Source organism: Chiloscyllium punctatum, chromosome 48 (assembly GCF_047496795.1).
Source record: "Chiloscyllium punctatum isolate Juve2018m chromosome 48, sChiPun1.3, whole genome shotgun sequence".
In the NCBI taxonomy this organism is placed as follows: Eukaryota; Metazoa; Chordata; class Chondrichthyes; order Orectolobiformes; family Hemiscylliidae; genus Chiloscyllium; species Chiloscyllium punctatum.
In genome coordinates this window covers 49,662,778-49,806,956 of record NC_092786.1, presented here as the reverse complement: position 1 = coordinate 49,806,956, position 144,179 = coordinate 49,662,778, and the positions used below count along the sequence as shown (strand labels likewise).

Below are 144,179 nucleotides of genomic sequence, written 5' to 3'. Positions count from 1 at the left end.
GGAATAAACATTCAGAATTGAATAAATACCACATGCAGGGTCCATATCTTCAGGCTTAAAGCATTTTCAAACCATCTTTTATACAAATGTACATAATCCAGTCTGCAGATAACTATGCAGGTGCAGAAGAATGTATTCTCCAAACAGCCTCCTCCCAGGCTCAAGATTAGCAGACGCCTGCTCTCCAATTGCTGGGCTGTGATAGAATTGTGGCTTAGGAATGGAGAGAGGGCTAGAAGCAGTGACTCTTAGTTACCATCCAGTGAATCAGCTGGATGTGGGATTCCAATGAGAATGAACAGTAATGTAAAACTGCACTACACAATTGTGTCCTACACAATCTAAACCGAAATCTGAGTGACAATGATTTCCTCTTCAAACTAATACAACATTATAAAATAGCCATAAAACTTCTAAAAATGCAAAATATCATTCCTCCATCTCCTTCTCTCATGCAATGTGGAAGGTTGCTGCAGGTCCCTGCAGTCTTGTTCAACATTGACCCTAACCATTAAAACAGGGCTTCCTTTACTTCCTGGGTAAACAGTACATAAGCATTGGTTTCTCAGTTGATCAAAGTACTCACACTTTAAAGATAAAATCAGGTGTTTTTTTTTGAAGACAGCAGGTACAAAATAAATTGTGTTGGAAAAATTGTTGCATTTAAAATGTTCATGGATTCCCAAGATTTTTCAGAATTTGGAGCAGTAACCCAGTCTTAGTTCTGCCTGAGAATCAGTAGGGAAATGTCCCGGACAGCCTCATTACACAGACTAAAAAGGTGCTAGGATCGATCGCTGGTCTGTGGTGCAAACAAAGTAGGGACAGGGTGTGGAAGCAGAAACCTTAGCGCCTTTGAACTTGGGAGAAGAACTAGACAATATTCACGCTCTTCATCTCTGCATTTACTGTTCTGGACATTGGATAAGGACAGGATGGTGTTCAACTGTGTTCCTTTGATCAAACAATTCATCACGTAGATAATAATGGGCTGCTGGTGGAATTGCTCCATTACAGACAGCCAGGACCCTCAGTAGACAAGGCAGGAGATATGGAAAGGAATTCTGTCACAGCTCAAGTGCAAACCCAAGACTCACTGGCGACTCCACTCAAATTTATTCTCAAACTGCAGCCCAAAGTTGTTTCAAAGCTTGGGGGTTCGTAAGCAGACCCCGTTAAAAGATTAATGATAAACCAGAGAAGACATATCTGACAGGATGCAGCACAGGATAAACATTACATTACTGATGGTAAATTACTATCTACACCTCAGACAGAGAGAGTCTTCCCTGGACAACCCCTTATTTACCATAAGCATGTGACAGGGTGTTGATCCTTAGTGGTCTAGCTTGATTTACAAAGGAAATAGACAGATTTTTAAATTGTACTCATTTGGAGGGTTATGGGAGTACCAGAAAAGTGGCATGAAGGCCAAGGTAAGATCAGCCATGATTGCACCAAGTGGCCTAGCAGGCTTGAATTGCCTGCTCCTAATTCTTATAGTTTCGAGATGTGCAGCCAGATCCCTGATGAAATGTGTGACGACACATCTTTGTTTCCTAATCAAATGGGGTGACATCAATTTTCTCCAATTATATTAAGTTGGGCAGAGGAATGAGGACATTCTGGGTCTGATCCTTGTTACTTCTTTAGGGTGAGGCAATTTAACTTCCTCAATATGGAGAGCTCCTGTTGGAGGAGGTTCACATATCACAGCCTTTTTTTTGGCTCTTTTCTCTAATCTCTGGTCGATCACAAAACACTTGAGCTTTACCAACTATGATTCCAAAATAAACATCAATTTACTGATAAAACTGATCAAGTTAGCTCTCTCAACATACCATTTTGTTTTGGGATGGTACGTTGCTTAACTTAGCCACATAATAACTGGATCTTGTTTCCTGTACAAAACGTTTTCAACACAGTGAATAGTGTCATATCACAAAGCCGTACATTGGAACAGAATTATTCTGTATACTGGTTGTTAATCATAGAATCACTACAGTGTGGAAGCAGGCCTTTCGGCCCATCAAGTCCACACTGACCCTCCCACCCAGAACCACCCCATTCCTGTAACCCTGCTTTTCCCATGGCTAATCCACCTCTCCTACAAATCTTTTGGACTGTGGGAGGAAACCAGAGCACCCAGAAGAAACCTACACACTCACAGGGAGAATGTGCAAACTCCACACAGACATTCACCCGAGGTTCGAATTGAACTCAGGTCTCTCGCGCTGTGAGGCAGCAGTGCTAACCACTGAGCCATTGTGGCACCCCCAAGTGTCAACGACTGAACTGAGCTCAGTTTGCTAATATACATAGTATAATGTGCTGCATTATTATATTTCAATTCAAATAATCTAAAGGTCATAAAGTGGACTTATTTGGTAAATGCCAGACTCATGATTGCACATTGGGTACCTGACACTGCAACACTAAGGTCTTTGCCTACAAACAAGTTGATTTGATTCCTGGCTGCTATGACCGAGATCACTGCTTGGACTACTGTGGGCTCTTACATAAAGATAGATCAACGGAGAAACAAAGAGGAACGAGGGAAGAGGGAAGCAGGGGAGGAGTCGGGGGAAAGAGAGATTCTGAACGCAAAAGTGACAGCATGGAGTCTCACAGTATAATGGGACATTTTGGTTTTTAAAAGCTGCTTTAGTGAATCCTTGCAGGCTGGGTTTATTTTTTTTCTTTCCACAAGGTCCTCCTGAAGTGAATACAAGTCTATATACTATGGAAATCAAAAATATAGATGTATACAAGAAATCTCAAATTAATAGAAATTAGAAAGGATTCTCCAAGTTGACTCAGGTAGATTTGGGAATCACAATGTTATCTTCTAACTGTTTTCTTAAATAATCTGATTTCACCTTTAAAGAGGAGTACTGCCACAATAATCCATGAAGGCCACTGAGTATCGGTCCTCCTGTGATCGACACAGCCACAGACCCTGGCCTTTAACTCAACTTAAAGCAGTAGACCCCAAACCTCCCATTCTCCTTCCTTGGGAAGCCAAAGGTGCGAACCCCTGGCTCTGGTGGGCCACATTTGGGCCGTGGGAAGGCAATGGGGTAGCGAACACTGCCGTCGGCCACCCAGCCGGCCTCACAGCGGTCAAACTTTTGGAACTTCCAGGCGGCGTAGAGCTGGCCCACTTTGGCAATCTCACCGCCATCGTCACGGCAGGCTTTAACCGCTTCATCAAAGGTGAACTTCAGCGGACGGCGTCGGAAGTACAATTTGCCTGGAAAAGGAGGCGAAGACAATGGAGTCAGAATGTGAAGCAAGCAGTCCACCCAATGGCACAGCACCAAGAGTGCTCCTGGTATTCCTACACTGACATCAGCACCAGAGGCTCAAATGCCAAAGAAAAACTGGCACTTCTTTCAAAAACTCAGCTCATGTCAAAGTACCTTACAGACAATCAAATTGCTGCCATGTAGGAATCAATATGACTAATCTGCACAGCAAGATTCCACGGTGACCAGCTCCTCTGATACAATAATATTGCTTGATGGATAAATATCAGTAAGGACTCTGGGATGAATATCTCTACTGTTCTTCAAATTGGCAGTGGGGATTTTTTTTAAGTTCATCTCAGAGTGAAGACAGTCTAAAGCCTCCTCTGAAAACAGTAGCAGAGTAAGGCACTCCAGCCGGAGCTCCTCTGCCCACCAGCTGCTTTTCCTCTTGTTCTCGGTTTTTTCCTCTTGCTGCAGTTTTTTCTTGACACCCCCACCCCCAACCAAAACTTTTAACTTCTTAAAGTGCTCTACTGGAAGGGAATGGAGAACGGAGTCAGAGACCAGCCCGGTGCAGGAGACGAGTCATGGCCAGAGCCCGGAGCGGGAGCAGAGCAAGACCAGGCCGCAGCCAGAGCCCAAGACCAGGCCGCAGCCAGAGCCCAAGACCAGGCCGCAGCCAGAGCCCGGAGCGGGAGCAGCAGAGCAAGCACGAGCAGAGTCCCAGAGTTAGGCAGGGCTGGGGCTCAGAGGGGGAGCAGAGTGAGCCCAGGCCTGCCGGGGGACGGGTCCTAGAGGAGAGTCCAGACAGAGGCCAGCACTTGGAAGCAGCGAGGCCTTGCATTCTGAAGCCCGACAGACACAGACTCAGAGAAAAAGGACCTTAACTGGAGTTCTTTGAAGATACTTTTTATTCACATTCTGGACTTTTAAACTCTGTATTCCCATGCTAGTCTATATTTTTTTCCACTGTTTCAATTCTGAAACAACACTTCAAGTATCTGTACCCAGGTACCCTGTACCTGAATGGCACCGAAAGGCGACGTTACAAACTTTACATTGCATTCAGTCGAGTGCACATGACAATAAAGGCTATTCTAATCCTGAAAGTTGACACCTACCAGGGCACTGCTTTCCATCATTCTCACCCTAAGTCCTGTGCTCAAGGCCCTGAACCCATGACCTTCCATCTTAGAAAGAGTCTTAGCATGCCAAAGAGATGACACATTTCCACATAATCCCCCTGATCCACTATATATCACATTGTGTCTCTCCATAATGACTGAGTGTTTGTTGAGGGTCTCAGACTGGCAAGTCCTCCATGGTCCTGCTCAGTGCTGATGGGGTAAGACAATGGCAGTCAATACTTTAGGGGCTATACAGAGAGGGAAATGAAAACTAAACCAATCCAGGCACCTGCTCTCTGGTGACCCTTGAAAACTCAATCTTGTGGACGTTATGTGCAGATGGAATTGACTTGATGCTTTCCAATCAGATAGCCCAATACTAAAACTGAGGCATTCATTCAGCAAACCATTTGAACTGTCCTATAGAAGACAAATTGAACATTTTGGATAGAAAAGCAAATTCAAATTGTAGCTGCCAAAATGTCTATTCTATTTCAAACAGAAATTTGCAAGTCTTTACAAATGCAAACTTTTGTTGCTTTTGTGAATTGAGAAAACCTGTTGTATTGGTAAATGATCTTCTCAGCGATGCCCAAATCACAGATCTGTGCCTTTCCCCCCAACTTCATCATTATACCCTCCCACCCCCCACCCCCCCACCCCCCCACCCCCATCCCACTCCTCCCAATGCCATCGATACCACTGGGAGGTAATCCATAAACTGGAGCCCACATCTCAGGACACATCCATACAAACAGGAGGCACAGGCAGTGACAGAGACAGGGAGAAGAGATTCAGCCTCTAAATTTGCTTTTCCATCCTTCCTTCAGGAAGGCACTGGCTCTCTGCTCCATGCCAACCCTAATGGGGCACCTTTGCAATTGCTGATCCAATGTGTTCAGCATCATGGGTGCAAACCCTGATCCTTCCACCTCGAAACACTTTGTGCGTCTGTACAGCTTTATGCTCCATTTCTTGTTTGGGTGGGAATCTATCCCTGTTAAAGTACGCTCTGAGCTCTCTGCCCTACATACCTTTTAAAGTTGAGGCAAAACAAAATACATCGAATCGGTGGAGGTTTTTGTGTCGCTGCCCATAGTTCCGGACGCCCGCTGAGTTGTGCTTGCCCCCACATGGTCCACGTGGTATTGTGATAGGGTACTGCACCGAGCCATCCATCAGCCAGCCAGCGTTGCACCAATCTAATCCCTCCTCCCAGGCCTGGAACAACTGCTCGAAGGAGGCGATCATGGCATCCTGCTCCTCGCAGGCTTGCTTGGCATCGTGGAAGTTCAGCTGGTATCGGCCATGGTGGGGCTGGTAAGGGAAGACCACACCTGGAAGACAAGGTATGGGCAAATGTGAGACTCTGCAAACCGGGTGCTCAAAAAGGTGACGCACACCATGGAACTTCACCTGAACAACTCTCTGTGGGTCAGTTGGTAACTGCACCATCTCAACTGGGAATATCAGTCTCTGGACGGTGCTGCTCTCCTTCCATTGGTTCTATTACAATTGGTTTCAGTTCCTTCCTGTAGTGAAAGGAGCTCGAAAATCAGCTTGGGTCCTGACAACTTACCCAAACCCACGTGTACTCACATCAGAAATGTTCACGTTTCCACTTCCTGGTGAAAGGCCCTTTTGTTCAATTAATTTCTGACATGCACATATCCAGTTTATGACCATTTGAGTGCTGTATTCAGTGCCTGTGGAACTACACCTGTCCCCTTCTCAATCATGTCCCGTCCTAGAATCCCTACATTATGGAAACAGGTCCTGCAGCTCAACAAGCCCACATCAACCCTCTGAAAGGTATCCCACCCAGCCCCATTCCCGAACCCTATTATCCTACATTTACCTCTGACTAATGCACCTAGCCTACACATCCCTGAACACTACAGGCAATTTAGCATGGCCAATTCACCGAACATGCACATCTCTGGACTAGGGTGGAAACCAGAGCACCCGGAGGAAGCTCACACAGATACAGAGAATGTGCAAACTCCACGCAGACAATTGCCTGAGGCTGGAGTTGAACACAGAGCCCTGGCACTGTGAGGCTGCAGTTCTAACCATTGAGCCACCATGCCATCCCATAAATATTCCCCCCATCTAGAATAGAGATTGTTATCAACACAGAAACAGTATTAGGCCATTCGGCCCCTCGGTCTGACTATGCTATTCAACAAAACCTCCACTGATCTGTAATTAACTCTATTTATCCACCCTGCTCTCAAAGCCATTAAACCCCTGCCTAATAAAAACTTATCAATCTTGATTTTGAAACTTTCAGTGGAAACTCAAACCTGAGCAGATCTTTTTTGGGAAGAGAGTTCCATATTTCTACTGTCCATTGATTGAAGAGGTGTTTCGGCAGAAGTTACTCTAAAATCAGCCACAGGCACGAGTTGAAAAGGTCAGTACTCATGCGACTCTCATTCCAACTTCAGCTGCTAATATTTCTCAATGATAGTCCCTTTAAGAATGAACCATGAGATGTGGCCTATTGTGGTGCAGTGGTAGTGTCCTTACCTCTGAGCCAGAAGACCCAGGGCCAAGTCTCACCTACCTCCAGAGGTGTTGTAATAAAATCCCTGAATAGACTTGAAAGTACCTGAAGCATATGCAAGTGAGAAGAAAGAGAGTGGTTGATGCTGATTAGAGATATATTTAAGCGCTAGTGGTGCCCTTGGAGCATTATGGGATAGGTGGACATCACAGAGGCTGGAGTGTTGTCTGTCCCTTTCCCATGAAATTTTGATGAAGGTCCTTTTCAGTGGTGGATTATGTTTAATGTGGTTAATGTCTCATGTCATCTCAGAGTAAGGGGTTGTCTATTTAGGATGGAGGGAAGGAGGATTTCTTTTCTCTCAGTGGGGAGTGAATCTGTGGAATTCTTTACCACTGAAGGCTGGGTGGGCTAGATATTTCAAGGCTGAGATGGATGGAGTTCTAATCATTGAAGGAATCAAAAATTATGGAGATAAGATAGTAATGTGGAGTTGACAATTATCAGATTATCCATTGAATAACCTGGCTGGTCTACTTCTGCTCCTGTAGTGCCCCTAGTGGGCAATTTGTTTTGTTCATTCACTGGAGATGGACATGATTGGCTGGACCAGCATTTATTGCCCATCGTGGGCCGAAGGGCCTGTTCTGTGCTGTATTGTTCTATGTTCTATGTTCTATCCTTAATTGCCCAGAAGGCGGTTAAGAGTCAACTTCATTGTTGATGATCTGGAGTCACGTGTAGGGAAGACTAACTAAGGATACTAGTTGCCTTTTCCCTAAAAAAGCACTGTCACTTGTGATTTAGTTTATTTTATGGAGCAAAGTAATATTTTATGGAAGGGGAATAGGGAAATCCCTGGCAATTACAGACCAGTCAGTCTTATGTCTATGGTCAGCAAAGTTTTGGAAAGAATTCTGAGGGATAGGATTTATGACTATTTGGCAAAGCATAGTGTGATTAAAGGCAGTCAGCATGGCTTTTGGAGGGGCAGGTCATGCCTCACAAATCTTATTGAGTTCTTTGAGGAGGTGACAAGACAGGTCGATGAAGGTCGAGCAGTGGATGTGGTGTATATGGACTTCAGCAAGGTATTTGATAGGGTTCCCCATGGTAGGCTCATTCATAAAGAGTCAGGAAGTATGGAAGACAGGGAGATTTGAGTACTGGATTCAGAATTGGTTGGCTGACAGAAGGCAGAGAGTGGTTGTAAATGGAAAGTCTTCTGCCTGGAGGTCAGTGTTGAGTGGGGTCCCGCAGGGCTCTGTTCTTGGGCCTCTGCTCTTTGTAGTTTTTATAAATTACTTGGATGAGGAGGTTGAGGGGTGGATTAGTAAATGTTCAGATGACACAAAAGGTTGGAGGTGCCGTTGATAGCATCTAGGGCTATTGCAGGCTACAACGTGACATAGACAGGATGCAGAGCTGGGCTGAGAAATAGCAGATGGAGTTCAACCTGGATAAATGCGAAGTGATGAATTTTGGAAGGTCGAACTCAAATGCTGAATACAGGATTAAAGACAGGATTCTTGGCAGTGTGGAGGAACAAAGGGATCTTGGTATTCAAGTACATAGATCCCTCAAAGTTGCCACCCAAGTGGATAGGGTTGTTAAGAAAGCATATGGTGTTTTGGCTTTCATTAACAGGGGGATCGGGTTTAAGAGCCGCGAGGTTTTGCTGCAGCACTACAAGACCCTGGTGAGACCACACTTGGAATATTGTGTCCAGTTCTGGTCACCCTACTCTTGGAATGATACAGGGGCACTGGAAAGGGTGCAAAGAAGGTTTACCAGGATGCTGCCTGGACTGGAGGGCTTGCCTTACAAAGAAAGATTGAATAAGCTCGGACTTTTCTCTCTGGAGAGAAGGAAAAAAAGAGAGGAGACCTGATTGAGGTATACAAGATAATGAGAGGAATAAATAGAGTCAATAGCCAGAGACTCTTCCCCAGGGCAGGATTGACTGGTATGAGGGGTCATAGTTTTAAGATATTAGCAGAAAGTTATAGAGGAGATGTCAGAGGTAGGTTCTTTGCACAGAGTTGTGAATGCATGGAATGCGTTGCCAGCGGTGGTTGTGGAAGCAGAGCCATTAGGGACATTTAAGCGACTGCTGGACATGCACATGGACAGCAGTGAATTGAGAGGTGTATAGGTTAAATTATTATATTTTACATTAGGATTAAACCTCGGCACAACATCGTGGGCCAAAGGGCCTGTTCTGTGCTGTACTTTTCTATGTTCTATGTTCTAAAGTGGAGGTGGTGAGGAAGGGTAAAGAGCAGACTGGAGTTTGTATTGAACAATGGAATACAATAAGTAGGTGTGTAATAGTTAGGTAGGTGTAACAGAATGATTCGTCCTTCAGTAAGTGGATGACTAACAATGCAGTCGGCTGTGCAGTTCACTAAAATACCCATTCCACAGGGGGAGATGTCTAATCTAGAGATTACCTCGTAACTCCAGCTCAACAATGCTGCTTTCATCCTCCAGTCCGTCAATTACTTCACACTTGTATTTCCCATAATCCTCCAGCCTGACGTCAGTGATAACCAGCGATGCCTCACGCTCGTCATTCTGCTGCAGGTAGACGCGACCCCTGAACTCCCCGAAACTGCGATGGCGCAGTCCGATTGCCACAATCACGTCACTCTCTTTGGAGAAATCCATGTTGAGCTTGGACCATTTAACTCTGACCTTTCGGGTCACGTTCACTGCCGGCTCATAATGGTAGTGACAAGTCAGGGTCACATTCTCCCCTCGGTACGCAAACAGTCTGTCCTTTTGGGTTTCGATATGGAGCTTGACGCTGTTGTAGTCTGAAAAGAAATGACGAAAGCAAAAACTGATCAATGCTAACATTTAGCGCTAGTTTTTAAAACAACAGACTGCTGGAATATTGAATCACAAGAGACACAGGCAGTCATGAGGCTTGCTGACCAAGTACATGTCATGTTGGTTGAGATAGGAGCTGACTATAGTGACGGTGGGAAAGGGAGCGAGGCCAACAGTCAGGATCGCTGCTCCTCAGCTATTCCAATGGGGGAAGAATCAGGGCTCAGTTCAATCCCCTGCCACCCTGCGCTCCCTCTAATATTTATTTTTCTTCTGCACAGACCTCCTTGGGAGCAGTTTCAAAAAACGCTGGGAACAACGTCAGCATGACAACTTGTGTGTGCAGGCCCTCAGAGTCGCAGCGTAGCAGGAACATTGTAAAAGGGAAATTCTCCAGCTAGCCCCTCAATGTCTGGGCCTGTCCATGGAAAAGAGCCAGATTGATAATGAGGTGTATTGGGTCCCACCTCTGAAAGGAGACGCTCAGCAATGAGTCTCCATATTTGGGAAAGAAGAAGAGGAAATTGGATGAGCTTCCCCAGTTAGAGCATGGAAATGTCTATATGTCCAACTTGCTGAAGAATAATAGATAGGTGTGCCATAGTTTGATAGGTGTAACAGGAAGACTTGCGACACAGTGGGAGTATCCCTATATCTGGACCAGAAAGCCCAGGTTCACGTTCCACATATTCTGAATGGATGAATTAAAGCTACTTTCTACATAGGTTGACTGTGGTATCAGAAAGTGGAATAAAAGTCTCTGATAGTTTATGTAGAGAATGGGTTTAATGAGTCAAATGGCCTTTTTACTATATCAACAAGCCAACAGGAAGCACATTGGAAAGTAAGGGGAGTCTCTGAATGTGCGTTAATCAACAAATACTAAAGCAGAATATCTGTTTATTATCACATCAAGATTTGTGGGAGCTTGTGGTAAACAAATTGGTTGCCAAATATCCTACATTATAAAAATGACAAGGGCCCTCTTGAGGTAAGCCTCTAGACTGGGAGGCCTGGGTTCAAGACCCACCTGTTCCAGAGGCGTGTAATTAACATCCCTGAACAGGTTGATCAGGAAAAATAGATAAAATTTTAAAACGTTTAAAGTGACTATACATCAAAGATACTTCAATCAGCTGTAAAGCTCTTTGAGATTTTCTGATGTAATAAAAGGTACCAAAAGAGCTCTGTGCATAAGTTACTTATTAGTTGGATTCTCTGGTGTTTTAGTGGTGCTACATAAAGGTAAAAAGTTATACAGGTGTATTGGTGGTGGGGAAAAAAATCCATTCAGTTGTGCAGGAATACACTTCTGGTTAGAAGAGAAAAAATATAAGGTGCTACTGATCATGTGTACAAGCTGCACGTATTACAAATAGTAATTCAACCAGTTAACACAACCTTGATCAAAAGGGCACAACAGAAAGTAGGATAAATGACAACCGGGACAGGAGGTGCCTAACTAGTCCTTTCAATAGACAATAGGTGCAGGAGTAGGCCATTCTGCCCTTCGAGCCTGCACCACCATTCAATATGATCATGGCTGATCATCCTTAATCAGTATCCTGTTCCTGCCTTATCTCCATAACCCTTCATTCCACAATCCTTGAGAGCTCTATCCAACTCTTTCTTAAATTAATCCATCAACAATGACAGGGCAACAGTCACTGGACTGAAATGGAGATGATTGAAGGGTAAACTAGGATTAATAGCAACACTTACACTCACCGTTCCCATTGCCATTCCCATTGCCATTAATGTAGAACGCACCAATCTGTGCAAGGCACAGGGGCAGACTAGCCAGCAGGAGGAGGACCACACTCCGAACAAACATCATTGCAGCTTGCATCCACAAGCCCTACAATGGGAAAAAAAACAAAAGTGGATCGGATCAGTACTGCTTTAAGAAGGAAGTTAACAGTTTGAAGGCCTCCAGCTCATAAGGAGAAACCAGACAAGATATCTTTAGCAACCTGACAAATAATACATTATAATGAATCAGAACTGAAGTCACTGTGTCCATATTTTTCAAGAATGCACTGACCACGTTGCAATTTTCAGTGAAGCTCATATGGAGAGAAAATTGCAATTTCCCGCTTTTATTTATGAAAGGTTATAAATAGCATGATGGAGTGTCTCCGATGGGCTTAATGGCCTTTCCTGCTCCTAAAATCCTATGTCCACATGAAAAGTCTGAATAAACCTGTTGGACTATAACCTGCTGTTGTTTGATTTTTGACCTTGTTCAGAAACTTGACATTGCTGTACTGACCATCTTTGCCACGTGGTGGCGCTGATGAGTTGTTGTGGTATCGACCTCCGGCCACCGAGCGGCGCGGGAGTGCAGGAGGAAGGGTGGCCTCGCCTGCTCCACGCAGTGGCCAGTGTCTGAAATGACAGCTATTTGTATCCAGGGTCCAGAAACAAATCAGAATTCTGAATTCCAAAAAAAATTGGGCAAACATTCTATAAAACCTGTGCTAAAAGCAGAAAAACTATTTTTAACATGGTGTGCATGCCTAAATAGCAAGCATGAAGAGACATCATGTTCCTCAGCACTGAGCCTTGGATTTGCATTTCTGTCAGGGTCAATATTAATAGGACACAAGACATGGGGCAACCTGGGAGGTAGAGATCATCATACATCTCCTTCTGGAATGTGCCTTTGCAAAGGGAGTCTGGAAAGAGATGTAGTGGTTTTCATCGAGGTTTGTCTTGAGCAGCTCCGTGACGTGGGACTCCATGTTCTGTGGGCTCTTCCCCAAGACAAGCATCAACTTAATGAAAGACACTCTTTGGTCCACCCAAAACACATGGGTCTTCCAGAAGAAGGAGTTGACCCTGACTGAGTGTTATTAGAGTGTTGCACACTGATATATTCCAAGGTCCAGGACTATGTGCTGAAGGATGCACTGAAACTTATGGCAGCTGCTGTCAAAGCGCATTGGGGAAAGACCACCATCTAAGGTCATTTGGCCAAAGTACAATGGGGGTCCGTTCAGTATTTGGACCCTTCCAGTGCCTCAAATATATATCTTGAGCAAGAAAGAAATGACTTAGGTTTGTTTGTTGGATAAAGTCAAGCTCTAATGTCTGTTCAGTTCTCCAAATGCTACTGTACAGAACCAATTTGCTTCAGTGACTATATACGTACGTAGAGATTAGTTATGAATAAAGTGCATTTTTGAAATAAAAAGAAATGGGGCTACCCACTCAGCTGTCTGTGCAGTGATAATGCTGACACCATGGGCTGTTATCACCTGCCTCACCAACCAAGATTGGCATCAGAGGTCCCTTGCCAACACTTGCTGGGTACGAGCAATATGCTCACAGGTGGGCTCCTAACAACCATTCTGCGTGCTCACTGTCCAATTAAGGACAGGCTCTCATTGTAGCTGAACCTCAGTGCCTGTGAGAGAAAACCAAAATGGAGTCATCTGCATAGCATCAAGCAAACAACAAGGATTCCAGCCAGGTGGTTTCCATGGCTGGAGAGGAACATTCTTCCACTACAGGGTCTCAACCTTGATTCCACCCATTTACATCCATTGTCCACTCTGTGGGTTACAGTCACAAACAGCCACTTCCATTGAGCTTCATCACATGGCCACCGCTTCTACAAAGTCATAAATCCACCCCAATTGGTGCCTTAACATTGTTCGGTAGCTGTCCACCTCCGTGGCAGGGTTATACTCCTATTTTCCTGCTCACTCCCTCAACTTGAGGCCAGCAGCATTCAGGCACTAGAAATATACCAATCCTCCTTAAAACATTTTCACCGAGCTCCCAATTACTTTATCTAATAGCTCCTTCTTTGGCCCACTGCTGATATTTCTCTGTTTGTGGTTCTCAGGGGTTTTTCTTACAGTGAGGAGATTGCTCAGTTAAAGTTGGTTACCTGTTGCTGAGACCCTCATCCACACCTCCACTAACTCAGGTTTTGACTCTTGCAATGCATTTCTGGCTGGTCCTTCCATTTTACACATTGCAAACATGTACTCATGTAAAATTCTACTCCCTGAAACTGGTCAATCCTGTGCTCACTTACCTACATATTCCAGTTGCATTTTGATTTTAAAATTCCAACCCAGCGTTAAAATTTCCTGACAGCATCTCCATTCCCTATCTCTAATCTCCAACCTCACAATGACCTGAGGGATATGTACTTCCTCATCTGTGTTCCTCTATAGAATCCCCACAGTGTGGAAGCAGGCCATTTAGCCCATCGAGTCCACACTGACCCGCTGAAGAAACTGCACCCAGACCCAATCCTCTGCCCTATCCCCGTAACCCTGCATTCCCCATGGCTAATCCACCTGGCCTGCACACTCTGGACAATTTAGCATAGCCAAGCCACACTAACCCGCACATCTTTGGACTGTGGGAGGAAACTGGACTTGCCAGAGGAAACCCACACAGACACGAGAAGAATGTGCAAACTCCACGCAGTCGCCAGAGGGTGGAATTGAACCCGGATCACTGGCGATGTGAGGCAGCAGTGCTAACCATTGAGTCACCATGCTGCCCATATAATTAAAATAAAAAACAGAAAATACTGGTGGAACTCAGCTGGAACCTGATGGCATCTGTGCAGAGGGAAACAGAGTTAACTGCTTGAGACCAATATAACTCTTCTTTGGTATTCTGAAGAAATCACATTTGACTCAAAGCTTTAATTCTTTTTCTATTTGCTTGGAAGCTGCCGGGCCTGCTGAGTTTCTCCAGCACTTTTTGCTTTTCTTTCAGAATTCCAGCATTTTACTTTTTTTAATTTTTGTTCCGTTAGTGGCTGTACCTTGGTCACTGCAGAGGTCCCAGCTCTGAAATATCCTTCCGATACCTCACCGCCTCATCTTCCTCCATTAGACAGTCCTAAAAACTCACTTCTTTGACCGAGTTTTAGTCACCTGACCTAAAATCTGACCTAAAATGCAGTTCAGTATCACACCTTCTTTAATAATGTGCCTGTGAAGCATCTTGGTACGTTCCATTGTGTTAAAGGAGCTATATAAATGTAAGTTGCTGTTGTTGGTAAATGCAATTGGTGATCACTTGTATCACCAATACCCATCTCTAACATTGCAGTCACTAATGGCAGACAACCAGAATATTAATCAGTTTATAAACAAGAATCTCTTGTCCATTTCAGCTTTCAGTTATCAAGATGAGTTGGAGGTGAGAATGATCTCTGGTAGAATATTCCCAAATGTGAATCACTAACTGGTTTGCCCAACATGGCAAGAAATAGTTCATTGATAAGTTAGTGCTTCAATATTTTAAACTGAAGTCTCCAGTCCCAATCTCCTGAGCTGAAAACAATTCAGCATCAAGATCCTTTTGACCTGAGGGCTTAATGTCTAAGCTCTGACAGCAGATGGCAGCAGAAACCAACATAAGAAACATAAACTACAGTCGATCGGGAGTGTGACAAGTGGGTTTAATATTTCATCCAAAAGTTGACCTCTCTCCACAGTGCAGTATTCTCTCAAGACTGCACTGGAAAGTGAGCCCAGACTTTGTGCTTGATCTTGGTAGCTGGATTTCCTCAGAAGACGATGCCACCACTCAGTCAAAGTTAACATCTTGTGTCTGCTGCATTGAATACAAGGCTCCTCCACTCTTGTTAATGTACAGTGACAGACTGATGAAGCATGTTCACACAGTGCTGTGAAAGGACAAATCCAACCCGGTCAATTACCGCTCCAACAGTCTACTCTCATTCAGGAGTAAAGTGATGGAAGGTGTCATTGACGGTGCTATCAAGCCGCACATGCTCAGCAATAACCTCCTCTTTCACGGTCACTGGGTCAAAATCCTGGAATTCCTTCCCAGAGGGCATTGCGGGTCAACCCACAGCAGGTGGATGTGTTTGTTCAAGAAGGCAACTCCCCACCAGCTTCTCAAGGGCAACTAGGGACGGGTAGTAAATGCTGGCCAGCCGGATACGCCCACATCCCACAAATAAATAACTTTTTAAAGAGTCCTACAGTGTAATAGTGTTAGCCCATTGACACTTTTCCATTGAGTAAGAGAGTCTGTTTTTAATACCCTAATTGCCCTTAGGGTATCTATAGGTCACCCACATTGCTGTGGGTCTGGAGTCACACGATGGGCAGATTAATTAAGGTGGCAGATTCTCGTCTTTAAAATGGATATTAGTGAACCTAATGGGTTTTTCCAACAATCGACAATAGTTTCACCGTCATCATTAGATGTTTAATTCAGGAGTTTTTTTTTCAATGAATTCAAACGCCACCATGTGCCACTGGAGTCTATCAATAATCCCACCAGGTCATCACATCCTACCCATCCCAACTCCGTAGCCCATTCCAGCCATGCCCCCACTTTGCTCAAGAACCAATTTCATTTTGGAAGCATTCACTGTCTGATTCCAGCACTTCCAGGGGGAAGCAATCCCCATTTGACAAAAATTTCATTTCTTCCAAGAATAAGAAGGTTTCCTTTGGGACACAGTTGCAAGGTTTCTTGGCCACTCAACAAACCAAACTCTGTAGGAGACAGTGAGGACTGCATATGCTGGAGATCAGAGTTGAGAGTGTGTTGCTGGAAAAGCGCAGCAGGAAAATTTTCCTGATGCTGCCTGACCTGCTGTGCTTTTCCAGCAACACACTCTCAAATCAAATTGCATTTTGAGTACAAAGGTGAATGTTTGGACATTGTTCTGCAGATTATATTTCACAATTAATTCCACCCATTTCCCCTGATAACTGCACGTCAGCAGCCTTGGCGTCCTTTGGAAGGCTCTTGTCTTCACCGTTGCACCTCAGGTGGGTCCCACATTAACAGGGCATGGCTTGATTTGCAGAATTTCATCCCACCTCCCCCCTCCTTTCTGATACAGATAGCAAAGGTATAGGTATGTTGAATAGAAACTTCATTGAAAATGACGTGAGCTGAAATCTGAGTTTCTGCAAATTTTGATCTTTGTTTCCGGAGAAAATTTAATTCAGTTTCCAGATTCGGGTCTGGACCCCAAGTCCTGTGAGCGAGGGTGAGGTGCAGCTTGATGCACTATAAATGGGCTACCCACAGTCCTCTTCTTCCGTATAGAAGATTGCAAGTGACAACAACGGGGTCTAATTGCTGCTGTATTTTATTCCCCTCAATCCCTTTGAGCAATCTCCATGAGCAGCCAAACGGAGCTGATTTTTGGCCACATAACAGCTCCTGAGAGGCCACTGAGGAGATTTTAAAAAAGGACAATTTCATGGGTGAAAGTTAGGTTGGTGAAACTACAGTTGTGTTCCTTTGAACAAGGGAGATCGAGGGGAGATTTTACTGAGGCATCCAAGATTATGACAGGGTTAGATAAGGTACACAGGGAAAGGCTGCTCCTATACTTAATGGTGCAAGAACAAGGGAACACAGATTTAAGTTTTAAGAACAGGGACGAGGGAACACAGATGTAAACTGAAAATGTGTTGCTGGAAAAGCGCAGCAGGTCAGGCAGCATCCAAGGAGCAGGAGAATCGACACTTCGGGCATGAGCCCAGCAGCACATTTTCAGCTCTGATCTCGAGCATCTGCAGTCCTCACTTTCTCCAACACAGATGTAAGGTTTAAATACGGGGACTAGGGAGCACAGATTTAAGGTTTGAGTACAGGGACTAGGAAACAGGCTAGAAGCTGGGACAAGAAGAGGAACTCTTCCACAATGCGTGGTAATGACCTGGAGCTTGAGGGCATGCGAGCAACAACATCAGTGATTTCAAACGGACATTGAATTGTCACATAAGGGAGAAACCTTCGCAGGATCCTGGTGATCCAGTTGGGGGAATGCGACAAATCTACCTTGACTCAAATCTGAAAGCATTTTGCAGCCGAGGCAGCTACTATGGTTATGGAACAAACGACGCTTTGTGCACAGTAGGATCCCACAAAGATCAGTGGCCAGATAATGCATTCTTTTTGCAGCATTAGTTGAAGGAGAAATGTTGATGTGGCCACAGCCTTCACAAAACAGCAAGGCATCTTTAATATCTTCCTTGAGCAGGCCATGCAGTTTAGCACATCACCCTCCACAGTGCAGAGCTCCCTCAGTATGTCACAGAACATTAGGCTGGATTATGTGCTTGGGACCTGAGGCTATTATCTAGGTTGTGAAGTCACCCCATATCGCTGTAGCTTTAAACATCTTGAGCTTATAGAAAACACTAAATGCCTTCATATTAAAGCAGTAACCTCAGGCATTTGAACAACATTTTAAAATTGGTGCTTATTTACACTAGACACTACACTTTACATAATAGTTTAGTTATGTGAAACATTAAAATGTTTCACAATAATTTGCTTTTATTTTCAAGTAATAATTATTATTTGTTTTCTTTCCTTGTTCCAAATTTGAGAAAATTACTTCCAGCGATCATCATACTAACTGCAGTCAATTTGTACTTCAACCAGACATATAATAGCAATGAAGATATTTACAGCGATTCTTAACTTTATTTGACAGAAAGATTCAGAACTAAACATAAATATTGCAACAGGGAGAAAACAGCTTAGATCTGCATCAAAATTTGCCCAAATTAAACCAGAGAAAATAACCCCAGCCCCGACAAAAAAAATGCATTAAAATAGGATGCATCTGGAGGGTGTGTCTATTTTTTTGGTCCAGTAATTAATTCGACGTGTTGAGAGGTATTATTTCTTAAATATTCTTATATCTCCTGCCGTTCTCTGTCATGTCTCTGGGGACCCTGCCAATCCTTGTCGCTGCAGAGCGCGACATTGCCAGCAGATGGCGCTGCAGAAAGCAATTCCCTCAAGACTTTGTCCCAAAAAGTTTAGGAATTCTTCCCGAGTTTCAAAGACTTCAGAACTGCACTTCCATACGAATCTCTGTCCCAACCGTACCGCAAACCAATCATCAACACGGGCATTTTGTCGATAGTGTGGTTGAATCTACATTTCAACTTCCAAGTTCATCATAAAATCTCACAGTAACAATAAACGAAATAGAGAGAAATCTGTTTTTTTTAAAAAACGAATAATGAATCTGATTGAAATATTGCAATAAAATGTGCTGCATCCACATTACCCTATATTAGGGTCCTGGATACCAGAAATGTGTGAAAATGTATTTTCTTCTTTGTTTCTTAATTAACAAGGACTCGGATAACAAATGTTATCAGAAAAATACATTTTTTTGTAAATTTTAGGATTGTTTTGAAATAGGTACTGGAAAAATGTTTTAACTGTCCTAACCGTTCACACGTTAACAATTAAATTATACTTGTTTTTTTTAATCTCAGGAAACTCACGACAATTGGGACTTGGCTTCTTGATTAATCAGATTCACGCAGATTCCTCATTTATCTCTTCAACCCTCTCTCATCTTCCCAACAAAAGGATAATTATTTCAGCTCCCTCTCACAAATATTGTTTTTTTTTGTTTGGTGGGGCACACTTTGAAAGGTCACTTGCAAATTTCTCCCCCCTTAAAATCCGAACAAAACTGAACTCATATGAACATTAACCACAACATTTTTTTAAAAGAATGCATTGCAAAATTGCACAAACCTGTCTCTTTAAATCCAGGGAGTCTTGCGATTTACAAAAATCAGATAATTTCCCTTCGCTTCAGGTTAACCTCCTGCAAGATAACATTTACCCTTTTACCAAACGCTGCTGTGCCTTTGTATCACAGGCTTGTAATAAATCTTTGGCACTTAATAACTGTACTTTTTATAAAAAAAACAGGGGGGGGAGGGGTTGGAAGTTAGAGAACGTTAGTAGTCAGTTCAATGACGCTTCGTCCTTAAAGCAGCCCACCCCCATGTAGTCCAGCCGGACACAGGCCGTCACATCCCGACGGTATGTTTTTGTAAAAGGAGTTGCTCTTGAATCGGGCACGTCTGCCTGCCCGCTGTAGGGGGTTAGTCTGTACCAACAGAGTGAGGGCCGCTGGAATGCAGAGCATTCGACAATACTCTGCAGTCCTCAACACCTCTAAGTTATCAAAAAGCTACCTGAGCCTGAATTGAACCGAGAACTAAATTCTGGTGTATTTTAAGATCAGTCTGTTATCTTATTTTAAGATCTTCTGTTAGAACAAGGTCTTTGTGTGGAAGATGTTTGGCATTAGATCAATAAACAAGGGTGCTGTTCACTTAAACTGTCTCTCTCTCTCTGCATTTATCCATACATCGACACGGCTCTATTTATATCTTTTTTTTGTTCTGTCTTTAATGAACACAAACCGTATTTTTAAAATTAAGTTTGGTCATCTGTCTCATTTTGCAACCCACGGATTCGTATTCGGCGCACCCAATTTAAAGAAAACATTAAACTTATAAACTCTCACCGTTCACCAAAGTCGACATTTCCCCCAAAATGTCCTACAGCCTGGTGCATTGTTTCAATCGGTGACAGCAACCCCCTTCCCCCCCCCCCAAAAAAAAATCTCCCACTGTCACAGACAGACACACCCAAACCCAAGACAGGTCCCACTCCCTGTCCCACAGTCACCTCTCATCCCCACACCCCACACCTTGTCCCACAGTGACCCCTCGCCCTCACTCCCTATCCCACAGTGATCCCTCATCCCCGTACCCTGTCCCACAGTGACCCCTCACGCCCACACCCTGTCCCACAGTGACCCCTACACCCCCACACCCTGTCCCAGAGTGACCCCTCACCCCGTACCCTGTCCCACAGTGACCCCTAGCCCCGTACTCTGTCCCACATTGATCCTTCACCCCCACTCCCTGTCCCACAGTGACCCCTCACCCCTACAACCTTGTCCCATTGTGACCCCTCACCCCTACAACCCTGTCCCACAGTCACCCCTCACCCCTACACCCTGTCCCACAGTGACCCCTCACCCCCAAACCCTGTCCCATAATCACCCCTTGACCCCACTCCCTGTCCCACAGTGACCCCTAGCCCCGTACCCTGTCCCACAGTGATCCTTCACCCCCACACCCTGTCCCACAGTGACCCCTCACCCCCACACCTTGTCCCACAGTGACCCCTCACCCCCAGCCCCACCACCTCTCTCACAGTAACCCCTCCCCCCACCCCGATACATACACCCAGACTAAGATCCCTCAGCCCCTCCCATCCATACATTGGCCCAGACAGCATTCCAAGATTCCAAAAACCACTCAGTCTCATAGAAACATAACAGCTCCAAGACTTCCGTTTCCCTGGCCCCCATCACCTCATCTTCACCATGGATATCCAATCCCTCTACACCTCCATCCACCATGACCAGGGCCTCCAAGCCATTCGTTTTTTCCTCTCCAGACATCCCCAACAGTACCCTTCAACCGACACTCTCATTCGTTTGGTCGAACTGGTCCTCACCCTTAACAATTTCTCCTTTGAATCCTCCCACTTCCTCCAGACCAAAGGGGTAGCCATGGGCACACGTATGGGCCCCAGCTATGCCTGTCTCTTTGTTGGCTACGTAGAGCAGTTGATCTTCCGTAATTACACCGGCACCACTCCCCACCTCTTCCTCCGCTACATTGATGACTGCATTGGCGCCATCTCGTGCTCCCGCGAGGAGGTTGAGCAATTCATCAACTTCACCAACACATTCCACCCTGACCTTAAACTTACCTGGACCATCTCTGACACCTCCCTCCCCTTCCTGGACCTCTCCATCTCCATTAATGACGACAGACTTGACACTGACATTTTTTACAAACCCACCGACTCCCACAGCTACCTGGATTACACCTCTTCCCACCCTACCTCTTGCAAAAATGCCATCCCGTATTCCCAATTCCTCCGCCTCCGCCGTATCTGCTCCCAGGAGGACCAGTTACACCACAGAACACACCGGATGGCCTCCTTCTTTAGAGACCGCAATTTCCCTTCCCACGTGGTTAAAGATGCCCTCCAACGCATCTCGTCTACATCCCGCACCTCCGCCCTCAGACCCCACCCCTCCAACTGTAACAAGGACAGAACGCCCCTGGTGTTCACCTTCTACCCTACCAACCTTCGCATAAACCAAATCATCCGCCGACATTTCCGCCACCTCCAAACAGACCCCACCATATATTTCCCTCCCCACCCCTTTCCGCCTTCCGCAAAGACCGTTCCCTCCGCCACTACCTGATCAGGTCCACGCCCCCAAACAACCCACCCTCAAATCCTGGCACTTTCCCCTGCCACCGCAGGAACTGTAAAACCTGCGCCCACACCTCCTCCCTCACCTCTATCCAAGGCCCTAAAGGAGCCTTCCACATCCATCAAAGTTTTACTTGCACATCCACTAATATCATTTATTGTATCCGTTGCTCCCGATGCGGTCTCCTCTACATTGGGGAGACTGGGCACCTCCTAGCAGAGCGCTTTAGGGAGCATCTCCGGGACACCCGCACCAATCAACCACACCGCCCCGTGGCCCAACATTTCAACTCCCCCTCCCACTCTGCTGAGGACATGGAGGTCCTGGGCCTCCTTCACCGCTGCTCCCTCACCACCAGACGCCTGGAGGAAGAACGCCTCATCTTCAGCCTCGGAACACTTCAACCCCAAGACATCAATGTGGACTTCAACAGCTTCCTCATTTCCCCTTCCCCCACCTCACCCTAGTTCTAAACTTCCAGCTCAGTAACTGTATCCATGACTTGTCCGGACTTGTCCTACCTGCCTATCTTCTTTTCCACCTATCCACTCCACCCTCTCCTCCCTGACCTATCACCTTCATCCCCTCCCCCACTCACCCATTGTACTCTATGCTACTTTCTCCCCACCCCCACCCTCCTCTAGCTTATCTCTCCACGCTTCAGGCTCACTGCCTTTATTCCTGATGAAGGGCTTTTGCCCGAAACGTCGATTTTGATGCTACTTGGATGCTGCCTGAACTGCTGTGCTCTTCCAGCACCACGAATCCAGAAAGTGATCATTCAGCCCATTATTCCTGTGCTAGCTCGCAGCTCCACACAGGTCCATCTTGATGCACAAAATGAATAATCCACCTATTCATCCCCCCACCACATACTCAGTTTATAATATCCTACCCTAGCAATCTACTCAATCAAAAGTAATTTATACCCCAACAGTGGTGCTCAAAGTCCCTGGTCCATGTTGCAGATATAAACAGAAAATGCTGGCAATATTAGTGTCTCAGTGGCTCAGTGGTTAGCACTGCTGCCTTACAGCACCAGGGACCTGGGTTTGACTCCAGCCTCAGGTGACTGCGGAGTTTGCATGTTCTCCCCATGTCTGCCCAGGTTCCCTCTGGGGACTCCAGTTTCCTCCCACAGTCCAAAGATGTACAGGTTAGGTGAGTTGCCCATGCTAAATTGCCCAGGGTTGTGTAGGTTAGGTGCATTAGTCAGGGGAAATGTACGGCAATGGGTCTGGGTGGGTTACTCTTTGGGGGGGTCAGCGTGCACGTGTTGGGCCAAATGGCCTGTTTCTACACTGTAGAGGTTCTATGATCTATTCTATTAGAGACCAAGCAGGGGGACGGCCTACATTTCAAGTCAATGACATTCCATTGTAACTGGGAAAAATTCCAGAACATCAACACTGACTTCTACCCAGTATCCGAGGAGCAGTGCCTGAACTGCTGTGCTTTTCCAGCACCACTAATCCAGAATCTGGTTTCCAGCATCTGCAGTCATTGTTTTTATTTACTGACTTCTACCCAACAATGTGCAGAATTGCCCACAACACAAAAAGCAAGACAAATGCAACCCAATCAATTAGCAGCCCACAGCCTTTCTTGATCATCGCTTCGGAGTGCCCAACAGTGATATCAAGCAGTTCTTGCTCAGCAATGGCCTGTTCAGTGACGCTCAGTTTGGGTTCCTCCAGGAGAACTCAATCCCTAGCCTCAATCCAGCCCTGATCCAAACAAGGACCAAACAGACAAATCCCAGAGGTGAGGTGAGAGTGACTGCCCTTGGTCAGAAAGCAGAAGTTACTATTTCAGAGCCAAAGAGAATGAGGATGGGAACAGGAAAAGAATCAAAAGCAGAAGCAATGCTGTCTGAAAATAATAGTGAGAGAAAAACCCACAGGAAGAAAGGAAGGGAAACAAAATGGAGGTAGAGATAATGGTTTGCAATTGTTGGATCAATGTTGAGTTTGGACGATTCTAAACATGAAAGATGAAAAGCTGTTTCTCCAATTTATATTCCATTTCTTCCTGGTGGATCCAACAACTATCCTCTATCTGGTTTTTCAGTGTGTAACTGTACATCAGATTCCTTCCCAGCTCTCCAGCTCTTTGTTCGGCATCCTTTATCAAATTCTAACTTGTTTCCTAAACATCTCCTTCTTAAGGGCTTCCTATTCTTGTTGTGTTCTCACCCTGATGCATAGTCCTTGTTGTCAAACTATGACCTGTACTCGCTCTCCAGATTGTCCTAGGTTTGGGCAGCACAGTGACCTGGGTTCGATTCCAGCCTCAGGTGACTGTCTGTGTGGAGTTTGCACATTCTCCCAGCGTCTGCGTGGGTTTCCTCCGGGTGCTCTGGTTTCCTCCCACAATCCAAAGATGTGCAGGTTAGGTGAATTGGCCATGCTAAATTGCCCATAGTGTTCAGGGATATTCAGGTTAGGTGCACTAATTCCTGATGAAGGGCTTTTGCCCAAAACGTCGATTCTCCTGCTCCTTGGATGCCGCCCGATGGGCTGTGCTCCTCCAGCACCACACTCTCGACTCTAATCTCCAGCATCTGCAGTCGTCACTTTCTCCAGGTTAGGTCATTAGTAAGGGTTCAATGTGGAGTAATAGGGGAATGGGTCTGGGTGGGATACTCTTCGGAGAGTCGGTGTGGACTTGTTGGGCCAAAGGGCCTGTTTCCACACTGTAGGGATTCTAATTTTAATTCTAATTCTAATTCTAAAACAAATACTGCTGCAATATCACCCCTTCCTGAGATCAGAACTTCTGTCACAAGTTCACAAGCTTTGCTTTGGCAATATTCACTTCCAGTTCCACTTTCAGAACTCATACTACATTTTCTGGCCTTCTGACATTACTAACTGTTCAATCGTATAGCTCCTCTCACACATACCTATTTTCCTCTTCAGGTATTTTTAACTAACATGTTCAACAAAGTTATGAAACAACCCTGGAGCAGCCAGGCCTGCTGACTCAGAGGTAGAGACATTACCAACACACCACTCTTGTTTTCCTCTTTATATCTACTTAGTCAAGCAGATATTTTCTATATCAGCTTGTGCAGAGATCTTATTACACACCTGGGCAATAGATGGGAATTGAAACAAGGCCCCTTGGCCCAGAGGTAGTGACACTACCACTGTATGACACAAGTACCAATTCTACCCAATTATTAATTATCAATCAAGCTCAATCACCTGCTTGACTATTTGCTATATTAATGGATGTAAAATCGCTCTCCTTTCATTCCATTTCTCTTCCAGGAGACACTGGGGTCTGCAGATTCTGGAGATCCGAGTTGAGAGTGTGTTGCTGGAAAAGCACAGCAGGTCAGGCAGCATCCGGAAATGAAGGGCTCCGGCCCGAAACATCCATTCTCCTGCTCCTCAGATTCTGCCTGACCTACTGTACTTTTCCAGCAACACACTCTCAACCCATTTCCCTTGCACCCCGTCACAGACCTTTCCTTTCCACCCACCATTCACTCATAACCAATTACATCTCCACTTCTTCACAAGTCTGATGAAAGCTCATTGGTGAAACATTTCTCTCTCCACAGATGCTGCTGGATCTTGCTGAGTTTTTCCAGCATTTTCTGTTTCTTTCGGCATTTTCCAGCTTTTCTGCTTTTGAGCTCATTGTTGTTCACCTATGGCATCATCAGTTTGCAATGCCCCAATGTGATATGGAGATCCCCATGTTGACTGAAACCTCAGATTTGATCTTAGCCCCAGGGCCTGTTAACGTCTCTCAGCTGAGGTGTGGACAGTTTGGCACAAGTGACCTTCAGGGAGAAAGTGAGGACTGCACATGCTGGAGATCAAAGTCAAGAGTGTAGTGCTGGAAAAGCGCAGCCTGTCAGGCAGCAACCGAGGAGCTGGAGTAGGCCTGATGAAGGGCTTATGCCTGAAACGTCGATTCGCCTGCTCCTTGGAAGCTGCCTGGCCTGCTGTGCTTTTCCAGCACCACATTCTCAACAAGTGACCTTTACCCTGGGCCTGCAGGCTGCGAGGGAGGGGGGTGGCGAGGCAATGGGTTTAGAAATCAGCTCAGATTTCAGCACCTCATCAGTATCCAAGTGTCAAGAATTTCTTCTCTCAAATTGTACAAAATAATCAGAGAAACCTTCCCTCGCTTGGTTCAGTTTTTGAACAACATCTGGATCCCAAATGTTGGAATGTTGATTTATATAATTATTGCAAAGCAAGTCACTTAGAGTTGAATCTATTTTCTGATTCCATCTTGACCCTTACCTAGATTGCATTTGGAGTGAATGTTTGATCCCTGGTAATGCTTTCATAGGTGACATGCAAAACTCATCATATATTCCTGCTGGAGTCCGTTTTACAGATCGATTTGAACAGATTGTTCTTCACATTCCACACAAGTAAGATCTCCTCGAGAGGTTTTACTATTTATAACTAATTGATTGAAAACAGCAAAGCCAGAACAGACTGAGGATTAATCCTGGAACATTAAGGATTGTGAGATTTTTATTGCTGCCCCATATCATGGTACCTCTAGCTGTCTATGTTGTTTCTGTTTTAATCTGCAAACTACGCCTGTAACTGACTCTGTAAGGCAGTGAATTAGGTAGAGGCTGGTTTCACCTTCCCACCTGGGTGGATAAAAGACAAAGTTCTGCTTAAAACAGCTCAGAGGGATTGGCTATCACTCTCAGCCATGTGCCTGAGCTCATTCACTCCATTAATATTCTCGGGGTCAGTCTGATGAACAGCAGCTTCTATGGCAAAACACAGAGAAATTCATCAAGAAAATGTGCATGAGATATAAATGTCTTCATTACCTGATCAAAGGAAATTGGTTCAAGTAACAGACAGTAAGTGACCTTGAGGGGAACAGTCAGTAAGTTACATAGTGGGTAACAGACAGTTAGTACATTACACAGAGGATAATGAGTTAAACTAAAGATTAAGACTGTCTGTTATATATGCTGTACCTGATCTAGACTTTTTGATGAAAGAGTCCACAATCAGGAGTTCAGTTCTCTCGCTGTTCAGAAATGCTGTCATACACCTCTGAATATTTTTTAACCACCACTGAATCACCCATGTTTCTAATTAAAAGAACAATTTACAAGCATAGCTCTTTCAGACAATGCAACTACAATAAAAGTGAGGAAAGACAGGGAGAGGGGGAAGGTAGATTATAGGGAGTAAACTCTGAAACCAACCATCTGCAATGTTTCAAGGGACAATGCAGGATATCCTCCTATTAAACACATGTTTAATCTGACCTGGGCAGTGTTTGATTGAACCATGCGCTTTAACTGACCGGAGGGTATTTGATGAGACAGTGTAGAGGACACTTTATTATCTGTCTAATTTGCTGTACTGGATCTGGGGAATGTTTGATATGACAGTGCACAGGGGGGCTTTCCCCTCTATATCTAACCTGTACCTGACCAGGAGGGTGCTGTTATTAAATAATGAGTAATTTTGCTCTGCATTATTTAACTTTGAGATTCCAGGAGAACATCTTTGCCATTTCTCTATTTATAATTGCCTCCTATTGAGCATCATCTCGGAAGTCAGTGGGATGACCCTCTAGTTCTGAGTGTCAGTAGGTGTGTTCAGGATTTGGGTCAGCCTAGCTATGTTTCAGTATTCATGAACCAGATGAGCATGCAGTGGATGTGTGTGTGTGTGTGTGTGTGTACATACATCAAGGAACTGAGGGTCAGTGTACCTACCTTTTGCTCTACAAGATGGACCAAAGCCAGGAGAGATGCAAACCACTAAAGATGAATGAAATTGGAAATGTTATAAACTTTATTTTGCTTTAAGAGCAGCAACAACCCAGTGAATTGGAACCAGCAATATGGGATTAACCCAGAGGATAAAAGACCAACCCACACAGTGAGTGATTATCCCACACAGGGGTTATTATCCCATACAGTGAATGATAATCCCACAGAGTAAGAGATTATCCCAGACAGTGAATGATTATCCCACACAGCAAGCGATTATCCCATACAGTAAATGATAATCCCACAGAGTTAGAGATTATCCCAGACAGTGAATGATTATCCCAAGTAGTGAATGATTATCCCTCACAGTGAGCGATTATCCCACAAGTGAGAGATTATCCCACACAGTGAATTATTATCCCACACAGTGAGCAATTATCCCACACAGTAATAGATTATTCCACATAGTGAGTGATTACCCAACACAGTGAGAGATTATCCCATGCAGTGAATGATGAAACCACACACTGAGAGATTATCCCACACAGTGAGTGGTTAACCCTCACAGTGAACAATTATCCCACACAGTGAACGATTATCCCACACAGTGAGCAATTATCACACACAGTGAATGATTATCCCGCACAGTGAGTGATTAACCCACACAGCGAGTGATTATCCTACATAGTGAGCAATTATCCCACACAGTGAGAGACTATCCCACCCAGTGTGTGGTTATTGCACATAGTGAATGATTAAAACACACAGTGAGTCATAATCCCACACAGTGAGAGATTATCCCACACATTGAGTGATTATCCCACATAGTGAGGGATTATCCCACACATTGAGTGATTATCCCACACAGTGAACGATTATCCCACACAGTGAGTGATTATCCCACAGAGTTAGAGATTATCCCACACAGTGAATGATTATCCCACACAGTGAGTGATTAACCTATACAGTGAGAGATTATCCCACACAGTGAGTGATTAACCTGCACAGTGAGTGATTATCCAACACCTTGAATGACTATCCCACACCGTAAGAGATCATCCCACACAGTGAGTGATTATCCAACACAGTAAGAGATTATCCCATGCAGTGAATGATGAAACCACACACTGAGAGATTATCCCACACAGTGAGTGGTTAACCTGCACAGTGAATGATTATCCAACACCTTGAATGACTATCCGACACCGTAAGAGATCATCCCACACAGTGAGTGATTATCCAACACAGTAAGAGATTATCCCATGCAGTGAATGATGAAACCACACACTGAGAGATTATCCCACACAGTGAGTGGTTAACCCACACAGTGAACAATTATCCCACACAGTGAACAATTATCCCACACAGTGAGTGATTAACGATTACAGCGAGTGATTATCCCACAGAGTAAAAGATTATCCCACACAGTGAATGATTATCCCACACAGTGAGAGATTATCCCACCCAGTGTGTGGTTATTGTACATAGTGAATGATTAAAACACACAGTGAGTCATTATCCCACACAGTGAGTGATTAACCTGCACAGTGGGAGATTATCCCACACAGTGAGCAATTATCGCACACAGTGAATGATTATCCTACACAGAGAGTGATTATCCCACACATTGAATGATTATCCCACATGGTGAGCGATTATCCCACACAGTGAGAGATTATCCCACACATTGAGTCATTATCCCACACAGTGAGTGATTATGCCACACAGTGAGCAATTATCCCATACAGTGAATGATTATTCCACACAGTGAGTGATTATACCACATAGTCACTTATTATCCCACACAGAGAATGATTATCCCACACAGTGAGTGATTATCCCACACAGTGAGTGATTATCCCACACAGTGATTATCCCACACAGTGAGAGATTATCCAACACAGTGAAAGATTATCCAACACAGTGAGAGATTATCCCACACAGTGAATGATGAAACCACACACTGAGAGATTATCCCACACAGTGTGTGGTTAACCCTCACAGTGAACGATTATCCCACACAGTGAACGATTAGCCCACGCAGTGAGCGATTATCCCACCACAATGAGGGGTTATCCCACACAGTGAATGATTATCCCACACAGCGAGTGATTAATCCACACTGTGAGTGATTATCCCATACAGTGAGTGATTATCCCACACAGTAATAGATTATTCCACATAGTGAGTGATTACGCAACACAGTAAATGATTATCCCACAATGTGAGTCATTATCCCACACAGTGAGAGATTATCCCACACAGTGAGTGATTATCCCACACAGTGAATGATTATTCCACAATGTGAGTCATTATCCCACACAGTGAGAGATTATCCCACACAGTGAGTGATTAACCTGCACAGTGAGAGATTATCCCACACAGAGAGTGATTATCCCACACAGTGAGTAATTATCCCACACAGTGAGTGATTATCCCACATAGTGAGTAATTATCCCACACAGTGAGTGATTATCCCACACAGTGAGAGATTATCACACATAGTGAGTAATTATCCCACACAGTGAGTGATTATCCCACATAGTGAGTAATTATCCCACACATTGAGTGATTATCCTCCATAGTGAGCGATTATCCCACACAGAGAGTGATTATCCCACACAGTGAGCGATTATCCCACACAGTGAGTGATTAACTAGCATAATGAGTGATTAATCTGCACAGTGAGACATTATCCCACAGAGTGAGAGATTATCCCACAGAGTGAGAGATTATCCCACACAGTGATTGATTAACCAGCGCAATGGGTGATTAATCTGCAAAGTGAGAGATTATCCCACAAAGTGAGAGATTGTCCCACACAGTGAGTGATTATCCTGCAGGTGAGAGATTATTCCACAAAATGAAAGATTATCCCACAAAATGAATGATTATCCCACAGAGTTGAGATTATTCCAGACAGTGAGTGATTATCTCATACACCAAAAAATTATCCCACACACTGAGAAATTATCCCACACATTGAGAGATTATTCCACACTAAATGAGATGACCTGACGTGGTGTGAGATTCATGCACACAACACTAATCTTTTCCTGTAGTTACAGTGACTAAATCTGCATAAGTGACACCTTGTGGAAGCAATAGGCATCTTGGCCACCAGCCAGGGAGCCATTGGGAACCCCAGATCACTCAGGCACAGAGCATTGAGGTGATTCAATTAAAGACCCTGCGAGGGGGAGAGCCACCTGCAAAGTGCTGGGAAGATGGCAGCTAATGCTGGTACAACATTCACACCAGGTCTAAGGTTGATAGTGGATCTTAAACTAGAGGTGAGCTATGGCAGGAGGGGTGCCATAGATGAAGTGGTTAGCAAGGCCAAAGTAGAGGGGTGGGGGGCAATTTCACTGTCTACTCCCCCCTCATTCAGTCAGGCATTTGATTGAGAACACCACCACCACCTCACCCTCTGGGAATCCCACAGCTCGCCTTTTCACACTGCCCACATTGTGAGACCCCTGCCAACCTCAGGTACTTACTGGCATGGACTTAATCAAGTGGAGCCAGGAAAGAGGTGGAATTCCTCACCTGCCACTTGCACTCACAATAAAATACCTCCACACCACGGAGGACCACCCAAGATTCTTCCTAGAGTTAAATGAAGGGAGATAGGTATAAGCCTCCTAGTAGTAGTATGTATGTCAGGCAGAAAATAAATCAGGAGTTGTAAAAGGTGTGTAAGAAAGGCATTATTACAATAATCATGGGGGACTTCAATATGCAGGTGGACTGGGAAAATCAGGCTGATATTAGATCCCAAGAAAAGGAATTTGTGCCATGTCTATGAGATGGGTTTCTGGAGCACCTTGTGATAGATCTTATTAGTGAACAGGTAATTCTGGATATTGGTGATGTGTAATGAGGCAGAGTTGATTTGGGAGCTTAAGGTACAGGAACCCCAAGTGACCATTATATAGTAGAATTCACCCTGCAGTTTGAGTGTTGTATTATTAGGAATTATTGACCCTAGAGGTGGGGTACTACACACTGACTAGAATTATAATAGGCTATAAAGGGTTAAATTATGAAGACATTTTGCACAAAAGAGACCTGTCGTTTCTAGAACTTATAGGGTAAGGAGTGAGCTAATATTTAAAATAACAAAACGATTTGCTTGGTTAGATAGCTACTGCTCCAAATAATGGATCACAATGTCAAAAACTTATGTGAGATCAGGCAAACGCATCATCTCCCACCCTCCTGCTCAAAAGGTTAAGATTCACTTGCAGGGTCAAGTGAAATTCTTAGGTTCAAGACTGACAGATTTTTGCTATGTAAGGATATTGAGGGTTATGGATCAAAGGCGTTTAAATGGAATTTTAACAAAGGTTAGATCAACTAAGATAGTTCTGGACTCCCTGACCCAAGGGAAAAGACCTTGCCAATTTTCCTATCCATGCTCCTCATGATTCTATAAACCTCTATAAGGTTACCCCTCAGCCTTCGAAGCTCCCAGGAAAACAGTCCCAGCCTGTCCAGCTTCTTCCCTATAGCTCAAACCCTCCAAGCCTGACAACCTCATTGTAAATTTTTTTCTGAACTCTTCCACATTTTACAACATCTTTCCGATAGGAAGAAGACCAGAATTGCACACAATATTCTAAAAGTAGCCTAACAAATGTCTTGTACAGCTGCAGCATGAACTCCGAACTCTATACTCAATGCACTGACCAATAAAGGCAAGAATAATAAACGTCTTCGTCACAAACCTGTCTACCGGCAACTTCACTTTCAAGCAACTATGAACCTACACTCCAAGGTTTCTTTGTTCAGTAGCACTCCCCAGGACCTTACCACTAAGTGTATAAGTCCTGCCCTTATTGACCTTTCCAAAATGCAGCCCCTCACATTTATTTAAATTCCATCTGCTAATACAGTGTTCTAAGTGTCCAATAGAGTCTTGCCTTCATTGGTAAGAACATTGACTATGGGAGTTGGAATGTCATGTTTCAGCTATAGATGATATTGGTCAGGCCAATAAGAATACTGCATACAATTCTGGTCACCCTTCAATAGGAAGGATGTTGTCAAACATGAGAGGATGCCGAAACGATGAACAAGGATATCACCGGGACTGGAGGGTTTGAACTATAGGGAGAGGTTCGATAGGCTGGGGCTATTTTCCCTGGAGCGAAGACTGAGGGGGTGACCTTAGAAAGATTTGTAAAATCATAAGGGGTATGGATAGGGTAAATAGACAAGGTCTCTTTCCTAGGGTGGGAGAATCCAAAACGAGAGGGCATAAGTTTAGTGTGAGAGGGAAAAGATTTAAGAAGGACCTAAGGGACAACTTTTTCATGCAAAGGATGATGCATGTATGAAAATGAGCTACCAGAAGAAGTGGTGGAGGCTGGTACAATTACAAAATTTAAAAGGCATCTGGAAGGGCATATGAATAGGAAAGGTTTAGAGGGATATGGGTTAAATGCTGACAAATGCAATTATGTTGGACTGGGATGTCTGGTCAACATAGACAAACTTCCTCCAGACCAAAGGCATAGCCATGGGCACACGTATGGGCCCCAGCTATGCCTGTCTCTTTGTTCGCTATGTAGAACAGTTGATCTTCCGTAATTACACCGGCACCACTCCCCACCTCTTCCTCCGCTACATTGATGACTGCATTGGCGCCATCTCGTGCTCCCGCGAGGAGGTTGAGCAATTCATCAACTTCACCAACACATTCCGCCCTGACCTTAAATTTACCTGGACTATCTCTGACACCTCCCTCCCCTTCCTGGACCTCTCCATCTCCATTAGTGACGACCGACTTGACACTGACATTTTTTACAAACCCACCGACTCCCATAGCTACCTGGATTACACCTCTTCCCACCCTATCTCTTGCAAAAATGCCATCGCGTTTTCCCAATTTCTCCGCCTCCGCCGTATCTGCTCCCAGGAGGACCAGTTCCACCATAGGACACACCAGATGGCCTCCTTCTTTAGAGACCGCAATTTCCCTTCCCACGTGGTTAAAGATGCCCTCCAACGCATCTCGTCCACATCCCGCACCTCCGCCCTCAGACCCCACCACCCCAACCGTAACAAGGACAGAACGCCCCTGGTGCTCACCTTCCACCCTACAAACCTTCGCATCAACCAAATCATCCACCGACATTTCCGCCACCTCCAAAAAGACCCCACCACCAGGGATATATTTCCCTCCCCACCCCTTTCCGCCTTCCGCAAAGACCGTTCCCTCCGTGACTACCTGGTCAGGTCCATACCCCCCTACAACCCACCCTCCCATTCTGGCACTTTCCCTGCCACCGCAGGAACTGTGAAACCTGTGCCCACACCTCCTCCCTCACCTCTATCCAAGGCCCTAAAGGAGCCTTCCACATCCATCAAAGTTTCACCTGCACATCGACCAATAACATTTATTGTATCTGTTGCTCCCGATGTGGTCTCCTCTACATTGGGGAGACTGGGCGCCTCCTAGCAGAGCGCTTTAGGGAACATCTCCGAGACACCCGCACCAATCAACCAAACTGCCCCATGGCCCAACATTTTAACTCCCCCTCCCACTCTGCCGAGGACATGGAGGTCCTGGGCCTCCTTCACCGCCGCTCCCTCACCACCAGACGCCTGGAGGATGAACGCCTCATCTTCCGCCTCAGAACACTTCAACCCCAAGGCATCAATGTGGACTTCAACAGCTTCCTCATTTCCCCTTCCCCCACCTCATCCTAGTTTCAAATTTCCAGCTCAGTAACTGTCTCCTTGACTTGTCCGGACTTGTCCGACCTGCCTATCTTCTTTTCCACCTATCCACTCCACCCTCTCCTCCTTGACCTATCACCTTCATCTCCTCCCCCACTCACCCATTGTACTCTATGCTACTCTCTCCCCACCCCCTGAACTGCCTGAACTGCTGTGCTCTTCCAGCACCACTAATCCAGTATTTGGTTTTCAGCATCTGCAGTCATTGTTTTTACCAAGTTGGACAGAGGGGCCTGTTTCCGTGCTGTATGACTCAATGACTTTATAACTGATATGTTACTGCGCTGTCCTCAGTAACAGAGAATGTGTGAACACTTGGCACAGTTACTTGCCAAATATTTGCTGTTGTGGTTTTGAGTATCACAAAATTCAGAATTTCAACACAGAACATTCAGCCCATGATGCCTCTGATGGTGACAGTTATTATGTTGGCATTTCTTGAGCTAAGCACATCCCACTCTTAAAAAAATCTCATTAACCCCAACCTTGAAACTGCAGAACCAAATTGACATTTTTCCCTTCCCCATGTAACTCAACCTAAGACCTCTCTCGCCAGTGGTATGCTTGTGACAATGATTGACACCTATTTAACAGCTGGTCTAACTTTGATTTGTTCTCAGGATGTTGGAGATTCCAGCAAGGAGACATTTTGTTGGCCACTTAGTCGTGGGCCTGCAGATCAGCTGTTTTGCAGTGGAGTGTTTCCCCCAGGGCAGTGCATTGGTAGCGTCCTTACAGGCTTCAAGTCCAACCTTTTCCAGAAGTGTGTATAAGAACATCTTTCTAAACAGATTGATTAGAAAGTACCTTCCCTCAGACAATATCATTCAACTTGGGCTGAGTCTGGGAGAAGATGAGAGAGCTTTGTATCTCACTGAACAACCCTGTCCCACTTTACATCCACCACACACTAAAATCAGTCCCACATTTTCTGAACTCCTTTTTATTAGGTTTTGCTTATCTTCTTAATCAAACGCTTTAAATATTTTTAATGCTTGTATTTGGCCACAAATGTTAGTGCTGTTGTTTGAAGTTTGCCACAAGTCCAGTTTTGATGTAAGATTGGAATAAATCCACCAGACAGGATAATTCAAAACCCAAAAGACATCTCTTCATGTGGTGTGGACAGTGAAATGAATCAACCTAATCGGCAGGGACAAGATCAAACAGAGTTGTATTTGGCCACTTTTGGTTTTACAGTTTAGTTAAGGACTGGTTTCTGTAAGCTTTAGAAACTGTTTCATGTCTATTCCATGTTGGATTATAGATCTGAAATTAAAGGTATTTGATGTTTCTTTTCCTGGCAGTTAAACTACCCTCTCTACTGCAGAATATTTGACCCATTCCCTCCTGAAGCAAACTACGTTACTCTGACAAAAGAGGCTTGTTTGTTGATGAGGCAGGAAACTGTAGGAGCTTTGAAGTATTTTCCCACTGTTAATGAACCCATATATTGACACGTTTACATTACCAACCAGCTGAACATCTCGCACTGTTTCAACGAAATTTGCTAGAAAAAAAACCATGTGGTTAACAGTCTTGTGCAAGACCTGACTTCTGGCATTGGCAAATAAAAGATTATTTGCTCCCACACCTGATTTGATGCAAAAAGGTGTGGTGATGCAGAGGAGTTGTTGGAAGGGGAAGGTGTCTAAATGTTTATCCCACTTATAATAAAGACTTTAATTCTTGCTGACATGCAATTCCATGCACTTCACAAAGTACTTCATCAATGGTAAAATGCTTCAGGATATCCTGAGGTCATGAAAAGCACTATGTCAATAAAAGTTTTCACTGTTTAAACTGGAAATTGAGGTTGAGTTGTTACAGCTGAAGCCAAAGCTCTGGGTTCAAATCCTACTCCAAGACCTGAAAACCAAAGGTGTGTTTGTAACACAGCCACACACAGGTGGAGTATCAGCTTATACTAGATTAGAGTGGAAAAGCACAGCAGGTCAGGCAGTATCCAAGGAGCAGGAAAACCGACATTTCAGGCAAAAGCCCTTCATCAGGAATGAAGGCAGGGACCCTCGCGGGGCTGGAGAGATAAATGAGAGGCCAGCCTCAGATGCTGCCTGACCTGCTGTGCTTTTCCAGCACCACTCAATTCTAGACTCTGATTTCCAGCATCTGCAGTCCTCACTTTTGCCTGTCAGCTTGTATCATCCTTCCAACATAGCCCCATGGCAGGCAGTAAGAAGGGGAGAGATTCCTGATCAGTCAGGTGATGAAAACAAATCAGAGCCTCTCCCAGTATTATTCACAGCTCTGGGCCAGAATCTGCATGTTGCCACAGCAACCCAGAATGTTTGTTTCAGTTTTTTTTTATTCATGGATATCACTTGCGGGACCAGTGTTAATTACCCATGCTTAATTGCCCAGAGTAAGTTACAAGTCAACCACATTGCTGTGGGTCTGGAGTCACATGTAGGCCAGAGTAAGTAAGGATGGCAGATTTGCTTCCCGAAAGGACACTAGTGAGCTAGATGGGATTTTCCTGACAAATTCGTTTTTGGGCATGAAGTGAGACAGCCACTGGAATTAATTAAGGACAAATTGGTGAGTCAGATTTCCGAGACCATATACTTTGACTGTGTGTCAAATTTGAGGGAAAGATTAAATAGAGCAGGTGGGTTGGCTAGACAGCATTTAAAAGTGACAGAGCATGTGATGAAGCAGGAAGCAAACAAGAAAAAAAATTATAGTTTTGCTTGACGAAATAAAGTGTTAATGTTACTACTAATGGTAGGTGAACCATGAAAGGTCTTATCTCACTCAACTTAATGAGTCTTATCTCACTCAACTTCCTTTCAATTTGATTAATTCTTTGATAGGAACGCCAGATAGAAAGAAATCTCACAGAGTGTGTCATGTGAATATGCTCAAAAGGTATTTTGATAGGGAAGGAAATCAAAAGGCTACAACATAGAGTGAAGAACCAAGTTCAGGTGATTCTGAATTAAACACTCCTCAAATTAAATTGGACAATGAGGAAATTCTCAAAAATTGGGATAAATAATGGAGCTGCCTTCCAGAGGAAAATCAAAAAGACCTGAAAAAGTTATTACTATTGCATGGGGAAATATGTGGGAATAAGCTTGGAAGTACTAATCGAATTACTCATGATGTAGATACAGGATGAAGTATCAAAAACAATATAAGCAAAGTGATTTGCACTGAATGGAGCTCATCCAACATAATGGTGTCAAAAGCAGATGGTACCCACAACTATGTGTAGACTATTGCAAAAGTTAAAGCAGTTACAAAGACTCATTCATATCCTATTCCACATTTGGAAGACTGTATTGAGAAAGTGGAACAAACAACTTTTATTTCAAAGTTGGACTTACTCAGAGGCTACTGGCAGGTACCTTTATCTGAAAGAGCAATGAAAATTTCGGCTTTCGTGACACCGAATGGACTGCACCAGTTTAAAGTCATACCATTTGGTCTGAAAAAGGTGGCAGCCACATTTCAAAGACTAACCGATAAAATCGATTTGGGATTACCCAATTATGTATTTCATATTGATAATTTGGTGATTTTTAGTCACATATGGGAGGAACATTTGAAGCATTTATCAGAATTGTTCTGTTGACTTTGGGAGGTGGATTTGGTGATAAACCTGGTTAAGAGTGAGTTTGCCACTTAGTTCCTGGGCCATGTTATTGGATATGGACAGATGGTCCTACAGGCTGTGAAAACAAAGGTCATTGGGAATTTCCCATGCCATCAATGAAAAGGTAGATACTATAATTCCTGGGAGTGAGTCGTTTTTACCGGAAGTGTGTACTAAATTTTAGCAGTGTAGTTGTTCCACTGACTGACTTGTTGAAAAAGTGCAGAAAATTTCAGTGGACTGAGGAATGGGAAAAGACATTTGACAGCCTGAAAGCTGTGTCAACCATTACTCCAGTGTTAACCATGCCTAATTGCGCAAAGCCATTTAAGGTGGCTATCAATACGATTGATGTGGCTGTTGGTGCTGTATTCTTGCAAGATGATGAAAAGATGGAAAGACTGATTATTCAATTTTCTGGAAAAATATCCAATCATCAATAGAAATCTTCCATGATTCGGAAAGAGACCTTGAATTTGGTGTTGGTTTTGCAATATTTCAATGTTTTTTGCCAGTAATGTGACCAAGAAAATTGTATCTTCTGATCATATCCCCTGAAAATGTTTTGGAGTAATTTAAAGATAAAAATATCAGACTGTTTAGATGGAGCTTATTATTGCAGCCATTCAATTTGAAAATTATACACATGGCAGGATGAAAAACAATTGCCGATGCATTGTCACGCCTTTGATGAATGCATGTGAAGGCATTGAGTGATGACAAAAACAGACTGAAGTGGATTGTAGTATTGAACATTTACACGCTTAGAGTCAATGTAATGTATATATATTGTAATGTACTAAGAATGTAACACTTAAGATTTTAAAAAATGAAGCCATCTTTATATATTGATGAATCATTTTTGTTATGCTATAGCTTTAGGAAGTGTATCTGATTTTATATATATAAAGAAATTTCTGCACAGAGGTCCACAGCAGTCTGCTCCAGAACCAATCAAGCTTGTGAAGCCTTGAGTTTTATTTTTCAACGTTGGAACAATAGAAGCAACGTGAATGAGTGGGGTCAAATTCCCACAGGTTTTTTTAGCCTGCAGTAGCAATTTCTGATGGGAACTTCAAGCTGGATATGGAAGCTGGTTTTCCTCTCTCATACAGCTAAAGCCTGGAATTCTCTTCCTGCTGCTGGAATTTCACATGAGATAATCTATATTACTGAACCTGCCTTTGCCAAGTGTGGGTTTATGGGATGTTGATATATTGGAACAGTATCTGTTTAGTAGTTAAATAAGCCATTATTCTGTTTGGTTTTCCAGCAGAGCTAAGATATTCCAATTATTTCTTTCGTTGTATATTAACTATAGTTTATGAATAAAGTGTGTTTTGCTTCAACACTGTTAGCCTGACCAAGCAAACTGCATCCAGAATGAAACATCTGGCACTTCCCTTTAAAATTAGTAAAAGTTGGAGTCTATGTTATCTTCTTCATATATGTTGAGGGTGTTTCAGTCTGGTCCATAACATACAGTGCAATAAAAAGTTTCAGAATAAAGACACAAAAAGCTAGAAAGTATTGTTTTAGTCATCTTTAATTGTTTGCACCAATATTTTTATTAAATCCAGTAGGATTAGTTCTTACATACATCAGAGATTACACTGACTGGAGGGGTGTTTGTTGGGTTCTATGCACTACAATACTTTATCATGTATATCATGCAAATTGTCTGAAGTTCAGCACAAGAAGGGTTAATTCAAAAAGGATGTCCTCAATTGAAAAGGCCTTAAAACTTCTATAGGACCTTATGACCTTGTTCCTTAGGCATTGGACATTCTCATAATTCATAGCAGTCAAGCTTGCTTCACTTAATTAATAAATGGGACCTCTTCAAAATTTTTTGGATTATTTTTTGGTTGAGGGGAAAGGGTCATCTGAAATTATCTCATTCTCTGGATGGACTTGGTGCCTGTAATAGAGAATCAGAAAAGCTGAAAAAAAAAACACAGGCCATAGAAAGAAACTGTGCCTTACCCCCACCTCATCTAAATTTGCATCAGAACACACAAATGTTGGACTTGGAGATGCATTTTAATGAGGAAGATTAGCAGAGCAATGGGGAAAGAATAAGGCAGCAGAGCTGATGGTACAACTCTTAGCAAGAGGCAGCCTGAGCTGATGGGGGAATGATCTCCCTCAGTGCTATACAATCCTATGGATCAACAGCTTCATTCAAAGTCCTACTTCAGTCAAGCACAGGTTTTGATCCCAGATAACAAAATGTTGCAAATACTTGTGCTGCTGTCAAATGTTCCCTACCTGAAGTGTTCACACTCAATTTATCATGTTTTTCTTGTTTTATAACTGCCTGATTCCATCCCAAAATCACCAATCCTGCATCATCCCCCTCGCCCACATCTGCAACCATATAGAATGCAAGAATAAAAATATTGAAAAAGGCTATTCAGTCCTTCAATCCCATTTTTCCTGCTTTCTAGTACACATGACCTGTGCACCTCCCATATGTTCATCTTTCATAACGCATGTACAATCCACTTTATCAGAACCACTACCACAATAAGTCGATATTCCTCACAGCCAATATAAATCAAGTCTGTCATTCACTACAATTATTTCTTTTCATTCTGAGGCAGTATTTTCTATAAGTGCTCTCTGATCCTCAAAGATAATCATGGAAATCTCCATAAGTTCAACTTACTTCACAGCCTAATTACTCATCCTTGACTTACTGCACTTCACAAATAGCAATCCTTCAGTCCCAACTGAGAAGATCATCAACAAGGGATTATATGTTTTTGGGTGATGTTAAATTAATTTAAAACCTTCTTGAGACGGTCCTGTGATGGAATTGTAAAGATCTTATCGTATATCTGGATGAGATTTTCAGCTTTCTCACTGCCAGCTATTGGGGTACACACTCCCTTTACTTTCTTTTAGGCTAGAAATTGGTTCAATTGTTTTCTGTGCAACTGACATTACAGTGTAGAGATAATGACATGGAAAGCTCCATGGAAAATAAACATTCTACCAATGAACAAATGAGTTCAAATTCTCAGCTAGCAGACTAACCTCCAGCCAACCAACATTAAATCTACAAAGAAACAAAGGTGTGAGAACAGGTGACCCAAGTTAATAAGCAAGACAATAAATACCTAAAGGTCACCTGGAAGAACCACACCTCACTTAACTAAGATTCGCCTACAGGCATGTTCACAAGCCTTTGTATGTTGTTTGGTGCATTGTTTTACAGAGAATTTCTGAATGGACGATGTTAGCAACATTAAGGTGAGCTTAAAATTCACAAGTTCTCCTGGAGTGACACATTGCTGGAGGAGCTGTGCAAACACAACTACCTTTATATCTCCCCTATATTTTCTTCTTCTCTGCTGAAGTAGAGTTGAACTGCATGCTGACTATTGATAAACAAGTGCATATGACCGGAAGTGAAACTTGCAGACAGGTTTCAGGTACAAGTGAGCAAAAACAGCACCTCCAGCTGTCTCCCGTAACAGGTATCTAATTTCTGTGTTAATTAAAATGTAGTATGATTAAAATCTGGCCTTGTCATTAATCCTACTATTTTAATTATTTGAAGGTGATGTCTTTGTGAATTGTGACAGCTGCAAACATCATTGGAGTCTCTAGTTCTTTGTCATGATTTTGGATGAGGGACGGAGATGGGAGACTGTGACTTCCAAACCCTATTGCTCTCCACTTAGAAACCTAGGAAGAGGAGGAGATAATTTAGTTCCTCAAACATGTTCTGCCATTCAATGAGAGCTGTATTTTGATCACATACACCTTGGCTAACAAAAATCTATCGATCTCAGTTTCAAAATGTTCAACTAATACTCAGCCTTGGAGTTCCAGATTTCCACTCCCCTTTGAGCAGGACATATGTTCTGTTTTTAGTCTCAGAATTTTACTAAAATTCATTGCGATCAAACTATGCAAGTGCCAACCTGCAGGCATTCAATCTAATCCAATCAGGGGCTGCTTTGACCCATCACTGCACCACCCAGCCATTGGTGGATGCAGTTTTCTTTAAGATGCACAATTTCTCATACAGCCATTAATGCTGGTCACAGTCCCTAAGAAATTCACTGTACAGTAAAAGGGATCTACTTATTTTGCCCATTATCTCGCACATAAACAGTAACCCAACGCAACAGGGAATACTAATGCTTAAGGATCTTGGTTGAGTTAACGGGGGTAATTTTTACTTTGGGGCATTTGAATCAGGACATATCTCTCCTGATTTCAAATGGTTTCAATGGAATACAAATGAAAACTAGGAGGAATGTACTGTGAGCAACCACATTGTCTGTTTGTATTGCCATTAAAAAGTTAAAATTACCTGTCATAACCTTTAGTAGAGATTGCATCTCATAATACAAATGTACATTTACAGTTAATATCATCAATTACCTGGTACAGTGAAACATTCTTTCCTGATCTCATGAAAGAAAGCTCAGGCTAAGATGGCAATAGAGATTTTCACCTATTAATCAATAAGAGTCTCAAACTCATTTTTCTCTTGAAGGACCACAATCCCAGTTGCTAAAGGTTCTCTCAGGGACATCAAGACAAGTAGAGGTCTGTGCCTGAGATTTCTGCACAGACTAAGCTCCGAACTTCAATCCCATTGTTCTGTTCAGTTAGCAAGTGGAAGTCAAAGACATCCTCACAGGAATAAGACAACCATGCAAATTCCTTTCATTTTAGTGATGGGTTCTTCCATCCACTGTGTGAAAACTGAGAAAATCCAGTTTCCCACTTGCATTCCCTTGCATTCCTTTGCCAGTGAGCAGAGGAAAGAGAGGAAGCAGCAGGAATTTCCATTAGTATCCCATGGGATGCTGACAATGGAAATTCAGTCACACACTGGGAATGGCCAATCATGCAGGGTCACAGGTCAAGGGAAAGCACATTACAAATATTATGGATCCTGTTGCTTTAAATTATGGCCAATTTGATTTCTGTCAATGCAGAGTTATCGTAAAGTGAAGCGGGCGTTCCAGTGTGTGTAAACAGGGATAATGCAGTTGATGCAGATCAGCGCGCAAAACATATTGAATGTTCCCCTATTGCATGCAAGAAGCAGGAGTCTATTCCTGACATCCGAGGAGTTCAACACGGAGTGTGATCCGCTCGTGCCAAGTCTGAGGCAAGATCCGAACAAACTGTGCATAGATTGGAGGATCAAATATGTTTTTCTTGTGGCTGTAGTTATCATAGTTTCCCTGGAAAACCTGAAACAGTAGTTTGCAAAGAAAAGAAAATCATTATCTTTATTTTGCAGATAAACCCTTTCTTCCCTAACATTCCAAAACCTGCACCAACTCTGCCAAACCCAGATTCCAACCTCTTCTCAAACAACTGGTGCATCTCTCCAAGTTGTGCACATCTTTGAACTATCCCTCAAATCCCCTTTATCTTTGATGTTGGATTTTGGTGGACCGCTTAAGATGATTCAGCTGGGCCCATTGAGATGTTTACACAAACACTTTCCAGCAGGGGTCACTGGTGTGCCAACTGGAGGGAGAAATCACTTTCTTCAACTGTACCCCAGCCCCAACTCTATTTTAGTCCAACTGGCTGAGGTGAGTGGTTGTGAGACCCAGATCAACGGCTCTTCATACGTCAGAGCAGCAGGGAATGGCGAGGGAATGTAAAGGCAGGCGTACTTTAGAAGGAAGGCTTGCACTGAGATCTAGGTTTACAGCAGGGCAATCTTACAGGCCAACTGGAAAAAGAGAAAGCCATTAGAAGATTGCCTTGCTCCCCTGTGAAGGCTAAAGGCACTTGCTGCATATGCCCAATATCTATCACCACCTCGTGGTCCAGTAGCAGATACAGGGACTGAAAGGAGGGACACGCACTGACTTTCAGCTCCTATCACCCTAATACCATCATCGCCTATTCCTTGGATAGGGAAGGAGGCATCCTCTTAGGGACAGGTGAAGGTTACATGAGCTCGGGGCAGTGAGGTGGATGGAGATTACACAGCCTGAACCGTTCTTACATTCACTTGCTTAAGATCAGGTCAAGGAGACCTCCCTCCTCCACCTCCCCCCCACCCCTTTGTTGGTCCAAACAGCTACGTCAGCCCTGAAATAGAGTCATAGAGATGTCCAGCATGGAAACAGACCCTTCAGTCCAACTTGTCCATGCAGACCAGATATCCCAACCCAATCTAGACCCCACCTGCCAGCACCCAGCCCATATCTCTCCAAACCCTTCCTATTCATATACCCATCCAAATGCCTCTTAAATGTTGCAATTGTATCAGCCTCCACCACATCCTCTAGCAGCTCATTCCATAAACGTACCACCGTCTGTGTGAAAAAGTTGCCCCATGGGTCTCTTATATCTTTCCCCCTCACCCTAAACCTATGCTGAGTTCTGGATTCCCCGATCCCAGGCAAGAGACTTTGTCTATTTATCCTATCCATGCCACTCATGATTTTATAAATCTCAGCCTCTGACACTCCAGGGAAAACAGTCCAGCCTATTCAACCTCTCCCTAAAGCTCAAATCCTCCAATCTTGGCAATATCCTTGTAAATCTTTTCTGAACTCTTTCAAATTTCACAACATTCTTCCGATAGGAAGGAGACCAGAATTGCACGCAATATTCCAAATGTGGTCTAACCAATGTCCTGTACAGCCGCAACATGACCTCCCAACTCCTGTACTCAGTACTCTGACCAATAAAGCAAAGCATACCAAACGCCGCCTTCACTAACCTATCTACCAGCGACTCTACTTTCAAGGAGCTATGAATCTGCACTCCAAGGTCTCTTTGTTCTGCAATAGTCCCTAGGACCTTACCATTAAGTGTATAAGTCCTGCTAAGATTTGCTTTCCCAAACTGCAGCACCTCGCATTTATCTAAATTAAACTCCATCTGCCATTTCTCAGCCCATTGGCCCATCTGGTCAAAATCCCATTTTAATCTGATTAACCTTCTTCACTGTCCACTACACCTCCAATTTTGGTATCATCTGCAAAGTTACTAACTATACCTCTTATGCTCACATCCAAACCATTTATATAAATGACGGAAAATAGTATAAAATCAAAATGAAAAGTGCTGGAGAAACTCAGTGTAGTGATTGTAATTAGACCAGCCAGGTGGACCTCATAGAATAGGAGTTTCCTGACTGTGACTATTAATCTGGTCCCATTAGGGAGCCCTGGCTGACAGATATAAATGGAATTGTGTAATATGCACTGTTTTATTGTTCAGTTTATCAGACTGTTTGTATGCGATTGCATCTATTATTTCCTTTTTGATGTGATAAGATGGAACTTGAGTTTTGTCCTCTTTACCCTGTGAACTGGTGTACAGTGGGGTTTGGGGGTCTGGCTTCGCTGCCCCTTTCCCCTGTAAATTGCTGTTTCTTGTCAACTGCTGTTCATTGTTAACTGTTTGCTTGTAACTTGTACTGTTTAATAAAATATAAACAGGAGTGTCAGCGGTTCTGTTCACTGAGAGCTGGCTTTGAGGGAGTTAGATCAGTGTCAAGTTTTCTCCATGTGTAAATAAGAGGTGACTTGGTGATGGGATACCAGCCTCCAAGGAGTTATTTCTTTAAGCAGGTCTGGCAGCGATTGAGGAGACAGAAACAGAGTTAACGTTTTGAGTCCAGTATGTACTTCTTTTGAACTCCACATTCAGTTTCTTTCACTGCAGATGCTGCCAGTAATTTGCTTTATGTGAGAATCATTTCAAAAATAAAATGTGAATCTGTGGATGCTGGAGATCAGAAACAAACAAAAACAGAAAATGCTGGAGAAACTCAGCAAATCCATAAATGTCTGTTCTGTAGAAGGGCCACTGGACTCCGTCAATACTGTTTTCTCTCTATAGATGCTGCCAGACTTGCTGAGTTGCTCCAGCAATTTCTACTTTTGTTTGTTTCTGAACCAGTTTCAAAGTCCCAGTGCAAACCAGTCCACTTCATTGATCTTTGTTTAACCAATTCTAACAAGGCTGACTAAATTCAGACAGGAAGAGGGCTTACATTTGTATAAAGCTTATCTCTCTGAGCATCCTGAAGTACCTCTCATCAAGACAAATTACTTTGAACTGCAGGGGCAAGCGTCTACTCTCTGCACAGCAAGATCCAACTCTCTGTTTTTGCAAGCGGAGGGTGGAATGCTGGTCAGGATTTCAGGAAAAACACACCTCCAAGGCAGGAAATCACCTTAATGTTATACTAATTTTATTTAAACAGCGACCTGAAACACTGATGGGGTCTCAGTCTGACAGGCAAGTTCCCCTGACAGTTCTCTACTGGACTGTCAATTTCAATAAGACGCACAAGAGCTGGAATCATGCTTTATCTAACCATTTGGGCGGCACGGTGGCACAGTGGTTAGCACTGCTGCCTCACAGCACCAGAGACCCGGGTTCAATTCCCGCCTCAGGCGACTGACTGTGTGGAGTTTGCACGTTCTCCCCGTGTCTGCGTGGGTTTCCTCCGGGTGCTCCGGTTTCCTCCTATAGTCCAAAGATGTGCAGGTCAGGTGAATTGGCCATGCTAAATTGCCCGTAGTGTTAGGTAAGAGGTAGATGTAGGGGTATGGGTGGGTTGCGCTTCGGCGGGGCGCTGTGGACTTGTTGGGCCGAAGGGCCTGTTTCCACACTGTAAGTAATCTAATCTAATTTGCTCTCCCAAAAGGTGGGGTTGACAATGACTGAGCCAACCTGACACAGCAGAGGAACAAAACAGGGAGGATAAATAGGAATGTTTCCCCACTAATGTCTTTTGAAGTTCTCTGCACAGCCCACCATGTTGTTTACCTTGTCTTTCCTTGTGATGCTATCTTGGTAAATAGTCCATGACTGACCATCATCACTGAAAGCAACTTTAAAGGATTCCACATATTGAGCTACTCCAAAATCTTTTGCTCCTTGGGTGATGATGCCAGTGATCTTTTTAGGAATCAAGAGGTCAATCTGGAAAAGAGACAATAGACAAACATATTTAAAAAAAGTTAATGCAATTGTGAAAGAGCTGCAGCCCAATCCAGCCTTCAAACAGACATAGCACAAACTGCAAACCCGTGAACTCTCTGCAACACATTTCATGTTTCCTTCAGTTTTAACACAAGTACTTTGTTATTCCTGAAGATGATAACCTATTGCTGCTCCTAGCTGTTTGTGTGGTGAATCCCCTCATTCCTCAACCGCAGTGTGGTTCCTTCTCTATGAGCCTATAGCTATGACTGTGATTAAAACAAAAATAAATTAGAAAATCAATTGTCAAATTAATTTAACTTATTTTAAAGCCTAGCACCTCTTCATGGTCCAAAATGGTTTTGAAGATAGGAAATACTTATTGAAGATGACAGCAGTAATCACCTGACCCAGTTGAACCATCTAGAAGCAGGACTGAAGCTGAATTGAAATTAACATATTAACTAAATGACAGACCTGCATCTAATATTTGATTTGCAACTTTTAAAATGTTTATAGACATGGGGATGAAAGTTCTCTGTAAATTATTCCCAGTTGCAAATATTAATGAAGTAAGCCACATGAATATGCAATGGAACTGTATTTCACACAATAGCTTTTAGACAAAGAGAATAAAAAGAAGTGGATTTAAAACAGCAGAAGAAATGAGAGGCTTGCTCAATCCCTCTCCCTGTTTCTCCCAGCATTTCAGTAAGGTGTCCAAAACAAATCAGAATCATCCAATGATATCTACACGTTTTACCATGGCGGAGGATACAACACATCAATTAAACAACCATGGTCTCAGATTAAATCTAAAGCTTGAAGGATTTTTCAAATCACACACTCTTGACCTACCTTTTCATACTAGACACCTCCCACTTTGTAAACTTTATACCTGTGTTTGATGTTGTATTTTATTAATTTTCTCACCATTAGCAAGTAATAAGTAATTCACCTAGGAAAACATGGTAATTGGCTCAAATTTTGACTCACAATACATTTTAACTGAAATGTGGCACAGGTACATGCTTAAAATAATTAGCTCTGGGCTTTGAGGCTTTGTGGTCTTCCTTGGATATGGGTGAGGGAACAGGTCAGTTAAGACTGTGCCCATCTGACCCAAACTCTTGTGAGAGGTGAAGAGAGGAAAGTCCCATTTGCCAGCATTTGGCCCATATCCCTCTATACCCTTCCTATTCATGTATCCATTCAGATGCCTTTTAAAATGTTGTCATTGTAGCAATCTCCACCACTTCCTCTGGCAGCTTGTTCCATACACGCACCACTGTATGCATGAAAAAGTTGTCCACTTAGGTCCCTCTTAAATCTTTCCCCTCTCACACTAAACCTACACCCTCTGGTTCTCATCTTCCCCAACCCAGGGAAAAGACCTTGTCTATTTACCCTATCCACGCCCGTCATGATTTTATAAACCTCAGCCTTCAATGCTCCAAGGAAAACAGCCCCAGCCTATTCAGCCTCTTCCCTATGACTCAAACTGTCCAATCCTGGCAACATCCTTGTAAATCTTTTCTAAATCCTTTCAAGTTCCACAACATCTTTCCGATAGGAGGGAGACCAGAACTACACACCATGCCAGTCCTATCTTTTTAATGAGGGAGGAAGAGAGCTTCTTCAAGGAAGGCATCCTTGTAAGAGGATTCGCAGTAGGCTAAAATCTTCGAGGAGAAAGTGAGGACTGCAGATGCTGGAGATCAGAGCAGAAAATGTGTTGCTGGAAAAGCGCAGCAGGTCAGGCAGCATCCAAGGAACAGGAGAATTGACGTTTCGGGCAGATTCCTGAAAAAGGGCTGATGCCCGAAACATCGATTCGTTCCTTGGATGCTGCCTGACCTGCTGCGCTTTTCCAGCAACATATTTTCAGCTCTGATCTCCAGCATCTACAGTCCTCGCTTTCTCCTATCTTTTTAATGCCAATGTTCTACCTTTCCTCCTTAACAGTTTTAGCAGCATAGATTGAACAATCTCCCCCTTTTAAATACATCAAGTCATTTTACAATCAGGACCTTCAGAGGCACTGCACAAATCCCTTGTATGAAGCCACTTTTTTTTTACTGAATCGACATTTGATAAATGCAGCTAAAATTCAACAATTAACTTCAAATAGCACCACAATGTTCCATCAGAGGAAGGTAAATCATTTATCTAATTTTTGCATTATCCAGTTACTGTTTATTCATTCACTAAACTATGACATTCATTTACTCAAGGTGGTTTCGGGCTAATACCTGAAGCCACTGTGATTTGTTGCTGAGCTCAGCAGTCCAGGCATTGGTTTTCCCTTGTTTGTCCAGACGCGCTAAGCAAGGTGCCCACGTGAACGCATCGATTCCCCACATCTTGTACGTACTCGAAGCGGTGACTTGATTGTTTCTAATGAATCTTGACTTCATTCCAAGTGGCTCCGAACAACCTGTTGTGTTTAAGTAAACTGTAAACACAAATTTTTATGACAGAGTGGGAAGTGCCTCCAAGTCACTAAAGAAAGAAAAAAAATCTATCCTTTATCCTGTCTGCTCTTTCAAGGCCCTCAGCACCAGATAGCCTCCTGTACCTCATCAATTGACAATTTTTCATAGCATTTACCCTTGGTTGGCTCCATAGGAACTGAACAAATCAATGTGCGAGTGTGAAGTTCCAAGACTTTGGCATTTTTGAGGACCACATTTCCAGAATCTGGACAATTTTGTTTGATTTTAAAAAAAATCAGGGTTCTTGATAACAACCAAATGAACCACAAAATATTAGGAGATAGTTTTTATTTGGAATTTCTACACAGAGTAATGCCCAGTCTCTATCTGTCATGTGAGGCACCAGTGAGAAGTTCCACCCACACAGAATGAGAAAGCACAAGGTCAAAAGGGCATGTCAACCTTAGATACTACCTTGGAGTTCCTCTATTCCAGTACAGAAAACAGTACTTGGAAAAGTTTAACAACGGATTATTTTTGATGGTTCAGTCATGGAAAATGGACATAAAGAACCATATAGAACTGGTAACAGAGCTATAAGTTAGTAAGACAATTGGGCTAGCTCATCTCTGGTGGGTCAGCGATGGGTACAATAAGTGAATCCAAGCCCTTGCTGTAAGCATTGATGCCTGTTCAATTGTGTGCTTGAGAGAATGATTGGGTGTGAGTAGAGTATTGCCCCAAGTTTATAGAGCTTAGTAACACTCCATAATCAATATTACACTGCAGGTGCAGTAGCCCCACCTCAGCACAGAATCAGAAGTCCATCAGGAAAAAAGTTATAACGTATTGCTATGGGGAGGAAAGGACTCATGGTACTTGATGGAGAGACAAAGACATGAATCACAGTGCTCATTCACTAAAGTTTTCTCGAATATACTACTTTATTTCTGTTTGCCTTCCAGTTACTCCAAGTACCTTATGACAAATGAACTGTTTCCTATTAGTAACCTAACACTCACTGTCAAGAGGGAGATCAGTGATAGTACATAAACAGGTTGGCAGACTTGCTGAACTCCCCCCACTCATCTCACTGCTTCTGTAATGGGATACCCCATTCTTACCATCATGCTGCAGATTCTGAGCCACTGAGAAAGAACAAATAAATAACATTAATACTTGTGATGAGGTGACATCTTATCAGGCATCGTTACTTTGAAGCATGGTGACTTTTGTCATGTCAGAAAGCCCGGCACTTTACTAGTACCAGCAATGGCTAGCCAGTTTGCTGTTTGCTTTTTAGATGGTTAAAGGAGCAAAGTTTGCCCACAGAGATTGACAGAACAAGACCACAGGCAGATGGTGCTGCTTTTATTCTCATCTTTAGTGTTAAACACCAGAGGTTAAAAAGGTCATTGGACAGAGTCCAGACATATATTTTTTATTTGGACTTTTATTTCAACTTGTCCATTACAAAATTCCAACCCACTGACTATTTATAATATAATACAATACAGCACAGGAACAACAGGCCCTTTGGCCCATCAAGCCTGAGCCAATTGCTAATCCCACTATTTATTGCCCAAACTTGGTTTCTATTCATCTGATTGCCTCCCGTTCATGTGTCTATCAAGATATGCCTGCTTCCACCACCACCACTGACATTGCATTCCAGGTACCCACCATCTTCTGTGTGCAAAACTTTCCCCACATATCTCCCCTAAAAACATTCCCCTGCTCGCTTTGAAGCAGTGTCCTCTTGTAGTTGACCTATCCACCTCGGGAAAAGCCTCTGACTATCCACCCTACCTATGCCTTTCATAATTTTGTAGACCTCTGTCAGGTTGCCCCTCAGCCTCAGTCTTTCCAGAGAAAACAATCCGAGTTTATCCAACCTGCACTCATATCTAAAACCCTCAGACCAGGAAAAATCTTGGTAAACCTTTCCTGCACCCTCTCAAAAGCACAGCAGGTCAGGCAGCATCCAAGGAGCAGGAAAATTGCCATTTCAGGTAAAAGCCCTTCATCAGGAATCCTGACTGCTGTGCTTTTCCAGCAACACACACTCAATGCTTCTAAGCAGTCTGCCATTTATTGTATAGTTCTTCCAAATTTGATCTTCCAAAATGCATCACCTTGCATTTGGATTAAACATTTGCCATTTCTCTTGTTCCCAATATATCGACCTAGTCAAATTCTCACTCAATTATCTCTTAATGAATAGATAACAATCATCTCTTCCAGAGTTCAGTTTGGTCTCAGACATCTACTGTCAGACCCCATGAGAGGACAACAAGAAGAACAATACCTCTGACTGTACAGCACACTTTATATCCCAAACAATGGACCGTCAGCCTATGTTATGCACATAAGCCCAAGTGTGGGGGGCTGAATCCACAGCATTGTCTACCCAGAAACAAAAGTGCTACCAATTCTTCACACCTTCAGATACCTGAGCCTAACGGATTTCTATTGGAGGGAGAAAAAAGCATTAACGCTTTGAGAAAGGTGTCAGATAAATAACTAGTTGTAATAGAATTAGTGTAAAAATAAGGATAGACTAGTGATGAAATACTTCACCATGATCCTGGGGTTCTGAGAATGGGGGAAGACCATTTTTGGTAACTGAATAATGGAGAATACTTCTTATTCGGTATTGGATGTTATGTCACTGACAAGGACCCCATTTGTTGCCCATCCCTAATTGCCATTAAACAAAGCAGCTGCTAGACATTTCTAAGGACATTTTAGAGTCATCCATGTTTCCTAGAATTGTCTGGATTCACATGTAGACCAGACCAGGTAAGGATGGCAGGTTTTCTTCCAGATCAGTGAACTAGATGGATTGTTTACAACAATCATCAGTGGGTCATCATTAGAGTTCAATCTCGATTTGTTAAAATTTAAATTTTATCACATGCTATGGTGAGGTTCTTGGGGCCTCTGGATTATTAGTTTAGTGATATTAACACAGCACGGTCTTTCTGGAGTTATGTCTATTTATACTGACTGTTAAAGAAGTCACGAGTGGGAACTCTCCTCAGGATATTAAATGGATGAGGTAGAGTTCAGGGTAAAGTAGAACCTGGTGAAGAGTCACATTGGACTCTAAACATTATCTGTGATTTTCTCTGATCACAGACCCTGCCAGAAGTAAACAGATTCCGCAGAATTTTCTATTTTTATTTCAGAACTCCAGTATCCACCGTATTTTGCATTTATTTCAGGGAAAACTTGTTTGTGCTATCATTCTATGAACTAGAAACATCAAATTAGCAACAAAGCTCACACTGCCCTCTACTTTTTGTCATTTACATAAATGATTTGGATGTGAGCATAAGACATACAGTTACTAAGTTTGCAGATGACACCAAAATTGGAGGTGTAGTGGACAGCGAAGATTACAACAGGATCTGGACCAGATGGGCCAATGGACTGAGAAGTGGCAGATGGAGTTTAATTCAGATAAATGCGAGGTGCTGCATTTTGGGAAAGCAAATCTTAGCAGGACTAATACACTTAATGGTAAGGTCCTAGGGAGTGTTGCTGAACAAAGAGACCTTGGAGTGCAGATTCATAGCTCCTTGAAAGTGGAGTCGCAGGTAGTTAGGATAGTGAAGAAGGCGTTTGGTATGCTTTCCTTTATTGGTCAGAGTATTGAGTACGGGAGTTGGGAGGTCATGTTGCGGCTGTACAGGACATTGGTTAGGCCACTGTTGGAATATTGCGTGCAATTCTGGTCTCCTTCCTATTGGAAAGATGTTGTGAAACTTGAAAGGATTCAGAAAAGATTTACAAGGATGTTGCCAAGGTTGGAGGCTGAGGGGTGACCTTAGAGGTTTACAAAATTATGAAGGGCATGGATAGGATAAACAGACAAAGTCTTTTCCCTGGGGTCGGGGAGTCCAGAACTAGAGGGCATAGGTTTAGGGTGAAAGGGGAAAGATATAAAAGAGACCTAAGGGGCAACGTTTTAGCGCAGAGGATGGTAAGTGTATGGAATGAGCTGCCAGAGGATGTGGTGGAGGCTGGTACAATTGCAACATTTAAGAGGCTTTTGGATGGGTATATGAATAGGAAGGGTTTGGAGGGATATAGGCTGGGTGCTGGCAGGTGGGACTAGATCGGGTTGGGATATCTGGTCGGCATGGACGGGTTGGACTGAAGGGTCTGTTTCCATGCTGTACATCTCTAGGACTCTCTGACTCTATGATCAACAACAATATAATTTTAACCACCAATCTCATGCTCACCACATTTCATTGTCTGAGCATACACCACCAACATTAAAATGGTTATTCTTTTAGTCATAAACAACACCAAAAACTAAAAATTTAAATAATGCAGAAAAACATTCCATTTTACACCACAAGAACATTATGAATCAATATTTTCTCCTTAAAGCTATTTCCTGCGTTGATGCCTGAATAGATAGGCAATATGGGGGATATTTTCCATTACCTACCTCCTCTCAAGTATTTTGGACAGACATATTATCTCCCCTTGCATTCTGCTCTCACCCCTGGGGCTACGTTCCAGATGTATTCATTTTCATTCCACCTTAACTACTCCTGATCTAAGATTTACCGTTCAGTTCACAGCCAAGCAGCTCCATGCGCAGGGTGCAAGCCCTCTGACACACCACAGGAATAAAGCGGATGTACTGGGCAATGATGGGTGGATCAATCAGATTCCTCTTCTGTTCATTGTTATTGCGGTTTCCAGTAAATATCTGCAAGAACAAGGAAAAGTATTATATATCATAATAGTTAATCAGCAAATTGGAGAAACGTTGATATGTCTGTACACCAGCAAGAATGCTATTAGAATTGGTTCTCCCTTAAATATTTTCTCTCTTCTGATACTTCATACAGAGTTCCAAAACGGAATGCTGCTCTGTATCACCTCACCTTCTTTAATGACATTTCATGTCAACTTAGACAATGAGACCTCATAGACATTACGAACATAGACAACATTACAGCTACTCTTGACCCCCACCTTCAAGCAATAACTAAATGGTCATTGACTGGACACCAGAGGTTTCACCATTCTAGCCCAACATTAAGCAAATGTTACATCCAACCCCGCCCAGTATTAGACCACTGAGATCAGACAAATGGGAAAAGCCAAGCTTAGGAACATCCAGTAAACCTAAAAAGGTTTACATTCATCTAGCGACTTTCATAGCCTCAGGGCATCCTCTACATCCAAAGAAGCATTTTTTTAAAAATCTAATCACTGTTGAAATATTTGAAATGCAGCAACCAATGTGGGAAATGCAGCAGCCAATATGAGAACAGCACCCTCCCAAAAACAGAAATGTTAGTGACTAGAAAATCATTTAGGGATGTTGGCTGCAGGACTAACTTTGCCCATATCTGTTGCCGCAGGATCTTATGTATCCACCTCAAAAAGACACACAAAGACTTGGTTTAATGTCACATATAAACATTCACACAGGTCAGCATTATTACCAACTGGGCCATCAAGCAACCATCCCCCTTTATTATACTCAGTGTTTGACTACCTTTTAGGATTATGCACAAATGTGACTGATTAACGGAGCTGCCTCTGAACCTTTCCGCAATACGATGACATACAGTTGGTTCTGCTATAACATGCGTTTCTTCAACATGAATTGGCTATAACACAATGGAAGAACTTAGACCATTATTTGCAGAACACAAACTTTCCTGACCTGTATTGACTATAAAGCGATTCTGGTCCCATTGGTTTAAATGGTGCTGCTATTACCAATTAACTTATGACGCGGAATCACATGGAACGGAACTATCGCGTCATATCAGAACAAACTGTATATTGTTTTTGACCAGAGAATCTACCCTATACCCAACACTCTGTCAGTTAAGGCCATTTGAGAAAGTTTCATTCATGGAGATAGCTATCATTTGCACTTACCTTGTCTTTGTTGTTTTCGCTGTCTTTGATGGTGATAAAGTTTACTCCATCAAAGCCGTAAGCAATTTTAAACATTTTGATATATTCTGGAGACCCCAGTGCCAATGCACCCTGTGTGACAACCCCAGTAATTTGCATCCTTCTCAGCAAATTCACCTGAAAAACCAAAACAAAAGTCATGAGTACAAACAAAAAGCATTGTCCTTCGAAGCAAGTTACTGTACTGAAACTCGGCCCTTGAATTCAGAAGTGGCAGGTGCAAAGAAATCACTCCACCCAGCTCTGAAGAAGCAAAAATTATGGATTCTCCTCCTCAAGTGAAGCCTGAGTTTGGCAGTGGAGGAACTAGATGACCTGGTAGGAAAGATTAGACAATGAGAGGAAATGGCAGTACTGAGGTTCATTACCATACTTAATGTGACAACCCACCTCCTTACTGAAATGTCCATCAATTTGAGGCATTGCCTGGGTTCTTGGGGAACCTGGGTTCAACTCCACCCTCGGGTGACTATCTGTGTTGTGTTTGCATAATCGCCCCATGTCTACATGGGTTTCTTCCAGATGTTCTGGTTTCTTCCCATTGTGCAGGTGAGGTAGATTAGCTATGGGAATTACAGGGATAGGATAGTGGGATGGTCTGGGCAGGGCGCTCTTCAGAGGGTCGGTGTGGACTAGATGGGCCGAATGACCTGCTTCCACACTGTTGGGATTCTTTGATCTGATTGGTCAGCAGTTGAGTAGTCCTCACAGCGCCAGTACTCCATAGTGGCCATTGCTGGGATTGCAGGCAGTCCCAAGGCAAAGACAGCATGGATACCAGACAAAGGTAATTTGAGGTAAAAACAATGACTGCAGATGCTGGAAACCAGATGCTGGATTAGTGGTGCTGGAAGAGCACAGCAGTTCAGGCAGCATCCAATGTGGAATCAGGTGAGAGGTTTTAACTTTAAAGATCTGTACATCACACTGTTCACCAATCAGAATGAGCAGGAATACATTCTCTCTCCCTCATCACAGCCCCTGACTCTCACCCTTTTCCCTCATGTCAGAGGCCTTCCTCTCAGACCCTGTGAGTGGGGTTCACATCCACATCCCAGTTTTAAGGATCGAAGACTCCCGTTGTCCCACCTCCAGCCATAGGCTTTTAACCTGGGCCATTTGTCTGCTCCAAAATGCTCCCTTCCTGATGAGAAGCCAAATCTATTAATCAAGAGATGCAGTGGGTGGGGATCAGGCTGTCAAGGAAATGAAAATATTGTGGTAATAGAACACCCTAGCTTGTAGGGGAATCCCAGACTTGGCTTTTCCCTTCTGAGTGACTCAACACCAAATGCATCAAATCTGTCCCCTTCAATATCGGAGTCACTGGGCTAAATTTTATGGGGACCATTTGGGCAGGCCCCATTCCATGTACATGTAAACTTATCAGATTGGTAATCTGACATCATTCTCAGCAGTCCCAGAGAACACAGAACATAACTAGGTCCTGAAATTAGAGGCCTCCCCACCTTCACAGAGAAGCTAGTAAACAAGCTATATTGTGTTTTATAAAGCCAATAGAGTTTTCATGAGCCACACGGTCGTACGGAAGGTACATGGCAGTAACGTCAGCAGTGTTTTATGCCCAGTGTGGAGATGCCATGAGGGCACATGAAAGGCCTAAGTGATTGCTTGTCCAGTATGTTCTTTTCGGATGACAACTATGGGAGGATGCTCATCCGAAGCATAAACACTAAGGGTCCACTGGGTTAATTAGCTTGCTTCCATGCTCGAAGTATTATATAATACTCAAAGAGGGGTTTCACCAGAGCGGCATAAAATTTGATGGTGATCTCCTTTGACTCGTTGTCTTGTGTCTGATGGTACAATCTGACCTTTCACTGGCTTTGTTGGCCACTGCTCTGTAATTGGCAGGACATTGTGAGTATCAACATGCCTTGTTCAGTTGAAAGGTTTCCTGTAAGCTCTGAGTTTTAAGGACTGATGTGGAGTGACAATACTCTGTGGACAGCTATGGCAAGGTCAGTGTGGGTCATTGATCCCTCAGGGAGGTCCTATTCCTGGGAGTTACCAGTCAATCTGAGTGAAACAATGGCTCAGTGGTCAGCACTGCTGCCTCACAGCGCTGGGAACCTGGGTTCAACTCCACCCTCAGGTGACTATCTGTGTTGTGTTTGCATAATTGCCCCATGTCTACATGGGTTTCTTCCAGATGTTCTGGTTTCTTCCCGTTGTGCAGATGAGGTAGATTAGCTATGGGAATTACAGGGATAGGATAGTGGGATGATCTGGGCAGGGCGCTCTTCAGAGGGTCGGTGTGGACTAGATGGGCCGAATGACCTGCTTCCACACTGTTGGGATTCTATGATCCGATTGGTCAGCAGCTGAGTAGTCCTCACAGCGCCAGTACTCCATAGTGGCCATTGCTGAGATTGCAGGCAGTCCCAAGGCAAAGACAGTATGGATACCAGACAAAAGGTAATTTGAGGTAAAAACAATGACTGCAGATGCTGGAAACCATCCAAGGAGCTTCGAAATCGACGTTTGGGCTTTTGCCCGAAACATCGATTTCGAAGCTCCTTGGATGCTGCCTGAACTGCTGTGCTCTTCCAGCACCACTAATCCAGAAAGGTAATTTGAGGCCTTTTTGGGTAGAGAGGGGTGAGTGGCCTCAAGGAAGAGGCTGCTGGTTTAGGTTTTGGAGGCCAGGGTGGAGGGGAGTGTGTAGTTAGAAAGCCAAGTATAACATCTTGTGTTGGGAGAACTACACAGGCATACAGGACACCCTGCCCAAAAGGACATACCCCCTTTCTTTCTGCCTTTTCACAAGAGATAATGAAAATCAGGTTGACCACCCTTCATGGCCTTCCACTGTCTACCTTACTGTGGCAGCAGAGGCAGAAATAAGCCTTTAACCTGAGAGGTAATATAAGCTGAAGACTTCAATTCTCAAGGTTGAGAAAATGTCGAAAAAGGCACATGGGATCCTGGGTTATTTAAGCAAGCATGATGTAGACAGAACAAGTATGAAGAACTTTTATTAAGCACTGGCTTGGGCTCAATTTGCGTACTGTGTCTAATTCTAGTCAGGAGGATTTGATGGCTTAATATTGTGCAGAAGAATCATCACGAGAATAGTTCTAGAGATAGGTGACTTCTGTTGTGTAGATTGGAGAAGCTGAGGTTGTTCATTTTAATTGGTCAGATATAAGTCTCAGATATAAGGCTCCCGATGCGGTCTCCTCTACATTGGGGAGACTGGGCGCCTTCTAGCAGAGCGCTTTAGGGAACATCTCCGGGATACCCGCACCAATCAACCACACCGTCCCGTGGCCCAACATTTCAACTCCCCCTCTGCCGAGGATGGGGAGGTCCTGGGCCTCCTTCACCACCGCTCCCTCACCACCAGATGCCTGGAGGAAGAACGCCTCATCTTCCGCCTCAGAACACTTCAACCCCAGGGCATCAATGTGGACTTCAACAGTTTCCTCATTTCCCCTTCCCCCATCTCACCCTAGTTCTAAACTTCCAGCTCAGCACTGTCCCCATGACTTGTCCAGACTTGTCCTACCTGCCTATCTCCTTTTCCACCTATCCACTCCACCCTCTCCTCCTTGACCTATCACCTTCATCCCCTCCCCCACTCACCCATTGTACTCTATGCTACTCTCTCCCCACCCCCACCCTCCTCTAGCTTATCCCTCCATGCTTCCGGCTCACTGCCTTTATTCCTGATGAAGGGCTTTTGCCCAAAACGTCGATTTTGAAGCTACTTGGATGCTGCCTGAACTGCTGCCCTCTTCCAGCACCACTAATCCAGAAATAAGTCTCAGTAAGTTGATGCCTCACCCAGCCTGATTATAGGGGATGGCTGGGGAGGGGAGCTGGGGTGGGAAGGAGGGTTGGGTGCCTGTCTTATTTTACATGACAACCTCCACCCGCCAAAAACAAGTCCACCTGGGGGCTGTAAATGTACTCCGCCTCCCAGAATCATTTTGGCGCAAAAGGAGGCCCTTGGGCCCATCTGCTCCATGACACCTCTCCACAGAAAAATCCCATCAGTGGTATTCCTCTGTTCTCTCCTCGTAGCCCTGAAGCGCCTTTAGAAATCATTAATAATCTCAGTATCCACCAATCCTGTAGACAACAGAGTCCATGTCATCACCACTCATCATCAAAAAATGTTTTTCTCATTTCCTCCTAATCACCTTGCCTGAAACGTTAAACCTGGTACTCCATACCCCCTGTAATACCATCAGTTGAAGGGAACAGCTTTGGTTTGCCCATTGTATCCAAACCCCATCACGGACCTGTTCATCTCATTCACTGTGGAAATATTCACTTGGACTCAGTACCTGAAACCAGGGATTAAGGTCAAAGGTTGCCATGCTCCAAGCATTCACAATCCCCTTGTTGTTGAGTCGTGCCAGCTCTGGGCGCCAGCGCTTCAGACCGAGAAATCCAAGGTGCAGTGAGGAGGCGGAGATCTGGTGGTCATCTATTGCTCCTCCCTCCATTCCCAATGCACTTGCACAAGCTGAAACAAAGAAGTTAAGGGGAAACCAGTGAATAGCTAGGAGTGAGATTTCTTAAGACTCGTTGACAAACCCCAGATTGCACGCTTTCGGCAATGAAGCAGCATTCTAGTGAGTTTGGAGAGTCAGCTGGAGGAAGCAGTAGTGATTATGCATTGCCAAGCCTGGATTTAGAAAACATGATGTTGATAGATGAAAAGGAAGATGATAGGGTAGGGAAGGCATTCTGAGGTTAGGGGTGAATGGGGGGGGTGGGGGGGGGGGGGTGTCAAAATTAAGTTGGATTCAGAGAGTGCTATGAATCTGGGCTTCCTCTTTGGGATAAAAACATAAATTGCTGGAGAAACTCAGCAGGTCTGGCAGAACCTCTGGAAAGAAAGCAGCGTTAATGTTTCAAGTCTGGTGATTCTTCATCAGAATTCTGCTTTCTTCCCACAGATGTTGGGTTTCTCCAGCAATTTCTGTTTTTGTTTCCAATCTCCAGCATCTGCAGTGTTTGGTTTGACTCCTTGCTGGGATGTTCATAACCTGTCGGGTTATTCCGAGCACATTGAGCAAGGGAGTCGCCCAATGTCAACCTAATCTTTTATTGTGTGAAAAGACAGGATATTACCAGAGGCTGTAAGAAAGGGCAGGTAAACAACTTAATTCTTGGAAGTTTCTTTTCTCATCCAGGCTGCTCTACATTCCAATTGCTTGCAAAGGTAACAACCCATTGTCTCAGTAAACTGTCTCCTCCTAATCCCAACCCCCCCACCACTCCACCACGGCAGATTCCTTCCTGATCAGATTTCATTCACAAGGGAAATTTGCAGATGAGAGGGTAGCGGGTGTGTGTGTGTGTGTGTGTGTGTGTGTGTGTTTGGTAGCAGGTAATTCACAATAAATTTAGGAGAATGGGCCTCATTAGTTTCCTACTGTCATGAAGGAATTTTCAAAATATGGCAGAAACTATAGGCCCGATTTCACTGCTCGTTGGATGCTACCTGAACTGCTGTGCTCTTCCAGCACCACTAATCCAGTATTTGGTTTTCAGCATCTGCAGTCATTGTTTTTACCCTATAAAGCACAGCTGAGTGAATAACCACAAAAAGGATTGTTAGTACGGATTTAATGTGCTTCTCTAAGCTTCTGTTTGCCTCCCTTGCCTGCATGTCACTCATCCAAAGTATCAACCCCACCTCTCTTGAAACTGGGGCACAATTCCACAAGTGATGCCACTGTCCAGTACCTCAGCTAATTTGTCACACTGAAAGCCAAGCTACTAACTGGCAGTGGGCTGGTTGGCAACAGATGGCTTCATATAGCTGGACTCAATCCTGTCCTCAATGGCACCTGACTCCTGCAAAACTTTCAGCAGGTGCTGCTGCATTGCACCAGGCACAGGAGCAGGATTATCTTGGTGCAGACAGAGGTCAGTTCTGATGAATTAAACCCTCATGACTAGACATAAAGGGTCAGTATGAATTATTTCCAGGTCAAGAACAGTGCAAGTCAACACTCTGGATTTTGACCTAGATCCTAGAAATGAAACAGCAAGTGCCCAACCCACAGTGCCATCCAATGTCCAACCCAACATGCAGGTTATGACCTGATGAATAGCACAAACACTCACTGTGTTGGCAGCTTTTCCCCACATACGGAGACGGGCAATGACATGAGAAATCTGCATCCAGATCCACACACTGTCCTCCATTTATACATGGTTGGGAAGAACAATCATCGATATCTGCAAAAAGAAAAGCATTTGAGTGTTTGTTAATATTATTTATCATATTGAAAATATTGCACAGTGGTCCAGTGGTTAGCACTACTGCCTCACATCACCAGAAACACAGGTTCGATTCCCATCTTAAGCCACTGTCTGTGTGAAGTTGCACATTCTCCCTGTCTCTGCATGGGTTTCCTGTGGATGCTCCAGTTTCCTCTCACAATCCAAAGATGTGCAGGAAAAGTGGATTTGCCATGCTAAATTGTCCATTATGTCCAGGGAGGTGCAAGCTAGGTGGATTACCCATGGGATGTGAGGGGTTACAGGGATGGGGTAGAGGAGATGTGTCTGGGTGGCATTCTCTTCAGAGGGTTGGTGTATACTTAATGGGCCAAATGGCCTACAGTCAGTTCAGTCCTTTTGCCCCACCACAGTTAATGAAGTCTTTAATCATTCAATCAGACAATGTGAAATTCCTTCCATAAATCTTTCTCCATTTCCCTGTCCAAATGTTTAAGCCTCCTTTGAACCTATCATTTCAACAAAGCTTTTGGTCATACTTTCCCAGCATATCCTTTTGGTTTTCCCTCTATACAGGAACTGGTTTTACTTCTGTACTAAAGATACATTATAGATGAAAGATGCGGTTGTTTTGCTACAAATTGCTGGAGAAACTCAGCAGGTCTGGCAGTATCAGAGAAGACAGACACCGAGTTAATGTTTAAAGTTCAGTACAATTCTTCTTCAGAACATCTCTTACCACAGATGCTGCTGCCAGACCCGCTGAGTTTCTCCAGCATTATCTGCGTCTCTTCCAACAGTATCCGCAGGACTTTGTTTTAGTTTGTTGTTTTGGTTAAGGATATGGAGAAGGAACAGCCATTTAGGACTTAGACAAGGTGACAAGGGCTCTGAATCTTTGGAATTCTCTACCCCCAGGGAGCTGTAGATATTCAATCACTGAATATATTGAAGACCTGATGTGAAGGCACCAGTGATGGACAGGGGTGGGCAAAGTTAAAAATCACACAACACCAGGTGATATTCCAACAGGTTTATTTGGAAGTATAAGCTTTCAAAGCACTGCTCCTTCATCAGGTAGCTAATGGGGCAGGTTCATAGGACGCTACAAAATCTGTGTCCTATGATCCTGCCCCACTAGCTACCTGAACAGCACTCCAAAAGCTCGTACTTCCAAATAAACCTGTTGGAATATATTGAGGATAGAGGTTGATAGATTGTTGGGGGTTCAGAGGGGTTATGGGATATGGAATAGAAGGATGGCTTGGGAATGTACAGAGGATGGAAGATGGCCATCTCTCCAAGGATATAGGGAAGTACACCAAAGGTTAGACATCAGCAATGCCTAAGGCTTCAATTCAAGGATATTATCAGCGGGGACATGAGGACCTTCAACATCAAATCACAAAAAGGTTGGATAAATTAAAACAGCAACAAGACCAGCGGGCAGGAATTTGCCACTGCTACATTAAGTGGTTTTAGAAGCTCGATTGTAGATGTCAGCCCTGCAAACAAACTATCAGCAGAGATCAAGCTCACCAACAGCAAGGAACAACCTCATGGCTGGCAGTTTATGGCAGACTTTACTTTGCCAGGATTGACTTGTTCTGGTATCAGAAGAAATGCAGCATGTGATCTCATTTGACCTGACTGAAGTTCAGAGTTTCCACCTCCTTATGGATGAATGGATGTCAAACAAGGGATTCAGAGGAAAGGAGAAGTTGAGGTCGAAGATCAGCCATGACCTTGCTGGTGGAGCAAGTTCAAAGGGCCAAATGGCCTGATTTCATTCTGATTTGTTCCAATGATATTAGCATGAGTTACCAGTCTAGTAATTCTGAAAATGAAAATGAAAATGTTGGCGAGGAAGTTACAGAGATACTTGCATCTAGACTAGAAGAGATTGAGGTTCACAAGGAAGAGGTATTAGAAATACTCCAGAGTGTGAAAATAGACAAGTTCCCTGGGCCGGATGGGATCTATCCTAAAATCCTCTGGGAAGTAAGGGAAGAGATTGCCGAGCCTTTGGCATTGATCTTCAAATCATCATTGTCTACAGGAATAGTGCCTGAGGACTGGAGGATAGCAAATGTGGTTCCCTTGTTCAAAAACGATAGTAGAGACAATGCTGGTAATTACAGACCAGTAAGTCTCACTTCAGTTGTTGAAAATGAAGTGTTGGAAAAGGTTCTAAGAGATAGGACTTATAACCATCTAGAAAAGAATAATCTGATCAGGGACAGTCAGCACGGTTTTGTGAAGGGTAGGTCGTGCCTAACGAATCTTATTGACTTTTGACAAAGTGACCAAACAGGTAGATGAGAGTAAACCGGTTGATATTGTGTATATGGATTTCAGCAAGACATTGAATAAGGTTCCCCACAGTAGGCTATTATACAAAATGCGAAGGAATGGGATTGTGGGAGATATAGCAGTTTTGATCAGTAATTGGCTTGCTGAAAGAAAACAGAGGGTTGTAGTTGATGGAACATGTTCATCTTGGTGTCCAGTTACAAGCGGTATACTGCAAGGGTCGGTGTTGGGTCCACTGCTGTTCGTCATTTTTATCAATGACCTGGATGAGGGCATGGAAGGGTGGGTTAGTAAATTTGCAGATGACTCTAAGGTCGGTGGAGTTGTGGATAGTGACGAAGGATGTAGTAGGTTGCAGAGAGACATAGATAGGATGCAAAGCTGGGCTGAGAGGTGGCAAATGGAGTTTAATGTGGACAAGTGTGAGGTGATACACTTTGGATGGAGTAATCGGAATGCAAAGTACTGGGCTAATGGTAAGATTCTCGAGAGTGCAGATGAGCAGGGAGATCTCGGTGTCCATATACACAGATCCCTGAAAGTTGCCACCCAGATTGACAGAGTTGTTAAGAAGGCATACAGTGTTTTGGCCTTTATTAATAGAGGGATTGAGTTTCAGATCCAGGAGGTTATGCTGAAGCTTTACAAAGCTCTGGTAGGACCACACTTGGAGTATTGTGTACAGTTCTGGTCACCACATTATAAGAAAGATGTGGAAGCTTTGGAAAGGGTGCAGAGGAGATTTACTAGGGTGTTGCCTGGTATGGAAGGAATGTCTTACGAGGAAAGGCTGAGGGCCTTGAGGCTGTTCTCGCTAGAGAGAAGGAGGTTGAGAGGTGACTTAATGGAGTTAAAAATCACACAACACCAGGTTATAGTCCAACAGGTTTAATTGGAAGCACACTAGTTTTTGGAGCGACGCTCCTTAATCAGGTGATAGTGGAGGGCTCGATCGAGCTTCCATTATCACCTGATGAAGGAGCATCACTCCAAAAACTAGTGTGCTTCCAATTAAACCTGTTGGACTATAAGCTGGTGTTGTGTGATTTTTAACTTTGTACAGCCCAGTCCAACACCGGCATCTCCAAATCATGACTAAATAGAGACATACAAGATAATCAGAGGGTTAGATAGGGTGGACAGGGAGAGCCTTTTTCCAAGTATGGGAACAGCACGAGGGGACACAACTTTAAAGTGAGGGGAGATAGGTATAAGACAGATGTCAGAGGTAGTTTCTTTACTCAGAGAGTAGTAAGGGTATGGAATGCTTTGCCTGCAACGGTAGTGATGAAGGGCTTTTGCCCGAAACGTTGATTTTGCTGCTCGTTGGATGCTGCCTGAACTGCTGTGCTCTTCCAGCACCACTAATCCACGGTAGTAGATTCGCCAAGTTTAAGTGCATTTAAGTCGTCATTGGACAGGCATATGGACGTACATGGAATAGTGTAGGTGGGATGGGCTTCAGATTAATATGACAGGGCGGCGCAACATCAAGGGCCGAAGGGCCTGTACTATGCTGTAATGTTCTATGTTCTATGAAACTGCAGTTTCAAAGCCTTAAATTCAGTTTACATCATCTGGAAATAGAAAGATAGTACCAGTAAAAGCGACCATTAAGCTGTTGAATTGTTATAAAACCCCATTGGCTTCAGTAATGTCTTTAGGGTAGGAAACATGTCATCGTTACTCCATCTGGTCTAATTTTGATTCCAGTCCCACACAGAAATGATTGATATTTAATTCCCTGTGAAATGACTAAAAAAGACATCCAGTTTTACCAAAAAACTGAGGAATAGGGAATAATATTGGCCTTGCTATTGATGCTCACTTTCCAATAATTAATATTTTAAAATCTCCTACTGGCTTGTAAATTTCGTTAATAAGAACAAGGCTGCATGAATGTATGGCCAAATAAGATGGCACATTATAAATTGTCTTACATGAGAATTTATGTATTTCCATGCAAAACAATTTAATCACAGTACAAAAGCTTCACAGAATACATTCAACAAACTCAAGTACCACTCAGAAACTGAAAGGGCAAGGCAGAAAGACCAATTGGAGATGGGAGAAAATATTTCCTACTTTCAATTTTATGGATTACTAACGTGCAATCCCACACCCTAGACTCATGTAGGGTATTGTCAAAGCTCACAATCCTTTGTCCAATGTGTCATCTCTTGATTGCTGCACCTTTGGCTGATATTGCCCTGTGGTTCCACACACAACAAACTTCTTCGGATTACATCTTGGTGACCTGATTCCAAATGAATTACCTGCCATTTTCCCACACAAATGTCAAAATCGAGAATAAAACTTTTCCATAAACTCTTTTTTTTCCCGTACCTAATAGTGCATAAGACAGACAAAATATATGACCACCTAACTTGTATTTCCAGCAACAGTTTGCTAGCCTGAAGATACAGCCACATCAAGTATGACTGACCAGAAGACTTCACTAATTTTGCCACTTTGGAAGGATTTGCAAGTCAATCATCAAGCCATTTAGTCAATGGTGTGAACTTTTCAGGGCCATCACCACCTGGAGTGGGACTGAAACAGAGAGCTTCTGGTTCAGAGGCAGGGACACTACCCACCGTGCCACATGACTGTAGGGCTAACAGATAAGGGGTACATTTCATCCCATTCAACCCATGCTGTTACAATGGCTTAAAATGCGTCACCGAAAAATATAAATGCTTCCTGAATTTGTGTGTCCTGTAATGGAATGCATTCCAGATATTAATCACTCTGTGTGAAAATCTTTTGACCTATTGCTATGTTGTACCTATGTCCCATTTGTCCTGCACTCCTGGTTTACTCCAGAATAGTTAGATTAAATTTTCTATTCCATTTAACATTTTAAATCTTTTATAAGGGTGCTTTCTCATTACCGATTTGCAATGAGGATCCAAATCTTTCCTCATCGTTTCACACACCAATGCTCAGACTGAGGATTAACCTTGTAATCCTTCATTGCATTTCTTTTAGTTATGTTTTAGAGGAGCACCTTTACAGAAAGTCAGTAACCCTGCTTCTTAACTGCATTTACATTGATGACTTTATCTGGACATAAAAAAAACAGAGATGGATCAATATTGTATCCCATCTCCTCAGTATCCTACAGGCAGGTAGGGTTTGAACAGAAGCCAAGATCCAATAGAGTTGTCTCATGTCTGCCTAGGGCTTTAAGTAAAATAGAGATGGGTGCTACTCTTCAAGAGTACTGCTCTTTTAGTGCAATCTTCAGCAAAGATCTTAATGACTCATTTTCTTCAGTTCTCTAAAAATATTAGTGTGTTTTATGGTTACTCTAATACCATCAGAGGCCAATAGACCCACATAACTCTGGGATCCCGCAGGAACCCATTACATTCATTTTGATTCAAGAAGCATTTTGAGATGGTTCTTAGGAACAAAAAGGGATCAAATGATATGGGAGAAAGCAGGAACAGGGTGCGGAGTTGGATGATGAGCGACGATCATATTGAATGGAGGAGCAGGCTAACAGGGCTAATTGGCCAACTCCTGCTCTCGTTGATTTCATTAATTCATCATTTCATTAATTTTAAATTCCTTGCTAAATTACTCAATGATCAAAATGTCTGAGTTGCGAGCTTTCCGGAGAATATTTTAATCATCATGCACAGAGCAAGGGTTCTCTCTCTTACACGGGCCTGTTAAACCAAGACTGGATTGGTTACATTCCCAGGTTATGCCTGTAATAAGCGGAAATCTCTTTTCCAGTTGCCTCCCTCCCAAAATATCCCAAAGCCGGCAATTTTCAGGTATTTTTAAATCAGCCTGTCAAGAGATGTTATGGCACATCTCTGGAGCACATGAGATTTGCATGTGGGCTTCCTAGCTCTGAGATAGGGACACTACCAGTGCACCAGAAGAACCCTCAATTCGCATAGGTTTAAATGAAATTCAGCGCACAAGAGTTCAATTACAAAAATCTTACTCATGAGTATGGATATTTCTAGAATGTAGGATCACATGTTGCTATGTTCTACTTATCGTATTCAGCTGCCTTATGGAGGTGAATGACTCAACCATTATCATACAATTGTCCACATTGGGGCCTCTACAGAATACGAGGGGGGGGGGCGCGATGTGTAACAGTCTGAGGAGAGATTGCTTCTCACTGATTGTCAAAGTTAAATGGTTGAAAGTGAACAAAGAAAGAAGGAAAACCATCCATCTCTCCACAATATACAACAAATCCCCAGTTATTCAGTTCAATAATTGAAGACTGGAGTTCCCTTGAACAGCCAATTTGAAGTAAATGAGTAAATACAAGAAGTGCTTTGCTTTATTAAATTATAAGTGATCTGGCTGCAATGTTCTAACCTCCAATTGATCCACTTCCTCACCTACTCTGTCCATGAGCCTCTCAGAAACTAGTAACAAGGAAGGTGAAAACTCAACTGCAAAGCAGATTTCTGGGAAAATAATGTTTGGTGCACTCCACTTTGTGAAAGGTGAGACAGACTGTAAACTCATTTAAACACAAGTATTCTTTTTATAAGAGTGGGACAGCTAGAATAGATTACATTTTTAGTATAATGTGCAATGTTTAAACAGTGGGAGAACTGTTTGCTGATATCCAATCTTCCAATCTAGCCCCACCAATGAGTGCAGAAAGAGGTGTCACCTTCTAGGTGAGACTATAACTGAGATCCCGTCTGCCTGCTTGTGTAGATGACAGAGATCTTATGGCACTATCTTGAATAAGTCCAGTACAGTTATCCAAGATGTCATTCCCTTATATTTATACTTCAAATCAATATCACTAAAATCAATCTTGTCATAATCACACTGCTGTGTGTGGGAGCTTGCTGTGTGTAATTTGGCTGCTGTAGTCCCTACATTGAACACACTTCAAAAGCTTTTCATTGGTTTACCATTTTGGTAAATTATTGTATAAATGAACAATCTTCCCTTCTTCCATTTTCAATCTCCACAAATAAATTGTCTATGCTAACATGCAGATGACACTTAACTCTGTTCATAACATCTCTGTGGTTAAGTTAGCCCCAGTTTACAACAGCATGAATTCAAAGATAGGGCACCCATGGAATTAAAGTTATAGAGTTATAGAGATGTACTGCACTGAAACAGACCCTTCGGTGCAATTCATCCATGCTGACCAGATATACTAGATTTGTCTAGTCCCATTTGCCAGCACTTGGCCCATATACCTCTAAGTCAAGATTAGAGTGGTGCTGGAAAAGAACAGCAGATCAGGCAGCATCCTAGGAGCAGGAAAATCAATGTTTTGGACAAAAGCCTTCCTGATGAAGGGCTTTTGCCTGAAACGTCAATTTTCCTGCTCCTCGGATGCTTCCTGACCTGCTGTGCTTTTCCAACACCACTTTAATCTTGACTCTGATCTCCAGCATCTGTAGTTCTCATTTTCACCATATCTCTCTAAACCCTTCCTATTCATGTACCCATTCAGATGTCTTTCAAATGCTGTAATTGTACCAGCTTCCACAACTTCCTCTGGCAGCTTGTTCCGTACACGCACCACCCTCTGCATGAAAAAGTTGTCGCTTAGGTCCCTTTTAACTTTTTCCCCTCTCACCCTAAACCTATGCCCTCTAGTTTTGCACTCTCCCATCCCAGGGAAAAGACGTTGTCTTTCCCTGCCCCTCATGATTTTATAAACTTCTATAAAGGTCACCCCTCAGCCTCTGATGTTCCAGGGAAAATAACCTCAGTCTATTCAGCCTCTCCCGATAGCCCAAACTCTCCAAGCCTGGCAACATCCTTGTAAATCTATTCTGAAACTCTTCAAGTTTCACAACATCGTGCCAATAGGAGGAGGCCAGAACTGCACACAATATTCCAAAAGTGGCCTAACCAATGTCTTTACAGCCACAACTTGACCTCCCAACTCCTATACTCAATGCACTGACCTATAAAAGAAAAGCATAGCAAATACCATCTTCACTATCCTATCTACCCGCGACACCATCTACAAACCTACACTCCAAGGTCTGTTTGCTCAGCAATACTCCCCAGGGCCTTACCATTAAGTGTATCAGGGAGGTAAAAACAAGGACTGCAGATGCTGGAAACCAGAGTCTAGATGAGAGTGGTGCTGGAAAAGCACAGCAGGTCAGGCAGCATCCAAGGAGCAGGAAAATCGACGTTTCGGGCAAAAGCCCTTCACCAGGAATAGAAGCAGGGTGCCTGCAGAGTGGAGAGATAAATGAGAGATGGGTGGGGGGTGGGAGAAAGTAGCATAGAGTACAATAGGTGAATGGGGGAGGGGATAAAGGTGATAGATCGGAGAGGAGGGTGGGGGAAGGTAGCAAAGAGTACGATGGGTGAATGGGGGAGGGGATAGAGGTGATAGATCGGAGAGGAGGGTGGGGGAAGGTAGCAAAGAGTACGATGGGTGAATGGGGGTGGGGATGAAGGAAGTCCTGCCCCGATTTGCTTTTCCAAAATGCAGCACCTCACTTTTATCCAAATTAAATTCCATTTACCACTCCTCGGCTCATTGGTTCATCTGATCAAGATCCCATTGTACTCTGAAGTAACCTTTTTCTCTGTCCACTATACCTTCAATGTGCAAATTCTAGTTCGTAGCAGTTGCTGTGTGCTCTTTTTAAATAGAGGTTATGGAAAATAATAGCTCCACTTTGTGCTGTGGAAGGAATCACTTAGTGCCCATCCATCTCTCCATGTCTGTCTAGACAATAAGATCAATGCAGAAAATGTGTTGCTGGAAAAGCGCAGCAGGTCAGGCAGCATCCAAGGAGCAGGAGAATCGACGTTTTGGGCATGAGCCCTTCTTCAGGAATGAGGAAAGTGTGCCAAGCAGGCTAAGATAAAAGGCAGGGAGGAGGGACTTGGGGGAGGGGCGTTGGAAATGCGATAGGTGGAAGGAGGTTAAGGTGAGGGTGATAGGCCGGAGAGAGGGTGGGGGTGGAGAGGTCAGGAAGAAGATTGCAGGTTAGGAAGGTGGTGCTAAGTTCAAGGGTTGGGACTGAGACAAGGTGGGGTGGGAGGGGAAATGAGGAAACTGGAGAAATCTGCATTCATCCCTTGTGGTTGGAGGGTTCCTAGGCGGACGATGAGTTGCTCTTCCTCCAGCCATCGTGTTGCTATGGTCTGGCGATGGAGGAGTCCAAGGACCTGCATGTCCTTGGTGGAGTGGGAGGGGGAGTTGAAGTGTTGAGCCACGGGGTGGTTGGGTTGGTTGGTCCGGGTGGCCCAGAGGTGTTCTCTGAAACGTTCCGCAAGTAGGTGGCCTGTTTCCCCAATATAGAGGAGGCCACATCGGGTGCAGCAGATGCAGTAAAAGATGTGTGTGGAGGTGCACGTGAATTTGTGGTGGATATGAAAGGATGCCTTGGGGCCTTGGAGGGAGGTAAGGGGGGGGAGGTGTGGGCGCAAGTTTTGCACTTCTTGCAGTTGCAGGGGAAGGTGCCGGGAGTGGAGGTTGGGTTGGTGGGGGGTGTGTACCTGATGAGGGAGTCACGGAGGGAGTGGTCTTTTCGGAACGCTGATAGGGGAGGGGAGGGAAATATATCCCTGGTGGTGGGGTCCGTTTGGAGGTGGCGGAAATGACAACAGATGATACGATGTATATGGAGGTTGGTGGGGTGGTAGGTGAAGACCAGTGGGGTTCTGTCCTGATGGCGATTGGAGGGGGGGGCTCAAGGGCAGAGGAGTGGGAAGTTGAGGAGATGTGGTGGAGAGCATCGTCGATCACGTCTGGGGGGAAATTACGGTCTTTGAAGAAGGAGGCCATCTGTGTTGTACGGTATTGGAACTGGTCCGCAGTAAATGATGTGTATGGAGGTGCAGGTGAATTTGTGGTGGATATGGAAGGATCCCTTGGGGCCTTGGAAAGAAGTAAGAGGGGAGGTGTGGGTGCAAGTTTTGCACTTCTTGCAGTTGTCCGAAACGTCAATTCTCCTGCTCCTTGGATGCTGCCTGACCAGCTGCGCTTTTCCAACAACACATTTTCAGCTCTGATCTCCAGCATCTGCAGTCCTCCCTTTCTCCTCGAGAGAACACCTCTGGGACACCCAGACCAACCAACCTAACCACCCCGTGGCTCAACACTTCAACTCCCCCTCCTACTCCACCAAGGACATGCAGGTCCTTGGACTCCTCCATCACTAGACCATAGCAACACGATGGCTGGAGGAAGAGCAACTCATCTTCCGCTTAGGAACCCTCCAACCACAAGGGATGAACTCAGACTTCTCCAGTTTCTTCATTTCCCCTCCCCTCACCTTGTCTCAGTCCCAACCCTCGATCTCAGCACACCTTCCTAACCTGCAATCTTCTTCTTGACCTCTCTGTCCCCAACCCCACTCCGGCCTATCACCCTCACCTTAACCTCCTTCCACCCATCGCATTTCCAACGTCCCTCCACCAAGTCTCTCCTCCCTACCTTTTATCTTAGCCTGCTGGACACACTTTCCTCATTCCTGAAGAAGGGCTCATGCCCGAAACGTCGATTCTCCTGTTCCTTGGACGCTGCCTGACCTGTTGCGCTTTTCCAGCAACACATTTTCAGCTCTGATCTCCAGCATCTGCAGTCCTCACTTTCTCCAATAAGATCAATGCAGTCATACACCTGTACATGGTACATTGGGGAAACCGAGCAAAGGCTACGACAATGGATGAATGGGCACCACACAACAATCAACAGACAGGAGGGTTCCCTCCCAGTTGGGGAATACTTCAATGGTCCAGGACATTTGACCTCGGACCTTCGGGTGACCATCCTCCAAGGCGGACTTCAGGGACAGGAAGCAGCGAAAAATAGCCAAACAGAGGCTGATAGCTAAGTTTGGTACCCATAGGGAGGGCCTCAAAACGGGACCTTGGGTTCATGTCACACTACAGGTGACCACCATTGCACCATACACATACACACACACGCGCGCACAGACACCCACACACACCTTTACAGACACCCACACACCTTTACAGACACACACACACTGCCACACTCACACATGCAGCCCCTCAGAGTTAAGACACTCTGCACTCACTACACACACACACACACACACACACACACTTTCTCACACTCACAACCCCAACCCAGACAGACAGACACACAAAGACCCACATGCACACATATTTTGTGGGGTGAATTTGTACTTGCAGAGTTACACTGTACTTTGCTCAAAAACTGCATGAATTCATGTAAAACTCTTATCTCACTTTTAAGTTAGAATCAATCTAAACATCAGGTCATAGACAGAGAACACAGGGGGCTAACACCTTCGACATATTGTCTAGCTATCACCATTGTTAACAGCTAACCTGAGAATGCAACTTTTAAAAAAAGGTTTTCTGATTTACACATGAAAGAAGTGAAACTATCATGGTATTCAAACAGATGAAAGACTTAACAGACAATCAATTTTTCAATGTATAATTTCAGTTACATCACACTGTAAATTTTGGCTATAAATTCTGTGTTAGGATTGAGCCCTCCACTACCACCTGATGAAGGAGCGACGCTCCGAAAGCTAGTGTGCTTCCAATTAAACCTGTTGGGACTATAACCTGGTGTTATGTGATTTTTAACTTTGTACACCTATAAAGTCAGGAGAGATCACAGAAACAGAGGTCTTGGCTGGTAGACAGCTGCTCAACAGTTAGCCAAATCACATTTCTGGTTGTGGATCTTCCACTGATGTTGACAATTGGGAAAATGCTATGAACTTTGCTGTTGATCCAAGATTTCAGAATGCCTGCAGAGAAAACAAATGTTAAATGCTATTTATGTTTTGTCACCAGATGCAGAGAAGGAAGCCATCTCTCAGTCAGGCCACAATGTGTCATCTAACCTGAGCATTTCAGGTAGCTCAGACTGTAAATAACTCCTTCATCTCTTACTCCCAATTTAAAAGGAAATTATACATGTCCCAGAGCCATCAATTAAGCACCCTGCAGATAAACCTTGATTATAGAGATTAGATTCCTCATCCAGGACAAGGAAGGAATGGGAGGGTCACTGGTATAACTTGTATTTCAAAAGCAGAACTAATTTTGCTAGTGCCATTTGAAAAGAACAAAAGTTTTTCCAAGGGAAGATTCTATCAGAACTGAGAGGGTCACAAAGGGGTTCAGCTGAATGCAGGCCACCACATTCAGTATAACTGATTTTGTTAATGGCACTTGTGCCCGAACTTGGCCTCTAAGTGTGATTCCTGGAGGCAGTAACCTCTGCTATGTAGCATTTATCAGTGGAGTAAAGTAGCCTGTCAAACTGAAAATTTACTACTTTTTAAAAAAATAGATCAGACTCCCTACAGTGTGGAAACAGGCCATTTGGCTCAACAAGTCCACATCGACCCAGAGATCCACCCAGACCCATTCTCCAACATTAACTCCTGACCAATACACCTAACACTATGGGCAATCTAGCATGGCCAGTTCACCTAAACTGCACATAGAATCAGAGATGTGCAGCATGGAAACATACCCTTTGGTTCAACTTGTCCATGCCGACCAGATATCCCAACCCAATCTAGTCCCACCTGCCAGCACCCGATCCATATCCCTCCAAATCTTTCCTATTCATGTACCCATCTAAGTGCCTTTCAAGTGTTGCAATCATACTAGCCTCAACTCTTTTGGATTGTGGGAGGAAACTGGAGCACCCTGAGGAAACCCATGCAGACATGGGGAGAATGTGTAAACTCTACACAGTCGCCCAGGGCAGGAGTCGAACCTGGGTCCCTGGTGCTGTGAGGCAGCAGTGCTAACCAGTGAGCCACCATGCTGCCCTGTTTTGTACATAAGTTAGCCCTTGCCTCACCTTTAGTCTTTCTAATCTTTCCATTTCTTACTTTACAGGAGGGGCTATTCTTAACAAGTACTTCCTTGGCTGTAAAGCAATTTCAAGTGTGACAAAGTTCCAAAAGGCAATATATAAATGCAAATAGAACATAGAACATAGAACATAGAACAATACAGCACAGAACAGGCCCTTCGGCCCACGATGTTGTGCCGAACTTCTAACCTAGATTAAGCACCCATCCATGTACCTATCCAAATGCCGCTTAAAGGTCGCCAATGAATCTGACTCTACCCAGAGAGTGGTGGGGGCATGGAATGCGCTGCCCGTGGGAGTGGTAAAGAACCCACCCCTGACATCTCCCCTATACCTTCCATCCTTCACCTTAAATTTATGTCCCCTTGTAAACTCTGTTGTACCCGGGGAAAAAGTTTCTGACTGTCTACTCTATCTATTCCTCTGATCATCTTATAAACCTCTATCAAGTCACCCCTCATCCTTCGCCGTTCCAACGAGAAAAGGCCGAGAACTCTCAACCTATCCTCGTACGACCTACTCTCTATTCCAGGCAACATCCTGGTAAATCTTCTCTGCACCCTCTCCAAAGCTTCCACATCTTTCCTAAAGTGAGGCGACCAGAACTGCACACAGTACTCCAACTGTGGCCTAACCAAAGTCCTGTACAGCTGCAACATCACTTCACGACTCTTGAATTCAATCTGTAAAGTTCTCCTTGCTTGATCATTAAACTGTTACCAAAACCAATCATTTTGTCATTTCCAGTCTCTTGAAACAAGGATAATGTCTCCCAGGCTTTGTGACTGGTGTGTCCCTAGGCAACTCAGAAGGTCAACCCTGGATCTATAAGTATTTGAGCAGAGTGGACAAGAGTAGCCCAGAGAGAGGGAGGCTCCCAAGCCAGGAGTTGCTCCCTTTCCTGCTTTCATCACTTCTCTGTAGCAGATTGAATGTGGTCAGTTTCAGACTGTGTCATGGCTTGATGCGAGATGCCACCACATGATATAATTAGTGGCATGTTCCTCCAACGTGCGGATTGGAATTTTTTCCCCTTCTCACCAAGCCTTCAGAAGGACCTTCATAGGTTTGTAAATTGTAATAAAAGGACCTGCTTCAGAAGCTGATCAGAATTAGTTAGCAGCTGAATACAATGTCCAGACTAGCAGAGCTTACTCTACATGAACATGGTTATAATGTTGGAGGAATTGCCTTTGGTGGTCACCTGTCATCTCACTTGAGTTTGAGAATCCTGTGGAGACACCAGTGGCAGAAATTCTTCATTTACCAGAAATGTGTTTGGTAAGTGACCCAAGTCTTACTATAATTAAGGATGGAGATCTGTGTTTCTTTCCAAAAATATATTTTCTTCATAAAACTTGTAAACAAAGACATTTCAATTTTAAGTATTACAGGATTTGCACAAAAATAGTGTCTTCTTAGAAAACATGATCCACTCACTATGATTGTGACAGTCTTAATATTTACAAAATACATTCTACGTTTAGTATGCAGACTGAGGGCAAAAATATTCCAAACTGAAATTGCAGGAAATGCAATAGATGAGGTTCTCTGTACAACATCTTCTACTCTGAGGTGCCTCAATACATTTGTAACACTCGTGATTTTTTTTGTAAGGCCCATAGCAGGAGGGGTCTTTACAGCTTCCAGCCCCTCAATGTGATGTAAATGAAAATGACGTAAATGTTAGTGATCTGTGTCCATGCACCTCTGCAGCGACTGCCCCAAGCTTTCCTGCATACCTCAGCACATAGTCCTGGACTTTGGAATGTGCCATGATGCAACACTCAGTCAAAGGCAGTTCCTTGCACCAGACAACCAGTCAAGTTTTGGGCAGTTCAAAAGAGAGTCTTTCAGCGAATTGATGTTTATTCAGGCACAGTTGATGCTCATATTGGCGATTGTCCCTTGATAAAGCCGTTGAGCACAGAGTCCTGCCTCACGGAGCTGTTTGGGATGAACTTTAACAAAAACTGTAAAGGTAAATTCAATATGGAGGTGGACAACAGTCTCTTCCCCAATGTATCCTCCTCACAGGGCAACATGCAGAGAAGATGAGATTCCAGGCATGTTGGAGATCTCTGTTGAGGAGCAAGCTGCACTGGACCAGCCAGTTCTGTGGTCAAATTCCACTTGGATAGTGATCTTTTAAGAAGGGAGGCTGCCTAGACATGGGCAGTGTTCAATGACATCAACGGTCTCCCTGTTAATACCGATCATTGCAGACATTTGTACCTGTCCAGTGGAGCGCTCACACTCTGATCTTCTCTTACTGATGTTGTTGGAGAGTATATCTGAGAGTATCGCTTGCACTATTGGCAGCATATGCTCCATGGTCAGTGTTTTAAAAGTTGTGAATGTGCTGGAAGCTCACCTTAGACTTGGCATTCTGTCTGTTGGGGTTGGAAAGCTGCCTGGTGAGTTGAAACTCAATCCTGTTCCATGAGGTTGAGGTAAAAATCACACAACACCAGGTTATAGTTTATTTGGAAGCACTAGCTTTTGAAGTGCTGCTTCTTTGGATTATAACCTGGTGTTGTGTGATTTTTTTAACTTTGTCCACCCGTCCAACACTGCTCCTCCAAATCAAGGCTGAGGTGGATAGTCAAGAGAGTTGGCACAAGTTCTGCTTGACACCATCTGTTTTAGAGTCATAGAGTCATAGAGATGTACAGCATGGAAACAGACCCTTCAGTCCAACCCGTCCATGCTGACCAGATATCCCAACCCAATCTAGGCCCACCTGCCAGCAGTCAGCCCATATCCTTCCAACCCCTTCCATATTCATATATCCATCCAGATGCCTTTTAAAATATTGCAATTGTACTAGCCTCCACCACTTCCTCTGGCAGCTCATCCCACACACGCACCACCCTCTGCGTGAAAATGTTGCCCCTTAGGTCTCTTTCATATTTTTTCTCCTCTCACCCTAAACCTATCCCCTCTAGTTCTGGGCTCCCCGACCGCAGGGAAAAGACCTTGTCATTTATTCACCCGATCATGCCCCTCATGAATTTATAAACCTCTAAGGTCACCCCTCAGCCTCCGACGCTCCAGGGAAAACAGCCCTAGCCTATTCAAACTCTCCCCATAGCTCAAATTCTTTAATCCTGGCAACATCCTTGTAAATCTTTTTTGAACCCTTTCAAGTTTCACAACATCCTTCCGATAGGAAGGAGACCAGAATTGCATGCAGTATTCCAACAGTGGCCTAACCAATGTCCTGTACAGCTGCAACATGACCTCCCAACTCCTGTACTCAATACTCTGACCAATAAAGGAAAGCATACCAAAAGCCTTCTTCACTATCCTATCTACCTGCGACTCCACTTTCAAGGAGCTATGAACCTGCACTCCAAGGTCTCTTTGTTCAGCAACACCCCCTAGTTTTCTGGGGAAATTAGTGGACAGTAGACACCTTGGAGGCTTGTAGAGCTGAAGGAGATTACAGAATTAAGGAGGGGCAAGACTGGAGAAGATATTTGAAACCAAGAATGAGAATTTTAAAATTACAGTATATTTTAACTGAGAGCCAGTACAGATAAACAAGTTCAAGGTGGTGAATGAACGGTATCGATGTGAGTTAGAGATTTGGATGGCATCAAGTTTACAAAGGGTAGAATGTGGAAGGCTGGTTAGCAATGTATTTAAATAATCAAGTCTGGAGAGACTATTGACTGATCATTATCATATTGCTGTTTGTGGAAGCTTGCTGTGCACACATTAGCTGCTATGATTCTGACATTACAGATTCTGACCACTCAGCCCAATTAAACTGTACTAGCCTTTGGACAACACACGCACCTCTTCCCACACATGTAATTTAATCCAGTTAGCGTAACATTCTGTTCCTTCCTCCTTTATTCTAACTTCGAGCCTTGAAACATTCATGCTGTTTCACATTCTTCAGATAGTATGGTATGAAATACAGGGTCTGGTAGATTAGCTTCAATGTTCCAGTTCAGAACATCAGAGAGGGTGCAGATTGTTCTCACGTGGGGGAAAGAGGAGCCAGCAAGAGATCATTGTCCACATTGGAACCAACGATATAGGAAGGGAAAAAGTTGAGATGTTGAAGGGAGATTACAGAGAGTTAGGCAGAAATTTAAAAAGGAGGTCCTCAAGGGTAGTAATATCTGGATTACTCCCAGTGCTACGAGCTAGTGAGGGCAGGAATAGGAGGATAGAGCAGATGAATGCATGGCTGAGGAGATGGTGTATGGGAGAAGGATTCACATTTTTGGATCATTGGAATCTCTTTTCGGGTAGAAGTGAACTGTACAAGAAGGACGGATTGCACCTAAATTGGAAGGGGACTAATATACTGGCAGGGAGATTTGCTAGAGCTGCTTGGGAGGATTTAATCTAATAAAGTGGTGGTGGGGGGAGGGGAGGAGGGGGCCGGTGGGACCCAGGAGATAGTGAGGAAAGACATTGATCTGGGATGGGTAAAGCTGAGGACAGAAGTGAGTCAAACAAACAAACAAACAAACAGTCAGGGCAGGCAGGGACAAGGTCGGACTAATAAATTAAACTGCATTTATTTCAATGCATGGGGCCTAACAGGGAAGGCAGATGAACTCAGGGCATGGTTAGAAACGTGGGACTGGGATATCATAGCAATTACAGAAACATGGCTCAGGGATGGACAGGACTGGCAGCTTAATGTTCCAGGATACAAATGCTACAGGAAGGATAGAAAGGGAGGCAAGAGAGGAGGGGGTGTGGCATTTTTGATAAGGGATAGCATTACAGCTGTGCTGAGGGAGGATATTCCCAGAAATACATCCAGGGAAGTTATTTCGGTGAAACTGAGAAAGAAGAAAGGAATGATCACCTTATTGGGATTGTATTATAGACCCCCCCCCCCCCCCCCAATAGTCAGAGGGAAATTGAGAAACAAACTTTTAAGGAGATCTCAGCTATCTGTAAGAATAATAGAATAGTTATGGTAGGGGATTTTAACTTTCCAAATATCACTGGGACTGCCATTGTGTTAAAGGTTTAGATGGAGAGGAATTTGTTAAGTGCGTACAAGACAATTTTCTGATTCAGTATGTGATATACCTACTAGAGAAGGTGCAAAACTTGACCTACTCTTGGGAAATAAGGCAGGGCAGATAACTGAGGTATCAGTGGGGGAGCACTTTGGGGCCAGCGATCATAATTCTATTCATTTTTAAATCGTGCTGGAAAAGGATAGACCACATCTAAAAGTTGAAGTTCGAAATTGAAGAAAGACCAATTTTGACGGTATTAGGCAAGAACTTTTGAAAGCTGATTGAAGGCAGATGTTCTCAGGTAAAGGATGGCTGGAAAATGGGAAGCCTTCAGAAATGAGATAACAAGAATCCAGAGAAAGTATATTCCTGTCAGGGTGAAAGGGAAGGCTGTTAACTATAGGGAATGCTGGATGACTAAAGAAATTGAGGGTTTGGTTAAGGAAAAGAAGGAAGCATATGTCAGGTATAGACTGGATAGATCAAGTGAATCCTTAGAAGAGTATAAAGGAAGTAGGAGTATACCTAAGAGGGAAATCACAAGGGCAAAAAGGGGACATGAGATAGCTTTGGCAAAGAGAAATAAGGGGAATCCAAAGAGTTTTTACAAATATATTAAAGGACAAAAGGGTAACTGGTGAGAGAATAGGGCCCTTCAAAGATCAGCAAGGCGGCATCAGTATTTTGCATCAGTATTTACTGTGGAAGATATAGACTGTAGGGAAATAGATGGTGACATCTTGCAAAATGTCCAAATTACAGAGGAGGAAGTGCTGGATGTCTTGAAACGGTTAAAAGGTGGATATATCCCCAGGACCTGATCAGGTGTACCAGAGAACTCTGTGGGAAGCTAGAGAAGTGATTGCTGGACCTCTTGCTGAGATATTTGTATCATCAATAGTCACAGGTGATGTACCAGAAGACTGGACATTGGCAAACGTGGTGCCACTGTTGAAGAAGGGCGGTAAAGACAAGTCAGGGAACTATAGACCAGTGAGCCTGACCTCAGTGGTGGGCAAGTTGTTGGAGGGAATCCTGAGGGACAGGATGTACATGTATTTGGAAAGGCAAGGACTGATTAGGGATAGTCAACATGTCTCACAAACTTGATTGAGTTTTCTGAAGAAGTAACAAAGAAGATTGATGAGGGCAGAGCAGTAGATGTGAAATATACGGACTTCAGTAAGACATTCGACAAGGTTCCCCATGGGAGACTGATTAGCAAGGTTAGATCTCATGGAATACAGGGAGAACTAGCCATTTGGATACAGAACTGGCTCAAAAGGTAGAAGACAGAGGGTGGTGATAGAGGGTTGTTTTGCAGACTGGAGGCCTGTGACCAGTGGAGTGCCACAAGGATCGGTGCTGGGTCCTCTACTTTTTGTCATTTACATAAATGACTTGGATGTGAGCATAAGAGGTACAGTTAGTAAGTTTGCAGATGACACCAAAATTGGAGGTGTAGTGAACAGCGAAGAGGGTTACCTCAGATTACAACAGGATCTGGACCAGATGGGCCAATGGGCTGAGAAGTGGCAGATGGAGTTTAATTCAGATAAATGCGGGGTGCTGCATTTTGGGAAAGCAAATCTTAGCAGGACTTATACACTTAATGGTAAGGTCCTAGGGAGTGTTGCTGAACAAAGAGACCTTGGAGTGCAGATTCATAGCTCCTTGAAAGTGGAGCCGCAGGTAGATAGGATAGTGAAGAAGGCGTTTGGTATGCTTTCCTTTATTGGTCAGAGTATTGAGTAAAGGAGTTGGGAGGTCATGTTGCGGCTGTACAGGACATTGGTTAGGCCACTGTCGGAATATTGCATGCAGTTCTGGTCTCCTTCCTATCGGAAAGATGTTGAGAAACTCGAAAGGGTTCAGAAAAGATTTACAAGGATGTTGCCAGGGTTGAAGGATCTGAGCTACAGGGAGAGGCTGAACAGGCTGGGGCTGTTTTCCCTGGAGCGTCGGAGGCTGAGGGGTGACCTTAGAGGTTTACAAAATTACGAGGGGCATGGATAGGATAAATAGACAAAGTCTTTTCCCTGGGGTCAGGGAGTCCAGAACTAGGCGGCATAGGTTTAGGGTGAGAGGAGAAAGATATAAAAGAGACCTAAGGGGCAACGTTCTCACGCAGAGGGTAGTACATGTATGGAATGAGCTGCCAGAGGATGTGGTGAAGGCTGGTACAATTGCAACATTTAAGAGGCATTTGGATGGGTATATGAATAGCAAGGGTTTGGAGAGATATGGGCCAGGTGCTGGCAGGTGGGACTAGTTTGGGTTGGGATATCTGTTCGGCATGCTCAGGTTGGACTGAAGGTAAAAACAATGACTGCAGATGCTGGAAACCAGATGTTGTACATCTCTATGACAAGGAAGTAAGAAGTTGGGATGGGATTAATCATACTGTCCTTCAAGCCCATTCGTCCATTCAATATAAATCATGGCTGACCTTCTGCCTCAACTCCATTTTCCTGCCAGTTTCTCATTTCCCACAATTCACTGACAGACCTAAAAAAAAATCTGTCCATGTCAGTATATTCAATCAATCAATGATGAGGCCTCCATTTTCTTCTGGGATAAGGAATTCCCAATATAATCCATGAGGAAAGAAACCCCTCCTCAACTTTTGCTTTGCTCATTGGGAAGGTTTTGTCTCAGTGCCTCATGAGACACTAGAGGGTTAACAGTGTAAAACGGGTTGGTCACCACTCTTGTATCTTTCCCAGTTTCCCTCTCCAGAGACTTCAATGGGAAATGAAAAAAGATCTATTTTGATGTACACTTACATATTTTACAGAAGATCTGTTTGTTCACAAATGAAGTGAAATTATATTTGAATAAGAATGAATGGGAATGCGTTGAATAGATGCAGCAAAAACATTGCTGAGCAACAGCAACAATAAGATGAAAGGAAGCAGAATGCAGAGCATAACATGCTGAATCTTCACAGACAGCACCTTGCTAAGATTTTAATCTTCTTTCCATAGACCAGGTGTTCTAGTGTCATGCCAGGTTGTTTTAAACCCCCTTTAAAGCCACTGTATATTGAGAGCATGTTAATCTTCTTAAATCCAGAATTCTGTGTTTAGTAAACATCTATCCCCTGTTCATCAGAAACAGACCCTCAGGCAGCCCACAGAAAAGCATAGGAAAAGAAACAAAATTAGAGCCCAAAGGCAAGAAATAGATCTGAAAAAGAACAATGAAAACAACACAATACTGGAGGTCTGCCAGCACTGAAACAGCCAAAGGCAGGATTACACCTTTGATCAGAAATGCACCCAGTTCTGATCCCCACCTGAAATATAGAATTGTCTTTATTGTGATGTTGATGGAGCTCATATCCAGCCTTTTGTCTTTTGCTTTCAGGAGTTCTTTAGACCTTTATTATGATGATTTTTAAATTTTCAGGTTTTAACCTCAGAGAGGCGAGGTTACAAATCCATTCTGAAAAAACCCTCACCTTTCACCAATCCAAATGGTAAAGATATTGGCCAAAAAGTGAGAGTTTCTGAATTTTTGACTGAACCAGAACCAGGTCTGGCTCAGCTGGGCCTCTCAGTACAGAGTCTGTCTGTATACATAGAAGGTGGGGTTCAATGTGCCAGTAAATTACTTTGAAATTCATGCAAACCCAATGGTTTCTTCATTCTAAAGCAGCTGGCTCAATATATATTGCATCAGTTGCATGACACTATGATCTTTTGCTGCAGGTTCTGTGTCTCATGATCCTGCCCCACTAGTTACTTAATGAAGAAGCAGCGCTCCAAAAGAAGTACTTCCAAATAAACCTGTTGGACATAACCTGGTATTGTGTGATTTTTAGCTTTGTGAACAAAAATGCATTTTTTTTAAAACTAAAGTTAGTCTCACACCACTTACCTTCAATTAACTGCTCCCCCACCAACCATATGCACTACCGTTCTGCATATCACACATAACCTGGTGTTGTGTGATTTTTAACTTTGTCCACCCCAGTTCAATACCGGTACCTTCACATCATTCCTTTGTATCAGATCTAAATGCATTTCAAGTATTTTGCAAAACTGTAAAACACTGCAAAGCACCATTGCCATTCTACAGTTATACATTTTCAAATTAAGAAACCAAACATCTTTGTAAAGAAAGACCAGTGAGACCAGATCATCAGGCTCAACACAGTTGGGCACTGGTATTGTTAAAGCTGACACTATTTTTTTTGCGCAAAGTTACATTTTAGTCTTAAAAATATTTAAAGTTATACTCACAGCACTTCAAGTTGATTAGATTCCCTACAGTGTGGAAACAGGCCCTTCAGCCTAAGTAGCCCACAATGACCCTCCGAAGAGTAACCCACGCAGACCCATTTCCCTCTGACTAATGCACCTAACATTATGGGCAATTTAGCATAGCCAATTCACCTGACCTGCACATCTTTGGACTTCTGCGAGAAAATCAGAGCAAACTCACACAGACACAGGGGAGAACATGTAAACTCCACACAGACAGTCGCCCAAGGCTGGAATCGAACCTGGGACCGTGGTGCTGTGAGGCAGCAGTGCCAACCACTGAGCCACTATGCCATACTACTGAAAGTGCAAACAGGTGTAATTCTTTCCATAAAGCATAAGGCACTCAACAGATGTCTCAATATAATTTAAGTTACATGAGATAATTGAAAAATGTGTTCCTTGACAGAGACAAGAATAGAAAGTGCTAGAAAAGCTCAGCAGGTCCAGCAACATCTGTGGAGAAAACTCAGAGTTAACGTTTCAGGTTGAGTGATCCTTTCTTGACAAAGATACTGCCCAAAGAGTCTGAAGCAGTTTCTAGCCCCTCAGTGTAGCCTGGCAAGTAGATGTTTGGCAGCGTGCTCTCCTTGCTGTGGTTTTACAGCAGCTGCCCTCAGCTTTAGTGCATTCCTCAGAACTCAGTGCTGGAGCTTGGAATGTGCCAGTCTACAACAGGATCATGGATAATACTTTGCCAATAGATTTTGGGCAGACCAAAGAGTGCCTTTCAATGAGGTGATTGACTTCCAGCAGCAACAGATGCTTTTTAGAGAGTTCCTCTCCAGCTACAGCCCATACATCACAGAGGCCGGAGTTGGAATGAGACTTTTTGTGCCTCTTTACAGAGCTTCTTTGCAAAGGCACATCCCAGAGGAGGTTGACAATGGTCTCTTCCCCATCACGGATGCCTCAACCAGCTATCATCAGCCAATGGTATAGCCACAGTAACTATACTCGAACTGAGTACAGTAAGCCCCTGGTAGAGTCAAAGCTGGAGATTCGAACACAACAGAGTCAGTTGTTGTTTGACCCAGTGCAATCAGACCTACTCTGGTCAGTCCTGATATGGTCTAACCTAATCCCGATCTTTCCTGATCTTACTTGCCTGCCCATCAGTGGGCGGCACGGTGGCACAGTGGTTAGCACTGCTGCCTCACAGCGCCAGAGACCCGGGTTCAATTCCCGCCTCAGGCAACTGACTGTGTGGAGTTTGCACGTTCTCCCTGTGTCTGTGTGGGTTTCCTCCGGGTGCTCCGGTTTCCTCCCACAGTCACAAAGATGTGCAGGTCAGGTGAATTGGTCATGCTAAAATTGCCCGTAGTGTTAGGTAAGGGGTAGATGTAGGGGTATGGGTGGGTTGCGCTTTGGCGGGGTGGTGTGGATTTGTTGGGCCGAAGGGCCTGTTTCCACACTAAGTAATCTAATCTAATTTTACTCCATGCCCGATTTTGAATGGTGTGAAACAGGCTGATGTTTTGTTGTTATTAGTCTATTTTGCGCAGCTTCTGGGTGATAAATTTCACCGAGTTTGCACTGAGTTCTCCTCGAGCACCTTTATACCAGACAAGGGAATCAAAGGGCTATAGGGGCTGATAGAAAACTGGGCCATATTCAGATCAGCCATGATCATATCAAATAGCAGAGCAGGGTTGACGGGCTGAATGGTCTACACCTGCTCCTATCACCTTCGGATCGTCAGCACAGTTCCTTCATGAAATAACACACCAGCAGCATTGCGTCTATCAGCTCATGCTGGGAACAACATGGGTGAGATATAGAATAGAGTTCCCTCTATGCCTTTCCATAAAGCACCGTAGGTCTGGTATGGCCAGAGTAAGAAATATTTTGATGCTTTCCCTACATTTCCCCAAAAATGTGACTCAACTTCAAACCCAGATTGGCCTCTGCCGTGTAAGAGCAACATTTTCTTACTTCCTACACAAGCCATCCTTTAGCCCCAACGAGATTGCTGAGGTAGTTCCAGTTGAAGAAATTGCGTGTTGTGGTCTCACACTGAACAACACCTGGATTGAAATAGCCCCAAACTGAATTTAAAATCAGACATTAACAAGTGACGAAGGAATCTTTCATCTCAAGGAGCTGGGCTGTATTTCAAGCTAAATCCATGAGGTCAAACAACAAATTATTTTCCTGCTTCACCATCTGACCCAGTTGGTTGTGTACATTACAATGTATATTAGCTGCAAAGGGTCACTTCCTAATGTCAAAAAAGCTCTTCCCATCCCGCCCCCCTCAGGTTGCATCACATATAATCGGCTAGAACTGATGAGCTATATTACTTCAGATCCTTCCAATTGAGTTGGCTACAGAGAACCCTGACTGCAATGGCTATATTAACAATCCCCTTGTATGCTCTTTAGTGGGGCAAAATGTACAGTTACAAATAAACCTTAGCATCAGTGAAAATTAACTTATGTAGTAAAAACAGAGAGCCCAGAGGCTGCAAAGTGACTCTACATAAGATGGCACAATGTGCTTTAATTTGAAGCAATCATCTCTGAATGGTGAAGACACTGTAATCAAAACCCACTTTAGAGACTTGGATGACTTTTATTGTGGCCTGGGAACCCAATGTCATATAGTCAAAATGGAATGCAAACTTGTACTTACCAGCAAATTGGACTGACTGAGCAAATTTACCACAAGCAAACTCCTAAGTGAGAAATCTCTTCAGCAGTGCAACACCAATGCGGAGCTGTGTCACGGCAAATGTAGGTAACATACCAACCCCACCATTGCTTTCAATCCCACCACATGGAGCCAGCAAATTTCAGCCCTTGTGCACAAATCTGATCCAACTCTCTAGTGCAGTACTGAGGCAGTGCTGAAATATTGGATGTCTCCATGAGATATCAATCCATCTCACCTGAGTATAGAAAGTCCCACCACATTACTGGCTGCCACGTTTCCTGCATTGCAATATTGAATCCACTTCAAAATGTATTTCATTGGTAATCAAATTTCTGGGATATCTTGAGGTTGTGAAAAACGATTTGTACAAATCTATTGCTATTGTCACCGTGACAGAGACAATGTCTTTCCCATTGACAAACGTGGCTGGAGTTGGATAATTTAATATCTAAATCAAGGTTTCACATTGTTCAGTCCATCCCCATTGAAGTTCAAGTCATGCTAGGCTTGTGTTTGCCAACTCCAGTTCAGATCCAGTCATGATGTCCTGCAATATTGGTCTCAATACAGTTTGAGGGAAGAAGCTACACGTTAATTCGTAAATACTTTATAACTATTAAGCAATTAAATCTGCAACTGATAATTATGTAACATCTTTGACTACATTAAAAGATCCATTCTCTTCACGATCCACACACCACCGCAACGGTGGATGTACTGAAGCAACTTGTCAAGGCTTCCTTAATCACACATCCTAAATCCAGACGGAAACAATGGGCCAAATATCCTCCTTCTGAGCTGTATTATTTGATAACTCTATAATTTTGTGGTTGAAATAAAACTAGGTATTGTCAACATACTTGTGGAAGCCAACAGTTTTCAGCATTCGGTTCACCATGAGAAATTGTAATATGATTGAAAATTTTAGAAACAGCAATGGAGAACAATCTCCCCTTTATGTCTGTTTGAAGCAAGTCAGCTGTCTGGTTCTTCACGGAAACATTTCTGGGATGAGATCCAAGCCCTGAGCGATAGCGGCTTCTCACTTTAGTGAATTGCTTGCTGGCTAGCCATTGATACCATGGGGGCTGTCAGGAGACACATTAATCACTCTGACCTAGTCCAGGGGTCAAGGCTATCACACTCAGACTTTAGTTGCAGGAACAGTCTTTCATATTTGCAGAGATAATGCATGTTCTAAAGACCATTTAATTGACGGAACTGAATTTTTTTAGTGTTGGATACACAATTTATTTCCCTTTAAGCCAAAGGAGTGCCCTGCTAGAGGAAGCCTACAGGAATAGTCAATAATAATACAGAACATAAGAAATACTTTCAAAGGCTTATGAACAATTGCTAGAAAAAAAAAGCATGTCATCAGCTTTTAGACCTAAAATTCAGTAAAGATTCAGTAACTCAAATTCACACCCAGCTAGGCTCTCGGTTAAGTTTAAAGATACTAATCTCTAAAAATGGTTCAAATTTCATCACAGACCAGAGCCCAGTAAATGCAACAAGAAAATGCAACCTCCCAGATTACATGACTGCCTTGTAAATAATGTATTTGTCCTTTTGATGAGGAAATGAGGGAGAATTTATTAAAATTAGGGTCTGTTTTTCTGACACTAGAGGTTGACATTGTGGATCCCAAGGGCTATCGCACACCATACCAATAATTTAATATCCATGAATTCTTCACAGATAATAATTCCCAAATACTTGTAAAACATTTCAACTTACTTGTTTGGCAATGAATGCCCTGAAAGCCAGTTGGACACTTGCAGACGTATTCACCAAAGACATCTCCTCTACGTGACATCAACTCACACAGGCCACCATTTTGACATGGGTTAGGGTGACAAGGCCCTGCAATGTAACAAAGGAATAACTATGTGTGAGAAAAGTTACCATTTAAATTGGTAGCCTGGAGTTTACCACCCAGGTCAACCAGACTGCCAGGTGAAGTAAAATATTCTAGACCACAAACACTTTGTTGTAGGATTCAAGTCAGTTGCTGGTTGACAACTCTGAATGCTAGACATTCCCAATTCCCGAAATATCGACTCTCCTGCTCCTCGGATGCTGCCTGACCTGCTGTGCTTTTCCAGCAGCACACTTTGACTCTGACTCTCCAGTATCTGCAGTCATCACTCTCTCCTAATTTTGAATGCAGATGTCAGGTTTCCTACTGGAACTATCCAACCAGAATCTTAATCATTGATAATTTGGGCAATTGATTTGGACAGGAATAGACAAGTGCTAAAATCTAAGAGCCTGTTCAGATGTCATGGTAGCAACTGACAAACCAAGATCATTCAAACACCATAGTCCCAACTGCACTCAGTCTTCCCCCACAGCCTTTTAAATTAGACTTCTAGAAATAGTAACTCTCTTCTCGTGTAGCGCTATTACAGATCCCATCCTCATAACCACGTTGGATCAGGCACGTCCTAGCAGTCCTGTTGGTCATGATCCTTCTTGGTTACTTTCCTACCAAACAACACAAAATGTTTTCTGGATCTGCCTCACCACAAGCCCCTCAAATTATAGACATATTGCGTTTAGCTTGTAATGTCAGTTCTGCAATTCCCTCCTTAAAACTCTCCATTTCTCTCGTCTTTTCTCCCAATGAAACACTCCTCAAAACATAGTAACTGCCCATTTTCAGTTGCCTGCCTAAAACCTCTTTGAATTTTGCTTGATAGCACTCCTGTAAAACATCTCGGGATGGTTGACCACACAAAGTAGCTACATAAACATATATTTGGTGTTTCTATTAAGTTTCCAAACAACAGACGATAGGGTTTGCCAGAGCTCCATTCGAAGTGTAAAAATGCCTTATAAATATAAAAAGGAGAAACCATTTTTATCAGTTATTGTAGGTGCAAATTCCAAAACTTTCTGTCCTTTAAAAGTTTAACCTGCTCTGTTCTGTTTCAGTGACATGTGCCAGTGGCAAAACACTAGCTTTGGCAGTGTGTTTGTGTAAACATATGACTGCTGTTGAGATTAGTTTACATTGACCATTCTCTCCTTCCGTGGTCCCAGTTGCAGGTCAGTAAGGGAAGAAATCGAAGTTGCAGGGCAATGGTATCAGAATATGAACAGCTCAGAGGGATCTCCCAGGCAATGGATTTGCTCCTTCAGTTCTTCGATGACTCTACACAGAACCCAGTGACTTGTGCAAACCAGGAAGGTTATTCGTTCCTCCCCTGGCCTTTAGTAACAAACCAGAACTGGGTGGTGATAGGGATCAGTGACGGTAACAGTTTTAACCCATGTGGGTACTCTGTGAACAAGTGATTAAAACAACAACAAGATGGTACACACAATGGTACCACATCTTTGCTAATGTTAACTTCAGGTTTTTTTAGAGTCATAGAGCTGTACAGCATGGAAACAGACCCTTAGGTTCAACCCATCTGTGTCGACCAAACATCCTAAGTAGATCCAGTCCAGTTTACTAGCATCTGGCTCATATCTCTCTAAACCCTTCCTATTCATATACCCATCGAAACGCCTTTTAAATGCTGTAATTGTACCAGCCTCCACCACGTCCTCTAGCAGCTCATTCCATACATGCATCACCTACTGCCTGAAAAAACCTACTCCTTCGGCACCTTTTATATATTTTTCCCCTGTCACTTTAAACCTATGCCCTTTAGTTTTGGACTCCCCTACCCTGGGAAAAAGACCGTGTGTATTCATCCCAGCCATGCCGCTCATGATCTTATAAACCTCTACAAAATCACCTCTCAGCCTCCAATGCTTCAGGGAAAATAGCCCCAATCTGTTCATTCTTTCCCTCAAACTCTGACAACATCCTTGTGTATCTTATCTGCAACTTTTCAAGTTTAACAACATCTTTCCTATAGCAGGGGAGACCAGAATTGAATGCAGTATTCTAGAATTGGCCAAACTAATGTCCTGTACAGCCGCAACATCACCTCCCAGCTCCAATACTCAATGCGCTGACCCATAAAGGAAAGTGTACCAAAAGTCTTATTCACTACCCTGTCTACCTGTGACTTCACTACCCTGCACAACATAGCACTAACTGATGAACCAGAGCTTCATAAAATATCAAAATGTTGCATCTCTTTCTGCAATTTAAATCCAAAATGCAAGGTTCGCATACAGTCTCTGCTTTTAAACTGGCTCGGTCAGTTTTTGGTTGGCCTGGAGTTATCTTCTTAGGTTTAAAACAGAGAACTTGTATTTCCATTGACCGAAGTTGTTAATCTGTGAACTCCCACCCTGCAATCAGTTTAACCAAACCCTCCCCACTCCCAGCTCTGTGTGACTTACTTTGCTGAGGGAGCATTTGCTTCAACTCTCTGACCCCTATTCCCACCACCCACCCTCCTGTCATGCGAGCACTCCTGCCAATTTTGTCCAGGGGTTAGAGACAAACTATTTTACGAAGTTCAAGTGGCCTGGATCCTCACAGCAAGGAACTGGTGATGATTTCCCTCATGGGGCTTGTCTGTCTAAAATCAGCACTGGAAACTAGTTAGGAAAGGAGATAAATGATGACGCTCAATCCCCATCAACTGAGAAATGGGTCTATGGACAATGAATAAAAATACAATTGGCCTAAACTGATGTAGATAGAGAGTAAAAAGGCCACACCTAAAGAATGTTCTTATAGACTATGCTGTGGGTCAGGCGAGGAAGAACAAAACAGTATAATTTGAGTTAAAAATCACACAACAACAGGTTATAGTCCAACAGGTTTAATTGGAAGCACTAGCTTTCGCTCCTTCATCAGGTGGTTGTGGAGGACACAATAATAAGACACAGAATTTATAGCAAAAGTTTACAGTGTGATGTAACTGAAATTATACATTGAAAATACCTTGATTGTTTGTGGAATCTTTCATCTGTTCGGATACCATGATAGTCTCACTTCTTTCATATGTAAATCACAAAATGTTTTTTTAAAAGTTACATTCGGACTTTAACTGTAATAATTGGTGAAGGCTAACGCCAATTGTTACAGTTAACCTGAGAATGTAACTTTTTAAAAAAAAAAGTTTTGTGATTTACATGTGAAAGAAGTGAGACTATCATGGTATTCGAACAGATGAAAGATTCCACAAACAATCAAGGTATTTTTCAATGTACAATTTCAGTTACATCACAGTGTGAACTTTTGCTATAAATTCTGTGCCTTACAATTGTGTCCTCCACAACCACCTGAAGAAGGAGCGAAAGCTAGTGCTTCCAATTAAACCTGTTGGACTATAATCTGGTGTTGTGTGATTTTTAAACTTTGTACACCTCAGTCCAACACCGGCATCTCCAAATCATGTATAATTTGAGGATCACCAAGACAAAGACATTCCTTTCTTAGCTACAAAGTAACAGTAACATATTTCCAGAACAGGTATGGTCTCTCAATGCAAAGTAGCAACTTAAAAGACAAGCAGACAATGATTTGCCAGGGTGCAAGCATCTGCCAGTGATTAGACATAATTGTCATGTAGAACGATGCAGGTTCTAGGCTGCAGTAAGCCTAGCTCTCTGCTTCACCGTGGAAAGCACTCTGCTCACACAATGCAGGCAAAAAGGAATAGGAAGCTCGCTTTCAACGAGTCAGCTCCAGAGCTGAAACATCTCCCTGGGATGCATTTCACTCAGAGTGTGGAAGGGCGAGGAGGCAGGAGTCAGAGCCAGCCCGCCAATTTGTGAAGCGTGCCTAGCATTTGCCCGTATCGCCACACTGGCAGCTAGCATTCAAATACAGCCTGGAGAATAGGAAGGGAGTGCAGCAGCCCAAGCGGTCAGTGCACACACACGCACAAAGCAGCAGCTACAAAAAACAAAAATTGCCAAACAGATCATTGAGACAGACTAAAGAGAAGAGAAAAAGAAGTCTGGCATCTTCTACGAGAGAGTTTGAGAATGGCTTTGTACCCCGCACAAGGCTCTTGAAGATCTGTGACCTGAAGCATGGTCAAGCTTTGAATTTCTGTCCAACAGCATTGCTTCTGTTGTCAGAAATCCCAGGCAGCTTACCTGAGGGTTTGGAGTATCTAGTGACATCGTTATACCTTATGTCTTCCAACGTGTACCCCGTACGTTTCTCTGCACCACTTCCTGTTTTGATTGCATCAATAAATTTTATTAAAAAGTATAATGTTACGCTAGGAAGGAGGGAAAAGAAACATAGTTGCACAATTATTTCATGGACCACAGGAAGTGATGTGAAGGAACTTCCTGGGTACAGCTATGTTCAAGGTAAAAAGCAATGACTTTGCAGAAGTGCCCAATCTCTGTGCACTCTCCTGTGATTGAATCCTCAATGTAATTCTTCAAGCTCCTAATGTTTTGCTCAGAGACAGACAGGGAAAATCTAAAAGGAACAGATGGTAACAACTGAGCTAACATCAAAAGAAAATGCTTATTAAAAAATGGCAAGTCCATCTTGGTTACTGGTTCAATGTTTTCTGGAAACAGAGAAATACAAGCAGAAATAGGCCATTTGGCCCATCAAGCCTGCTCTGCCATTTAATATAATCATGGCTGATCCTTTATCTCAATGCCAAACTCCTGCCCTCTCCCTTTCTTTCTTAAATCTAGTGATATCACCTCCACAGCCTCTTATTACAGAGAATTCCACAGGTTCACCAAGTCAAGGGTTATCCCTGCCACAATTTGGGCTGAGAAGTGGAGTTTAATTCAGATAAATGCGAGGTGCTGCATTTTGGAAAAGCAAATCTTAGCAGGACTTATACACTTAATGGTAAGGTCCTAGGGAGTGTTGCTGAACAAAGAGACCTTGGAGTGCAGGTTCATAGCTCCTTGAAAGTGGAGTCGCAGGTAGATAGGATAGTGAAGGAGGCGTTTGGTATGCTTTCCTTTATTGGTCAGAGTATTAAGTACAGGAGTTGAGAGATCATGTTGCGGCTGTACAGGGCATTGGTTAGGCCACTGTTGCAATATTGCATGCAGTTCTGCTCTCCTTCCTATTGCAAAGATGTTGTGAAACTTGAAATGGTTCAGAAAAGATTTGCAAGAATGTTGCCAGGGTTGGAGGATCGGAGCTACGGGGAGAGACTAAACAGGCTGGGGCTGTTTTCCCTGGAGCGTCGGAGGCTAAGGGGTGACCTTATAGAGGTTTGCAAAATTCTGACGGGCCTGGATAGGATAAATAGACAAAGTCTTTTCCCTGTGGTTGGGGAGTCCAGAACTAGAGGGCATAGGTTTAGGGCGAGAGGGGAAAGATATAAGAGAGACCTAAGGGGTCTTTTCATGCAGAGGGTGGTACGTGTATGGAATGGGCTGCCAGAGGGTGTGGTACAATTGCAACACTTAAGAAACATTTGGATGTGTATGTGAATATTCACATAGGAATTGGAGGGACATGGGCCGGGTGCTGGCAGGTGGGACTAGATTGGGTTGGGATATCTGGTCAGCATGGACATGTTGGACTGAAGGGTCTGTTTCCATGCTGTACATCTCTATGACTCTAATTGTACATAGCCCTCTAGTGTCTTGTCTCTCCCTCCCGCTGTTCAACATTTTCAGATTACATTTCCTTATCTCAGTCCAAAATGATCTACTATGTATCCTGAGACAGTGACCCCTTGACTAGGATCTCCAGGCCAAGGGAGACATGACCTCTGCATCTAGTCCGTCCAGCCCTGTCAGAATTAGATTCATTTCAATGAGATTGAATTGAGCCTTTTGCTTGTGAGGTTTGTTCTCCTTTCCTAAAGATGCTGACGGTCACAGGGATAAATGGTAATAGATTCGTCTGACTCTATGTAAGAAGATCAGGGTGCTCTGGTAGTGTCCTGATCAACATTGCTCCCTCACCTTTACACCACAGGAACAACAGAGATTCACTGGCCACTTACAATCAGAGAGAATTACTGAGTGACAAATCAATCAAACAGTATTTCAACCTTCTTACTGGCTTTATTGTAATGTAATTTGAGATGTCTTGAGCACAGGAAAAGATGTGTTATTTCTTCCTTTCACAAATCATCACATTTGACAGCACAAAAGGAGGTCACGTAACTATCCTGCTCAGTTCCAGATTGTTCCAATTAATATTAGCCCCAAGTTCTGTCAACCCAGACATCAAGTTAACAACTTCAAGAGTATAACTGTGAAAATGAGGCTTGGAATTAGTTATATTCACAAAATGGACTTTTGACCAAAAAAAGTCAGAACATATTTGTTTATACACTTGTGCAAAACCTTTACCTCAAGCCACAGGAAAGTACTAATAAGAACCACTTCTAGGTCAAAGTTTAACCCACCCATCTGAATCAACGGCTTCCTATCTCGCAACGCATCATCTAACTAATTCCTGTATAAAGTGCAAAATGTTTAGTTTACCTGCCTTTGTCTGTCCTACTGAAACTGTGCTTTCTGCTATTATTAAGCCACTCCAATTCCTGTACACATTGTAACAGCCAAGGATAGAATAATGATAGACTTGCAGAGTAGACAGAATCTCACCATGGACCTGACTCAGAAGTTATATAATAAAATGATTCTATTTCGAGACGCCTCTCATTGGTGCTGATTCTCAGTTGTTCCCGAGAAGGTGTTGACTGACACTTTATTTGGCAGTAAAACCTAAGAGGGGTCCTCTCACTAGAGTGAAGGGAGAGCCAGGATGTTCTTTCTGGAATCTTGGCCAACATTTATATCTCAACCAAAAGCTACAAAAAAAAAGACCATCTATCACGTTACTGGTTGTGGGGGCTTGCTGTGCGCAAATAGGTTGTGGCATTTCAACATTAACTGTACCTCGATAGTATTTTATTTGCTGTAAAACACCTCGGTACCCGCTGAAGTTATAATAGAAATGTATCTATTTTATTTTAATGGCCTTTCTCTTGCATTTAACCTTGGCTGAAAAGGATTTTGCTGGAAGGTTTAGATGTTACCTGACAATGTTCAGCAGTGAGAGGGAAATAACATTTTACTGAGAGACAGTACATAACAGAGACAAGAATAGCCTTTCACCTAGAATCATATTTGCATTAAAGCCATGACTGACCTGCAGCAATACAAATGTTCCACAGTGATGATACCTCAACAAGTACTTAATTAACTCTACAGAGCTTTGGGACATCCAGGAGGTTGTGAAAGGCGCCACATAGATATAAGTCTTTCTTTCTTCCCAATCTCAATAGCAATGGAGTAGTTTATAAAATGAAAATTTAACAAATGATTTTACTATCAGAGATCCCTGGTGAACAGCTGCATGTGTAACTTCACTATTCAATGATTTGAATGTGTTCTTTCTCTAGTAAATTGTGCTCAAGAGAAGCCATTGGGAATGAGGCCAAGTTTGGGACAATGGGCAGTGATCTACTGTTGCTACATTTGATATGTTATTTGCGGTCAATTAGTTCCTGAATTTCAATCCAATTTTGCTTGCTTTGCTTCTATATAAAGCTCCAGAACCATAAAAGTTGTTCAACCAATAAAGTGGGAAAGGGTAGATAACAATCATGCAGACATATGAGACAAGAAAATAAACAGCTCAAACCTTAGCATCGGTCATGCTAGTCAATGTCCTCCTCAGGGTTCTTACCTTGCTCTACCTCGTTGCAATCTTTCCCAGTGAATCCATCCATGCAGATGCAGTAGTAGGGATCTGAAGAGACACCAGCCAGGCATGTGCCTCCATTTTGGCATGGGTCAGGCTGACAAGAATGACCTGCAGAGCAACAAAAATCATTAAACGGCTTTGAAGCACATGGACCGGATCTCAGCAGTCACTCAGCCGTCTTTAAGGATCTCGGCCACTCAGCCTGTGCCAAAATCCATGGTTTGGGAAAGTCCCCTTTACATGCTAATCACTGCTGGGCATCTGGAGAAGTATGGATGTGTACCACACAGTGGCCAAAACAGCAATTGCCTGAAGGGAAGGGTGTCAGCTGAATAGTTAGTATTAGCCCTGGCAAATCCCTATGAAATGATTGAGCAAAATTACTACCTTTGTCTTCAGACGTTTAGGCCATAATTCTGAGCAATTCTTAACTCTACAAGGCTTTGGGACATTCTAGAGGTTGTGAAAGGTGCCACATAGATATATGTGAATTCAAAAGTGTGGTACTGGAAAAGCACAGCAGGTCAGGCAGCATCCAAGGAGTAGGAGAATCAAAGTTTTGGGCATAAAGCCCCGAAAATGTCAATTTTCCTGCTCCTTGGATGCTGCCTGACTTGCTGTGCTTTTCCAGCAACACACTTTTCGACTCTGATCGCCAGCATCTGCAGTCCTCGCTTTCTCCGTAATTCTGAACGGTTGAGGGTGCTCCATTACTCCCAATCCACAGGCTTATCTTCCTCCTTTCATCAAGTTTAGTGGTCCCCGAGTGGAGGACAAGAATAAGGGGACTTCCAGGCTTTCACGTTCTCATGATCTGGCCCTGATGCCCTTGACATCAATGATCTAGTTTTGGATGGGTAGAAGCTTCAGCCATTGGTGACTCCACAGTATGATCCTCAGACACCAAAGCTTTGCTCCAGTGTGCAGCCATTCCACTTTGTTCCCACCAGGGTTATGGTGGGGGGAGCCAGAAAGGCCAAATATGTTAACACAGTTAATCTTAGTTCAAAGCCAGTTCCTTCTTTTAATGATAACAAGAGGATAAAGGAACTTAAGATAATACAATAATTTCAGAAATGCCCTGTTTCTTGCAAGTTGAATGAATATAAAGACAAGAGTGTTATACCATGCAATATACTATTTTATGACCATGCTCCTTTAAGGAGACAAAGACAATTGTTATTAAGTAAACATAGGCTCAGGTCATTTAGAGTTTAATGACTGTTTAGCTAGATGGCGAAGACCATACCAGTACTTGTAATTTTCAGCCTGTAACTCTGAAGCAACTAGCATTAATGTCTGATCTTTCTCTTTAAGATTGTCTGTCCTCTAACCAAAACGTGACAGCTGGAACTTATTATCCATAAGATGATGTGGAGTGTGCTATCTCGGCCAGTAAAAATGGCACGCTATATATGTACAGAGCTTTTCCTGTTGACACACCTCCAGCCCTCTGGTGTAACTCCAGTAGACAGGGAAGGAAAAACAGTCAAAAAGACATTCCATCAATTTCCTCTCGGCCGATCACTACTTTCGGGATTTGCCATTAAAAATAATGGCAGAGAAGTCCCATGTTTCCATCCAAATGTAGGCAGCATTTCCTTAGGGGAGTGCAATGGACTAACTGTAAAGCACTTTCAATGAGTTTGTCTGGGCACAATGAGCCAAATGGCCTCTCTTACCTGTAGTTTTCCCCAATTTCATTGTTTATAATGAGATTTAAATGATGGAACCAGAGTTGGGGAGGTGGTGGTGGGAGCAGCATTGTAACATTGTCACTGGACTAGTAATCCAGAGACGCACACTAATGCCCAGGGGAAAACAACAAATGATGGAGATCACTGTAGATCAGACAGCATCCATGGCGAGAGCAGTAATTTGCTCCTGCACAATACTCAGGGGAAATGGTTTCAAATCATACCATGGAAATCAGTGAAAATCTGGGAACCCCTGTTGTAAAAGCCTTACTGGTTCACTAATGCCCTTTAGAGGCAGGATCGATTATCCTGAACTAGTGTGGCCAATGTGTGATTCCAGGTAGGTCTCCAGACCCATAGCAATATGACTGACTCTTCACTGCCCACTGACATGGCCCTAGCAAGCCATTCAGTTCATGAGCAATAAAATATTGGCCCAGCCAATGAAATAGACATCCTATGAACAAACTTTAAAAATAAGCATGTTGTGGAATGGATTAAATCTCTTCTATCATGTTATTGTTGGAAAAGAACAAAATTTCTTTTCTGATTCTGTGTGAGCAGGGTATTAACAATGTCATAGTCTGACCAGAATTCAACTCCAAATTTAGAAAATACTCTAACCAAAAAGGTTAAAAATGTGTTCGTCTCTGAGTAACACGGATTTCTCTCCTTCTCTGAAACTGTATCCCTGATGGAGGCGATTCTACTCATACTGATCCCAAATGCAGGAATGCCTGGAATAGTGGAATATCTCACTCACTAAAGAAGTCCTACTGCAGGAGCTAGGACAAAAACACATTTCACTTTTCTTAACATATTGACAGATGTTAAAGCCAAAATTGTGGTAAATCTTTAAAGATAGACGATAAACAACATACACATAAATTTTGGTATTTTGATGTCAGCCATCCCAGGGCCTTCTATTTCATTTTCATGAACATTAAAACTGAAACAATAACAAGTTAAATATTTCTCCAGCACCTTTAACATAATAAAAACAGGCAAGACACTTTAGGCTCATTGTAAAAAACAAATTTGACAATAATCCACTTGGAGATATTGGAACAATGATCAGATGCTTGGTTATAAGAAGGTTTTAATGACCATCCTCAAGGAGAAAAGGGAATTGGAGACATTTAGGTGCAGGAATTCCAAAGCATAGGGCCGTGGCCATTTAAGGAGGGATTGAAATTGTTGGTGCTTAGACAGGCCTGAAATCAGGGAGGTCCAGCAGGTATCTTGCTGAGGTTGGGATCGGGAGAGGTTGCTGGAGGAGATTATAGAGTTAGGGAGGAGGAAGCCCATTTGTAGACGTAAGGGAAGACATGGCCAAAAGGAGGAGATGTCAGGGCAGGAGAGATCAAGAATTCCAGACAGAATTGTGGTCAAGGACTCTGCTGATAGTGAGGAACAGGGATGGCACACACACTAGAAACCAAAGTCAGAAAAGTAAGGATGAGTGATGATTTAATATTTGAATGAATCTATCCAGATGCCTTTGTTTCGGTCTAATTTTGGCACAAACTCCTGGTCACTCGTTGGTAGGAACAGATTTAACAGTGTTCTGACAAATTCTCATTGGACTTGAAGAATTAACTCGATTGTTCTCTCTGCAGATGCTGCCTGATCTGCTGAGTTTCTCCAACATCTTCTGTTTTTGTTTCAGAATTAACAGCAACAGATGGTTTGAACTTCGCTAAAATGGAACTGCATTCACCTCAACAAACACTGCTTTACTTTAATAAACATTAAAATCAAACCTTTCAGGGGTCCTCAGACCATCTGCAAGGCACTCAATCATGTTGCTCATTTAGTTTTCATGATCAGCCCTTACATAACACCTTCAACACCTTGTACAGCTTTTGTCAGCTAGCAAACACTGGCTGGCAGAGGGAGACAGAATCTGAATTTTCTGGCTGAAGGAAAGAGTGTGAGGCAGAACACTTGAAGTGGGACTTTTCTGTACATTGTTTTCTTTGTTTGGTTAAAATTGGCTTTTAAATTTCCTTGAATTGTTCCAATATATCCAATCACCTGAACCCAGTTATAGAGTTATAGAGTCATAGATTCATAGAGATGTACAGCATGGAAACAGACCCTTCGGTCCAACTCATCCATGCCGATCAGATATCCCAACCCAATCTAGTCCCACCTGCCAGCACCCGGCCCATATCCCTCCAAACCCTTCCTATTCATATACCCATCCAAATGCCTCTTAAATGTTGCAATTGTACCAGCCTCCACCACTTCCTCTGGCAGCTCATTCCATACACGTACCACCCTCTGCGTGAAAAAGTTGCCCCGTAAGTCTCTTTTATATCTTTCCCCTCTCACCCTCAACCTATGCCCTCTAGTTCTGGACTCCCCGACCCCAGGGAAAAGACTGTCTATTTATCCTATCTATGCCCCTCATGATTTTGTAAACCTCTATAAGGTCACCCCTCAGCCTGCATTTGATCACTATTTTTCTGACCAATTCAGTTCTGCCTTACAAAAGTGGGAGTTGGAGCTGTGACAGAGTCTTTATTGATGAAATTGCCCAAATAAGTGTTCCCTCTTCTCATGGGCCTTTGGTCAGTATTGGAAGACCACAAGCCCTGTAAGATATAGTAATGTTTTTCTACCCAGTATCATGGATGGACAGGTGTTTGAGATGTGTCCATGGTGATTTGTTTTAAACATCTGTAGTTGGAATGAGAGGCTAATCCTGGCAGGACCAAAATATATTGCCCTCGAGAAGGTTGGTCTGCTTGAACCAGTGCAGTGCTGGGTAGGTACTCCTCCAGTACTGTTGGGTACAGAGTGTCAGGATTTTGTTTTAATGTTGAAAAAAAAAAGTGTGGTGCTGGAAAAGCACAGCAGCTCAGGCAGCATCCAAGGAGCAGGAGAGTTGACGTTTTGGGCATAAGCCCTTCACAAGGCAAGTGGAAGGGGAAGGGGGCTGAGAGATAAATAGGGAGGTGGGGGTTGCTCCTGACTCTAGAATAGACCTCACTGAGCTGGTGTGATCCTGCCACATTTACCCACCATTACCCATGTTGGTCAAGCCCCTATAAGATTCCACTCTAGACTTTGATACTTTCTAGTCCATTAAGAAGCCCCATCTTTTGTTTAGCAGTTTAAATGTTTCTGAATTGAGTATTCAAAGAAAAAAAGTGATATAAAAGGAAAAAAGAAGAGAGGAAACACATACTTCAAAAGTGAGTTGCAAAATTTCTCTGCAGCTTCATGATAAGTTTAAATAGGAATTGACGCCATTCTGTCGTAGGAGTGCAAGCCTACTCATAGTACAGATAAAGCCCATGTATGATTCTGTGTGACCTCGAATTAATGGAAATGCTTGAGTGAACGCTAACATGAATAACTTATCTCTCTCTCACAACCCCCTTCCCCCTCCATATTCCTGATGAAGGGCTTATGCCCGAAACATCAACTCTCTTGCTTCGTGGATGCTGCGTGACCTGCTGTGCTTTTCTAGCGCCAGACTTTTCAACTCTGACTCTCCAGCATCTGCAATCCTCATTTTCTCCTGTTTTAAAAACCAGTGTCAGAGATGGAATCAGTGTATTCCCCATCACCTGGAATACATGGTAGGTGAGGGGTGTTACCACGTATCCTTGCAGTATTAGAGGCCACAGGTTTGAGATACTGATGAACCTTGTTGGGAGTTGCTCCAGTGCATCTTGTATGGTGAGAAAGCAGGAATGTGGCATTGAGATAGAGGATCAGCCAAGATCATATTGAATGGTGGAGTGGGCTCAAAGGGCTGCTGCTGCTGGCAGCTATATTTTGTACAGACTGCAACACACCACTCCCCACTAGTCCTATCAATTCCAGCGATGATCAAAACTGAAAACTAGCTGACCACCAGAATTAAAGCCTGTTAGTTTGCAGTGCTAATAACCTTAACGGAGTAAATCCCCTGAAGAAACCACAAGAGGAGTACTAAATGCACATGTAATACCTAAATTATTCATGTTAGCATTCACTCAAGCGTTTCCATTACTTTGAGGTCACATTGTACAAATAAGTCCCACTTGTGATTCTATGCGCACTCCTACAACAGAATGATGTGAACTCTTATCCAAACATGCCATGAAGCTGCGGAGAAATCTTGAAACTCATGTTGCAAGTATAGGTGTGTTTTCTCTCCTTGATTTTCCTGTTAGATTACTTTCTTTGAATGTTTCTTAATTGACTATTCAAGCTGCTAAACAAAAGATAGGGTTTCTGAGTAGACTAGAAATTGTCAAAGCCGAGGGTGAAATCTTATAGGGGCTTGACCAACATGGGTAATGATGGGTACATGTGGCAGAATCACACCAGCTCAGTGAGGTCTATTCAAAAGTTGAGAGCAACTCACTGCCTCTCAACTACAACACAGGAGTCAAGATGAAATTCTCACTACACAGTGGTGAGTTGACTATTAAGGGGATTATTCCATGCTGACATTATTCATTGCACTTCCCACCTCATTAATATTTAGCTTGCTTTACTACCTGTTGCATGGAAACTAAACGCAGAGACATCAGATCAGGTACTTGGGGACTCATTTCACTGTTTGCTTCAAATAAGCTTTCATGTTTTACACAGAGCACCAACCTCTCAGGGCATGTTCCATGGGCACTGGCCACATACATCCCACTTACAAGAGTCTTCACATGCAACGTGTGCCAGCCTCTAAGAACCTTATGGGACATCTCAGGCACAGTGCACTCAGGGACACACACCCAGCCCATGGCGTGAACCAGGCTGTATCACCTGCCTGCTCGCTTAGTGCACACTGGCTTGCTTTGCCTTGCCTTTTTGCCATGCTGCACAGAGTGACCAGGCTCACAATACTGACAACTTGCCTTGCCTGCCACTTCCAGGATGTCCCTGCAGTGTCCTGATCCAGGTATAACAAGTGCTAGAATGGGCTAGAATCAGGCTTGAGGGGCACCATAGGGTGGAGTAAGTATGTCATGATGCAAGTTTGGTGAAATGCAAGAGATCATGTAAAGCCGCGCAGAGGAAACTGATACTTTAAAAAAAGATGTAAGTTTCAGCCCTGGGTTTTGGTTTTGGATCACTGGCTCGCCAAAATTTCTCTTATGGTGAAGAAGGTGTACACTGGCTGACAGAATAGGACAGGGACAGTTTGCCTCCCTGGATTGTGCTTAGTTTGTTGCATCAAGATGTGTTGTCAGAAATATTCAATGATGCTGGGATGAGGAGAGACATCAGGCCAGGAATCCCATTATCCAGCCTATGATTCCCACCTGGAAGGTGTGAATATTCATTGAGGACAGGAAGAAGATCAGTCATGAGCACCACTGAACAGATGGTTAACTACTGCTAACATGGTGTTTTACATGATGGCCCTGCAGAACTGGAACTTGAGCATTGAGGTCAATGCAGATAATGCACAGCCTAAACAACTCTTTTTATTCTTTAAAATGCATAGCAACAGGTCACAAACTAGACTCCCTCCACCAAATTCTGATCCATCCTCTCATATTGTGAAGTTCTTCAGCAATTATGTTAAATCATCTGATTTATTCCCATCTGGATCCAATATTAACGTGCTCCTGTTGTCCATGGAGCTTTGCAAGTGGGTCAGGGACGGGGTGCAAACATTCTTCTTTAGAGCAGACTTCCGTGTCTCCCTATCCTTTGTCCCCCCAAAGTGAAGGTTTATTCCATATTCATGGCAATCTTCTGTTTGCTAAAATGGAATTCTGGCTGCGCTTCAAGACACCAGTACAGCATGTGAAGGGGTATCAAATGACTTTAAAAAAGGGGAAAATGAAGTTTGGCTTTAAGACAAGAACTGAAACACCTTCAATAGTTGAGCATTTAGAATTAACTGGATCAGGAGGACAAACCATTTCAAGCTCTCTGCAGTCATTGAATGATGTCAAGGTTGTTATCACCTCCCACATGCAGCCTCAAGGAGAGGTTGTAAATGAGGCCAAGAAGATGACAATCTTTCTGGGACTGGGTTGCCCCACACTCCCAACTTCCATTTAGAATCATTGAACCCCCATTTGGCCCATTGAGTACACATCAACCATCCAAAAGATCATCCCACCCAGACTCACCCCATTCCTATAATCCTACATTCCCCATGGCTAATCTACTTAGCCTGCACATCCTTGGACACCATGGCCAATCCACCAAACTTGCACATGTTTGGTCTGTGGGAGGAAACTGGAGTACCTGGAGGAAACCCACACAGACACAGCGAGAACATGCAAACTTCACACAGACAGCCACCAGAGTGTAGAATCGAACCCAGATCCCTGGCGCTGTGTGGTGGCAGTGGACACACGGAGTCACCATGCCGCCCAGTTAGATTTACCAAGTGAGGAATGAGAAGGCATTGATGGTCCTGATGAGGAAACGAAGGGAAAATAACTTCACAGTTGAGAAGCGGAGGCAGCTTGAATTTGCTGTCATAACCCACTGTAAACCTACCCAATTATGGGGAAAAGAAATCTCCACTCCTACAACACCCTCACCATGTCGTCATTGGCATGAAGTGGAAAAACAGAAAAAGCAATCCCCAGGAGTCTCGTTAGCTGACAAGACGCTGCACTAGAACTGATTTATCTAGCATCAGCACAATATGCAAATTATCTTGTCTGCAGTCAGTCCATCAAAACATTCACAGTGCCACATAACAGGCACAGTTCAATTACTCTTTTGACACCAACGCTGAGAAGCGTTGCGGAGCTTTGCACAAAATTCGAAACAAGAAGAAACAAAAACCACAGACAGTAAATACCTTCAAAGCCACAACTAATATAATTCTCTGGCTCTTGAGCTATGCCTTACAAGGTCATGCAGCTTTTTTGATGTTAGCACAGGTCATTATATTCCTGAACAGTTTTCAAGACCAGCCCACTCCCAACTCTCAGCTGCGGATTTTAGAGTGAATTCAACAGTCTAATTCGCAAACTTGGTTTTATATAACCGAGTTCAGTTTGCCCCATCTTTTAGGAAGTAAGTTCTATCACAACACAAAAACCTAACTCAATGTTTCCATAATTTTGTCAATACTGTCTTATCCCTCTGCTATTAACATTATTTTAATTTTCTATCAGAGGATTTGGCATAGTAGGTAACCTGAGTAATGCCATAGCAGATATGTATTCACTTAGAGTCATAGAGATGTACAGCACGGAAATAGACTCTTCAGTCCAACTTGTCCATGCCGACCCAATATCCCACCCCAATCTTGTCCCATCTGCCAGCACTCACCCCATATCCCTCCAAACCCTTCCTATTCGTATACCCATCAAAATGCCTTTTAAATGTTGCAATTGTACTAGCACCCACCACTTCCTCTGGCAGCTCATTCCATGCACGTACCACCCTCTGCATGAAAAAGTTGCCCCTTAGATCTCTTTTATACCTTTTCCCTCTCACCCAAACCTATGTCCTCTAGTTCTGGACTCACCCACCCCAGGGAAATGACTGTCTATTTATCCTATCCATGCCCCTCATGATTTTATAAACCTCTATGATGTCACTGCTCAGCTTCAACACTCCAGGGACAACAGTCCCAAACTATTCAACCTCCCCCTTTAGCTCAAACCCTCCAACCCTGGCAACATCCTTGTAAATCTTTTCTGAACCCTTTCAAGTTTCTTGAACTATTAAATTTCCAACTTTCCTCCCCAATATTAAGAATAAACTGGGAGGGGAAAATATAAAATCAACCATTTGGTCCATCAAACTTCACATTAAATTATTTTTTTCCACACATTCCATCTGAACATTTCAGTTTATGTTTTAGGGCACGTTAATGATCAGAAACTGCACAATCCCGGTAAAGATTTTTATCCATTGTCTTACTGGGGTTTTGTACATATAGTAACTGCTAAAATAGAAAATTTTTCAAATTCTCTCTTCTCGTTCTCCTGAACTGCTTCATGCGGTGAACAGTTCTCAATGTCCCTTTTCACCAGACATCAATTTAATTCCCTTTTAAAGTATAATTTTTTTTTGATGTTCTGCATTTAGGATGGGAAAAAATTGTGACTATAAGAGCTGCTCCTTTTATGAGGTATTTTCAGTGTCAGGGCTAATTTGCTTGAATTCCCTGGATGATTAATCACTGTTTTATAAGCTGTTGCATTGTTTTGGAACTTTGGGAAAATAAACATCAAAACAACAACACTTTAAAAAAAAGGAGAACGAGAGACAAAAGGCAGTGACCACATGGGAAGTAAATCAAATGGAGCAGAAAACCTGCACAGCTGCCTAATCCAGCAGTAACCTGCACAGTTAACTGCCTCTGCTGTTTGCTTTCAAGTATTAGTGATGGAGACTGGTACAATAACAACATTTAAAAGGCCTCTGGATGGGTGTATGAATACGAAGGGTTTCGAGGGATATGGGCCAAGTGCTGGCAAGTTGGACTTGATTAATTTCAGATATTTGTTCGGTGTGGACGAGTTAGACCAAAGGGTCTGTTTCCATACTGTAAATCTCTATGACTATACCATTCCTTGGGAAAATAATTTGGCCAAATAGTGAATCTGTACTTGTAATCGGAAAATCTGTGGTTCATTACTTTAATTCTCTCTCTCTAACAGAAATTATTTTCAAGACTATTCCTCACCATTAAAACATTTGGCTGGAGCCTTTCATTATTTAATCCAGTTCACATCAGAAAAGGGTGAATTCCTGCCTGAGCAGGAATATATGATTTTAATTATCCAATTATAATTGCATGTTCACTTCAAGTTAGGCTCCCAAATAAACCCAGCCGGAACATGTATTTAATCCCAATTTATCTTGGATCCTACAGAGGCAATAAACCACATGCCTGCAAGTTATTTTCTTATCTCAGAGAGATCAAAAGCTGAAACCAACATTTATTCCATAAACTATTTTTTGAAACAATGTTTGATTCATCTCAGAGGTGATTTGATGAGTAGTGCCATAGTGGGGGAAAGAACAGTGCCTATTCATTGGACTCATTTTAAACAGTTCTGGCTATAAATCTGACACAAATTTAAATTAGTACCTGCCTCCTTCTTTGTAGGAGTAGAGGAAGTTGGCAGCTCGTGTTGTTAGTTTTAAGGATTGGAATATAAATAAGAAAGTATAAAACACTATTGTGTAAAGTACTTATCAGAACTCACCTCAAGCACATTTGGTATCTAATTACACTGAGTATTAATGTCAAACAAGAAACTTAAAATATTCAGTTAAAACAGAACCAGAAATGTCAGCCCTGAGGAGTGATTAAAGAAGCTGGGTTCCCATAAAAATGAGGAAAAGCTGTAAGTGAAGCTTCCCAAGATTATGAAGAGAATTTGTAAAGTAAATCCTATTCATGATGGAGAAGAATCTAAATGCTAGGGGAAACAAAACTTGAAACACTTAGGAAGTTAGGATTAAGAAATCAGTTGAAACTGAAATGAAGGAAGGCTACTGGTGTGATGTTTTAAATGGACAAGAATCAATGAGCTGTTTCTATATGTAACTGAAGATAAATTGAATGATAATGGTGAAAAAGGTAAAGTCATTGCTTGATCTGTTAAAAAAAAATGTAGTCCATTGGTTCTGTTCCTGAATGTTTTATATAGTGTTTAGTTTGGAATAGAATTGATTGTGCATCCCTGATATGCCCTATATCTTGGGCACTTTACAGATGGAAACCTCCTGTCTCCCCTCAAATGCCTAGGAGACCACTGTACCGCCACATTCCCAATGGTATACACCCTAGCAGGCATCTGCAACACCACTTTGAATGATCCCGCATCCCATCACGTATCCCAGGATCAGAGTCACTTAAACAATGGTGCAAACACTCCTGCCATTTATAACCTCTGCCCCATGGATGCTAGGAATGTCAGAGTGAAAACTTGCCTCTCTACTGATTGCTGGGGATAGCTGTTCTACTAAGGATGCCAATCTTTGTCAAAACCATTCCTTTGCCAGTTCACCAATAGCTACAATGGTTGATTAATATTATAGGCACCATGAAAGTATTTGTACTTTCTGAATGTCAGTGTCATTCATTAGTCCTTTATATTAGCCACCAACAAGGTAGAATCAATGGTGTTCTTTTAGGGGATACTATCCGATAAGTGGCATCTCTTTCAATATCAACACAAAGGAATATAATGAGAACAAACTGAACCAACACACAGCCCCATCAGAAATATAGAATATTGAGGGGAAAAAATAAGGTGAAAATCCATGGGCATTGGATTTTCCCCATTGGTTTTGCAATTTTAAAAATGCAGAGGAACCTTGAGACATTGTGCTCACCAGGTACAGCATTGAAGAATACAATAGTGCAATTTTTGCATGGTGATTACGCCACTGTAATGTTATTCTGAATTCATGAACCCAGGATGAATTGAATGAACTTTCTGCTCTGTGTTTGAGCAGGATTAAGTTTGAAAAAAATTTAATGAGCAACAGTATTAATATATTGCTGCCATTTGATAACTTTAACACATCCGTTTAGAATTGACCACATTTATCAGTAGCTTAGCATCAAGCAGCATTTTAATAAACCTGTTCAGAGATGTTATGAAACACCTCTGGAAGAAGAGGGAGTTAAACCCCCAAAGGCTCCTGATTCAGGAGGTAGAGTCACTACCACTATGTCACAAGAGCCCTCACCACGCAGCAAATATGTTGTTAAAAATCAGTTTGTGGCTCACATCTCTCTCAAAATCAGGTGGTTCAACGCAGCACAGTTGAGATGTTAAGCTTATTGTTACCTTCACTTGGTCCAGCTTCTCGCTCCTGGCACTTGTCTCCGAAGCAACAGAAGCCAAAATTAAGATAGAGAAGCCTTTGGTCAGAACTGAATCATTGAACACCACTTGGTGCATCTAGCTTAAAAACCTATCAAACTAAGGACTGTCATGATGCACATTGAGGGGCACTGATGTGCTTCTCGAAACACTTCTAATCTTTATTTGTGTCTTTTCCTCTTTGGTTCATATTTCATTGGTCGGCACTATGCCGATTTGGATATCTTTGCACATGGCAACAATGGTATTTCTGAACCCTGCCTGGCCACTGTCCCAGTTTTACAACCTCATTCTGTCCACTCAAACTGGGAAACCTTCCAGTCATCTATTGTAAACCAATCATAGAACTTGCAAGGACATGGAGGTCAAAACACAGTGAGGTTTGGTTTGATTCACCAAAAAGGCATGATCTGAAAGTTTGCAAATTCAATTAATTCTTGAAATTAAAAACATTGATTACGGTTGCCCCTTCCCCGAATTAAGGGGTCTAAGTGGATAGTGAACAAGTTGCTACTTAAATGGAACTTTCTACCTTATCACCCAACATGAGCAGAATGATTCACATCACTGTTTCTGGAAACCTTTCACCGTCCAATGGTGTCTAACATATTTCTTACACATATAAGTCACCGTTTGTTAATGAGATTCTTCACAGTCCAAGAGAATATGTAAAAACAAAAGGCAAAAATAGTCTTCTTAAATTAGTAAGGATGTTTTTGCCCATGGATAATTGAAAAATCTGTTTTATTGTTGCTGTCCAAACCATCTAACTGGATTAATTAAAATTCACGACGCTACTTTACAGTTGTTAATTCAGCTGCTGTGATGTAACTTGGAATCAGTACAAGAAAGTCAGGGAAGAGTTGGGGAGGGAGGGGGGGTAAAAAGGTTAGAAAGAAAATATTTTAAGTAAAGTTAATAATGACTTCAAATGCCTTTTGAAATCAAAATCAAATCACAGTGCTTTAAAAAGGAAGGGAAACATTAAAAAGGGTTTGGGGAAAAGCATGGAAGTTGGTCTAGATAGCTCCAGTGTGAAGCGAACATAATGGGCCAAATGGCCTCCCACCACATTGCAAAGTACATGCTCCCTGAAGTTCAGTAGTGTCAAAAAGCTACGCCTTGAAGATGGAGTTGGTAAAGATGGACAGACCACTATCTTACTCTGTAAGCCTCTTATCCATACTTTGGTTCCAAATGAGATGAAAATTTGGAGGGCTGACAAATCTGGTTAGATTCTTAATCTGTCTTCTGTAATACTCCAAGAACCATCTTGCTTAAATTAATTTCTTTGAAAGTTTAAAACTGTATCTGTAAGTTTTATAGGCCATACAAATTCACCAATAACTCTTCCAAAACACTGGCTTTGATCATGTAGTTTAATAATCAAATTTGATTCACTCCAAAATCTGACTGAACAAAAATCCCTTGAAAAGGGTTCAAGTGCGGTTTATTCTCCTAATGAACATATAGGGTGACCCCATAACCAGCTTTAAAGGGAGAATGTGCAAACTCCACACAGACAGTTATCCAAGGCTGGAATCAAACTTGGATACAGAAACTGAGAGACAGCAGTGCTAACTACAGAGACATTAGATTAAATTACATTACAGTGTGGAAACAGGCCCTTCGGCCCAACAAGTCCACACCGACCCGCCGAAGCGCAACCCACCCATACCCCTACATTTACCCCTTACCTAACACCACGGGCAATTTAGCATGGCCAATTCACCTGACCTTCACATCTTTGGACTGTGGGAGGAAACCGGAGCACCCGGAGGAAACCCACGCAGAACTGGGGAGAACGGGCAAACTCCACACAGTCAGTCGCCTGAGGCGGGAATTGAACCCAGGTCTCAGGCACTGTGAGGCAGTAGTGCTAACCACTGTGCCACCATGCCGCCCACACCTGCTGTAATATATCTTTGATAACTGACCGCTCTACAAAAGTACACCATTAAAAGTGTTTCAAGATGTCTGCTGGTTATGAAATGTTCTGTATTAAGTGCTAGTATTGTTGGTAACAAGGCACTGGAGGAGAAAATAATACAACTCAATGTATGATATTGCACAGCATTAACTACCCTTTCTCAAACAAGTGTGGGAAGACAGAATTTAAAATTATACTGCTGAACGTGTTTTAAATTTAAAATGAATTCTGTCTGAAAATATCACACACAATATTACATTTGGCTAAATTCCTAGTGATAATGACATTATCAATTTTTACAGTATATGCTTGAAGAGGAGATTACATTGGGAAATGTAGAGAATCTAACAAGAACGACTATGGTGCAGTAGGTCCATAACAGGGATAACATAAACCAATTTCAATTGGTCTTAGATAATGTGAAGTTGAAGAACAAAGTGTTAAGTCACAGTTTTGTGAGAAACACCAATGTAATTCTACCACCCAATGTTGTTTAAACGTAATGTACATAACACATAAGGGCTTGGCCGTACTTCCTTTCTGTAATAATGTATTAAGACAGATTTTAGGCAAAATAGCAAGGAAGTTAAAATTGGAATCATGTACCATATCAAGAAATAATAAATTTCCCCCACTAAAAGTAAATTAGTAAGACATGGAGAGCCATGGTGACTTCATTTTAAACCCTACAGTAAATTGAGAGGACTGTTTTGTCACTTCTGCCTAACCTCATCCCATCATATCACTGAGCTATTCTAGCCCGCTGAAAACTTTCCCCTCTTCCAATTCCACCAACTTGACGATCCCCCAATTTTCTTCACCCCAGCGTTCAACTGTTATGCCTTGAGGCATCCAGCTGTTGTTGATAGTTTCCATGATTTGGAGATGCCGGTGCTGGACTGGGATGTACAAAGTTAAAAATCACACAACACCAGGTTATGGTTCAACAGGTTTAATTGGAAGCACACTAGCTTTCGGAGCGACGCTCCTTCATCAGGTGATTGTCAATCACCTACTGAAGGAGCGTCGCTCCGAAAGCTAGTGTGCTTCCAATTAAACCTGTTGAACCATAACCTGGTGTTGTGTGATTTTTAACTTTGATAGTTTCCAGTTACCTTAAAATTATTTAGAGTTCAATAGGGAGAAACTGCATCACAGTTCTGTCAGTTGGGTTACCCACAACACTCAGTTAATCCTGCCAACTGCTAGGCTGAGGGTCGTTTGTTATTCAACACAGTAACAACTGCAGAGTTATCAACAAAATCTGACACCGAAGCTCCAATTTCATACATTTTGAGTCGCCAAATCACATATGGAGATAGATTGAAGATGTCAGATCAGGGTCGAGACAAAAAACTTGTCTTCAAACAGATATCTGAAAGGTTATTAAAAACAGGAGACAAAACAATGATGCAGATACTGAAATGCGCTTGTGCAGAAAAGACAAAGTAAAGTATTGCTATGTAGCCAGACTACAGAGTGCATTCATTCAGACAGGAATGCTGCAACAGGACTCACCTTCTCCTTAAGCGTTATTATGAAGCCAACAGATATCAGGAGTACAACTACAAACAGATGGCTTCTGCTACCTGTAGCCAAGATGGAACATCTTTCACCACCTGGTATTGAGGGTAGGCTTTGTGGTGATGGAAATAACTACTTCAAAAGGCTTTCAAAGACCTGCTGTCATAACAATGCCCCTTGAGCCCATTAAATTGCTTAAAGGTGGAAGGATTGTTACTATAACATCAGCTAAATCATTTAATTCTTACCATCAATGAAACAACTCACAAATAAATAACAGATTAATTTCCAGGAGCTTAACCATCATTGGCCTGACATACGTGAGCCTCAATTATTTAAAGTGGTGGTGTTTGGGAACAAATTTTGACTATGATACCTGACCAACTTAAGTCAGTTCACCATAGAGTTCAAAGTGGGCTGATTACAATTTGCCAACCCACAAATACAAACATGTCACTCATTCCCTGGAACTGGGAGAGTTTCCAGGCCTTAGTTCCACTGTAGAATCATGCACTAACTTTGGGAATGTTTCAGTGTTTATAACTGGCAGACTTGCAATGAATGCCCTAGTGCCATTTTATTTTTACTCAACAAATTTCCATTATAAGTAACTGAACATTCTAAAGAGTGGTGAGACAAATCCTTTATTTTTGATGATCCATTCCTAAAAATTGCAAATCATTCGAAAATTTTGCAATATTTACAAATAAAGTTAATGTTACTCTAAGTCATTCTTTCCAGAGGTCTCAAAATGATGGAAATCTCTCCCTCCTATAGTTCCTTCTTCCTGCAAGCTATCAAGTTCAAACAAACAGAGAATCATAACATCATAGAATGAATGATTTCAGCTTATACAATATGCTGAGCCCATGTGGGTTCTCTATAAAAGCAATTTAGCCTTTCCCATTTCCTGTAGCCCTGTAATTCCAACACCCAAACATTCATGTGGTCATCCTGTCATCTTTTGAATGCTATAATTGAAACTATTCCCACCAACCTCCCAGTGAGTGTATTCAAGGTCAAAACCATTTACTGTGTATGTTTTTCCTCATGTCATCCACTGTGTTTTGCCAATCATTTTAAATCTGTGTCCTCTCGTCCTCAAACCTTCCACCAATTGGAAATAATTTCTTGACTGAAAACAAAAATTGCTGGAGATCACAATGGATCAGGCAACATCCGTGGAGAGAAAGCAAACAAACATTTCGACTCTAGATGACTCTTCTTGCTGTTCTGTCCAGACTCCTGATTTTCAATGCCTGTATCAAATTTCCTCTCAGCCTTTCCATTGAAGTGGGAGAACAACCCCAGATTCTCCAAACTGGGGTTCACATAATGAAAATTCTTCATTCCTGGACTATTCTTACAAACCTTTGCTGAACCCTCTCTAATGCCATTGTATGTTTCCTAAAGCTTGATTCTCTAAGCACTTCATGACTTATTTTCTTCAATTTTGTTCATACTTGTTGCAGCTCTGCACTGAGAGATTTTACTTAGGTATTCCAATAAAAAGAACAGTGGTAAGGCCATAATCATTGCACTGACATAAAAGCAGATTAGACCTCAAGTCTGTTAACTAAGATTTGATTGGTGCTGGAAAAGCACACCAAGTCAGGCAGCATCCAAAGAGCAGGAAAATCAACGTTTTGGGCAAAAGCCCTTCATCACGAAATGAGGGCTTATTCCTGATGAAGGGCTTTTGCCCAAAACGTTGATTTTCCTGCTCCTCGGATGCTGTCTGACCTGCTGTGCTTTTCCAGCACCATTCTAATCATGACTCTAATCTTCAGCATCTGAAGTGCCCACCACTGCCCTGAGATTTGATTATGACAACTGTTAATTAGAATGGAAAATAAAACAAGGATCTTCACTGTCATTGCAATCCAATGACCACAGATCGAAACCAGGGAAACAAAGGAATCAGACTGGCTGCTAGCTAAAGAATGGCAAGTTAAAGTTGTATTGACAACTTTTGAATGGAGCATGGGAAGGAGGGGAAGAGGATCGGAAGGGGAGGGAGAAAAGAAGAACAACAAAAAAAATCAAAAATTGAACAAGATGAAGTTGCCACAGAATTGCTGTTGAAAATTATGGTTTTCTCCTATTCAACCGTGGCTGCAACATCCAACACAAGCCCCTCACCCCAACACACAACCCTCTCAGAACTAAAACCACCACTCACCATAAAGTATTCGACTTCTTAGCAGGTGTGGGCTTGTTTGCCAAAAATGTATGAAGATTGGGGCTATAAAGGGTTCTCTTTGAACTTTCATTCCTAATTAATCCCCAACATAGTCTGCATCAACATCTGCCTGAAGTCTGCATATTTGCCTCAATGTTCTTTGTGGTGAATGACATTGGATTCAAACGGACAGGGGAGAGCATGAATGCAGTCCCCCACTACCACAGGTTTGCAGTTGAGTATCCCGCATTTGGGGACATGACAGGCGTCAGCAGGCCCGAAGTGCAATGGGATAGCTTTATCGTGGGAGCACCTCCTTCTTGATCAAGGTGTCTCCCCAGCCAAGTAAGTATAAACTGACATAATTAATCTAGGATTTCTTTTTTGCTGAATACCTTGAGCTGTAAGAACAGATATTATATTTTTCCAACATTTTGTTCCCTCCTTCTGTGACTGTGTTAGCTCCACAATGGGAGGGAATCAGGAATTGTCACAGGTTACGAAGCTACTATTTACCCACAGTTCAGTCGCTTTTGTTCCCTACTCGCTGGCAGTGTATGTTGGTCAGCTTTTTGGCTCTGGGGAATCATCATTAACACATCAGCAAAGAGTCACTGGATAGTAAATAAGATTTAATACAGAGTACGAGAGCAAGGAGGTGATGTTGAACTTGTTCAAGGCATTTGTTGACCTGAAGCTGGAGTATTGAGTACAGTTGTAGGCACCACATGAAAGCAAAGTAGTGAATGCTTTGGAGTCAGTGCTGAAACAATTTACAATAAGAAACTTAAAACAAAAACAAAATTGAGAGGGGATTGGATAGATGGTTTTCAAAAAAAATCATGCACAGGTTGGAAAGGGCAGATAGGGACAAGCTGTTCCTACTTGTAAAAGGAACAAGAATGAGAGGGCATAGATTTAAAGTGAAGTGCAAAAGAAGCAAGGGTGATATAAGAAAAGAAAATCTTCACACATTGAGTGGTTAGATTATGGAATGCATTGCCTAGAAATGTAGTGGAGGCAGTTTCAACTAAGGCATTGAAGACATTGGCTGACTATTTGGAAAACAAATAATGTGCAAGGGTATGGAGAAAATGCAAGAGATTGACACTTGGTAATGAGTCTGTTTGAAGAGCTGATGCAAGTATGATGGGCTGAATGGCCTCCTTCTGAGCCATAACAAATTGTGAGACTCTGTGAAGGCCTTGAGTGATCTTCTCTTCACTCAGTCACGTACCTTGCAGCAAACTGTTGTACTCATACACTTCCACATCTGAAGAATAAATCAGGACAATCCAAGGAGAAAATCTGAGGCCATCCTAACCTATCCTGCTCAAATGCTCAGTACTTTGACCTGCTGAAATGTCTGTGAGTGAAACATTCAAACTCTATTTCCAAGAATCCATCACTAAACTGATGCATATTTCTCAGTGGTGAGCACCTCAAAGCAGTTAGCTATACATGAAGTATTTAAGAGAAGAAATTCAACGCTGTAATCTATATGTTGCTGGCTTCGATATCTAATCAGTGACTTCCTGAAGACAGTGGGGGACTTCCAAAATAAGTCTATTCCATCACAATGCAGTCTGCTCAAAGATTGATGGTTTCAAATTCATTTCCCAAACAGTTTAATGAGTATAGCAACAACAAAAGAAGCTGACCAAAAGCCAGCATTTTCATAACCACATTAATAGTAGAGAACATGCTCCATGGCAGTTTGCTCAAAGGAACATCAAGCTGAATCACTTTGTCAATTACAGCAATTAAGTAAATATACAGTAATTGGCTCATTAATGCAAATCTGACCATCAGCCAAAAAAAAGCCAATTCCTGGCCTTCCTTGAACAAATTCTATTCTTACACAGTTCCACTTATAAACATTTTCTTTGGCTGTTCTCTGTAGATACAAATAGCTTTGAACTTGAATAACTGCTGCCCACCCTGTTCTCACAGGTTTATTTTCAGTCAACACTCAATCGGTTTATACTGAATCTCAATGGGCAACTGCAGTGTTGGAAGAGCACAGGGAATGTGAATCCAAAGTGCCAACTTTGTGCTTCTAATGGGTGACATTCAGTGTTTGAATCACTCATTCATACAATTCTGCCCCTATCCGGACATCAGCATACAGAGCCAAGAAGGGAGACATTGGTCTGGAGGTGCCAGTGAAAAATGGGCATTGGCAAACCAGATGTGATTTTACTCCCTGCCCAAAATTCACTTTTGTTGGAATCAATGAAAAAAGGATTGCACAAATTGAAAATTGGATATGGACTCGTCATCACCCATTTTACATTACAAGCCAAGACAACTGTGCTTCCTGTCACCTGCACACTACCCACATACCGAGCACTCGTCTTTCACATCACAGACCTCTGCTCCAGATGCCAGAACTCAGGAATTAAAATTTTTGAACCACAAAGTTATAGGGCATGGAGGCAGGCCAGCTTCCTGACCAAATTTCTGATGTTGGTTAATTTAGCCAAGTTGGAGTCAGGGCCAAGGAAATTTGCCCATTTCCAAAGGGCAGTGAGGCAGCTAGCCTCACGAAGATCCTTGTTAAAAGTAGATAATGGGAGCCAAGAAGGATTTTCTAGTTGGTCCCAAGGACAGATCATTACCTCGAGCTGGGCACTTAGTTGGAGGTTGAAAAGCCAAGGTTCCAGGTAGACTTGGAGGGGTATGCCCTGTAGAGGGCACTCCTCTTCTAACCACTGCGCTGTGAAGGGGTCGAGCGGCTTTTTGTATTTTTCTTAATTTAATGGTTTGAAAAATAGATTAAGAGGGCACTTTGTTGAAACAAGCTCTCAGTTACTGTAGCCATGTGCAGCACCGAAACTGCAGTCTCTGATTGGGCCGGCAGTTTTGAGAGATCACCCACCACCTTTAATTGAACAGGAGGCCTGTCTCCATCTCAATGAATGGCTCACTCGTGTGAAAATCTGACTCGATTAAGTTTTCCACTGGAGGACAGTTTGGGTTCTGACTCCCTGGAGAAAGTTCAGCCCTTGATATCTAATGTCAGATTTAATACTCAGCTACAGATGCAAAATAAAAGACCTGAAAAGACAGTTATTGAGCTGGAGCACAATATTTGCTGGCTGTTCTCACTGCCAGGAGCGCTAATTCCCTTGTGATCTTAAATTGGGAGGAGGCAGTTAGGAGGCAGGGTTTATGCTGGATTTCACCCAATATTAACATATTTTTCATATTCAAGACCAGTCCTCAAGGTATTAACAGGAAAAGACAGGGTAGATAAAGATAAGCTATTTCCACTGGATGGGATGTTGTATAGACAGTATAGTAAGAATTAGGGCCAGGAATGATGTTAGGAAGCACTTCTATATACAAAGGGTGACAGAGACTTGGGACTCTCTTCCACAAACAGCAGTGGACACGGGATCAGTTGTTAATTTTAAATCCAAGACAAATAAATTTTTGTTCAGCAAAGGTTTAAGGGATATAGCAACCTTTGGCCCATATGGAGTTATACTGCAGATTATCCATGATCCCTCACACTGAATAGTGCAAGAGGCTTAACGGGCTGAATGGCCTACTCCTCCTCCTATATTGTTGACCTGAAATGTTAATGCTGATTTCACTCAATAAATGCTGCCAGGCCTGCTGAATTTATCCAGCATTCTATGGTTGTGTTTCAGATCTTCAGCATCCACAGTTCTTTAGATTATGACACTTTAAGTTAATGGGGAAAGAAAAAGATAATCCACTGCAGCATCCAAAAAGTTATCAATCCAACTTAATTTTTTTAAATGGCATAAAATGTCAAAAAGGCATTTTGCCAGATAATAGCAGTCATCCTTAGAAGAGTATAAAGGCAGCAAGAGTGTGCCTAAGGGGGAAATCAGGAGGGCAAAAAAGGGGGCATGAGATAGCTTTGACAACCAGGAGAATCCAAAGGTTTTTCACAAATACATTAAGGACAAAAGGGAAACTAGGGAGCGAATAGGACCTCTCAAAGATCAGCAAGGCAGACATTGTGTGGAGCTGCAGGAGATGGAGGAGATACTAAACGAGTATTTTGCTTCAGTGTTTACCTTGGAAAAGGACGTGGAAGATATAGAATGTAGGGAAAGAGATGGTGACATATTACAGAGGACGAAGTGCTGGATGTCTTGAAATGCATAAAGATGGATAAATCCCCAGGATCTGTTCAGGTCTACCCTAGAACTCTGTGGGAAGCTAGGTAGGTGATTGCTGGGCCTCTTGCTGAGATATTTGTATCATCGATAGTCACAGGTGAGGTGCCGGAAGAATGGTTGGCTAATGTGGTACTATTATTTAAGAAAGGTGGTAAGGACAAGCTGGGGAACTATAGACCAGTGAGCCTGGTGTTGGTGATGGTCACATTGAAGGGAATCCTGAGGGACAGGATTTACACATATTTGTGTAATGTGCAAGGACAGATTAGGGATAGTCAACATGGCTTTGTGTGTGGGAAATCATGTCTCATGAACTTAACTGAGTTTTTTGAAAATATAACAAAGAGGATTGATGAGGGCAGAGTGGTGAACTTGATCTATATGGACTTCAGTAAGGTGTTTGATAAGATTCCCCATAGGAGACTGATTAACAAGGTTAGATCTCATAGAATATAGGGAGAACCTGCCATGTGGATACAGAACTGGGTCGAAGGTAGAAGACAGAGGGTGGTGGTGGAGAGTTGCTTTTCAGACTGGAGGCCTGTGATCTGTGGAGTGCCACAAGGATCAGTCCTGGGTCCACTACTTTTTGTCATTTATATAACTGATTTGAAATGAACATAGGAGGTATAGTTAGTAAGTTTGCAGATGACAGCAAAATTGGAGATGTAGTGGACGGTGAAGGTTACCTCAGATTACAACAGGATCATGATCAGATGGGCCAATGGGCTGAAGTGTGGCAGATGGAGTTTAATTCAGATAAATGCGAGGTGCTGCATTTTGGGAAAGCAAATCTTAGCAGGACTTATACACTTAATGGTAATGTCCTAGGCAGTGTTGCTGAACAAAGACCTTGGAGTGCAGGTTCATAGCTCCTTGAAAGTGGAGTCGCAGGCAGATAGGATAGTGAAGAAGGTGTTTGTTATGCTTTCCTTTAATGGTCAGAGCATAGAGTACCGGAGTTGGGAGGTCATGTTGCAGCTGTACAAGTCATTGGTTAGGCCACTGTTGGAATATTGCGTGCAATTCTGGTCTCCTTCCTCTCAGAAGGATGTTGTGAAACCAGAAAGGGTTCAGAAAAGATTAACAAGGATGTTGCCAGGGTTGAGGGATTTGAGATGTAGGGAGAGGCTGAACATGCTGGGGCTGTTTTCCCTGGAGCGTCGGAGGCTGAGGGGTGACCTTATTGAGGTTTAGAAATAATGAGGGGCATGGATAGGGTAAATAGACAAAGTCCTTTCTCTGGGGGTGGGGAAGTCCAGAACTAGAGGGCATAGGTTTAGGGTGAGAGGGGAAAGATATAAAAGAGACGTAAGGGGCAACTTTTTCACACAGAGGGAGGTACGTGTATGGAATGTGCTGCCAGAGGAAGTGGTGGAGGCTGGTACAATTGCAACATTTAAAAGGTATTTGGATGGGTATATGAATAGGAAGGGATTGGAGGGATATGGGCCAAATGATGGCAAATAGGACAAATTTAGGTTGGGATATCTAGTCGGCATGGACAAGTTGGAACGGAGGGTCTTTTTTCCTGCTGTACATCTCTGAGTCTATGTTAAAAAAGGAGAGATCATTGCAAATATGGTTGTAGCAGGCCTGTGAAATGGTCTGTAAATTAATTGGGAAAAGCAATCTCAAAATCAGCAATAACCAATACATTTTTTCCTCAGTGCTGTAAAAATCAAGCCAGTCTTTATATAGCGTGATGTTCTTATCATACCCAAGGGCATACCATTGGGTGTACGTAAGTCATACTTGAAACAAGCTCAGTGAGCAGTAAATGATGATTCACATCTGTGGTTCCATTAAGGAAAAGTTAAAGCAAGTACTTCTGCAGGGGGGCCAATGTACTGCAATTATTTTTCCATTTCAAAATGCTTTAAGTGTTCAAAGGTCTGTGTTGTTTCACGTGAAAGGTTGAGCAAGGTTCAGACTGAGACAGAGAGCTATGCCAACAGGATGGCACTTTGACTCAGTGGTTAGTACTGCTGCCTCACGGCACCAGGGTCCTGGTTTTGATTCCAGCCTTGGGCGACTGTCTGTGTGGAGTTTGCATTTTCTCTCAGTGTCTGTGTGAGTTTCCACCAGGTGTGTTGTGGAACCTCAACATGTCAAACAACCTGATCTCTCAGTAGAGCAGCTGGAAATGAGGGCGGGTATCAGGGCTTAAAAGTAATGCAAAACAAAAAACTGTCTAACAACTGGATAAGTCTGATCATAGCGCTATTGGTAAAATCTTTTAGTCAAGGCATTAATCTATTTGCACTTGTGGGATACATGGTAACTACAGTGTTACCTGCCTCTCTCAACTATTGTGAATGCCAGTCCATTCATTGTATTGCCTATTCTGCCCCAAATACAAATGAACTCTCAACAAGTATGAAATTAAAATCCTATGACATCCAGAACAAAAGTTTTGTTTTAACTTTTATTTTTGATAACAGTGAATCCTTTATTCCATTTTTAACACAGCATGTACAGTGAATTCTTTCAATCCAAGGCTCCAAAACAACTCTCAAAGAAGTCCTTGAAACGGAGCCTGGGGCTGAAAGAATGCTCTGTAATTGTTAGGTTTTTGAAACAGGGCACGGACTCTGGAATGTCTCAATGACCAAGGAATATGGCTTTTCTCTTTCCACGTTTATCTTGATTTCTCAGGTAAGGCTTGGCAGACCACATCAAGTGTACCCACTAGAAACATCATTAACAAGTGTGACTTAGGTCAGAGACAACACGTTTGCTGGAATACCAAAGCATTGGCTCAATCCAACTCCATGTTTGCGGAGCTTCTCCAACCAGACTGATGTAGATCTACAAAGAACAATGGAGCCCTGGAGATCCAGCCCAATTTGGAAGTGGACTAGAGATTTTTGCTTTGATATTACTTTATGAAAATATGAGCACTGCTCCCTTACAAGCATTTATTCCACCTTTAAATGTCCCCTACCCCCAGAAGAGAGTGAGGCACATTTTTTGAGTCCCTGCAGCAGCCTGTGAGGTGAGGCTACACTCATTGTGGTGTTAGGTGGGAAGTTCCAGAAGTCTGACCTAGAAATTTCTCTCCTGTAAGGCAGTGGATGTTGTCTGCATGGACTTCACTAAAAGTATTTGAGAAGGTCCTCATCTTCAGGGTTACAGGGATAGGGTAGGGAGGTGAGTCTGGGTGGGATGTTCTTTGAAGGGTCAATGTGGACATGATGGGCCGACTGGCCTGCTTTCACACTGTAGAGATTCTATGATTCTATAAAATCACATGGTCAACCCAATATTAACATTTACCTTTAAGAAATGGACCTCAGAATAATACCTTAAGAAGTGTCAATGATTTATATTTTGAAAACTGGCCAGACTTCTTCGCACAACATCTGAAATGAAGTAAAATCAAGTCCCGTATCCTAACAACAAGCCAACATACAGCTCTGCTTTGGATCCACCCAACATTTTGTTCCATTGACAGCTGACCCTCCCTATTTTGATGCATGGTCTGGAGCTGTATGTTGGGCAGTCCCAAAATAACTTTTGCCGGTTCTGTCCTCCCAAGATCAAATCACTGGGAACTGAGAGGCTCAAGGAAAATATTGACACAGAATGTGCTGCTGGATGGATCCTTTCCAAATACCAACACATTCCTGAAGAAGGGCTTATGCCCGAAACATCGATTCTCCTGCTCCTTTGATGCTGCCTGACCTGCTGCACTTTTCCAACAATACATTTTTTAAGCTCTGATCTCCAGCATCTGCAGTCCTCACTTTCTCCAAATACCAACACATCCAATGTCCACGGGCAGCCAGATCACACCACGGTGGAAACTCCTGACTTTGTTCAAAGATTAACACAATGCCAGGAAAGCATAAAACAATCCCAAATTGCTGTAATAAAGATTTTTCCCAACAGACCAGTCAGTTTAATTTCAGTTGTGGGGAGAATTTTCAAAAGAATTATTTAGAATTCAATTCGTGGGCGGTACAGTGGCACAGCGGGTGGCATGGTGGCACAGTGGTCAGCACTGCTGCCTCACAGCACCAGAGACCTGGGTTCAATTCCCACCTCAGGCGACTGTGTGGAATTTGCACATTCTCCCCGTGACTGCGTGGGTTTCCTCCCTGTGCTCCGGTTTCCTCCCACAATCCAAAGATGTGCAGGTTAGGTGAATTGGCCATGCTAAATTGCCCAAAGTGTTAGGTGAAGGGGTAAATGTAGGGGCATGGGTCTGGGTGGGTGGCGCTTTGGCGGGTCGGTGTGGACTTGTTGGGCTGAAGGGCCTGTTTCCACATTGTAAGTAATCTAATCTAATCTAAGTAGTCGTCACATGGAAAGAAATCTGGTTGTTTTTGGAAAAGCCACCACTGATTTCTCAAGGGGAGATCATGTTGCACTAGTGTCTGGGAGTTTTTCAAACTAGTAGTGGAAGTAATGTTGTTGCTGCCATGTACATGGACATTCAAAAGGTATTTGATAACACAGGCTTGTGAAAAAAAAAAGAGCTCATGAAATAAAAGGGATAGTAGCAATGTGGACATGTTGAGTAACTGGAAACAGAGTGTAATGGTCCCATGGATACTTTTCAGGCTGGGGAAAGCTTTGTAGAGTGGGGGGTCCCCAGGGGTTAGTATTGGAACTCTTACTTTTCCTAATATATACCTAAACATATAGAATTGAATTAAAGCTTGGTGTGCAGGAAGCTATTTCAATGTTTGCAGATAATACAAAACTTGGAAAGGTTGTAAACTGTGAGCAGGGCAGTTTATAACTTCAAAAGGACACAGACAAGTTGGTGGAGTGAGCAAATAGATGGCAGGTGAAGTTATGTGGTGGGAAGAACATGGGCAAACAATACAAAACGAGTGGCATTAACATAAGGGGATACAGAAGCACAGAGACCTGGGGGTTTATGAGCACATATCAGTGGAGGTGGTGCAACTGATGGAGAGAACAGTTAGTTAATTAAACATACAGTATCCTGGGCTTTACAATCAAAGCATAAAGTACAAGAGCAAGCAGGTTACACTGAACTTATAAGAGATATTTGTTAGATCTCAGCTGGAGTATTGCGGACAGTGCTGGGTGCCTCACGATAGGCAGGAAGAAGGAAAAGTATTGGACAGAGTGCAGAAGAGCTTTACAAAAATGATTCTGGGGATGACAAACATCGGTTATGAGGATAGATTGGGCTTCTTTGAGAGAAAAAGCCAAGGTTGATTTCTTATAGAAGTTTTCAAAGCGATGAGAGGTCTTAATAGTGCAGATAGACAAGGAGAAACTGCTCCCACTCTTTAGAGTTCTGAATGGACCTCGCAGATTTTAAATTTATGTTGCTATAAATCTTTGTTCACTTTCTCTGCAGCCATAACATTGTACTCTTTGCTCTGACCTATTACCCTAATGCACTTTCCATGGTATTAGCTGCCTGTACAGCATGCAAAAGAATACTTTTCACTGTACCTAGGTACGTGTGACAATAATAAATCAAAATCAAAAGGGTTGTGGATGACAGAGCCCACATTTTAAATGATTGACAAAGGTAGTAAATGTGACGCAAACATAAGACTTTTTCATTTGAGGAGTTGAGTTTGGAATGCACTGTCTGGAAGTGTCATGGGGCAGAGAAAATTGAGGCATTCACGAGGGCATTAGATGATTACTTGAATAGAGACAATATGAAAGGGCATGGGGAAAGGGCAGGTGAATGGCAATGAAGCCAAATTAGTCACTGATGAGCTGGTGATGCTCCAATAGGTTAAATGGTCTCTTTCTGTGATGTAACACTGCTGTGATATCTATACCACATTTGGCATTAGCTAGAATCACACATTTGTTCGCATGCTGTTTAAATGTATTCACTTCAGTAAAATTAATGAGAGAATATATAAAGAGATAGAAGGAAATGAAATACATTGGATTCCCAATTTTTCTTGAAAGCGTCAAGCAAAAGTAACATCTTTGCACCTCATTTCAAGAGCTGAATGATCAGTAACCTGAAATGTTGTCCCCTTGCTCTAGATTTCATAGCTAAGGGAAACAATGGCTCTATCTACCCTGTTAAGCCCCTCTGTAATATTAAGTCTGTATTGTGCTCACTAATCCCATTAGAGGAGCCAGTGGTACTCATCAAGATAACTGCAATTGGTCTAACTGGCTCTGAAAGGAGTAATGTCACTCAGCATTCATAGAATCACCTCATAATTACTGTGGGGGGACAACCACACAGACACCTTCATTCATTTGTCCGGAATAACTCTACATTCCACACATGAAAAAGCATGGCCAGCGATTACAACTACAGCGATTCTATGAGTTTTGTATCAACGACCACTTTGTTGCATTAATTACTTCTTCAGAACAAAAGCTATTACACTTCTTGGGAGCTGTGAGCCCGAATCTTAATCTTAGAATTTAAAAGTAATTTTTCATAGACATTTTCTGTAGGACTTTTGATCTTACTTAACTCTTAAGATCAATTCTTGAATAGTTGATTTCAAGTACAAATAGCCTAATTTTTTTGTAGTCTTTCCTTGATATTAAACCTTTAAAGACTAGCAATTAGCCTTATGGTTCTTCATGGTCTTGACTGATGTGTTCAAATTCCTCCATTTTATTTCAGTGTCTGGTACTAGACAAAGCATTCAAGGTGCCATCTGGTGAGGGCACTGTACATTTGGTCTCGCAGCTTATTTTGATACCGCTATGCAGTTCAATACTCTATTAGACTTCTTGGTGGGTACTCTACACTTGTTGTTTTGCAAGAACAGTCTTTGGTGAATTTTCAACTCGTCCTTCATCATTTCAATACCATTCAGAAAAAAAAATCTGCTCCCGCTTGAAGGTAAGTGAACCCAGATGCAAATGAGCCTGAATGAGACTGAAGGGGGAAAAAAAAACAGGCTAGGGCTTGAAGGCTTGGCTCTTGGCAGGGTTATCATGGGCCAGTCGGCCCGTTTGAAACTGTACACTGACAAATAGTCAGCATTATCAGGAAGAGGAAAAGTGGAAAGAGGAAAGTTAGAAAGGGGAAATCAGCCAAGCCTTCGTTTTGCAGATTTGCTGTAAAAGCGGACTGAAAAGCAGTTAAAGCAAAAATAGTGCTTGAAACAGATTGCATCAATTTATCCACCACCATATATATTTTTACCCATGCAATTTGCTAAATTTTAATTCGTTTTTAGAAAACTGCGTACATAATTATAGTGCAAGTCAGGCTAGAGATAATATTTTGGACACACCATCCTTGTAATTTGTTCCTTTTCGTTTAAGTATATAATGTGACTATTATGCACTGCTGCACATTAGCAAAAGGATGTTTTTTTTTCAAAAAGCATTATCTTTGCCTTGGGCAAAGCCACTTTCAGCTAAAAAGCTTATGTTTAAATATGGCCATATCATTGAATGTGATTTTAGTTCTTTCTGGCAGATGAGCACATCTGCAGAAATACCATTTGTATCATATCATTTGTGGCTCAGGGTTCCTGTTGGAAAGTGGTAGGAGAAGGTCACCAAGTACAGAGCCAGCTTTGGCTGAAATGCCTTCCGTAGCTTAAACAGTCTATCACTTCCTTGGTTCACACACAGGGGTATAACTTAATCTGAAGGTCAATGCTTCATTTTTGATGATGCATGCCTCATAAAGCACTCACCTCCTTCTTATTCAGATGATGGCCAAACAGTTGGGTGCTGTTGGTATGTTCAGGTTTTATTTTAGTTTTCCAGCATTTTTGACTTGCAAGTCATCCTTGAAGTGCCAATTATTATTAATAGACGTTCTAATATGAGTAACCACAGTCTCACAGCCAAGCTGAGGATGGTTTCACTATTTTTAAAGAATAACTGTAAGTCAGTGTGAGAAGAATATTCTTTTCCTGTGAAATAATAGATGTCAACCATGCACCGAAAACTCAGCCACAAATTCCCCTCCACAGAGAAGCATGAAAAATGGCTCCAATTAAAATGCTGATTTGCTTTACTTCTTTCACTAACATTGAGCTGGGGACTGGGCTAAGCGATAAACTGGTTAGAATGTCAGTTCTGTTGTTGTCGTCATCTAGTGCTGATAATGTTACATTCTAACCAACCGGTGATCAAATGAGTTCTTGGAAACTGAGGCTTTGATAGTTTTCTGCTATAAAGATGTAAGGACAATGCATGTTCCATTTGGCAAGTCTGTGCACCCTGTAATATCAACTAATCTATCCTATCAAGCACTTTACTGGAACTGTAGAAGCATTCAATCTGAAATGTCATGATTTGGAAGGGTCCAAAGGGTTCAGCTGACTAAATATTTACCTTGATACTTTTTAATCTGTACTTCTCCAGCTCCAATCCAGGACCTGAACTCATAATCTAGTCAAACCACCACAATGCAGAACTACGATAGGGAATGCTGCATTATTAGAAGGGCCATCCTTGAGGTGAGAAATCTGCCTCATCTGGTCCGATTGATGTCAAACATCCCAAGGCACTAGAAAAGGACAGGGACAAGATGCCTCTGGTGGCTTAGCTGAAATTCATCTCCTTAAATCATGCAAAACAAACAGATTACTGATCATGGATTCAATGTTGCTGTTTATATCATTTTGCAAATGTACAAAGTGACCATTGCATGCTGACATGACAATATCTGTACCTCACAATAATTCATTGTATTTGAAGCTCATTTAGACAGTTTTGAGATCTGATCTTTTCTTGTACAAAGCAAATTTCTTCTTTTGTTCTTCCGCTAAAAAGGCTTTAGTAAAACCTTTAAAGAGAGACCACTTTCTCAAGGAAAGTCTGCTGAACTTCGATCTCATTGAATAGTTGTTCCGTGCTTTTATTCCTAAAACAGCTGAGAGTTTGGGTAAAGTTCAGCTTTCAGAAAATGCAGTATGACATACAGCTTACTACATTCTGAAGTAAACAGAATCAGTACTCACCACCCGAGTAGAACAGCACAACTAAAAAAACAGTATGTACTTCCAGATTGCATGCTACACAACACATCATAGACAGGCATACACCTATCATCAAGCTGCTTTGCAATGCATTAAGAGATAAGGGTCAATATTTTGCAACTGCATTCTTAACTAACAGAGGGAAGGAGGGTTGCCAGGGCAACTTGGTCGGTTTTCCCAATTCCGGGCACCAGTATCTATCTTGGGACATGGCTCATCACTGAAACAGTTGATTCCTTTATCTTTGTTTCAAACCATGACGTTATAGGATGCAGTGGGGAATTGGTGCTAGAGACATAAGCAGACAGCGGCATTGTAGACAGAGAGCTTCTCACATACAAGAGCTTGGGATGGTTTTTTTTGGGCATTACACTTACTATACACAATTATACGGGCATAGTAAATGAATGTCTAAAATATTACAGATCATATTCATGAATATCAATAAAATGAGAGCAATAATAATTAACATTATTGAATTCTGGCTGCATCCTGATAAGAATTTCACAAAACCAAAGTTGCCATGGTTTTTAAATAGCTGAAAAATGTGTTGCTGGAAAAGCGCAGCAGGTCAGGCAGCAAAGGAGCAGGAGAATCGATGTTTCAGGCATAAGCCCTTCTTCAGGAATGAGGAGGGTGTGCCAAGTAGGCCAAGATAAAAGGGACTTGGGGGAGGGGCGTTGGGACTGCGATAGGTGGAAGGAGGTTAAGGTGAGGGTGATAGGCCGGAGAGGGGTTGGGGCGGAGAGGTCGGGAAGAAGATTGCAGGTCAAGAAGGCAGTGCTGAGTCCGAGGGTTGGGACTGAGATGAGGTGGGGGAAGGGAAAATGAGAAAGCTGGAAAAATCTGCATTCATCCCTTGTGGTTGGAGGGTTCCTAGGCAGAAGATGAGGCGCTCTTCCTCCAGGTGTCGTGTCGCCATGGTCTGGCAATGGAAGAGGCCAATGACTTGCATGTCCTTGGCGGGGTGGGAGAGGGAGTTAAAGTGTTCAGCCACAGGGCAGTTGGGTTGGTTGGTGCGTGTGTCCCAGAGGTGTTCTCTGAAACATTCCACAAGTAGGCAGCCTGTCTCCCCAATGTATAGGAGGCCACATTGGGTGCAGCGGATGCAGTAAATGATGTGTGTGGAGGTGCAGGTGAACTTGTGACGGATATGGAAGGATCCCTTGGGACCTTGGAGGGAAGTGAGGGGGGTGGTGTGGGCACAAGTTTTGCATTTCTTGCGGTTGCAGGGGAAGGTGCCGGGAGTGGAGGTTGGGTTGGTGGGGGGTGTGGACCTGACGAGGGAGTCGCGGAGGGAGTGGTCTTTCCGGAACGCTGATAGGGGTGGGGAGGGAAATATATCCTTGGTGGTGGGGTCTGTTTGGAGGTGGCGGAAATGACAAAGGATGATACGATGTAACTGGAGGTTGGTGGGGTGGTAGGTGAGGACCAGTGGGGTTCTGTCCTGGTGTCGATTGGAGGGGCAGGGTTCAAGGGCGGAGGAGCGGGAAGTGGAGGAAATGTGGTGGAGAGCATCGTCGATCACGTCTGAGGGGAATGTGGGGTCTTTGAAGAAGGAGGCCATCTGGGTTGTTCGGTAGCAAACTACATATAAATATGATAAAAACTCTCATTTCAAAATTTCCCTAAAAACCCTCTCACTTCCACAGAGTTAAAATTGAACCTCTTAAAGATTCACTCCTAAAGACACTTAGATTTCCTTTAAACACACCTCAAAATAACACCTTTAGCACTTAGTTCTTAAATTTATTTCCTTAAGTTTTGTGTTAGAATAAAAGCCGATTGTGTTCTGATCATTTCAGGTTTTTGTAATGTTTCTGGAAACTTTTCTTTTTGATACACATTGGATGAAGCTTTTCATTTTAAATGTTTACAGGTCATGATCTAGCTTCATTCTAATTGGATCTGGACTGTGTCAGCATGTAAAACAAGCTGAAACATTACAAGAACAGCTTACGCAGCAAAATAATTGAACAGAATCACAGTCATCTACCTACTTCCCCAGCTGAATGTTATTATTTGTGTTGCTCTGTTCATAGTTAAAAGCAAATATCTACTTCACAATCTAGGTTGCGTGTTAAAAATCCTTTGTGTGTTACTCATTGATCTGATGGAACTGTCAGAAGATGATTGATGCTTCATTCTGCTTTGATATTATGGCAACGAGCCAAATGAAATCAGACACTTTGTCCTATAACCAAAGTAACTAGTAGAACTACATCTTCAACTCCAACTGTTCTTATAATCCATAAAGTTCCTTCTTTGTTGAACTGGCTAACAGATAATAGCTTCATGATGCAGATTTCAATAAATTTATTGTTGCTAAGCATAATTTGAATCAAAATACTGCATTCACGTGTTTGCTTTCTCACTCACCCCCCAAAATCTTTTCCAGACCACAACTTTTGCTGAGATCAAGGGCAATGGGAACAATCCACTCTCCTCTACCTTACCTAAATGGCCAATTGTCCTGGGGGACCAAGCTATTAATCTATTGGGTGAGTATCACTGACTACTCAATTCTCTGACCCACCCCTTAACCTTCCTCTGTTATAATGGAAAATGCTTCACCTATCTCCACACTTCAGAATTCACCTCTCCACCATCCTTCACTCTTTCTATCTTCAGTACTCTCCTTAAAATCATGAGGTTTCTGTGTGATAGCTAAAGCAACAAGAGAAAATTATATGTAGAGAATCATCTTCTCAAACTGTTTTCCAGCTCTCACTGGATGTTTAACAACCTCCACTGACCCTTTCTCTATCTCTATCCCTTTTGGAAACACTTGAACGGTTTTGCTCCAGTAAAGATGATGCATGTTTTCCGTGTTGACATTCACATACAATCATGTTTCCAGCAATTCTTACTGTGGAACAGCCTGAAGAAGTCTGGCTGATTTCAACCTCTTACAGCCCTGTTAACCATTGCTCAGGCAGTAGCACTCTTGCCTTTGTGTTGGAGATTCAAGTTTCACTTCAGAGACTTGAACACAGACCATTTGACACTCCAAAGGGTGTGCTCCATTCTAAGATGTCTTGAATTTCAGATGGAATGTTAAACCAAGGCCCCATTTGCTCTCTCTGGGAAATTTAAAAAAAACCCCAAAATGCTATGTTTATGAACACTGAGGGAGTTCTCCTGTCCAATATTTATTTCTCAGTCCACATTACTACATAGATCATCTAATCATTCCAGGAGCTCCCTGTAAGCAAACTGATTGTTGTAGTTCCTACTTTACAAAAGGAATTTCACTTCAAAAGAACTTTCATCATAGAACTTGTTGGGACCATTAAGATAGATATTTTAAAAATGCACATTTTTTTATTTCAGATTGGACATTAAATATTGAAACAGTTAAATTGTCTTCACTTCTGGTTATTAGAAAAGTTTTGTTGGGGATTGATGACATTTAATTAATATAGACTTTAGTGGGAGTTGTATAAATTTTAATTACTCTGTAGTGTAAGCACATTTTGAAGCTGCCCATTCAAATAGTTAATACAGTCATAGAGCTGTACAGTATGGAAACAGACCATTCAGTCCAACTCGTCCATGCTGACCAGATATCCTAGTCCCATTTGCTAGCATCTGGGCCATATCCCTCTAAACCTTTCCTATTCATATATCCATCCAGCCACCACCACTTCCTCTGGCAACTCATTCCATACATGAACCATCCCCATTAGGTTCCTTTTAAATCTTTCTCCTCTCACCTTAAAACCTATACCCTTTAGTTTTGGACTCCCCCACACTGGGGAAAAGACCTTGTTTATTCACCCTATCCATGCCCTTCATGATTTTATAAACTTCCATCAGCATCCGATGGTCCAGGGAAAATAGCCCCAGTCTATTCAGTCTCTCCAACCCAAGGCAACATCCTTGTAAATCCTTCCTGAACCCAGTCAAATGCGAAAGGCTCAATTTAGCTACAGAGAATCATAGTCAAGACCACAAGTTTGTCATTTTCTGAGCAGAATGTGATCCCTACCACACCAAGGAAAGATTCCAGATTCACAAACAGAATATGATATACTTTATCACTGCAAGCCAATGGTCCTGATTTTCAGAAATACCAGTCTCCTTTGAATATGGTGGGTGAGGCTGCATGATTCTCATTTCCAAACCAGAAAGATTATGGAATGTGATTCTCATTCTCAAAACACCGGAAAATATGCCTAAATCCCCTGAAGTAAAAACAGACCTGATCTTTTTCAGAAACATGCATAGACCTGGCAATAATTTCCCAGGAAGTGAATCATCCTGTGTGTTAGTCAGAAAGCCCTGATTCATTTTTAAGCCCTCCAAAAGCAAACTAGAAAAAGAAAACACTATACTGTATTCCCTTCCGCTGAGTTGGAATAAAACCCTCCTTCCCAGTTGACTTGTGGCTTATCCTAACTTTTTATAGCTTGTAAATCCGAATTAGTAACGGGGGATCCAGTGAGCTATTTGTTTACATCTTGCTGAAACTGAACACAACTCCTTGTGAAATAATTGCAAAGCAAAACTGAAGACTGGCAGAGGTGGGTGAGTTTTCCAAACTGCTTCTTGTTATTCTGCAAGTTGAAAAATGATCTTACCTCACGCTCTGAATAACTTAATATAGCATTTTTAAAAAGGTGGGGGGGGGGGGGGGGGGGGAGGGAAGAAGAAGAAATAGATGCACTTTTTCGAGATTATTCCAGTAGAATTTCCTATCGCAAAGAACAACCTGGGTATTAACTCTGGGAAAGAACTCAATAAAATCTGAAGTTATTTCGAACCGCGTGTATAAAAACTCAGGCGCCCTGCACAAATTGGGAAAGTCAACTTGCTCCTTACCACTTGTTCCTAGGGCGAGGGAGTAGGTGATGAGGAAGGCGGTGCAAAACTTCACGCTGCTGGCTCTCATCCTCTCTCCTTCTTGCCGCTTGTCTGTCTATGTTTGTGCTCACGAACTGTAGAGAGAAAGGTGGAAAAACGCCGGAGCTGTCAAGAGCTGATATCGCAGTTTAGAGGACACGTGCCTCTCTGTGCATCCAATTATCTCGCTGACTTTTGGAAACCCAGCCTCAGGCATCAGCCAAACGCGTCAAAGTGGGGCCTGCCTTCAGGAACAGCTCAGACAAAGTGGGAGGTGTCTTTGCTCGCAACTCCTTCTCTATCTGACTGTCAGTCTGTCTCTGCCTCTCTCTCTTTTCTCGCTCCTTCCTCAATCTTATTCGACTTTTGTGACTTCTTTTTTCCACTCTCTACTTATGGAATTATTGAGAAGCAAAACAGGTTTTGTAAAAACTTTTTTGGGGGAGTGGGTGCTATCTAAACCTTATTCCTTTGTTGTTTCTGTTTTCTATGATTAAGATAATTTATACTTAACGGAATCATAACAGCTGATTTAATCAAAAATAATTAGGGCTCTTGCTTTATGAATAAAATTCTGTTTCCATTACATAGGATTCCAGGATTTTTAAAACCATGTTTTTAAAAAGACATCTAATAATTACGTGAAATTCTCCGACAAATGACTTTGAAAGTAATACTTTAAATCCAATACGCCAACTTATAACTAACGCTGCAGTGGTTTTTAACAATTTTGAGCTCGTAAATAAAATTGCCCTTTTGGAATGAATTTTCGACTTGTATTATTTACGTATACACATAAACTTACGCTCACATCTGAATCACAGGATGTAGATTCAAGTACAAATCCTGGATATGATTTCCAAAGATCAAAACTGACGTTGGAGTTTCTGAGGGATCATACAGTGAAATTATATAGGTCATAGTTTGAAAGAAGAATATGATGATGACTTTGATGGCATTGTACTATAGCCCCCCGCTCCCCCATAGTCAGAGGGAAACTGAGGAGCAAATATGTAGAGAGATGTCAGATATATGTAAGAATAATAGGGTTGTAAGAGGAGGGATTTTAATTTTCCAAACACTGACTGTGTCACAGTGTTAAAGCTTTGGATGGTGAAGAATTTGTTAAATGTGTTCAAGAAAAAATTCTTTATCAAAGGGTGGCACGGTAGCTCAGTGGTTAGCACTGCAGCCTCACAGTGCCAGGGACCCAGGTTTGATTCCAGCCTTGGACAACCGTCTGTGTGGAGTTTGCACATTCTCCCTGTATCTGCATGGGTCTCCTCTGGGTGCTCTGGTTTTGTCCCACATTCCAAAGATGTGCAGGTCAGGTGAATTGGCCATGCCAAATTGCCCGTAATGTTAGTTGCATTAGTCCGAGGGGAAATGGGTCTGGGTGGGTTACTCTTCTGAGGGTCAGTGTGCACTTGTTGGGCCAATTGGCCTGTTTCCACACTGTAGGGAATCTAATATAGTGGAAATGTACTTACTACAGAAGGAGCAAAACTTGACCTTCTCTTGGGAAATAAAATGAGGCCAGTGACTGAAGTGTTAGTAGGGGAATCCTTTGAGACTAGTGATCATAATTCTATTAGTTTTAAAATAGTTACGGAAAAGGATAAGCCTTCACTAAAAAGTAAAGGTTTCAATTGGGGTACAGCAAATTTTAATGGTATGAGACAATAACTTTCAAAAGTTGATTGGAGTAGACTGCAGGTAAAGGGACAACTGATAAAAGTGTAATAATGAGAGTTCAGAGGCATTATATTCCTATTAGAGTGAATTTAAGACTGTTAAGAGTAGGGTACAATGGACGAATGAAGATACTGAGGTTCTGGACAAGAATAAGAAAGAATCATACATTATATATAAACAACTGGGATCAAATTAATCTCCTAAAACGTATAAAGAAAGTAGGGGCATTTTCTAGAGGGAAATCAAGAGGGCAGATTTCTTGATTGGCAGATAAACTTAAGGATAATCCAGAGATGTTCTAGAAATGCATTAAGATCAGAAGAACAACTGGAGAGAGAATAGGGCCCTTTAAAGATCAACAAAATTGTCTATGTATTGAAACTTAGGTGATGGAAGAAATACTAAATGAATCCATACAGCACGGTGGCTCAGTGGTTAGCACTGCTGCCTCACAGCATTAGGGTCCCAGGCTTGATTCCAGCTTCAGTGACTATGTGGAGTTTGCATGTTCTCCCTGTGTCTGTGTGGGTTTTCTCCGGGTGCTCTGGTTTCCTCACACAGTCAGGTTAATTGCCGGTAGTGTTCGGTGCATTAGTCAGAGGGAAATGGGTCTGGGTGGATTACTCTTCGGAGGGTCAGTGTGGACTAGTTGGGCTGAAGGGCCTGTTTCCACACTGTAGGGAATCTAATCTAATCTGGTAGATTTATTCGTAAAATTAGATTACATGGGATGCAGGGTGAGCTTGCCAATTAAATACAAAATTGGCTTGATGGTAGGAGACAGACGGTGGTGATGCATGGTTGTTTTTCAGACTGGAGGCCTGTGACCAGTGGCATTACCCAGGGATTGGTACTGGGTCCACTTTTTTTTTGTCATTTGTGTAAATCATTTGAATAAGAACACAGGAAACATGATTAGTAGGTTTGCGAATGACACAAAAATTGGTGGTATAGTGGATGGTGAAGAAGGCTATCTAAGAATACAAAGTGATTTGATCACTTGAGTCAATAGGCTGAGAACTGGCAGGTGAGTTTAATGTGGATAAATGCAAGATTTTGCGTTTTTGGTAAAACAAACAAGGGCAGGACTTATACAATTAATGGTAGGGCAGTGTCATAGAGCAGAGAGACCGAGGGGTTTATGTACATAATTCTTTGCAATTTGCATCACAGGTAGACGGGCTGGTTAAGAAGGTGTTTAGCACACTTGCTTTCATTGCTCAGACCTTTCAATATATGCGTTGGGATATCATGTTGAGGTTGTACAAAACTTTGGTTAGAACTCTTTTGGAGTACTATGTGCAGTTTCTGGTCATCCTGCTATTGGAAGGATATTATTAAATAAGAGAGGATTCAGGAAAAATTTACCAAGATGTTGCCAGGAATGAAGGGTTTCAGTTTTTAAAAAAGGCTGGATAGGCTGGGATTTTTTTCACTGGAGTATATGAGGTTGAAAAGTGACCTTAAGGATGTCGATAAAATCATGAGGGGCATAGAGAAGGTGAATAGCCAGGGTCTTTTCCCTAGGGCGGAGGAATTTAAAACTAGGGGGCATATTTTAAAGGAGAGAGGAGAAAGTCTTAAAAAGGATATGAGGGACAGTTTTTTTTACACAGAGAGTGGTTTGTGTGTGCCAGATGAAGCAAGTAGTTACAACTTTTAAAATACATCTGGATAAGGTCATAGGAAGAGTCTACTAAGATATGGGCCTAAAGTAGGCAAATGTGATTAGTTTCGTTTGGGAACATGGAAGGCATGGACCAGTTGGGCCAAAGACTCTGTTTGCATTCTGTATGACGCTATGTGTGCAGTACATTAGGAGTGATATACTGCTGGAGGTCCTCTTTTTGTTTAGAAATGATGCTATATCCCTTCTGATTCACACAAGTGAACATATAAGGTCCCAAGGCACTATTTTGAGGTGTGTGTGTGTGTTTTGCATTGGCCAATATTTACACTAGTGACAATATTTCAAAAGTTATAAATAAATCTTGAAAATAGGAAGTCAGGCAGCATCTGTGGAGAGACACAGAGTTATGATGAAAGATCAACGTCCTGAAACATTAAAAACCAAAAGAACTGCAGGTGCTGTAAATCAGAAACAATAGCAGAAGTTGCTGGAAAAGCTCAGCAGGTCTGGCAGCATCTGTGAAGAAAATTCAAAGTAAACAATTCGGGTTCCGTACTACTCTGAGGATGGGTCACCGGATCCAGGAGGTTAACTTGGATTTCTCTTCACAGATGCTGCCAGACCTGCTGAGTTTTTCCAGCAGCTTCTGTTTTTGGTGCTGAAACATTAACTGCCCTGTTGAATATTTTCAACATTTTTTTTGTAATTCCAGAATTAGATTAGATTAGATTACATTACATTACAGTGTGCAAACTGGCCCTTTGACCCAACAAGTCCACACAGACCCACAACCCACCCATACCCCTACATTTACCCCTTACCTAACACTACGGGCAATTTAGCATGGCCAATTCACCTGACCTGCACATCTTTGGACTATGGGAGGAAACCGGAGCACCCGGAGGAAACCCACGCAGAAATGGGGAGAACGTGCAAACTCCACGCAGTCAGTCGCCTGAGGTGGGAATTGAACCCAGGTCTCTGGCGCTGTGAGGCAGCAGTGCTAACCACTGTGCCACCGTGCCGCCCACAAAGTATCTGCAATAGTTTCATTTCCTATTAGTATACTTCAAAAGTGGCTGTGGAGATTTCTATGTGACCATGAAAGGCACTATACGAATGCGTGTTCTATTTTCTCCTTTGGCTTTAAATTAGTTAAATTCTACCCTCTATAAGCAGACAGAAAAATTCCACACAATGGTTTTAATGTGCTATGAAACAGAAATTGCTGGAGAAGCTCAGCAGGTCTGGCAGCAACAGTGGGGAGAAAGAGCAGTTAACATTTCGAGTCCAATGACCCTTTTTCAGAATGAGTCATGGGCCACTGGACTCAAAACATTAACTCTGCCTTCTCTCCACAGATGTTGCCAGACCTTCTGAGTTTCTCCAGCAATTTTTGCTTCTGTTTTAGATTTCCAGCATCTGCCGTTCTTTGCTTTCTTTTAGGCTTTATTGTATTGTTTGATAATGTCACACAATGTGGTTTCACTACATTTGCACATTTGCTTTTAAAACAAATTGATGGTAGGTGGGTCCTTCATTGGTGCTGGGGTGGGAAGGTATTGGCGTTATTACATTGTATTCATGTTGATAAGAAATGTAATGTAAAGTAAAACATTCTTCCAGTATGGGCATGGCATATGAAGAGGAAACGATCTCCAAACAAACTTTTAAAAAATTCAGTCAAGGGAGGTGGGTATCAAAGTCATCATCAATTGACCATCCTTAATTGTATTGTGAGGTTGGTGTTGTACCATCATCTTGAGCTGATGCAGTTAATGTGGTGTTTGGTATACACAGTGCTTTTAGAGAGCAGGTCACAAGATTTTCACCAAATGAAGCAGAGGAATGGCAGTATAGTTCCAAGTCAAATGGTGTGTGGCTTGGAAGGGAACTTGTAGATGGTAGTATTCCTAGGTGACATCTTTAATGGTTCTTCTAGTGTTAGTGGAGCCTGTTTATTTGGAGTGCGCTGTTGAAGGAACCTGGGCAAATATATACATCATTGGTTTGATAGAGAATAAAAATACCTTGACACTGCTGACCAAGCTTAGCTGTTTTAATTCTTAAAAAGAACAAGAGCATGATACAGAGAGGGAGTAAGTCACATTTACACTGGGACAGTGTAGGGAGGAGTGCCCATGTAGTTGCTGGTTCTGCAGGATTTCAGATCATTTGAACCGAATGTTCAATGTTCAATCGTGGAAGACTGGAAGGATGTATGTCTCCTGTTTTTTTTTTGTTGGTTAGCCTGTCAGGCAGAGTTTGTATGACATTACTCCACCTACACCCTTTGAACAACTTAGTGGAGCTCACATCAATTGAGTACTTCCATAGCTTTCTAAAATTTCCAAAAAATTATCAGCTAAGATTGTTGATCCAATCAGCTTCTCTAAATAGAGTGGCAGCAATGGAACTGAAGATTGCTTAAAGAAAATCTTCAGTCCATTTGACCCTTAGGATAACTGAGGTCAAGATGGATTTGATTGGTTCAGGCCAAATCTACTTGGTTCATCATGATTGATATAGTGCATTTTAGTTGTACAAGTTAACAGACAAAATCTGGTATCCACACGGGGTTGGCACCATAGGAAGTTCCAGGTGAGAGTTAAACTCCACCTCCACTGCCTCTTCAAGTGCTTTGACCCTATGTTCATTATTAAATGTGACCAATTGTATTTTTCCAATTCTTGTGGGCCAGATAGATGCAACCTATGAAGCCTCAACCTTAAATCCATATCTTTATTGATTTGAATATACTTCAGCTGATGATACAAACATTCAGAATCAGTTTACCAGTGCGATTCCAACACAAAGTAAAGCACTTTCCAAATTTCCAGGCCCATGAAATTTAAACCAAATCGAGTAGGAAATGCCTGGACTCCAAAGACTAGACTATCAATAGCTTGTAAACCACAGCTTGGTTACTTGTGAGGTGTAGTACAGGTTAGAAGCATACATGTGCTCCCTTTATACTTATCAGTTAACCAATTCCCAATTCAGACTAGGTTATAAACAGAATTGCAGTTGCAATTCTCATTAAACACTCTCAAGTCAGTTGGAATATAGCTAAACTGCAGAATAAAGTTTCCTTGCTCTTGCCCACATTTAATTGATTTAACTTCACTTAACCCCAGTCTCAGAAGCACCGTTGTAACATTTCTATTTCTCATACCACACATTATGGCCATAAGTATGGCTTTCTAAGTACGTTTGCTAGTCATTTGGCAAATTATGCTAAATTATAGTAAGTTTGAGCATTAAAATTACTGCAATAAAACTGAGCTGAGATTAAGCTATCCCAATGTTGATAATGCACAACCTGGTGTGACATTGACGCATACTGACCAAAATTGTCTGTGACCGGATGCATGCACTGCATTGAGCTGACAGATACCAATTGTAGGAGGTGATATCATTTGCATCAGTCTGGGATAAAAATTAGAATATTCTCAATTCTTAGTGAGGGTAATTGTTGTGCTATTTGCCAACAATAGCTAGCATTTTCAAGCAAGGTGGAGACAAATCTGAGAAAAACACAACTTAATACAACTATTTCAATGTTTTGCAGTTACCTGGATTTCATATTTGAAATAGGATTGTGTGAACTAGCTACTTGACCATAATCAAATTACATCTTTCATGAGTTGTACCACTCAGCAAAGTTCCTTTACCTACTCCAATTTGGACTTTTGCAATAAATCATAATCAACTGACAGATGCAAAAAACAGCAAGTAAACATCCATTGACATGAGTCACAGAACTACGGCAGATAGAAAATCTACCTCATATTCAGCAATCTTTAGGCTGCAAGAAATAAGCCTCAGTCAGGCCCTGCAACAATGACATTTACAAAGCCTTTATAAAACAGGAGTGCATCTAAAGATACTTAACAGAAGTGAAATTAGCACAATATAACATCAGTCCATAGATGGACATGTTTTGACAGGTAAATAAAGCTTTGGTCAAAGCTTTAGGCAGATTTTAAAGAAAGAGAGCAAGGCAAGGAGACAAAGTTTTTAAGAAGGTTTCAAAGTGTAGGGAGTAGACATCTGAAGGCACAGTAAGGTGAAGGGACTGTGACGGCAGAGGAGGGTTCACACAGTCTGAGTTTGAAGGATTTAGAGACCTTGGGAAATGGTCAGGCTGGAGAAGGTTACAGAGATAGGGAGGAGAATGGCATTGTCAATTGTGCTCAAGGTAGCACAATTTGTGGAGGAATAATGCAGTGTAAACCCAGTCACATGTAATGCCGTTCATGACATTGATAGGAAACATTTGAGTGCTGTGGCACTGGTGTTACAATAGTTTCAGTCAGTTCCTGCACTGACTTACAATAACCTTACAGCGAGTGTTTGTACCCTTACCAGAAAACTGGCCGTAAAAAACACTGAAGCTCATGTTCTTACTTCATCAAAAATATTCAGAAACTCAAGAATAGAGCAAAGCTCTGAATAACATTCAGGATAATTTGAGGCTTTATTTTTTGATTTTTAAACTAAACTGTTTTTTTCCTAGTTGTCGTCTAAAGCATTCAATAGTATTAAAAATCCAACATCAAAGGCTGGAAGTGAATTATTCCAGTGTATTTTCAGCAAGGAAAAAGCCTAGATAATAGATATTTTCTAATCAATCTGCTCTGAGATGCTATTTCACACCTCTGGGGTACATGGGGCTTGAACCTCACTCAGAGCTAGGGACACTACCCTTATATTTTAACCTACAAGACTGACACTACATGATTTTGAAATGTGACCTGGATCCTGAGATTAAGCTGTTGATTTAATTGGTCATGCGTGCCATATGATCCCAATTATCTTATCTCATCCAGGACACGGCTGAGAGTGCCCCGATTAAGTTTTTCTACCCTTAGGCAAAGAAATTATCCTTGAGTTCCTAATGTAAATACTCATATGTGTGAATTGTTTCCAAATGGATGAATAAGAAGAGCAAAAGAATATTAGGCAAGCTTTTCTGCAGGGAGAAAGTTTTCTGTTGGCTCACCTATCCCCTCACATCCACTCAGATACTTAAAAAGAGAGCAAGGTAATTATAGGGAAGTGGCAGAAAATGGCAGCAACATTGGTTCAGGCCTTTGAAATATTGAGAAAACATTACAGCTGATAAAATGTGGCACTGGAAAAAGCACAGCAGGTCAGGCAGCATCTGAGGAGCAGGAGATGTGACCTTTTGGGCAGGACCCTTCTGATAGCCCTTTGTTTACTGGAGAGCTAACTGGACGAAATCTAACAAAGTTCAGAGACTGCTGCTAGGTATCGGCATAGCCCAGAGTACCACCACTGCTCCTATGGAGTTGATACTACATGAGATGTTCACGAGGATGTGTACAACTGCATGAATTGCAATTCCCCATTCTGCAACTTCCTTGTAATTATCTAATTCCCTACAAATTTCACTGATGTGATTTTTTTCACTTCCTTCATTCGTATACTCACAGAACCTATCCAAATCAGTGCCTACAACTATGACTAATTATGCTAATAAATTGACCCACAGTGGGCTGCACAGTGGCACAGTGGTTAGCACTGCTGCCTCATAGCACTAATAGACCTGGGTTCAATTCCCGCCTCAGGCAACTATCTGTGTGGAGTTTGCACATTCCCCCCCTGTCTGTGTGGGTTTGCTCCGGTTTCCTCCCACAGTCCAAAAACGTGTAGGTTAGGTGAATTGGCCGTGCTAAATTGCCCGTAGTGTTAGGTGTAGGGGAATGGGTCTGGGTGGGTTGCTCTTTGGAGAGTTGGTGTGGACTTGTTGGGCCGAAGGGCCTGTTTCCACACTGTAAATGATCTAATCTAAATTAAGTGGTCTTGCCATTCTCCTGGGCTTTGTGTGTGTTCTTAACTATTTAGATTTGATTTATAGAATTACATTAAATTTTCTTTGAAGTGGAACTGGGTACCCAGACGTGACCGGAAATGTGAATTAAACCACTAGCTTTCAGCCATTAACATACTCTGAGGTACTACCTAAAGGAAATCTTCAAATTTGTCAGCTTTAATGTTTGTACAATTATGGAAATAATGACAGCATCTTGAATTTTAGCAACGTTAACTTAATAAAGTGTTCCCAAAGTGCTTCACAAGAGCATTATCAAGCAAAATTTGAGTCCACACCACATAGGTGATACATAATGTAAAGACTTTAATTTGTTTTGGAGATCTTTGTGAAAATATCTGCTCTCAGCATAATTGACAATTTCTGTTTTGCAGAAAAAGTTGAACACTAGCCACAGGTCCAAGCAGCTGACAGCAAAACATACAATACTCTGCTGTCAGCAATGCCACAAAGCCAGCTCAACAGAAACAACTGCAGACTTACTATTAACCCTGTCAGCAGCAGCAAATCCCTGCTTCCTTTCACTTCAGTTTCTTTGTCCATTTTTTAATCTTTCTAGAACTTTTTCTGTTCATTTAATCCTGAGTTATGGAAAATACTGACAAAAGCTTCATCAATTGTTCATTCGGGACGTTTTCACATTGTAATAACTGAGGAAACTTTTGGTAAGGAACATTATTTATTGCTGAACACCAAACTGGAGCCACTACTCTGTACACCATATATGAGCTATAGTCGCAGCTTGGGAGAAGCAGTATTACAGACCCATCCTTGGCTCTGCTTTAACTGAAAACAAAAAAATGCAGGAGATCACAACAAGTCATCTAGACTTGAAAAATTAGCTTGCTTTCTTTCCACGCATGCTGCCTGACCCGGTGTGATTTCCAACATATTTTGTTTTTAGTACAGATTCCAGCATTTGCAGTAATTTGTTCCTACACTGGGTCTGCTTTTCCTTATTTTCTAACTAGCCTAAACTGAGATGTTCTCACACACCTCTGGAACAGGTAGGATTTAAAGCTGGCCCTCCTGGTCCAGAGGTAGAGACAGTACCACTGTACCACAAGAGTCCTAGTCTGGGTCTGTTTCTCTTTTTAATGCTGCTTTTGCATCAGATTTCCAGTGTGCTCAGTTTTTTTAAAAACAAATTTCTAGTTAACCTTTTCGGAGATGTTATGACACCCCTCTGGAGCAGGTGGGACTTGAATCTAGGCCTATTGGTTCAGTGGTAGGGACATTACTAATGCATCACAAGAAAAGATCCAGCCATTGCAGGTTATCCAGGATACCCACACTCAATGAGGTCCAAAGAGGGATTAATCTGTGATTCCTCATGACCTCGCTAGGGTTATCACAGAAATTATGGTGGTTAGTCTTCTCTTTGAATAACATCAGTCCTTGGGGTAATGTTACTCTCATTGTGAGTGGCACGGTGGTTCAGTGATTAGCACTGCTGCCTCATAGTGCCAGGGAACCAGGTTCGATTCCAGCCTCGGGTGACTGTCTGTGTGAGGCTTGCTCCAGTTTCCTCCTGCAATCCAAAGATGTGCTGGTCGGGTGAATTGGCTCTGCTAAATTGTCCATAGTGTTAGGTGCATTAGTCAAGAGTAAATATAGAGTAGGGGAATGAGTTTGGGTGGGTTACTTTTCAGAAGGTCGGTATGGACTTGTTGGCCTGTTTCCATACTGTAGGGAATCTAATCATAACAGTGTTGAGTCGTGACTTCCAGCATTGTGACCCAGTGACAACAAATGAAAGGTTTGTAGTGTCCTCGCATATATTTATTCTCCACCAACACAGCTAAAACATATTATTCAGTTGTTAACTTTTCACTGTTTGCAAAACCTGGTTGTTCACAAATAGCCTCTTGTGTTTCCTACATTACAGCAGCGACTGCACTTCAAAAATATATCAATGGTTGATAAGTACTTTGGAACATTTTGATCTTGTGAAAGGTACTATATAAATGAATCTCTTTTTGCTTTTGGTGTTACATATAACAGTTAGGATAATTTGTAACTTGCAGGGAAACTGGGAGGTGATGATGTGCCCACACTTTTGCTGTTCTTGCTTTTCATGGTTCTAAAAGTTGTTGGGTTCTTGGTGAGGTACCACAGTTCCTCAAGTACACACTGCAACAACAGTGCACCAGTCCAGAAATGGGACAGCAGTAAAACAAATTTCTGTCACACTCTCCAAAGAACATTTTGTTCCTGTTATATATAGTTCTTGAAAATGTACAATCTATTTAAACATTCATTCTATAACACATTGAAGTAAATTTTGATGCTATGTGATAAAACACATGATAGTAAATTGGCATTTATATAAATGATTTGGATGTGCACATAGGAGTTATAGTTAATAAGTTTGATGACACCAAAATTGGAGGTATACTGGACTGTGAAGAAGGTTACCTCAGAGTACAATGGGACTTGATCAGATGGGCCAATGAGCTGAGGAGTGGCAGATGGAGTTTAATTTAGTTAAATAAGGGGTGCTACACTTTGGAAAGGCAAATCAGGACAGGACTTATACACTTAATGGTAAGGTCCAAGGGAGTGCTGCTGAACAAAGAGACCTTGGAGTGCAGGTTCATAGTTGCTTGAAAGTGGAGTCGCAGGTAGATAGGATAGTGAAGAAGCCATTTGATATGCTTTCTTTTATTGATCAGAGCATTGACTATTGGAGTTGGGAGGTCATGTTGTGGCTCTACAGGACGTTGGTGAGGCCACTTTTGGAATATTAGAGTCATAGTCATAGAGATGTACAGCATGGAAACAGACCCTTCGGTCCAACCAGTCCATGCCGACCAGATATCCCAACCCAATCTAGTCCCACCTA

At 42.7% G+C, this 144,179-nt stretch overlaps 2 protein-coding genes and 1 non-coding gene across 6 annotated transcripts in view; all 3 read right to left on the bottom strand.

The window, feature by feature from the left end:
- The window catches only part of LOC140469011 (hyaluronan and proteoglycan link protein 3-like), a 21,882-nt gene extending 2,375 nt beyond the window's left edge, over positions 1 to 19,507 (bottom strand). Inside the window, exons 1-5 of the mRNA XM_072565188.1 lie at positions 19,263 to 19,507; positions 11,445 to 11,580; positions 9,341 to 9,706; positions 5,413 to 5,715; positions 1 to 3,253 (exon numbers count right to left, since the gene is read on the bottom strand). The exon at positions 1 to 3,253 is cut by the window's left edge and continues 2,375 nt beyond it. Coding sequence (XP_072421289.1) covers positions 2,967 to 3,253; positions 5,413 to 5,715; positions 9,341 to 9,706; positions 11,445 to 11,571 — 1,083 coding nt within the window. The 5' untranslated portion in view covers positions 11,572 to 11,580; positions 19,263 to 19,507 and the 3' untranslated portion in view covers positions 1 to 2,966. The remainder of the gene's footprint in view (positions 3,254 to 5,412; positions 5,716 to 9,340; positions 9,707 to 11,444; positions 11,581 to 19,262) is intronic.
- Positions 19,508 to 39,443: 19,936 nt separating this feature from the next.
- On the bottom strand, positions 39,444 to 132,378 carry LOC140469009 (lactadherin-like). 4 transcript variants are annotated; one of them, XM_072565184.1, is made up of 11 exons: positions 132,132 to 132,378; positions 96,101 to 96,226; positions 92,560 to 92,640; positions 88,279 to 88,404; positions 61,361 to 61,474; positions 59,566 to 59,747; positions 55,211 to 55,366; positions 53,876 to 54,020; positions 49,106 to 49,308; positions 46,698 to 46,853; positions 39,444 to 43,138 (listed from the first exon to the last, which is right to left on the bottom strand). In XM_072565184.1, exons 1-11 carry the CDS (start codon positions 132,199 to 132,201, stop codon positions 42,995 to 42,997), a joined length of 1,503 nt encoding a protein of 500 aa, XP_072421285.1. In that variant the 5' UTR covers positions 132,202 to 132,378; the 3' UTR covers positions 39,444 to 42,994. The 4 variants fall into 4 exon arrangements, with proteins under 4 accessions (XP_072421285.1, XP_072421286.1, XP_072421287.1 ...); XM_072565185.1 differs by having other exon boundaries at positions 49,106 to 49,290; XM_072565186.1 differs by lacking the exon at positions 92,560 to 92,640 and having other exon boundaries at positions 132,132 to 132,375.
- Positions 114,414 to 114,576, bottom strand: LOC140469188 (U1 spliceosomal RNA). The gene has a single exon (XR_011956012.1). It is a non-coding gene; the product is annotated as a U1 spliceosomal RNA (small nuclear RNA).
- Positions 132,379 to 144,179: the final 11,801 nt, after the last annotated feature.

What these genes read in the sequence shown, in the direction of transcription:
- LOC140469009 (XM_072565184.1), bottom strand. Translation starts at nt 132,201, where the DNA reads ATGAGAGCCAGCAGCGTGAAGTTTTGCACCGCCTTCCTCATCACCTAC. An exon ending in GGGCATTCATTGCCAAACAA is followed by an intron (nt 61,475 to 88,278) that starts GTAAGTTGAAAT and finishes TTCTTTTTGCAG; the next exon opens with ATATCGATGATTGTTCTTCC. An exon ending in GGGGAAAAGCTGCCAACACA is followed by an intron (nt 59,748 to 61,360) that starts GTGAGTGTTTGT and finishes TCTTTGTTTCAG; the next exon opens with CTTGTGCAAGTGCATTGGGA.